A 106,788-nucleotide genomic window follows, 5' to 3' on the forward strand; every position below is an offset into this window, starting at 1 on the left:
TATCTATCACTAACCAACCACCTGTAAAAAACGTCATCTTGACCGTTGTTTTGTGTGTTGCCTATTGGAATCACGGTAAGATTTTCAGGTAAATATAAACATTCGACATTGTGCACATGTGCAACGAGGTATTCTTAATTCGCACTATCACTTCATCGACATTATGTTCTATTTTGATCCATCTTAATCGTATTCTTCATGTCCCTTTTCGTTTCAAAGGCAACTTCATGGTACCATTTATACTTTCTTTCATCTCTCGCAGCATACTGTAATTTGAAAATCTATTCTATCGTGTATATGGTGCAAATTTGAATGATAAGTTCGTAGAATAATCTAATTACGTGTCTTTGAAGAAAAAAAATTACTGAAAACAAGAAAATATAAATTTTCTTTTAACATAGAAGAAAGCAATAGTCATAACCCATAACTCAAAAAAGGATGTTTATCGATTGCAAAGACCTTCAAATCAGATTGGAATACCGTCCACATTATAAACCATATCATCTGTTTTTACAAACTACAGCCACTCGGATTATTTAACTGCAACCGCCATAGAAGAAGAAAACAGCAACCCAAGGTATCAATGTTGGACCAAATCACTTCATCAATGCAATGCAAGCACAACACGAAGACATTTCCCTTCATGCATAAGATCAAAAGCCTTGTTGATCTCCGCTAAAGTCAAATTATGGGTAATGTACTCATCAACCTTGATTTCCTGCAAAAGCAGAAAGTATACTAATTATCCTTGTGTTACCATTTACCAACAATCTTATATTCATACATTGGATTGGACACGTGAAAAACCATTACCTTCTTCAAGTACTTTTCAACAAGCCAAGGCACTTGTGACCTGCTCTTAAAGCCACCAAAAGCTGTTCCTTTCCATACACGCCCAGTCACCAACTGGAAAGGGCGAGTTGATATTTCCTGCCCTGACGCAGCAACACCCACAACAACTGATGTCCCCCATCCCTGGAAATTTAAAACAAAGAATGTTTTAATAATGTACAGCCACCAGTCACCAGTGGAATATTTAAAAATTTGACTTAATAATGAAACAGCAATGGAAGCAGCATTAACCTTGTGGCAGCATTCCAAAGCAGATCTCATCACAGAGACATTTCCAATGCACTCAAAGCTATAATCGACTCCTCCATCAGTTAGATCAGCTATAACCTGCTGAATTGGTTTCTCATGGTCTTTTGGATTAATGAACTCAGTGACTCCAAAGTTTTTGGCTGCAATGTAAAATAGCAAAAGACAAGTGAGCAAGATCAGGTGAAGAAGAATCTTTTGTAGCACCCTGGCACCACAAGAACCAAGACTGAGAAAACAACAAACATAAAATAGCTCATAGTAAGACAGTTATGTATAACTATAGGTCTAGACTCTGTCACAGGTATGAGAAAAGAAAAACAATAAGGGAACAAATCAATTACTACAAATAAATATCAAGATCATGATAAAGCCATGTCATACTGCCGTCATCATCGTCTTCGTTTATATAGGACTGTCAGATGCCGAGTGATAGTCATGTTATTTGGAAAAGCATTATTAAACATAACTAAGAATCGAAAAGGGAGCCAACAAAACACTTCACAACATTATAAACACATTGTCCAGGTTATTAGATAAACAAGCTTGAGATGTACCTGTATCAAACTTGTTGCTATCAATATCTATGCCAATAATCCGTGATGCACCAGCAGATTTTGCACCCTCTGCTACCTGTCAAGTATAAATAATGAATCATACAGTAGCACACAAACAGGCAAAAACATGAACATCTGATATTGTAACTTTAAAAACTTACAGCAAGCCCAACAGTTCCAAGGCCGAAAATAGCAACAATGGACCCTGGCTCAACTTTTGCAGTGTTCCAGACAGCTCCGAGGCCTATAAAGTGAAAGGAAAAAAAAATAGTCATTATAAATTCACAAAAACAAGTGAATTGGGTCAACGAAAGATACAGATAATGACAACATGTTGAGGAAGAAATATAATAACTAATATGGAAATCAAAAGCAAACTGTTTATTTCAACATTAGCATTTTTTTTTTTTACAGAAGTCCAACATTAGTATTAAGTCCACACTTTGGGAAGACTTCAATAGCATTAAGAAAGGGAAGAAAACAAAAGGTCTACAAAGCAACATTTTTATGATGTACTATACGGATCAATAAACTATCACATTACAAAGTGCATGATCATGGTTAAGCAACAGGAACAAAATGTAACTCCAATCAGATAAGTGTATGACACAGCAGTAGTGATGATATACATCTCCATGGGTACATTTAAATCATTGCCCAACCAAACACACGTCGTGAATTCATTAGTGACAAATTATGCGCAGAGAGGATAAGGTACAATGCTACCTACACATATAACTCAAAAAACAATAACAGATATTTCTCCTATAAGACACTAACAGAAAATAGGATAATGTTCAAGAGTTTACCGGTTGGAACACCACATCCAAGAAGACAAACTTTGTCCAAAGCAGCATCTGGATGAATCTTAGCAACACTAACATCATGAACAACAGTGTACTGACTAAAAGTAGAAGTTCCCATAAAATGGTAAATGGGTTTTCCCTTGATAGAAAACCGAGGCTTACGATCATTCATCATAACCCCAACGCCAGTAGCAGCACGAACCTTGCCACAGAGATTTGTCTTGCCGGATTTGCAAAACTTACATTCTCCACATTCAGCTTGGTAACATGGAATCACATGATCCCCAGGCTTCACATCAGTCACACCTTCTCCAACACTTTCCACAATCCTAATAATAATTAAAAAAAAAAAAAAAATATCAACCATAATCAAGTTAAGTGAATGTGTAATTTTCAGAATGAATGTAATACTTTACTCCCTCGGATCCAACCCAAAATGACTGACCCATTTGCAAAAAGAAGTTCTAAAATAACAAACTTCTTTCAATTTTCAATACAATGTTAATTAATTTTTTCCAATTGTACCATCTAATTAATACTATATGCATCACTCCCGATTCAATATCTTCCATTTTGCATTTATAATGAATGTGAATACAACAATATATAACAAGGGTGCTTTAGTCAAAGTACTTGTTATAGAACAACAACCAAGTCTTGTCCCACTAAATGGGGTCGGCTACATGGATAAAATGTGGATTCAACCATATTTGTATCAACTCATTAATCTCTAAATCCTTGTTAATAGTTTCTCTTATAGTTATTTTAGATATTCGTGATTTGACTCCCCTTCCGGTCTTCTGTCTACATGCCCAAACCACCTGAGTCTAGTTTTCATCATCATATTTGAGACCATCCACAGTTCTAATGTTATCATGTTTACTCTTACCAAAATCCAACACAACTTGAGAAAATTTATACATTTTTTCTTAATTTGTGCAAACTTGTCAATAAATAAAAGTAACATCATCTCCAACAATTTCAACAATATCCCCTAATAAAGTAATAAAAATAAAATTTTGAATTGAATTGTAAAAGAAGTGAATTTGATTATTGCAGAATGTAAGCGTAGAATGAATAGCCACCCAGCAGCTTCGTGACCGAGAATGCAAGGGAAAAGGCCTTCAGGATCTTTGCCACTCCAAGTATAAGCATCGGTGTGACAGAGAGCGGTGAAGAGGATTTGAATTCGGACTTCGTTGGCTTGCGGAGGAGCGACCTCAACATCTTCAATTGTTAAGGGTTTGTTGGGTTCCCAGGCCACCGCAGCTTCATTCAAAACGACGTCGTTGTAGAGTTAGGGTTTGATTGTAATAATTGACAACAGAAGAAGAAGAAGAAGAAAGTACCTTTGCATGTAATGACTTGACCTTGAGTCGATGCCATTGAGATGAGATATGAGATTGAGAATTGAGAATTGAGAATTGAGAGTGAGGAGACCACAGACGGAAAATGCCAATCACACAACACAAGCTCAGGAATGAAATGATAAATAAATCTTATAATTTGTGGTGGTATTATAATAAACATTTATATGAGTTATATGAGTTTTTTATTCCTGTCTTAGGTGTAGTATTTTTTTATGCCGTTTTCAAAGGCTCGGTATTACTTTCAAACTTAAAATTCATAATAAAAGACTAAACACACTCCTTCAAAAAAAAAAATAAAAGACTATCACTAAAAGTATAAAAGACAACAATTTTTGACAAAAAAAAAAAAGACTGACGATTAAATATATGCTTATAAGAAATCAAAGGATATGTATTGTTAGTGTGAATAGTTTTACATTCACATTTAATAAAAAAATCAACTATTTTATCACACCATTCCATTTTTGTGTGGTTATTTTAAAATTGATTGTATGACATGAAAAATTGTTAACATTGACGAGTCTCACATCATGTAATATATGACACAAATTCATGTTTATCACTTTCTAACGAGGCTGTCAGCTTGCTGAGTTGGGTAACTCCAGCATGTAACCCAATCAGGGGCATCAAGGTGGTGGAACATGTTGTCTGGTTGCACTATGTTGGCCTGCCTACTCCAAGTTGAGATTTGGCCATGGGACTTTAGGCGAAGTCTTGAGTCTACCAAAACCTAGTCTAGAGGACACTGCTTGAGGCTAGTTTTGCAGAACAACGATCACCTCGGCTCTTGACAATGGAGGGATAACAAGGTGGTGGAACATGTTGTCGGGTTGGGCTACTGGTTGCACTATGTTGGCCTGCCTACTCCAAGTTGAGATTTAGCCATGGGACTTTAGGCGAAGTCTTGAGTCTACCAGAATCTAGTCTAGAGGACACTGCTTGAGGCTAGTTTTGCAGAACAACGATCACCTCGGCTCTTGACAATGGAGGGATAACAGACTGCCGCACTTCTAGCTCACAATTAATGATGCCTCGTGAGCCTAAGTGCTTGAACCACCACTTTTTTCATTCAACCGTGACTGTCTTATTGGCCTCCTATACTAAATGTTCCAATGAAATTTGTTACACACTAATAGTTATTGTGATGGAAATTGAGATTTTTTTTGTAGAAAAAGAAATTGATAATATGTGAGAAATCTATATAGTAGTGAATCCTTGAATTTGTTACAAACATTTTAGCCCTTATATCTTTCTCTTCGCATCATTCCCTGTCTTAGCTGAACTAGTTTTTGATAATATTTGAGATGGTGGAATACAGGTTTCTTGGTTAGCATCTCCATGATGTACAATTTATAATGATCCCTCCCTCATGTTGCATCAACATGGATGTTCCATTATTAAATCATCTTTGGCAAATGCATGGACTTATGTGATATATGTCTCAAAGATATATTATATCATTGATAAACTTAGACATGCTTAATATTGAATTTTAAATTAATGTTCAAACCACTTCTGTTTTCTGCATTCATATGCTAATTCATTTATCCAGCATATGTTCTCACTTCCACCACAAATACATTAAGTTTTGGCATTTTTGGTACTTCATCCAGCATAGGCCTAAAGAGCTTTTTTTTATGGCTCGTGGTCCGACGTTTTAAACTAAACAACCTTTTAAAAAAGTCTTAGCATACTTATAAAAAAGGCTTAGCCTTCTCTATTTTGAAAAAAAAATAAAAATTGGATCTAACTTGAGCCTAACATAACTAGGTCGTAGATTCCTGTATATGACATGTTTATACCCCTATTTGAGACCCTCAAAACAAACACATAAGAGAGAATGGAACCAAATTTGTTTAACCCAAGTGCAATCTTTGATAAGATGGTCAATATTTTCCTTAGTTGAACTACGTCCAAGACAAACAGGAAGTGAACATGCTTTGGAATAGTGTGAAGATTCCAAAGCTTTAGCCAAACCACACATTGAGTTTGCTAGTTTAGAACCTTGAGGCATTTCAGACTATTCCTAGTATCTTATAGCATGCTAAGCACTTTTAACATAAATTCACCTTTTGTATAGGCCCCATATCATAGTGTCCGTTTGATTTGAATTTTTGAGGAGCATGGTTGAGGAGCAAGGGCAACTGTAGAATTTAAAAGGCTTCAAAAGGTAGAAAAACTGCATTTATCAACTGAATATTCCAAGTTTCCACTTTCATGCAGAATGAGGCGGGACACCTGAAAGAGGTCAGAGTTATGAGGTTTTGAGGATCAAACGTTGTAACCATGTTGAAGAGGTAGTCAATTATCCTTCTACATATTTATTATTAAACGACATGCTCTAACTCTGCATAAACTGCCTCTATTCAGAATCCAGCAAGCCTCGTGAATACTTCGGGTGTAGTTAGGTAGGGCCTTTACAAGTAAACACAACTAGGAAAATAGCGAGATTTCAGACATCTAAGCTTTGTTTGCGAGTTTAGAGGGAAATGAGAGGGGTGTTTTGGAAGAATAGAAGGAGCAAGTAGAAGAGATAGATAACATTGAGAGGAGAAGACTTTACGGGTTCATTTTTCTTCATAATACAAAATAATCCTTATTTGAGAAACTAAAAAATAGTAACGGATTAGGGTTTATGGGGTTTCGAAGGGTTTACATGAATTTTTAAAATGTAATCTAAATAGTTATAATATTCTTAAAATAAAATATATTTTAATCATAAGTATTAAAAAACTATAATTATTGCGCCAACGTGTGTCCGTCTGTTCACTCTTTTTTATTGCGTCAATGCGTGTAAGTAATAAACAATTTTTTTATAAATTTTTTATTTAAATTGTTTTAAATTTTGATTAAAATTATAGATATAGATAATAGATATTTTGCGCTTTCATATTTTAACAAACTACAATTATCTTTTTCAATAATACCAACGCTATAACAAATATAATAATATCTTTTAAGAAAAATATAACAAATTCTTATCTTTTTGAATGAGACCAACAAAATAGCATTCCTATAATCAAATTTGCTTAAGAGTATAATTGTAATGAGAAAAAAGCCAGCTTAAAATGACATATTTTCTTTATTATAGATAGTGTAAATATAAATATAAATGTTAGTGAAAAAACTATTTTAATTTTTTTAGGGAATGTTAGTGAAAAAACTATTTTAATTGTTTATTAAATTATTACAATTAAATAATTGAACTTAAATGATTAATGAAATTTATCAATGACAAAAAAAAATTGAAAGGGACAAATCATTTTCCTTTCAAAAAAAATCAATGACAAATTATTTATAAAAAAAAAACAATTATTGATCAAGCTAAATTTATCGAATATTACTCTTCTCTTAGGAAAGTTAACTAAAAAAATATCACTTAGTCCCGTAAGCTTACTCAATTGGTATAAACAATGTATAATATATTCAGATGTCGGGGTTCAAATCGCGGGCACATCATCAACATTTAAAATATTGAGCTACGACCATTAGGCTATTTGACAAATATATATATATATATATATATATATATATATATATATATATCACTTAAAAAAGTCTCTTATTAAACTAAAAAAACAAATAATCGAAACGACGCGTTTAGACGTTCTTTGAAAGAACAAAATATGCGCGACAACGTTGGTTTGGTTTCATTCGTGTGTTAATCAAACGAAAAGGGTTTTGCGTTGCGTTAGGGTTTTGTTCTCTCAATCTTCCATTGTGATACCAACAAGCTGCTAAGTTTCGTGTTTTCATCGAAATACACGGTAATGTTCTCCACATTCTTCTCTCTATTCAATTCCTACTTTCGAAACTATTATTATACTATCACTTTAGTATCGAAATCACACCCTTTTGTTTATTGCTTCGTTGTGTTCACTGTTTTGTTGTTTTAACTTTCAATATTGAGTTTATTGATTGATTGATTGATTATATACATTGTGTTATGCATGCAGACAAATTATGGCTGATTTAGAAAATGACCTTTTGGAGGCTGCTGGTATAAACAAACATGCTCTCCCACCTTCATCAAAAAATCAATTTTGTCTGATAGGGCTGCTAAGAAGGATGATAAGGATATTTTGTCGAAGATAGCATCGAAGCGTGAGAAGGGAAATATGTATCAAGAAGAGAGACTCCGCCTCTTCCGTCTTCTCGTGTGATGTCATCTACTAGATCTTCTGACAGGTATGCTGCTAAGGATGGTGCATTGAATGAACTGCGTGCTAAGAGGCTGAAACAGCGAGAGCCGGAATCCAAGCACGAGCTGAAAGTGGGGTCTAAAAGTGCAGGATCGGAGGTTTTGTCGCAAATAGGGAAACCTAATTTCAGCAGCTCAAGTCATAGTGAAAGTGAAAGTAGGTCCCGTAGTGATGAGGATGTTGAAGGTTTGTCTGAAAATGAAGGGATTATTGACAGCGATGATGACAAGATAATGCCTGGATTTGAAAAGCCTTCGTTTGAGGACATAAAAGAAATCACCATTCCAAGGTCAAAACTTACGAAATGGTTTATGGAGCCTTCGTTTGAGGACATAAAAGAAATCACCATTCCAAGGTCAAAACTTACGAAATGGTTTATGGAGCCTTTTTTTGAGGAGTTAATTGTTGGTTGTTTTATAAGGGTTGATATTGGCAGGTCAAAGACTGGACCTATCTACAGGTTGTGTATGGTGAAAAATGTTGATGCCTCAGATCCTGATCGGCTGTATAAATTAGATAATGGAACCACATACAAGTACTTGAATGTTATCTGGGGAAATGAGACCTCTGCTGCGAGGTGGCAAATGGCTATGGTTAGCGATTCTCCCCCGCTTGAGGAGGAGTTTAAACAGTGGGTTAAGGAAGTAGAGCGAAGTGGTGGCCGAATGCTGAAGAGGCTAGATGTGGTGGAAAAAAAAGCAAGCCATGCAGAAGATTAATAATTTTGTTTACTCAGCAGCTACTGTGAAGTAGATGTTAGAAGAGAAAAAATCTATCTCACGGAGGCCACTAAATGTTGCAGCTGAGAAGGACCGGTTGAAAAGGGAATTGGAAATCGCAGAAAGCAAGAACGATGCAGCCGGAGTAGAGAAGATCCAGACAAAACTGCAAGAATTGAAGGAATCCCGGAAATCTCGGGAGAAGGACGCCAAGGCTCTGAGGCTTTCTGAGATGAACAGAAAGAACAGGTTTGAGAACTTCAAAAATGCTTCTGATTTAAAGCCAGTTAATAAAGTATTGAAAGCAGGGGAGGCAGGTTATGATCCTTTTTCAAGGAGATGGACTAGATCAAGGAACTACTATAATTCAAAACCGGCTGAAGAGGCTGCAGCTGGAAATAATACTTCTGGTGGTGCAGTGGGTGATGGAGGCACCCATGGGATTAGAGCTGGTATGACGGCCACTGCCGAGGCTTTGGAAGCTGCTGCTGGTGCTGGAAAGTTGGTAGACACAAGAGCTCCAGTGGATGAAGGAACAGAGTCAAATGTACTGCATGATTTTGAGTTGCCAATATCGCTAGCAATGTGGCAAAAGTTTGGTGGAGCGCAGGGAGTTCAGGCAGGGTTTATGGCAAAAAAACAGAGAATTGAAGAAGTTGTTGGATTTCGAGTCCCAGAAAACGATGGAAGGAGTCATCAGCTGACATTAACAGTTAGTGATTACAAGAGAAGAAGAGGGCTTCTTTGAAATTTGTTGAAGTGACAATTTTCCTTTTGGTCAACTCTATTACAAGGCAAAAGTTGGTTTCTATTTTCTGCAGAAATGTTTTGCAATAGATCATAGAGTTTTCAGTCTGAGACAAACCCCTTAGCATTAAAGTTTAGATTTGTGGTTTGCTACAAGATTATGACTAGACAAATATATTATCGTGGACAACTTAGTTTTTGCCACAAAATTCCTTTTATATTCCAAGATATTCCGGGATTTATTTATTTTTGTTTAAAATTTTAGTTGCATGAAATTTCAATTCACTGCGAAAGTTAGATTGAGGCTTTTAAGTTTTAAAGGCTCATCCTGGTAATTTTCAGATCCAGGTTTATGGAAATTAGACGTAGTGTCTTTGTAATGTTTGCTGGGTACGTGGTACACAATATTTTAGGCAAAACACACTCATTTAAGTTTATGTGAGTTGGTCCTAGGGGTTCATCAAGGTCAGGGCATATCTCAAGAAGACACGAATAGATTTGCCATAAGTGCTAATAAATTATCCACTAACAAGGTCCTTAAACCGGAAGCGAAAGTTGAACTCACGCCTATGCAAGGTTACAAATTGGACCAACCAATTTATCTTTTTCTTTCTTTCTTTCTTTCTTTTCTTCCTTTAAGTCTTTTATCGTTTAAAATATTTACAACCTTTTCCTTTCCTTTTTTTTTTCTTTTTGAAAAACATTGACTTTTATTGTTTAAAATATTTACAACCTTTTACTTTTTTTTTTCGTTTTGATAAACACTCATTCATCCTAAAAAACATGAGGTGACAAGTTTTTTTTTTTTGTGGTGACCGGGGTTTGATCCCCGGACCTTGCATATTTTATGCACTGTCCATACCAACTGAGTTAAACTCACTAGGACATGAGGTGACAAGTTTAATACTACTAAGATATTATTTTTATTTATTTTTTTTATAAAAAATGCAACCCTATATTGGATTGGACTAAAAGTTGTGAAGCTTTCAAATCCAATGTGTATTACGATTGAAAATTGTTGTTTACACTACAAACAAAGCTAAAAAACATCATAAAATGACAAATTTAACCCCAATTTCCATCGGCGGTTAACTACCGCTGGTTAAAATCCATCAATAGTTAATTGTCGATGAAGTTATTTTGGTATTTTCGTGGTGTTTTCTAGAATCCTTTGACGTGGGAACAATATTTTTCAACAAGTTCGATCTTATGATGCCCAAAAGTTTCCTCCGGAGTGTCCTTGTTATTATTGCCCGGAAGAATTGGCCCTATTCGTATGAAGTTTGGAGCTAGTGAATATGCAGCATGGTCAAGCTCTTAATATGAATTGCAAAGAAGCCCATAGACTTCATGTTTTTCATCATGAGTTGAAAGATGTCCCTCTGAATTGTTTGGCTCTCCACAACAAGCCATACAAGATTTTTTGTACTTACTCTTTACTTGATGTAAGGAAAAAGTTGTGCTTTTGTACTAAAAAAAAGTTGATTAGTTGTCTATAGTGCTAACTGCTAAAGAAGTTTACGAGGACAATAAGCTAAGGCTTGTTGCAATAACAGACAAATTAAATGAAGCGTTGAACTTAAAAATGTACTAATGTGTCTAGAAATTAGGACATATGGTGAATATTTTTGGACTTAATAGTGTTTTAACTTCAGGTACTTGCTTGTGACTTGCTGATAATTTACTTGGCTGATACTATTAAGAAATGTTGAAATGAGACTTGTAGATAGTTTATCATTTACTCCTTCCGTTTCAAAATATATGTCGCATTTTATGCAATATGCACTATTTACATGACTTACTTTGACTATATTTTTCAACTAACATATAAATACAAATGTTAGCATGTAAGATATTGTTCGATTTATTTCGATAAATATTTTCAAAATATTAAATTTTTATAATTTTTTACTTTAGATAATTAAAGATATCAACAGTCAAAGTTGTACATTGACATGTATGAAATGATTGATTACGAAATGCATTTTGAACCGATGGAGTAATTGTTAAGCATCTTGTTTTCATTCAGGAAAAAAAAAGTGTCAATTTAGTTGGTTTACATGTTTATTGATTTTTTTCATGTGTGTCTAAATATTTATAGTTGGGTTTGTGTCCAACGAAACGTCCTACTGCAGGTGCAAATTAACCGGTTACATTTCAAAACAAAACGACGTCGTTTGTTATTAAAAATTAAAAAATAGGATAGAAAACTGAAAATCAGTTAAAAAATAGAACGTGCTTAACGGAAAGACCTTAGCCAGGTCTCTCACCTTCCAGTGCCGCCCAGCCATCAGTCTTGTCTTACACACTCAGCCTCAGGTAACAAGTTCAATTTTTATTAAAAAAATTGTATAAAAAAGAAAATCTATTTATCTATAAAAGTTAACCCGAAAGCTTATTTTAGCCCTAATTTTAACCTAAACCCTAATGCTTAAATTTACTGTTTTAACCCTAATGCTTAATTCCAATTTGTTTAACCCTATTAACCCTAATTTTTCCAAAACCCTAATGGGTACAATTACTGTTTTACCCTAACTAAATCGTTAATCTATTTATCTATAAAAGTTAACCCGAAAGCTTATCTATCTATATATAAAAGTTGTCCCAAGCCAATTTTGAAGCCCTAATTTTTCCAAAACCCTAATGGCTACAATTCCTGTTTTACCCTAACTAAATCGTTAATCTATTTATCTATAAAAGTTAACCCGAAAGCTTATCTATCTATATATAAAAGTTGTCCCAAGCCAATTTTGAAGCCCTAATTTTTCCAAAACCCTAATGGCTACAATTACTGTTTTACCCTAACTAAATCGTTAATCTATTTATCTGCCCTAATTTTTCCAAAACCCTAATGGCTACAATTACTGTTTTACCCTAACTAAATCGTTAATCTATTTATCTATAAAAGTTAACCCGAAAGCTTATTTTAGCCCTAATTTTAACCTAAACCCTAATGCTTAAATTTACTGTTTTAACCCTAATGCTTAATTCCAATTTGTTTAACCCTATTAACCCTAATTTTTCCAAAACCCTAATGGGTACAATTACTGTTTTACCCTAACTAAATCGTTAATCTATTTATCTATAAAAGTTAACCCGAAAGCTTATCTATCTATATATAAAAGTTGTCCCAAGCCAATTTTGAAGCCCTAATTTTTCCAAAACCCTAATGGCTACAATTCCTGTTTTACCCTAACTAAATCGTTAATCTATTTATCTATAAAAGTTAACCCGAAAGCTTATCTATCTATATATAAAAGTTGTCCCAAGCCAATTTTGAAGCCCTAATTTTTCCAAAACCCTAATGGCTACAATTACTGTTTTACCCTAACTAAATCGTTAATCTATTTATCTATAAAAGTTAACCCGAAAGCTTATTTTAGCCCTAATTTTAACCTAAACCCTAATGCTTAAATTTACTGTTTTAACCCTAATGCTTAATTCCAATTTGTTTAACCCTATTAACCCTAATTTTTCCAAAACCCTAATGGGTACAATTACTGTTTTACCCTAACTAAATCGTTAATCTATTTATCTATAAAAGTTAACCCGAAAGCTTATCTATCTATATATAAAAGTTGTCCCAAGCCAATTTTGAAGCCCTAATTTTTCCAAAACCCTAATGGCTACAATTACTGTTTTACGTACCCTAACTATGAGAATGATGCTTGATTATATTTTGCTTTCTTTAGTCTTTAGATATACATTGATGAATAATTTGGAGGCTTATTACTTATCATGTTTTTTGGTTCCTGTAGGAATTTTTAACCCTAATGCTTAATTCCAATTTGTTTAATCTATCTATATATAAAAGTTGTCCCAAGCCAATTTTGAAAAGTTGTCCCAAGCCAATTTTGAAAAGTTGTCCCAAGCCAATTTTGAAGCCCTAATTTTTCCAAAACCCTAATGGCTACAATTACTGTTTTACCCTAACTAAATCGTTAATCTATTTATCTATAAAAGTTAACCTGAAAGCTTATTTTAGCCCTAATTTTAACCTAAACCCTAATGCTTAAATTTACTGTTTTAACCCTAATGCTTAATTCCAATTTGTTTAACCCTATTAACCCTAATTTTTCCAAAACCCTAATGGGTACAATTACTGTTTTACCCTAACTAAATCGTTAATCTATTTATCTATAAAAGTTAACCCGAAAGCTTATCTATCTATATATAAAAGTTGTCCCAAGCCAATTTTGAAGCCCTAATTTTTCCAAAACCCTAATGGCTACAATTCCTGTTTTACCCTAACTAAATCGTTAATCTATTTATCTATAAAAGTTAACCCGAAAGCTTATCTATCTATATATAAAAGTTGTCCCAAGCCAATTTTGAAGCCCTAATTTTTCCAAAACCCTAATGGCTACAATTACTGTTTTACCCTAACTAAATCGTTAATCTATTTATCTATAAAAGTTAACCCGAAAGCTTATTTTAGCCCTAATTTTAACCTAAACCCTAATGCTTAAATTTACTGTTTTAACCCTAATGCTTAATTCCAATTTGTTTAACCCTATTAACCCTAATTTTTCCAAAACCCTAATGGGTACAATTACTGTTTTACCCTAACTAAATCGTTAATCTATTTATCTATAAAAGTTAACCCGAAAGCTTATCTATCTATATATAAAAGTTGTCCCAAGCCAATTTTGAAGCCCTAATTTTTCCAAAACCCTAATGGCTACAATTCCTGTTTTACCCTAACTAAATCGTTAATCTATTTATCTATAAAAGTTAACCCGAAAGCTTATCTATCTATATATAAAAGTTGTCCCAAGCCAATTTTGAAGCCCTAATTTTTCCAAAACCCTAATGGCTACAATTACTGTTTTACGTACCCTAACTATGAGAATGATGCTTGATTATATTTTGCTTTCTTTAGTCTTTAGATATACATTGATGAATAATTTGGAGGCTTATTACTTATCATGTTTTTTGGTTCCTGTAGGAATTTTGGAAGTTGTTTTGATGTATTTTACTTTTTCACATGCCCTGAGTTTTTCATGTCTCGATAGAGAAAAGATATATGCTAATAGAGTATGTTGTTTTTACCCTGACATATCACAACCAAAACCTGGCATAATGTGGTCAACTAAAGCTATATTTGATGAGATGCTCTACATGTTTTCTTTAATCTTATTGTTTTTGACATGTTTTCTTATCCAAAAAAGGGCTCGATAGAGAAAAGATATATGCTAATAGAGTATGTTGTTTTTACCCTGACATATCACAACCAAAACCTGGCATAATGTGGTCAACTAAAGCTATATTTGATGAGATGCTCTACATGTTTTCTTTAATCTTATTGTTTTTGACATGTTTTCTTATCCAAAAAAGGGGAAGTCAAGTCATGATAGTTTGGTCATTTTGCCTTTGATTTAGCCTGTCTTCGAGTTGGAGTTGTTCTGTCTGAGTAGTGTGTTGTAGTTTTTGCAGTGTTGATATATGCATACTGTTTCAGGATTTTGGTTGCTGTATTGTATCTTCAGTGGGGAGTTGATGTATCAATCAAGAGAGACGTAGCTAGCAGACTATCCATATCACTGTTTTTCAGCTTGCCGAATTCATTTAGACTGTTGTATTTTGTGAGAGGTGCCTTATAACTGTGCAACTCATGCTTCTCTGTGGCAGAAGTTGCCTCTGTATAGTTTGCTGAGTATAAGTGATCAAGTTTCTTTCAATTGAGGCAAATAATGTGTAAGTCCGTGACCAACTTATTGGTGTTGAATACTTATGTAAACTATAGTTATAGTTATGCTGAAATATTCTAATACATTAATTTTACTAACTATATAAAGAACAACCATCAATTCTCCTAAAAAAGTCATATTGTTTTAAGCCAAGAGCACTCCCACGTGATTTTTTATAGTGAAGTGATGTCATCTTGGATCAGTGGCTTTCACACTCTTATAAGGGTTCTATTGTTGTCTGATGTATCAAATTATTTATTTTTTAACAGCAAGTGAAGTATCAATTTATTTCCAAGTTTTCAAAAACTACAGGTTTTGCATATTAGGTATGTTCCTAATCAATTGGCACACTTTTAGTAAAATTGAAAGAGAATAAAGAGTAAAATACAATTGTATTCCACTGAAGTGTGTTTATGTCACATTACTAATTCAATCTTAAAAATCATAAATCACTGATATTGAACAATGCATTAATAAGCTTCCTTGACACACTTTTGCGACAAGCTATTGGTTTTTTTTTTTTTGAAACAACAAAATAAGCTATTGGATGTATAGAGAGTGAACTGAATTGGATCACAGAGGAAACAATCAAACATGTGGAGGACATTAATATGATTAAGTTGTGATCAAGTTGTCTAAAAAATATCAAGTAGTGATCACGTTCCTATTACCCCATCCAGCAAAAACTTATAACTTAGACTACTTTTGTAAGATAAAATCTTATATTAGTGTAAAGTTGTGATAAATTTATTTTGTTTCATGTCATTATATTCGATTGTCTTATTGCGAATATAATATAAATGTCATACATGTTAGTCGCAACTAGCAATTTAAAAATCATTTGTTCAAAAATAATCTTCATCTATATCAGACCCGTGCGATAGCACGGGTGAAAAGTCTAGTTTTATTATAACTAAACGACGTCGTAATAGCAGACCCTAAATAACGAAGTCCAAAGCCCTAGTTAAACCCTAAAACTCCATTTCGCAGAAGTAGCAAAAGAAGAAGAAGAAGAAGACAATGATGAACGAAGATAATGGCGAAAGTAGTACTCGAAGAATCCAAGTCCGTTTCGTAACAAGCTTACCCGAACCATTCAAAGTTCCAAGCTCTGCCATCGCTATCCCTGTCGATCTCACTAGATTCGGCCTCTCCTCTCTCATCAACGCCCTTCTCCAATCCAAAGGTATCACAATTCTTAATTCCACATCGATTTCATCATCAATTAAACAATTTATGATATTAGATTCATTCATTTTGTTTTGTAGATGAGGATCATAAATCGGAACCCTTTGATTTTTTGATTGATGGCGAGTTTGTTCGTATGTCCCTTGAGGATTTTCTTCTTGCTAAGGGAATCTCTGCGGTATTATACTCTCATTATATCATTTTTACTTCATTTTTTTTTTGCTGTGATATCGTTTGTTTCTGGAAAATTGATAAAAATAGGGGATAAAATTGAATAAATTTATGTGCGGACTAAACTTTAAAAAGTTGTAACCTTATATTTTAAGAACAGATTTTATTGAGCTATAGAAACAGTCTTGAACTGGCTTAAGTTGAATACTTGTTTCAAACTGGTTCAGATCTAAACTCAACCTGTTATATCTCATGTTGATTGTTTAACAACAATCAGCATGATTCATCATTGATTAAGGTAGTAAAAAAAAATAATCTATTGTTTTATATTTCATAAATTTGAGTATATCATAGGGAATCATGTAATCATCATCATTATTAATATGCTATAGGGTTTGATTCTGGTTGTATACTTTGTAAGTTGTCACTTGCAAATACAAGAACCAGAAGTTGTTTAATCATGTACGAAATTAGCTACCAATAACTGTATTATAGTATTTTGAAGTAAAAATACAAAGTTAAGGAATTGTTTATGCCTTATGGTTGTGACCATGGATATCAAATGTCGAGGTAACTTGTAAAATCCTACAAGTTGACAACCTTAGCTGTCAAAATTTAGTCAAGTCAATTATAAAATTGTTTCTTGTAAACCTTGGCAGAGTCGCATCTTATAAACTTAGGTTGACTTGCATTATCGCATAGAATTGTAGATTGAATTTGAATCATGAGTTTGATGACAGTTGAATAGGTCTGTCCTGGTTTGGTTTAGTTTTTCAATCCGGGAATCTGAATATTGTGGGAGAAATTGTTGAAATTCCAGAGACTGAAATAGGATATTGAAACAATAACACACCCATTCTTTTAATCTTCACACAAGCCATCATTATGTTTGTCTCTGATGTCGTAAGCTCATAGCTAACTACTGTGAATGATTAATTATAGGAAAGGATATTGGAAATTGAGTACATAAGGTCTGTAGCCCCACGAAAGGAAGAGGACCCTTCATTACATGATGACTGGGTCAGTGCTGTTGATGGTTCTTCTTCTCGGTAAGTTTGTAATTGTGTACATCTTTAATGATAATTTCTCAAAGACTTGACAGTTGACACTAATGATTTAGCCTATCCATAACGGTCCATGTTTGAGTTTCTTATTTATTAACTCTTACCTTTATTACTGCTGGCAATCGGAAATATTTATATGAGAAACTTTAATACATAACCATTTTTCTGTTAATGATTTTACTGAGCTATAAAAGTTAATTTAAGCAAGTGCGGTTAGTTTTCGTTTGTTCCCGTTAACTTTTTACATATTTGCCGACAATGACCGGAGTGATTGGAGATTTTGTTTGATAACATAGGGTTTGAGTATATCATCATGATTAGTTTTTCACCTTATGGAGTTTATTTTTAATGTGGTGGAGGACTGTGGTTAGACTAAATGCCTAACCTTGCCCGTAATAAGTGTAGTATCTAAATTTACTAATGCATTGAATGCCACACTTCTCTATCAAACTTTCTATTTCTTGTTTCATTAACCAATGTCTATGGGCCCACTGTTAACGTTTTTATCATTGGGTTATGAAGTATTTTGTAGTCTTGTTGGTCCAACCCTTGACACTGTAATTTTAACTGTCTAAAATATAAGAATAATAGTTCTAGTTTAGTTTGTTAATTAACTTCATTTTTGTCCTGAATGTCCCCTTCACTATGAATTTTAAGCTGACTAGTAACTATTCATTATTTTTTGCAGGTTTATTTTGACAGGCTGTTATGATGGTTTTGGAAGGTAATGGTTTTTTTACACTGTTTGATTCTTCTAAAAGTTGTTAGTATGTTTTGCGATTGCTTGATACTGTAAATTTGATTATTTTCTGTTCATTGAACTTTTACCATGATATGGATTTTTTACATTTTAGGGTATGGGAAGGTGCCGGATTATGTACACATATATTGGAGGGACATAGCGACGGTGTCACTTCTGTAAGTGTCATTAACCCAGAAGGTATGAAGACAAAATTTCCCCCTCCTGCTGCAAAATTGCAAAATTTGTTTAGTTTTCTGATTGCCAGTTGTCATATTTTATTAGATGCATAATCTGTTTCTGTTAAAAATATCTTAAGGTAGATTTGTATCTAACTGTATAAGTTACGATACGGCTGGTTTGTATTCGACATCAAATTCAATACCATTTCATGAAATTAGCTATGCAGTTAATCACATATTGTGTTTGCCCCCCAAATGATGTGAACATTTTCATAACTAATAATCAAAGTTCATTTTACTAATATACAAAACCAGTATAAAGAAAATAAGTTTTAGAGGAGTGTTGGATGCTGCATTACTTTGAGGAGTTATTGCTAGGGGTTGGAACTTGGTTGATGTGTTATAGAGTGCAGCTAGAGAACCGAGAGGATTGCACAAAGAGAAGAGGCGACTGCATAGACAGGGCCACTTGAAAGTTGCACGAAGAGAAGACATACCATTTAGGGTTTTTAGGGGAAGAACAAAGGGTTTTGGTTGAGAAGAAAACAGAATTTTAGGGCAATATGATAAATTCCCATAAAAAACAGAAGCATTGGCTATAATTTGAGGGTATTCTCATGCTTTCTCAAAAGCATCACCGACGTGGCTGGTACTTGCGGCGCGATGGCCACTACTCCAAACCACAATGCAATAACATTTCATGTGGCACCTAGGGGCCACTACGCCGAAATATCAGTCACTATTGACTGGAGATGCTTTGATTTCCTTGAAAAAAATTTTGGTCAATAGCACAAGATAAATATGTGCTGTGAAGAATTCAATTCAATGACTATGCTTTTATGTACAACCAAGATCAATGATAAATACTTTATGATTTTAGCTGGAAATGCTTGTTGCAAAATGAAAACATCTGCGCATATTTCTGTCATTCATGTATCATGTGGCAAAATATAGTTACTCAATATTTTACTTGAATTGTTCCAAGTTATCAAAATTTGTTCTGTAATCAGGCATGGAAACTGTAACTTTAGCTACTGCTTCTAAAGACCGGACACTAAGGCTATGGAAGGTAAATAAAAGAAGCTTTTTGATCTGAATTTCTTATCTTGAGCTTATGCTTACTATGTTATATTTTCTTTCTTTTTTTTTTTTCTTTTTCTTTTTATATAAAAGATCAATACCGAGGAGGCTACCAACCATCCTGCGAGGGTTAGAGCTTACAAAATCTTGCGTGGTCACAAGTCTTCTGTACAGAGCGTTGCAGCACAGACTAATGGAGAAATGGTATATATTTGCTTTTCTATTTTGAGTTTCTACACACTTGGTTTATGAAGTGTAATCTGTAACATCATTCTTCCTCTGCTGTCTCACATGATCAGGTTTGTTCTGGTTCTTGGGATTGCACCATCAACCTATGGCAAATCAATGACACTAATGCAGAAAATGATCTAGTGTCTAAGAAGAGAAAAGTTGAAGGTCGAATTGAGGACTCTCAATTAGAGGTTCGTACAGGTTCCTTGCACCTTATTGTTCTTCTTATATTGTTGAAATTTGAATTTGTGTATAGTCACATACTCACATATTCTCCCAAATATTTTGTATTACGATATCTATTCTAGCTCCTAAGGGGTCGTTGATAGTAGCATTTGATTTGACTCTACTTTTGTTTTAATTGATGCGTGGAATAGTAAAATCTAAGGATGTCTCCCACTTGTTGAGTTTGCTGTGCTCTAGTCCCCTTGTTTTTTCATGCAGCACCATTATGTATAAGAAGAAAAAGATTTGAGATAATTATAAAATTTTAAAACTCCCTTTGTTAATATGTTTGTACTGCTGGAAGTCTGGAAAAAGACTGAATCTATTTGAAAAGGAGTATAATGATCTATTTCGAGACATTTTAAAAAAATTCTTAATATTATTGTTACTATTATATATTTCGTAACTACTATTCTCTTAATTTGTAGTATTTTTTTTGCTCTTTCCCTTTTTGGATAGATCATTCTTTTCTTTTTGTTGACAATCAAATTTTCATTAATAATACACTGTTTTATTATAGGGAGAAGCTTTTACAACCCTCGTAGGCCATACACAGTGCGTGTCTTCTGTGATTTGGCCACAAAGAGAGTCAATCTATTCTGCATCTTGGGATCATTCTATTAGAAAATGGGATGTTGAGAAAGGCAAAAACGTGACAGATATAGTAAGTTAACAAATCACTTTAGCTCTTCTCTCCGTTGTCGAAATTGTACACTATTGAAGTATAAATTTTGTCTTCAAATTAAGCTGTAACACCTTGCTCGTCCGTGCTTTGTCATTTAATTATTTGCGTGCAAATAGGCTGGTAATTTAGAACTGGATTAGGGCATGCTGATAGTTTTCTTGTTCTTTTGATGAAGATCTGAGATATGTCTATTTTCTTGTAATATTTCTGTATTTTTGAAATTATTGTCTCTGAATAATATTCTCTAATCTTTACATGTTGTGTATGCTTGTTCGTCAACTATTTTCCTTATTCTTGCTATGATTATGAAGATTATGAGTTATTCCTAGTTGGTCCTGTTATGAACCTATCATTTTTATATTAAATTAGTATAACTTGTCCCCGTGAGCTTAGCTCAGTTGTTAAGGACAATGCATAATATATGCAAGGTCCGGGTTCAAACCCCGGCCACCACCAAAAAATCAGTATAACTTGTTGAATTCACTTTAATGTTCTTTTCATCTTTTGTCTAAATATGTTTCACTCACACTTGATCGAGGCACTATTTTCTGCTCATTTGTTTGTGTTTTCCTTCACTTCTTTGTTGGTATTATTTGTCATATAAAAATTGTTGTTGAAAACAATTCTATATGTCAGTTCTATATGTCAAATATTAAAAACTAAAAGTTCTCAAATTTTAAGACGACTTTGTCCTCTGTGTATAGTTTTGTGGGAAGGCTCTTAACTGCCTCGACATTGGAGGGGAAAGTTCTGCTCTGATAGCTGCCGGTGGTTCTGACCCCGTCGTTAGGATTTGGGATCCTCGTAAGCCAGGTCAGTAAAATGAAGCAAATAATTGTCCCTCTAACCTCCGTAGACAATCATGTATGCCGGTATCGGTATCTTATTAAGCAGTTTAAATTTTCTGCAGGCACATCTGCTCCTGTTTTTCAGTTTGCTTCTCATACTTCTTGGGTTACAACTGTCAAATGGCATGATAAGTCTTCGTTTCATTTACTTTCTGCATCTTATGATGGGAAAGTTATGTTATGGGATCTGAGAACTGCGGTAATATATCCTTATTTTAACCAAGTATTTTTTTACTTTTGGTGTAATTATTTCGTTGGGTTTTTAACCAATAACTTATGTTCCTTGCAGTGGCCTCTTTCAACCATTGAATCTCACAGTGACAAGGTATAGAACTTTCTTTCTATGTTTTAGAAGGGGAAGTAAACAAAGTTGATAAATAGAGACTATAGCAGCGCTGTTGTAGCATAGCGAAATTTGAACAAACTTATATTACTCTGCGATACGCTATTTAGAACAGAACATTGTCAAATAGCAGTTAGTGGCACGCTAGCATTGTTGCGTGGTGTAATTTGAATTCACCGTTATTTTCTGCGATTAGCGATTGACAATTGACAATATTTGAAATAAATCAAACTCGTACATCTTTGATTTACCCAAGAGGAGGACTAAAATGGCCTCTGATAGAATTTTATTTTTGTTCAACTCAGGTACTGTGTGCTGACTGGTGGAAAAGTGACAGTGTTATCAGTGGTGGTGCAGATTCAAAACTCTGCATTTCTTCACAGATTCCTGTACAGTGATGTACACGTCGATGATATCTCAGATACGAGTTTGAAGCCAATTTTGTCCGAGGCACCCAATATTAGTGTTTTATCCTATGTAACACCGACACTTCAGATTGAAGTCCTGGTGTCAGAATGTGATCAATTGTAAACTACAATCTGTGTTTCTACAACAACAACAACAACAACAACAACGCCTTATCCCACTAAGTGGGGTCGGCTACATGGATCAAATGCCGCCATAATGTTCTATCAAAGACCATATTTGGATCCAACTCATTGACCTCTAAATCTTTTCTAATGGTTTCTCTAATAGTTTTCTTAGGTCTTCCTCTACCTCTTTTAACCTGACTCTCCTCCATTTGATCTACTCTTCTTACCACGGCGTCTACGGGTCTTCTCTCTACATGTCCAAACCATCTAAGCCTATTTTCTACCAACTTTTCTACTATAGGTGCTACCCCCACTCTCTCTCTAATGATGTCATTCCTAATCCTATCATGTCTAGTCTTACCAATTATGTAAACACTTAAAATTATGCATATCTTGAACTCATTTTACTTATGTGTAGTACAATTAGTACCGCATTTGAATTATTTATGGTAGCATGCTCTCCAATTTTAAAGCATAATAAAAGTGAAAATTCAGAAGAGGAAATATCTTAGTTACTATTCAAACTACACCTTAATCCACCTTCACAATTTTATATTTCCAAAATACTCACGACTTCCAAACTACACCTTAAGAGGAATACTTGCATCTTACAAATTCATTTCATGATTTGTGAAAGAAAAAAATATCCACTCATCATTTCAACTATTTGAAAAGTATTATCTTTTGGTGAATTGTTCATGACCATTTCAACCATTTGAAAAGTAATATCACTGTAGCAAATAAAAGGACAATTCTTATTCTTTCAGCAACTCAATAAACTTTCTGAAATTCTTTGAAGATACACCTCTTTTTGCCTTGTTCCTTATTACCTTGCCCTTCAGCTACATACATCTTAGCTTTATGTTCTCACCACTAAGCAGTTAATCAACCTTATTTTTTTAACTCCTCAGTTAACACTAATCCATTTTCACCTTTGTCGAATCCCAACCCCACTTTCAATTCACCACAAGTACATGTCGTGTCAAAAAGTTTGTCAGCAAAATATGGCCAACACAAAAGGGTACCCCTTTTGGCCAAACCTTTCAAAGTAGAATTCCAACCACAATGCGATTAAAACAAGAGTAATGATATTTTGACATCTATTTAATGACAACTTTGTTGACAACCTTGGTTTTCTCACTTCTTATTGGTCAAAAACAATGGAGAGAGAAAAAGGAAGAGGGAGGATAACAACATCATGTGAGTATGAGAGAGAAAGTTGTCAAAAAGTGGTTGTCAAAATATCATTTCTCTTAAAACAAGCTACAGAATGGTGTCTTAGCACCTTTTTGTTTAGGTGCCCATTTAACAATTTTCAATTTATACCCTTTGAATTCATTGGGAAATGTCATCATTTCATTTGAATTTTGATCTCCCACGGTCCTTCAAAACCCAAAGGAAAGGTAAATTGGTTAAATCAAGTCCTAAGCCTAATCTTTGAATTGGTTTTGGTCAAAAAGAATGAAACTATCAAATACAACATAAACAATAGAATGATGTTGTCGTTGGTCAAGCCAACTCATGCAAGATATCTTTTTCCCAAAATTGACCAATTGATTTTTCACTTTTGTTTTCATAAAGATTCAATAAAAGGGCAATTGTTAGAAGTTTTGGAAGAAATGATAATGGTCTATAATCAAAAGTTCATTTATGGTGTTGCAGAGCCACCATTTTGACAAATTTGTAGTTTGTGAGTAATGCTTAATACGTCTAAATTTTTTCTTAGGTATATTGATTCTGCTGCTACATTTGACCAAAGTAAGGCTGCTTCTCTGTTCATAATTGGCATATTTGGTGATAGCCAAAATGTCTTCTTTTTTCCTATGATATTGGCATGAAGTTTTCACGGTTGTTTAACGGAAATAGTTGATAATCCCTACATTGACTGACTTTGAAAATGAAAATTAAATTGATATGATATACTCCCTCCGTTGCTAATTTTGCAAATTTTATTTTTTAGGTTTATTCAATTAATGGTGTATGTGGTTTATAATATGAACCACATACATGATTAATTAAATGAACTTAAAAAGTTAAATTTGTTTATAATTAATAACGGAAGGAGTATAGTGAAAGATAAGAGTTACAAAATGTGCAGTGTCAGCGAAAACAAATTAAAATTAATCGAGTAAAACATAAATGCATTATAAATATAAATTAATTTTATTTATACGTTAAGAGTTTGATTTTGTAACTTTAAAAAACATGATTCGAATTTTATCAGTTATAAAATGAATATCAGTGTCGTTAATACTATTTTTCTCTTAATATATATAGTATTTCTTTTTTCTTTCCCTTCTTGGATGTCTTATACTGCCCTTTTAGCAGACATTCAAGTTTTCAATGTGTGTCTTGTGTGGTCGTGGATATTACGTGCAGACCTTTCTCCTGCAATATATCTAGTGAAAATTATTTTTAACCACACGTCATACTTAGTTTTGATTTTTTTTAAGGGTCTTACTTAGTTTTAATTTTGATTTTTTTAAGGGTCTTATTAGTTTTAATCAATCTCATAGTTTTCTATTTTTATACTTTTTTTAATTAATTATACCATATTTTATTATAATTATAATATTTTTTACAAAATACGTTCTTTTAATACACAACATAACTTACTATTAGCTTCTTCAAGAAAAACATAACTTACAATTAGTAAAAAAACAGTTACATCATCTAAAAAATAACTATAATCGTCACATTAAAATCAAACTCTTTTTTTTAAGGGACATTCAAATCAAACTCTTGTTATTTTAATCTTATAGTCAATGGAAACTCATCCGGTTTTTTTTTTTTTTTTGGATAGTTAGATGAAATAACAAAGCCATAATAAACTCAGACACAATAATGAATGTGTCGGGATTCGAAACCTGATCATGATGTTCGACCTAACAATTTCAACATTTTTGTCGGTTAAACCAAAACTTGTAGATAAACTAATCACTTTTTTAACTCCCCGATAATGTAACATTAACAATTAATATGAGTGATATTTTTTTATCTATTTTTTCTTACGCATATTGATGTTGTTTTCCTACAATTTTTTAATCATGATATGTAAATGAGAGAAAATATTTCACAATGTTATTTTTTTTTGTTTTAATTATTTATAGTAATAAAATTATATTTATATTTTTTTAAAATAACAAAAATATTTGATTATTACTAAGTACATTTTTTATTTTTAATCTATTCTTTCTTATTACATCTAGTATATATTTATATTATTTTATAAATAAGCATATTTCTTTCTTATCTCGTTTTCTTTTTTGTATTCTCTTCATCAATCAAACAAAGTGTTCTTTTTTTTTTTTGGTGGCCGGGGTTTGAACCCCGGAAGTGTTCTTTTTTTTTTTTTGTGGTGGCCGGGGTTTAAACCCCGGACCTTGCATATTTTTATGCATTGTACATACCAACTGAGTTATGCTCACGACGACAAACAAAGTGTTCTGAATATATGAACTAAATTTAATATTTATTAGACTTAATTGCAGTTTTGGTCCCCTATTTTTACTACTCTATCCGGTCACATTTATAAGTAAAAAAATAACTTTTTAGATTCATTGAATATCTGATATATCTGGTCAATATATTGGTCGAATACATTAGTTAATCAATGAATCTAAACTTTTATTTTTTACTTATAAATGTGATTAGATAGAGTATTTTGCAAAATTGGTCTCCCCATTTTAAAATTCGACAATTTTAGTCCCTCCATCAAATATTTTGTCTAAAATATGGTGATACGACATATTTTAAATTAAGTTTTCAAAGGATTTTTCTTAGGATTTCATCGATGTTCATCTTTTCCCATCTTCAGATCATATACAACGACATTTAAAATATATCACATCCTTTTTTCTTTTTTGTTTAAATATATGATGAAGGAACTAAAATCATCGATGTTTAAAATGAGATGATCAATTTTGCAAATGATGAAAATAGAGGATCAAAGCTATAACTAAATCTTTTTTTTTAAGGAATTAAATCTGTTTATTATTCTCTAAAACTAAAAATTCTTTGTATTTTTCTCAACAAAAAAAAAAATAAAGATTAAAATAGATCTTCACTCTTTTTACAAAAATAAGAACATTTAAAAGTTTTGGTAAACAAAAAAACATTAAAGACAAAATTAAAGATCAAAATAGGTCTTCCCTCTGTATACAAAACTAAGAACATTTAAAAAATTTGGCCCGAAAGAACATTTTTAATTTTTTTTGAAAGGGTCCGAAAGAACATTTAAAAGTTAAAACAAAGACAAAGAGATGAGCATGATTTGTACTTGTGTCCAAACTACAAGACAAACATCTAGTGATTATGTTAAAAAAACAATACTTGTGTCAATTACGTGGCGCAACATGATAGGTGAACTCTAATTTAATGTCCAATATCAATGTCCTCATTAATTTTGTCAAAGGTCTTATAAAGTCTTGTCCTCTCTCTTAACACTACAAGTACTAGTACTGCATAAAAAGATTCCATTCCTTCTTTTTCTATCCACCAAAATCCCACATTGCATGTAACAAAAAAACTCAAAGTGCTTTGCTCTAGTCAACTTTCTTCACAACAGTTCTCTTCCCAAAACCTCATGGCTTCAGACCTTCGAATCACCATTGAAAGAAACCCTTCTCAGTCACGTTTAGCTGAATTGAACATCAAGTGCTGGCCCAAGTATGTATTCTTTCTTAATCACTCTTTTTATTTTATTTTTTATTTTTCATTTTTGCATTAATCTAACAAAGGTCCTTTTGTTTTGTAATGTGGCTGTGGGGGTGTAAAAATAAAAGATGGGGTTGTTCTCCAGGAAAGTACCAATTGAAATTTGATGCAGAAGAAACATGTTATTTATTGAAAGGGAAAGTGAAAGCATACACAAAAGGGTCATCAGATTTTGTAGAGTTTGGAGCTGGAGACCTTGTCACCATTCCAAAAGGACTCAGTTGTACTTGGGATGTTTCTGTAGCTGTTGACAAGTACTACAAATTTGAATCATCTTCTTCTTCATCATCATCATCTTCACCATCTTGTTAATTACTATTAATGTTGTATTGAAATTTAATTAAAATTATATATATAATTCATTGAAATTTTGTTCAAATTTTATTATTTTTTTGTTGTATTTTTGAGATATGCCTCTGACATGAAGAAGAGATAATTTATTATAGTCAAAGATAGAGAAAAGAAATCAGTCAAATGCATGTTATGTTCAAACCAACCAAACCCATACGTGTAAAATTTTAAAACGCCGCTTTTATTGTTCCTTTGACTGGTCAACGATATGGATATAATAGTACAAATATATTTATTGTTTTTATCATCATTTAATGATATTAATGATGGATTGGAGGGTCACCTCAATGGGAATTTATTCCATAGAGATAGAGGGAATGGAAATGATTTAGACACGTCTATTTTGTTTTTCATGTCTTCTAGTTGATTCATTTATCATATGAGGACCACGACCCATTCCTCTTCTATTCTCCCATTCTCATGCCCTTCATCCATTCCATGCTCTCACTTTCTTTCTTTCCTACTTTTTTTTATTAAGGGAATAACTAGATTTTAATACTCCCTCCGTCCCTATATCCAAACATTCATTTGATTTTGTTTTTGTCCTAAAATGGAAACTCCTTTTCAAATTATTAGATACATTTATTATTATTTTCCTAAACATACCTTTAATTAATACTACTATCTTGTCTTGAAATATGAAAAGTCAAATTTAATACACATACAAACAAAGGACAATTTCGTAATATTAACACATAAAACAGACACATTAATTACACTGACAGCTTTTTTTAAGAAATGTGAAAAAGACAATGTGTGTCTACATTAAAGGACGGAGGGAGTAATTGTTAATACTTCTTTCGTCCTAAAATGTAAATAAAAAATTAGCCAACATAAATTGATATATTTGATACAAATTTAAATCAAATTGACAAACTTTTACTTATATTTTAAGACAAAGGGAGTATTATTAAGTTTGAAGTGAGGTTGGAACTCTCGACGTTCTTATTACTTGCTACCTATAACACCTTCCATCCATCAAGCCATCCTTATATTTTTTGGGATAGAAATGAGCAATATCATGATTCGGATTAAGGATAAGAATATGCTAGGTCAAACAAAGCTATGTGAGGATCATGTTTGGTCTCATAAAAAACTTTACGGTCTGGTCTTCTAAGCATGTAGTTTATCATAAACTTACTTTTAGTCATGTATATCACATTTTTTAAAACATGATTGTTTTTTAGCATTCTTAAAGTGCACATAGTTCTTATTAACATATTTAAATAAGTAAATATGTTCAAATAAACTATCCAATTAGTAAACCAATGAGATTAAACTCAGTTTCGATATTTAACATGATATCATATTTTAATTCTAATTTATCTCTTATTAATAAAGTTTAACCTGTCTCGTTATACTTAACCTAATTTTAACCTAATTTTCCCCTCCATACTTTTGCATTTAATGTTTATCTAAAGTCAAATTATGTTTCTAATTTTATGCTATTTTTTTGGAAAGGAATTACCTCTTCCTTTCTCTTTATTAATAAAGCTTAACCTGTCTCGCTATATTTAACCTAATTTTAACCTAATTTTTCCATCCACACTTTTACTGTACCAATGTCTTTAATTAGAACAATTATGACATTCAACTAAACTATTTTGTTACATGTTATCGTCAAATATTACCTTCGCACGGGTCGCACGGGTCGATGGTCTAGTAATAATAATTTTCATGCTTAAATATCAATTTTGGTTACCCTGTTATATGTCTTAAATAATGTGATACGTGATCTAATGATGAGAAAGGGTCAAATTGAAGAAAATTTAAGAAAATTTAATCATTTAAAACATGTCATATTACCATATTTTCAAGCAAATATTGAAGGCTCCACGTGAGTTTAACTCAGTTGATATGAACAATGCATAATATATGCAAGGTCCGGGTTCGATAATAATAAAAGACCAATTTTACAAAATAATAAAAATAGAGCACCAAAACTACAAATAAGTCTAAATTATAATATGCAACAAATTCATGTCCGATAATAAACTTAAATTATTGAAAATATTACAAATTTATAACTTAATTTGAAGTAATAAAATATAATAACATCATTAATAAAAAAATATTATTCATGTTTAATTAAGTGGTTCAGGCTAGAAGGGTCTTAACGTTCTCCATTTAAAAAAAAATTAGTCTAACCGAGGCTAAACCGTTGTCCCATGCCGGTGGATCTAATCAATTCTCACTCGTGATTACCATACTATAGTATTCATTTTCATATAGTTTGGAAAAAGTACCGTATCCGCATGAATGACAACTTTTTAATATCCATACCCTCTACGCTCTAAAACAAAAACAAACTAATAAATCACAAATATCATATTAAAAGTATTCAAATTTCTTAACAAATTGAGCAGAAAAATTTGCAAATTATGATATCACTTCTCATGGATTGCATCCATTGCCATTGGTGAGATTATTTGCCACATTTCAGTAGGGAAGATTTTTTCATGAATATATTTTGTTTTCCCAATTATTGTTTCCGCTAACTCTTTGTATTTGAGGTTAAATTTATGTCAGCCATTTGTTAATCATACAAATGATTGTTAGTTATTCGGATGCAAACATAGTTTGAATTTCAATTTTATAATGATATTTTTGCATGTCATTAGTTTCTTTAATATTGAATTATAAAAATTATAAACTAAATCATTTAGCATATCCAAAAGTATAAACATCTAAAACATTTTAAATATGTGAATATTAATTATGACAAATATCCAAATAATAAATTCATAAACTTGTGCTTCGGTATGAACAAGTTGAGTTTATCTATGAGCGTCTTCATACCAATGAACGAATTCATGGTGTTGGTTGTATGCTCCTTCTCTGAGTACAGGGAGGCCTATAGTCGCCCCTAGAAAATCAGTTGTGGGAAAATAGCGAGCTTTGACCAAACGTGCAACAAGACTATCCTCATCAGTTTGGAGCTTCCAGGCTTGCTTACCCAACATCGCCGCATTAAAGGATTCGAGATCTTTAAACCATATTCCGCCAATCTATGTGAACAGATAATTTCTCACACGACATCCATGTCATACCCTTATTTGAGGCGCCACCATTACCCCACCAAAATCCATTCATCATTTTTAATTTTAAGAATATCATCACAATATAGATTGAATTTAAAAAATTCATATAAACCCTTAAAAACCTTCCAGCAATACAATTTTTTAGTTCCCTTGTATTATGAATAAAAATTTAATCTCTAAAACCCTCTCCTCCCAATTTATTTTGTTTCTTCCACTTGCTCGTTTATTTTTCCCAAAACCCTTCCTGAAACAAAGTCTTAGAAACACTTGGTGCAGTTTACAAACCAAAGATTTACCGCTGGATTTAAAATGGGGTGTACGAGCATTTCCACACCAATTCAAAGAAAATGCCCATACATAAGGCTGATAGGAACATAGTTTAATTTTACTATTAATATTTGCCAATTGCGATCGATGAAATATAAGTATTATAATGCTGTTTTGATAATGAAAAAGTTTTTATAATTTTAAGCAATTGCTATGGTAAGACTCCACCACTGTTGTAACAAAAATACAAAAAAGTAAACCATTATTCTAAAGTTTTGTATCTAAAGACTCGATGTTATATATGATGTTGTTCAGAGTAGTTCCCCCAGACATGAAAGAAGCTATAGCAATTTTATGCTTTGTTGGAACAAAGTATGGTGAACTTCCAAGTTTGGTGAAGTTTCGATCACAACTTTCTCGCATATATCAGCTCGTTGTGTTAAGGGTGGCGTTTAGGATGAACCCATATATGTATTGGTCCATACTGGACCAAAATTTCTAGCCATTAGATTAAACAGGCTTATAGATATTCACCACACTGTATCTTATTTCCACCCATCAGATTTTTATTTATTTTTTATATTCTTTCTCTTTCTTCTCTTCCTCTCTCCAACCGGGTGGTGCCTGAAACCCTTTCCCTCCTCCACGTTCTCTCACCTTAGCTGCATAAACACCAATGAGTTCACTTTTTTTTAACATCATTGAGTTCACAAAATGCCCACAGTTGGCTGGCAATTTCCTACGAATAGATTTGAGCTCAATTCATCAGCTTCCTTTTGGATGACCAAATCTTGGCAAACAAACCTATAAATTATTATTATTTGGACTCAAAGATTCAACCATTAGTGATTTCCTTTTATTAACTTTCGATTAGTTTCAACTTATTAATTTGTTTGTCAATTAAATCCTAAGCAAAAACAAGGAATTGGACAACTGAATCCATTGATTTGATGTGAGATTTTCTGCAGCCATGTTTATTATCGTCAAGTAGGAGATGAAAAGATGCGAAGAGAACAAAGGCTAACAAAAGAACGTAGGAGAAGTTGATGATTCTCGCCGGTGTAGCAGAAATGGATGTCGGAGGGGTAGGAAAAACGAACATAGGAGGAGGACGACGACAGAGGGAGACGGTGGACATGGCGATGATGCACTTCATTGATTTTCCGGTTTACCCGTTCTACTGATACGATGCAATTTTCTTTGTGTTTTCTTTTAAAAAAATAAAATAAAAGAGGCACAGCCCAGAGGATAAAGCAAATGGGGGGAACAGTGTGTAGATGGTATAGAATGTTATTGTGAGGGAGATCAATCCAAAGGTTAAAAAAAAATTGGTCCACCATGGACAAATTTTTTTAGTGGTTCATTTTATACGGAACCGTTGAAACTAATCGAAAGTTAATAAAAGGAAATCACTAATGGTTGAATCTTTGAGTCCAAATAATAATAATTTATAGGTTTGTTTGCCAAGATTTGGTCATCCAAAAGGAAGCTGTTGAATTGAGCTCAAATCTATTCGTAGGAAATTGCCAGCCAACTGTGGGCATTTTGTGAACTCAATGATGTTAAAAAAAAGTGAACTCATTGGTGTTTATGCAGCTAAGGTGAGAGAATGTGGAGGAGGGAAAGGGTTTCAGGCACCACCCGGTTGGAGAGAGGAAGAGAAGAAAGAGAAAGAATATAAAAAATAAATAAAAATCTGATGGGTGGAAATAAGATACAGTGTGGTGAATATCTATAAGCCTGTTTAATCTAATGGCTAGAAATTTTGGTCCAGTATGGACCAATACATATATGGGTTCATCCTAAATGCCACCTTGATTTAAATATAATTCAATTGGTTTGGATCATAAGCCAACTTGATAACAATAGAAATATTATTCTATTTTTTTCAAAGTTTTTTATTACTACTTTATTAACAATGGAAAATAAAACCGATCATTTGAGTAAAAATAATGGGAATGCTTACAACGATAATGTTAAACACACAACGGAAGTTTTGTGAAGGATAAAAAGTAAGTTACCTATAAAACGGGCGGTGTGCAATCATGTACAATGAGAATGGATTAATAGTGATATTTAAGTGTTTTTTACTTTTTAGACCAATTAATGTACAATGAGAATGGATTAATAGTGATATTTAAGTGGATTTTACTTTTTAGACCAATTAAGAGGTATATGATCTATGTTTGTGCTGGGTTAGAAATGAGTCGAGCAAAAACAGAAAGAAAAAAAAAAATCGTAACGAATTTAAAGTGAAGAGATTTTTATGGTAGTTTATTTTTTTTCAAAAGGTTTTGGCCCTAAACAGTCATAATTTCAAGATCAAAATTAATAATTTGCCAAAAAATTAACAATGTCATGTGTACATCAATTTCTTTCTTTTACGAAAATGCTAACAAGTGTAAATCAATGCATTTTGAAAAACCAAAACTCGCCAATTTTAATCCCACAATTAAGCATAAAATTCCCACTAATATTTCGTTAGACTGTTCTGTTCATATGGTAACTTCTGCTGAAGTTTAATATAGAAGGCTCGACTATAATGATATAATAGTGTATGGGTTTAAAGAATAATTGGAACAAAATGTTAAATCAAGGTACCCAAAAGAAAACACAAGATTTAGAGTGGTGGGTTCTTTTCCTTAAAAAAAATGCAAATACCAAATTTACGTTATAAGATCATGCAAAAATGTCACAGTAAATTCATGTTTCTAAATTATGAGATTTCTCTGATGAGGATAAATTTGTTTCCCCCTTGTAACTACTGAACATGTTACACGTGGAAAGGAAGTCGCCCACTAATGGGCATGAAGGAGGAAAGAGGAGGGGTGGGAGTAAAAGGGAACACAAACATTTTTACAACAGGAGAACATTAATACAACTAATAATACATACTCATACATTGATAATACAAAAATATACATTTGCTAATGCAGTGAGTGTGAAGTTCCAGTTCTTTGTTGCCTGTGCTCAGCCCTGGATATGATGATGATGTTAACTTTGTACAGATCATCAGCGGAAACAGCTGCATGGCGATAAGATCCATTTTAAAATCACTTGCAGTTGAAAAGAAGGATGATTTCATCAAACTGTACTCCTCAAGAAGTTGAGCTTTCATTGGTTTTTCGATTTACTTAATTGGTTGACTTGGTTAAAAAATCAAGGTGAGAGAATATCAATATAAACCTTATGGTGAGAAAGCTCAACAGCTTGAGAGATCCACCTCTTCATTTGATGCAAAAATATTTCTTATCCACTACTTGTGTAGAAAAAGCAAGACATAAAGGAGGCCAGGGTGCAAAAGGCTTACCACGTGAGTAGTAAAGATAATGTGAAGCAGATCACTGGATTCCATCTCTAATCATGTTTGAACCTACAATTAGATGAAAACTTTGTGAGGATAAAAATATTATATACCCGACATTTTGAACCAAATACATACTCGCATGAAGGACTGATAAAAACAAAAGCCAATGTGATCCTTAAATTCACTCATATATGATATTTTCATATAGAAAAAACACAAACAAGACAAAATATAGAGCGTGCTGACAGTAGGAATATCCAATTTCTTAAATTTATCTTGGTGCCCGAGTCTCAAACCGAGTACCTCGAGGTTGAAGAGAGAACTCTCAACCAAGTGACCTCTCGGGAGACAGACAAGCATAAAATACAACAAAACTATCAAAAGGATTCCCAAATCAATCACGGTAATATACTTTTTATCATTTGAATGCCGAGCATTAAAGAACTAATTGAAGATAAACCAAATATTACAGGGACTAAAACAAACAAAATAATTACAGTAGAGACAAAATAAAAAACAAAGACTATGGAAAAACAATTACAGGGACCAACAACAACAACAACAACCAAGCCTTATCCCACTAAGTGGGGTCGGCTACATGGATCAAATGACGCCATAGTGTTCTATCAAAAACCATATTTGGATCCAGCTCATTGACCTTTAAATCTTTTCTAATGGTTTCTCTAATGGTTTTCTTAGGTCTTCCTCTACCTCTTTTAACCTGGCTCTCCTCCATTTGATCAACTCTTCTTACAACGGCATCTACGGGTCTTCTCTCTACATGTCCAAACCATCTAAGCCTATTTTCTACCAACTTTTCTACTATAGGTGCTACCCCCACTCTCTCTCTAATGGTGTCATTCACAATTACAGGGACCATTTCAAAAAATAATAATACGAGGACTTAAGTATTTTTTTAGTTTCTAAAACCCATAGCAAAGAATGAAAACCAAACATCTTGTAATTGCAAATAAATGCTATGATATTCCTTTTTAAACTTCAAAGCTTCTAATTTATCCTCAACACGAGTTTTAATTGTTATGCTAATCAACACTCGAGTTTTAGCGAATGCACCACCACCATCATCATAGTCTAACATTAATCCCCATTTGAGATCAATTTTAGTACTCATCAAGCAATTTATCTCCCCAGACATCAAAACCAAACACCACTTTTATAGTTGTCTAATTAATGTAATCCCCAAAAGAATCAATATATAACCTTGCTCACTGACTGACTCCAACGATGGTCTCCTCAGGAAAGTAACTTGGTCCAGTCCCATTCACCGGGTGAGCACCATCATAGTGGAGGATCCTAAGCTTTCCTTCCTACAATTACAAGCAAAAAGTTAACAATTAAGCAATTCAAGGGAAAAACATACCACATTGATCTCCCCCCAGTAAAGTCATACCTTTGTTCCATAAACTAGCCCGCCCCCGGGAAAAGGATGAAAGCATGCCACATTGACCTCATCTTCAGCACTCGGAAGCACCCTAACAAGTTCCATATCTGAAACTCTATATACCTAAAACACAAAGCAAATTCCAAGACATGAAATTGAGATTAAAACAATTTTACCTAAAAAATATTAATTTCATGTCATAGAATATTAGTTTCATGTTTCAAAAATCATACAAAACTACAATAGGTAGGAAGAGTGTCTCACCTCTAATACTGTATATATAGGTAATGTTGTTTCTCCATCAATGACAATGCTTTTAAGAAGAGAACCATGACGTCGACCATAGGCAAGGAGTATGTGCTCAGATGTAGGTGAGAACTACACATAAAACAGCAGTTGTACAAATTCAATCCATGAACAAAATTGCTTTACAAATTATGTTTAAACTTAACAAAGGTGACAGAACTAGCTATTAATATTTAAAGAAAGTCATATGAATAAATTTAACAACCTACAATAACAAAGGGTTCACTGCATTTTTAATTCATTATGGTTTTGCGTGCAATGCACATAATAAATAAAAGGCACGTATTTGTATCTTTGACTTGGAGATAAAAAAGTCAATCATGAAATAAGGATATGAAGAAGAAAAAAAAGGTACGGACACAAGCAGAGAAGGGAAGATAGAATTATGATTGCAAGAAAGAAAGCATATGATGAAGTACTAAACAGACCTGAATTGAAGTCAGACAATGAGCTGCTCTAATTGCCCGAGACGCAAGCACCAACCCAAATCTGTTTAACAAGTATCGATAACAAAATTATTTTAAAAAGTAATGGACTTCCTTAAACCAGAAGAAATAGTAAATGCTTAGCAGCAGTAATTGAATTGTGCCTTACGTTGCCTCCTCAAGGGAATATATCCGCAGCTCATACATAACTTGGTGTGCTGATATTGGATGCCGAGTTGGTGATGTTGCAATACCAGACTCTTGATGTACTGGAGTTTGTAATCCAGGATCAGCTTCTATATGAGGAAGCATACATGCAACACAGGCAGCTAAAAATCTACCGCATGGTGAAAAGTGGGCACCCATTTCACTGCAAAGTGCAAACACGGTTGTGAAATAAAACATAAAGTGCATATAATTTCAATTACATAGCTGATGAAAAACGTAACTTCAGAAGGTACCTGCAGAGGACGGCATGAGGTATAATTAGACGACATCTGTCAGCATTTAGTGGGGAACAGGGATTTTTTATGTCATGAGACCACACCCTTAACTTCACGGTACAAGGCAGCTCGGTAGCTGCCGCTGCAGCCACAGACGTTGCGAGTTCTGACTGGATTCGACTCATGATGGTTTGGATGTCAGATCCATCATGTGGGGTATTAATAGAAGCAGCAAGATTTCCGGATTCAGATACAGGTGTCCGTGAGTGTGAAAAATGACTCCGTAAACCTGATCTTACAGAAGATCCGGGTATGTTAATGCTGCCAGACATTGCAGAAGATGGCATTGCTACATCAGCATTAGAAGTGGGAAGAGTATTAGCCATTACACTAGAACTAATCTGTGGAGCTAGAGTGTCACGACTAACACCCGTGTGAGGTAGCATTGAGGGGAGACCAGCTTGGCTTTGACCCATCATCCATCCTTGTAGAAAAGGTAATTCCCATCCACTTGGGTCTCTTGAAGAAACAAACGGATGAAATTGACCATCCTCTGGATGAACCCCATGATTTGCGGTTTGTCTAGATAATCCATGTAACATACCATTAAGAGAACTTGCATCGGTAGGGTTTCTGTGTTGACTTCCTTCAGCCGGTCTGGTTTCATCAGTCTCCATACCGTCCATTGTGAGGTTGCCGATGCCAATTCCCATTCCATTAGAGAAAGCAGTATGCACGGGATATTCTGTACCAGCTTGAGAGTTAGTCGGAATCTCCAAGACTGTATCCATGGGAGACACTATAGTATCATGTTGTTCTGTTGAATTTGTGTCCGCTTGAAACTGAGCCACGGCAGAAGACTCAATTTGTATTCTACCTGAACCAGCGTCATGACTAGCATGCTGTAACTCTGCTCTCGACTCATCAACAGAATACGGAGGCACGAGGAAGAAAGGCAATGACACATTAGGTGGTTCACTAGACAAAGTAACATGTTCTGTAGGATGAACATTTGTGACAAAAACAGCAGGTGGAGGATATTGTAAGTAACCAATGGACGTTGCCTCTGTCATTGAGGAATCTGAAGAGTCAAGATCGTTGACCTGCACATCAAAGCAAGCATGTTAACCAAAAAGAAAAATAAAATAAAAAATTAACATAGTGAATAGCATGGGTATATAGACAACCAAAAACACAAGTTCATTCACCTCGGCCGTTAAAAGATATGGCGCGGCATGAGGGTGAAAATGAACAGCCCGTAGAGATCGCCTTGTCTTTAACACAAAAATTGGGGAGTAGGATGCTTCGCCTTTCTTGTCGTAGTGCCATATGTACAGCTGCACGATATATTCCAGAACACAATATAAGAGGGTAAAAAAAATCTATCACAATGAAGAGTAATTCATTAAAGATGAAAAAACATGGGAGGTTCTCAGAAAAACTACTACCTTGTGGCCTGATGCAACGGCAATGATTTCCCCTTTGGCATGAAAAGCAATGGATGCAATTGGTCGATCTGTGATAACATATCCAATAAATTCATCAAACAGAAAACCCAATCAATACAAGAAAAACAACAAAAAAAAATTAGTAATAGTGGCAAAGGTGATTTAGAAAATACAACGAGATAGACAGAAAGTAAATATACAGAAGTGGTGAGATGTTATGCACTCCGATGTGTTAGCATCCCATAATCGAACTTCTTGATCCAAGCTCCCACTAGCAAGTATTTGTGGATGCAATGGATGGAACCTAACCTGTAGTCATTTAGCACATAAATTAAAATTGGATATAACGATGCACTCTTTTCCTTCTGTAAACAACAAAGGCAAGAAAGTACTAATAGATGCACAATAAATTGAAAATACTAATAGATGCATAATAAATTCAGGCAGACAGGCAGATTTCAAGCTTACCACCCAAGGCGTCCTCATATGGCCAATTAACACCTTTAAGCAACGTCCAGTTTCACAGTCGATTATCTTTACTGTGTGGTCACCACTACACATAACAAACAAAAAAAACTAATCACAAAGGGTCTTCAATTTAAACTAATAATGAGGTGATGAACTAATTGCAACTTACTGCGTGGATGCAAGAACTTTTCCATCTGGACTAAACGCCGCTGCAATAGTAGACCTTGGCGCAGGTACTAAAGAACAATACTTGGCTGACAAATGCCGCAGTGAATCAGCCTCAACCCTAAGGATCATTTTCAAAGATGTTAGTCAAGAGGCTCGCATTTTCTTAGATATCGTTTATAGACTGAGATTGTTTAAATACCATGACAATAGGCCACGCTTTGCATCTCTTGCTACATGTTTTGTTCTCGGTGAAATCTCTCTCCGTGCAAGCAAATTAAAGACATTGCTACGATTCAACAAATTCAACACAACGGATGAGAGAAATATTATGCAGAAAACTAATATACAATCCATATAAAAACTGAGGCAAACTTTTATTTCTGCTTCAATGATTTAAGTATTAAGAAACTAATCTTTGACTTAATGCTAATTTGAGCTGATCCTAATGGTCAATAAACGAGCACATAGATCATTATAATAAATCAAATTATGCAAATCTCGATCAGAATCACCATAATTCAATTATAAAAAAAAATACAAAAAATTCCAAATGATTCGATCTAAATGCAACTGAAACCGATGGAAACAGAGAAATGATTAATCAGAAACGGAGAATCGTTACCTGCCGTTATAATTACCGGTGCGATCACGATTCCGATGAATTCTCGTCATATGTGTGTGTAGAATACAAAAATAAACAACAAAAAAAGAGAGAGATTAACGAGAAGAAACAGAAGAGAGGATCGAATCAGAGAGAGTAATAGGAAGCAAAGATTAACGCTTCTTTTTCTCTCTCTGTCTCTGGTGGCTTTGTTTCAGAGAAGCTCCTCTCCGTGTTCGTGTTCGTGTTCGTGTTCAAGGTGCAGAGACCTAGCGAGACGACGGTGAAGGTATAATTAACACAAGTCGTAGGCCATATTAGAATATTCTTTAATTTCAGGGGCCAATCTGTGAACATTAATATTTATATTTATTATGATTATGATACTATCATCTTTATATAATACAAAAGCTTATATCTTTGAGCAAAAGTACATGTGGCATCTTCATACTCCCCATTTCATTTAATGTTTTTTCATCAACCAATCAAAATAGATCTTGACTCATTCATTTTCTATTAGCCAATCAAAATTGAATCATGACTCACTTATTTTTCACCAACCAATCAAAATTGATCATGATATGATTTTTTCCCTATATATAAATAATTTGATTTTTTATTATTTTCATCTACCGCTTCCTCCCATAAAAAATCACTGCTTTCAACCTCATTATCTTTTTGTTTTATTTTTTTATTTTTTATTGTTTTATTGTTTATTTAACATTTCTTATTGTTATGTTCCTTTTTATGTGATTTCTAAGGTTGATGTTTCTTATTCATATTCTCTTTTCAATTTTCTTTTGGTGTTTATATGTTCTTTGTTTTTGTTTGGATCTTTATTTTGGACATGGAAGCTAATCAACAGAAAAGAAGAAATGCATCACATATAAATTAGAATATATACGAAGGATTTCTATTACCACGTTCAAATATAATCACTTTCATCCCCCTTTTGTTTTATTTTAATCCCTCAATACTCACAACTTTTTCTATCTATCCATTCTTCTTTGTTTAATTTTTCTTACGTTTCTTATGTTGTTATTTTACTTTTAATATCTTGCTCTTTTATGTTATTTTGGTTTTAGTTTTTTTTTTTTTTGCTACTTTATGCTTGAGATGGAAACCAGTCAATAGACAAGAAGAAATGCATCCTATTTTCGAAAAATTGATTGAATCGATAACTTTGGAGTGAAAAAGATAAGAAATACATAATAGAAAATCGATTTTATGGCACCTTTGATTTTTGTTTTTTGAGTCAAAAAGTTCCTTTTTCTTTAACTACAAGGGAGCAAGGTGCTACCCTAAAATTTTAAGTGCATTTTCAAAAAAAATAGTAAACCATACAATCATTTATATTTTATTTCCTTCATCCTAATTAAATATTTAAATGAGTTTATACTATTTTTAAAATTATTATCCTAATTAACGATTATTAAATTATTATGTTTTTTAAGTGAAAAAAATATTATGTTTTATTCAACGTCATATTTTTGTATCCATCATTCATTCTATTATTAAAATTAATAATCACACATGCTTTAAAACTGCATAAATATTTTTATTAATTACCTTATTTATAAGTGGAAAGTGGTAAAAGTCTTATAATGACAAAACTAAATGAATTTTTGATTTCTTATTAATATCTTTCAATGGCACTTTGCCCCCTCAAAAAAAAACATGTTTCAATGACAACCATCAGATTATTATCATTGTTTGATTTCTCAACCAATCAAATGGATTCATCCACCCTTTGTCTTAATTTTTGACCAATTAGATTTAACAAAATCATGAAAGGTTTCAATAATACACGTATTTTTTAACAATAAGCTAAATATAATTTTTTTCCAACAAATATAATTCTTATAACAAGCAGATTGTATGTTTTTCCACTCAACTTTCAACCATAACATAGCATGTTGACATGACATTTTTTTTTTTATTTTTCTACAAAAGATGCAAAACCATGCAATAATATCAATTGTCTAATTCAATGTATTTATTGGTTTGGTTTGAATGTGTTTTTCCATGATGTTATAGGTTTTTGGTACAAAATTGGATGAAGAAGAAAACAATTAATTTTGTTTCGGGAAAGAAAAAAAATCTAACAACTAATTACTAACATTTGACATTAAAAAAAGCATTTGTTTTATAGGATATCTATTTTCTTAATTAAATATATAACTTTTAAACTATGATAATCAATAAAATCTTATGCTTTTCATTTTAAATAGTATTCAAGACATTTTGCTAATTCCCTAAAAAAAAGACATTTTTCAAATTAAAAATAAAAAATAATTGACATTTTAAGGATCTACACTAACAAGTTTTTTTAAGATAAAAATAAAATTTATGGAGAAAAAAAAAGTAGGGGACGTAAATCGAATCCAAAAAAAGAGCCAACACGGTCTTTTCTATTCATTTCAGTGATAGTCTTTGTCCCAATTGTTGTTTTTATCATCTTGAATTTCATTTGAAAATATTATGACATTTAATCAAATGAACTTTGTTCATTGATATGACCACATATGCTAAAATTAATTTGTGATAAAATATTTCTAAGTATACAACAATGCCTTAAACTTTTGTAAAAAAATGTCTTAATTTTTTTACTAGAGCCTTAAATATTATACTATATACATTAAATTTTTTCAGCTTATTATAGAAGTTTCTTATTCATAGCACCATCATCACTAATTATAATTTACAATTTTTTGTCTTGGACCATGAGAATTGCTACAAAAAAAAACAAATTTGTTGCTAATTTTTAAACAGTTACTTTGAAATTAAACCAAGATTGTATTCCCATTTTTTATTAATATGGAATTTATATTTATATTGTTAATATATTTCATGCAGTGACCTTAAACCACATAAATATGATTAATACCGGTATTCAATTGAAATTAAATTTAAATTATAAACATTTGTGAAGTAATTAATTTTTTACCTCTCAAAATAGGAATTTTTTTCTTTGTGAAAAAAAATATTTTTGTTGTAAAGGACTCTTTGTATACCGGAGTTTGATCTAAAGATTGTTCTACTGAAAAATCAAACTTGGGTTTTCTGATTAATTTGGAACTCACTAACCACTTGAGTTCAATCACATTACAATCAATGCTTTTTTAGTAAAAATATTTCAAATAATTCTAATTTCATAATTCATATTAATGCTCAAATAAATTTTACAGTCCTATAATTGCAACTCGGTTGGAAGCTCCATTCATATTGATATGCATGTGTCAATGCTTAAACTTATACCTCTCATTGTGTGAATTTAACCGCTGGAGTACTCGAGAGAAAAAATACAAAATATCTCGTGAGTATATTTTTCTAATTGCTCTAATTTATATAAATGGAAAGGATATTCTCTCCAAAAAAAAAAATGGAAACGATATATTATAAAAACCATTTTTAAATATGAATGTCATGAGTGTTGTATGTTTTAGGAGTTTATGAAAATAGAAAGAAAATGCTAATACCAATATTGAATAAATAAATGTTAATTTTTTTAGAGGATAAATAAATGTTGATTAGTAATTGTTGTAGATTCAAACAAAATCACCACGATATGTTAAATTAAAAAATTAAATAAATAAAACAAGAAGTTTTGTTCATGTGGTCAATTAGCTCCATCAACGACGAATTGTTATGGAGAACATGAGTTTGATTCTAGGTGGAACAGTTAATGGTCAAACTTTACTAACCTCCCAACTTAACTTAAGATTACTAGAACCCCTTTAGCTTTAAAGCCATAGGGCTAACACCATAATAAACAGTGGTGGGTCTAATAGAGAATAATGTTTATGAAACGACTCTCTTCCTTTTATACAGATCTAATTAAATAAATTATTTTAAAATAAATAAGTGTTGTTGGAATATAACAATATAGTTATTTGTGGAACTCATTTGTTGAAGAAATTACATTCTTATTAAGTATTATTATTAAAAGATGAATGAGCAATGTGTATAAGCGACTCATTCAAAATCTCAAATTGGCGAGAGCTTTTATTCATACAAATTTAATTCATGTTTCATTTAAAATTAATGTTTGAAAGAATGAATTAAGAATTATTTGAAAGAAATACATGACATCTAAAAACTTTATAAAAAAAAAAATAGTTCATAATTTTTTTACTACCGGGGATCATACATTTAGTTTAATCATCATTTTAGACTAAAAGAAACCACATAAGTGATATTGACACCACATCTTCACCCTAAATCTTAAGACATTAGATATATTATGGTGCTCAATATCTACTCTTGAATTCAATGTTGAACTTTTACTCACATTTGACACAATAACAACTCTCCCACTCGCGCTCCCGCTACAAAGTCGAACCGAGTTTTGTTACGACCGTTGGAATTTATGGAGGAACTCACGGTGTTGTGGATCGATCCATTGGAGCTAGAGCAATCATCCAAGCGAGAATGATATTACATTTTCACCGAATATTTAAGGTATTAAGTATATGAGTCTTCCAACTTATATGTTGTCCAACCTCCACTCTTTTATTCAATGTTGAAATGTAACTTACACTTGATACATACAACATTTTTTCACTTAAATATAGTTGAATTCTAGCCCGTGCTTGGCACGGGTATCCATACTAGTTATGATGGCATTTTCATTATTGAAAGGGATATATTTCAGCCTTATCTTTAAGGTCAAATTAAATATTGAGGTTTGTGAAATCCACTTTCATTATTTAAGCTAGCGTCAAGACGAATATTAATGTGCTCGTCTATTTTCGTTTTTATTGCTGAAGAATGATGATTTATTTTTAAAAGAAAATATATTTATATTATTTCATTAATAATAATTTCAGCATTACAATGCGGGATATGAAAATAAATATTGGAACTAGCTGATAACACAGCTTATTCCACTAAAGCATGAGCTGCCGTATTTGTTTGTAGTCTTTTAAACTCAATTTGAGAGTTTATGAACTCTGAATGAAAGAATCTCTGACACCATGATATGATGTAACCAAATAATGAAAGATCAAGTTTGTTAGAGTGGAAAGTGTCACTGGTTGTTTTAGAATCCACCACAAAGTCGACATTGTTTATCTACGTGTTACTTACAATTAACATTAAACAAACCTAAAGTTTCACCAACCTGAACATAACATAAAGGAGAGAAACTCATGGTTTTGGCTAGAACAAAAGCGTCATCATCATCGCGCACACATATGATATACCAATGCCTACATTATTCATAGACTGCAAAAAAAAAAAAACATCTTATTGCGCTTGAGACGAACAAACGCCGACCTTTGCTTACGAACGTCACCACATGCAGTTGACGAGAAGCTCGACGACATAGGAGGCCTTGTGTGTGAAGCTGAAGTCATTTGTTGATCGTCACTCGCACTATGAATGATATTAGCATCGTGTCAGTCTTCAAAGGTGACACGCTCTATCAACTATGTTGACACAAAGTTCATGCTCATTCTTCCAAAGTTTAAGGTTACGGTGATTCCATAAACTCCAGCAAATGGCTGTCAAACGCTAACATGTTATTGAGATGGATTTTGTAACAGAAAAAATAGTTTCTATGGCCGAGTTAGTGACAAGAAAAGCATAGTTTACCTCACTCCAAATATCAGCCATTTGCCACACTTGCATCACACAAGAACTAAAATTACCATTAAAATTTTATAGGGCCAAATAAGAAAAACTTGTGATTTTAGCGGGACTAACAATATATTTAATCCAAAAATAATATAAATGAAGGGTGAACAACAGCACACAACGCCTCCTGCCAACCAGAAACGCAAATGTCACTAATCCGAGACTGAACTGGGCGGTGGGCACAAATGGGTCACATTTAACTATTTTCATTAGATTGAATATTTTAGATCGAGAATTGATCGAACTCACTCAATTATCTGCCCTAAAAGGGAGCAGATTGCAATGAATGGAGGCATTCCCCTTGATGATACATCAATATGTAGGAGGTTGATGTGCAGATTTTACGTAAACATTATCAGGACTAATATTATCTATTGTACATACATAGACATGGACATTTACATCCTTCATCGTGAAACAACACTTCATGATTTTAAATATAATAATACTTCCCTTATGTAGTTTTTTTTTTCCCGCACACAAAAAAAAAAAAAGCTGATTTTAACATTTGATGGGTAGTTTGATGGGTAAATTGTACTATATATCGAATTCTCCAAATAAACTATAACCAAAAGCATGGAAAGAAAAAAAAAAGCACAATAAAATTAGTTCGCACATAAATGAATGCACTTTATATCTTAAATCTAAATAAAATTTTGTTATTTGAATTTCAAAGTTAAAACATAAGTTTAAAGACATCTTTGATCCCTTAATTGAAAAATTCAGTTTGGTCCCTTAACTTTAAAATCAGTCAATTTGCTTCTTTTAAAAGTCCAGTTATATAACAAGGAAAGACAGTCTAGTATTTCAACATACGTTGCGGTTTCAACTCTTGATTATCCTTGTTGAATAAGAGAGAAAAGAGAGACATATGATGGAATACCGTGTGTCTGAATGGCACAACGGAAGATTTATTATATAGAAGTAAGTAGCTTAGGGCCTAAGCTATGATATATTTACAGAATGAATATTCATCATAATATTATATTCTAAGTAACTTAGAGAGTAAGCTAAAATATGTTTAGAACATAAATATAATTATTTACTATATATTTATATATCAACAATCCTAATCAACGTCAGGAGCACATGATAATGACCGAACAAACCACAAACCAATGCAACCTGAATACAATTTAGCCAATACAGACACCAATCTTCCGACAACAAAAAGATATCAAGACGACTCAGAGAATACTCATCACCTCAAAACCAAGTAAACCTTTTCCCACAAAGAGCAAAATCAACTAACAAATTATCATCAATAAACGTGTTGAACGGGATAAAATCATTATGGGAAGTTCCTTTCCTTTTTTGAACAAATAGCATTGAAGACACTACACAAACACCATTTTGCACTTCGATGATTGTCCATCAACCCACTTAATCCGGCCCACAAAACATATTTACCTCCTGAATCACACAGTGAATACACATTGACAATGTACCTCTTTGTCACTCTTAATAAAACAGTCATGCACAATGAAAGCATGATGAAGACTCAAAGTCGACACCACCTCCATCTTGTAACAGTCTCACACGATCAAAGTTCCACCTGAGGCTCCAACTGATAGACGATAAGAATATCGAAATGAATTGGAACCCCAAATAGAAACACACAAAAACTCGTCAATTATCTCTACCTTGTTGAAAGTTGTCTGTTGGATTCATCACATAGGAGTCTAAAACGTTACCTCCCTAAACGATTCACAAATTCTTATCAATGTTATGAAGGCGAGAATGCCTTGACCTTGATTACGAGGCCACTATGACATATAGTGCTTTTAAATTTAATCTTCACTTGACACTATGATTACAACGTTAAAGAAAAATAATCCCCACTCCCACTCCCGCAAATAAACCGGGATTAATAACATGTTATGCTAAAAATACACCTTTTTGTTCCTTATTATAATATCTCTCATACAAATATCAGTTTTAAAAAAAAATAGTTGTAGCAAACTACCAACACATTTATAAAACATGTATTATTTTTATATAAGAGATAAAACATCAATACAAACTTGTGCTTTTTAAATATAAATTTCGTAGGAGTATTTTGATAAAAAAATCACTAATGTATGCAAAAGTTTCAACATATTTTATATCAAGAGTACTTTATTTCTGAAAAATTCTTATCACAAGAGATTGCAAATATAGAAAGTGAGTGTTGTACTAATTAAGAATTGCAATATTTATCTTTCTTTTTTTTTTTTTTTTTTACAAAAAAGAGATGATTTTTTTTAAAAGAAAAAGATGAAGTTTTTATTTGGTAAGATTTGCAATATATTTATTTATTTACGCGACAGGTTACGTCGGCCCCACCACGAAGGCGCGTTTTAAGTTTTAAAGTAACGAAACGGCATTGATAGACAGTCGTTTTGAAAAGCCGTTTACTTCACGCTCTTACACTAGAGTGTGAGTGGCTGCATAGCATGATGATTCAACCAAAAAAAAAAAAAAAAACAGAAGTAGAATGCGTTGTGATTCATCATCACTTTCAACAACACTCTCTCCACCAACATTAAATTCTCTCAACTAAACTTCCTCTCTTCCTCACACTCACTCTTCCCCCCTTCTCTTCTCAACAACAACAACAACATCTCTCTCCCACTTTCTCTCTCATCAACACTACTTTCTCTCTCTAACTTTCTACATATCTATATAGATTTGTTTTCATAGATCTTCTACCGCATTTCATGGATCCACTAACCGACACTCCTCCATTTCCGTTTCCACTTTCTCTTTCCTAGGGTTTACATTCTTCAGCTATGAATTTCAATTGCTGCGGTCACGTCCCTGAGCTCCAAGCTGCTTTTGTCTGATCATGCTTTTCGCCGGAATTTGTGTCGGCGACAGAGAATGCCGCCGTCGGTCCTCTTCCTCTTTGCTCTTCTTAACTTCCTTTTCTTCTCTTCCCAAGGTACGTACGGATATTATTCAACTAAATGTAGTAGAATTGTTTATTTATTTTTCAAAATATCGTTTAAGTGTTGAATTTATGTAGATTCTGTTTCCTAATCTAATTAATTATTCCATTAAACTCGGCATTCACTAATTTAGAAACATAGTTTACTTACCTAATCAAGATTAATAATAATAATAATTCACTCTACTACTACTACATTATTGGATTTCACTCGTGTGCTAGCTTGAGACTAAGTCCTTTTTCGATAAACAACTTAATTTGCAGCTTATACAGGTGCTTATTATGTAACAAAAGATAAAATTAAGTCAATAAGCTATAAGTTGTTTTCATAGGTTATCATAGAGTGCTAATGGAAATAAGTTGAAAACAGCTTATGGACATGTCATAAGTTGTTTATGTGAATTCTCCTAAATACTCTGTCAAGTGCTTATGTCAGTTGATAAGCTCAATTAACTCAATTTAAACGGGCCCTAAATCGGTTAGTATGAACTCAGTCTCTGTTGTAATTTTGTGAACTTCAACAAAAACGTTATTGTGGGAATAATTTCTTTAATTGTCCAATATATTTGGATATTGGTTGTGCTGGTTTAAGACGGTGGGCGGAAAACCATTCTACTCATTTATTGGCTTTGTTGAATCCAGTGTAATATTTATTTTATATTGGGCTCCTGATCATACAGTCTCTTTCATTTTGTTGTAATACAAATAATAAGAAAAGCAACAAGAACCAGCAAAATCCACATCAAAACACGGGCACATTCCTAAGCAAATAGTCTGCCAAATTGTTCACGATTTCACTATATTGAGCACCTCATTTGTATTTAGCCAGAAAATCCACTATCTGATTGCGTTCATCGAAGACCTGTTCCAAACTTAAGATCAGTCTTTTGCTATTAACGAAACAGATTTTGGTTTGATATTTTACTTTAAAAAGATTCCTTTGTGGTCTTCTATATAACGTTTAATGTACATATACTGTGCCATTCTGTATGACATTTAGGCTCTTTGTGTGCAGTGGAGCCATTTTCTCTGAGTATGTCATTTGCTTCATTGGAACAGACTAAATCATGGTTTGTTAAGCCTTCTTCTGCACCTACTTCTGCACCTGTGCTATCTCCATCCTATCAAGGTATTGTTTATACATTTCAATAGCTCATTGTTAAATTAATATATTAGTTTTGACTCTAATGACTAATCTTCTCTTATAGGTCCTAGTGTGACTCCAAGACACAAACATCATCATCGTCATCGACGCCATCATAGCACGAGACCTCCTTATGCAGGGGCTCCACCCCCTTCCACAGACCCAGGTAATTTCTGGAATTTAGACACCCATCATTCCATTGTACTCTTTCTAGAGGTAGGAGTAGTAGATATAATATCTCAACAGTTTTTGGTCTTTTCATTTTCTAGTTTCATTCTTATTAAAAATTATGTTTCTCTAAATCACTATTTGGCTAATAAGTAAGATTGTCAATGGAGTCATAATTGTGGCTGCTTTGTAACCTAGTATTCTGAATTTGACAATTCTGCTTCTTTCTTAGTCTTTTAGTGTGTACTGACTACTGATGTTAACCATGGTAAGATGATATAAATAGAAATAATGTCAAAAACATAATTATTTGGAAGATAAATCTTAATGTAATCAGTTTTCTTCCTTAGACCACCAAGCTTTCTGAGGCGTCTAATAATGGTTTTTTTGCTTCTAATTCATGGTATGAATTATTTTAAACTATATCTGTATGTTATGATTCAAAATGACATATCAGGAATTACACATGGCATAACATAATTGGTTGAGAAAAATGGACATGTGGCTAGTGATCCTAACATTAAGGAAGCTTGAATTGTGTATAAATAGTGAAATGACTTTCATTGATGGGTATGAATGATATTGAAGAAAAGTCTCTTTCTCCCTTTGGTACTCTCCTTGAGAGTAATGGCTTAGGTCTTTAGACTAAGTCTTCTTCTATCTTTCTACTAGTTCATTAAATTGTCAATTTACATTCTATTCAATCAATTTCTCTTGTATTGTATTTTTTAGTGAATTCAATACAAAGTTATTTCATCCAATTGTTTTATATTGCACTACATTCATCAATTACAAAGGGCCAAACCCTTACACTGTATGTTGCACAGCCCATGCTATCTGAAAATTATTTCATGCTTTTCAAAGTTACGAGTTAGTTGGTTTAACCGATACAATAGAGCTAAAATTTGCTTACATGCACAAATCAAATTAATGATTTCTTTGAATGAAACCTTTTAACTGATTGATTGAATTTGTGAACCCAACGTTTGTTTTTTGGCCCTGCTTGTCAATATCTCATACCATGTACTCAATTATAATGAAATCCATGCAGCTTGCGATCAAATATGTACGGATCCTCTCACATCAACTCCCTTTGGTTCACCCTGTGGTTGTGTATTTCCTATGAAAGTCAGACTTACACTGGATGTAGCTCCTTTTGCTGTTTTTCCAGTATTGAACGAGTTAGAGTATGAAGTTGCGCTAGGCACATATTTAGAACAGAGTCAGGTGAAGATAATGGGTGCAACTGCTGACAGTCAAAATCAGGGAAGAACTAGTGTCGATATTAATTTGGTTCCATTAGGAGAGAAGTTTGACAACACAACTGCAGCCCTGACATATGAGAGGTTTTGGCACAAAAAAGTTCCTCTAAATAGGAGCCTTTTTGGCGATTATGCTGTCATGTACATTACATATCCAGGTAGTTGTTTTTCTCCTAATAACATCTTACTTTACCAATGCCATGTTTACTGCTTGAGACTGAAGCCATTATTATCAGGACTTCCATCGTCACTGCCATTTGGAACACCAATTGGGAGCGGTCCCAGTCAAAATGATGATGGTATACTGCCATTTAGCGCCAATTTTGATAGCAAGAGCCAGAAAACGAATCTTAGAACCATAATCATTATTGCTTTGTCTTCTTTTGTGCTCTTGCTGGTTTTGATTGGAGCATTTTCTGTTACTTTGAAATGGAGGAAGACTAGGAGACCATCAAGTGCTGTTGGTCCAGCATTTACATCTTCTCTGAACAAGAGATCTGGTATAATTTTGAACTTCTTTTTGACAATTTTAAAATAAATATTTTTAATGTTTAAATTTTAAAATAAGCATTTATGATGTTTAAATTGGCCTTAATTTTTGTCAGTGATAAATTGGCCTTAATTTTGGACTTCTTTTTGAAAACCATTCATGTAAAGTGTATCTTCATCTGCTCAAGCTTTTGGGATAGTTTGTTCATAACATGGCATTAGAGCCTCTATGGCCAAGTGGTCTATTACTCTATTCGATCTTTGTTGTCCCCATTCTTCTTTTCTTCTGCGTAAAATTTAAATCTCAGCACAAGGTTGGGCTAACATGTCACTGCCCATGCTTCATGCCCAAAGAGAGATTCTGCATGAGGGTGTCTGTTAGATGTAAAAACCATTCACAATTTTTTCACCTAACAACTTAAGCTTTCCGGATAATTGGTTTATGACAGTCTGATTGTTAATTATTATTGTCCATTAACCCTGGCTAATTGCTCAACATTATTCCTCAGTTTGATTGTGTCTCTGAGTGTGGTTTCTTTCTTTTAGTTTACTATATGCTGTCCTTGTAATCTGCAGACAATCATATTGGTCTAATTAAGCTCTGTTTTGTGGGAAAATGGTATTTGTATGAATTTTGCAGTTTTACATACTGTTACTACTTGTTGAAGTTGCTTTCGCGCCACACTTCTATTAGTTCAGTTATTTTCATGTGTGTGACCTTTGTGATTTTTTTTTTTTTTTTTATCATTGTTTAACAAATTGACCACTGTAAATCAGAATTTTTCTGTCAAATACATGCTAGTATTGTCACGTGTAGGACCAATATTACTGAGATGTCCTCCACATGTGGTGGTTATTGATTTATACCTGCAGCCAAAATAAATATGACGGCAATGTTTAAATTTACAATTTTTTTTACTATCCCTCTTTCTTTAGTATGTAAACTTGTATTTCTGAGGTGAAAATACAGCAGTAATTTATCTTCTTGACTTTTATTAGTGATTTTCATGTTTCTTGGTTATTATCTATTATATATTATAAACTCAATTATATAATAGTTGGAAGTAAATCTAAATGGATCGATGCTTGTAATGCAGGTTTGGGGTCTATGCTGTCAAGCAGTATTACAAGCTCAACATCAATGTCCCTCATGTCCACAATGCCCACTTCCATTTTATCTGTTAAAACATTTTCACTTTCTGAGATTGAGAAAGCAACAGATAAGTTTAATACAAAGAGAGTATTAGGGGAAGGAGGATTTGGACGTGTTTATAGTGGGACATTGGAAGATGGAGCTGTAGTTGCGGTGAAGCTCCTTACAAGGGATAATAATCAGAATGGAGACCGTGAATTTATTGCAGAAGTTGAGATGTTAAGTCGTTTGCATCATCGCAATCTAGTGAAACTTATCGGTATATGCATTGAAGGGCGCAGGCGTTGTCTGGTATACGAGCTTGTTCCTAATGGCAGTGTTGAGTCCCATCTGCATGGTAATATATACCAGCTTGGAAGCCGACGTCACTTTATATCTCTTTGCTATCTGCAAAATTAAATTATTTAAATTACTTAATATCTCTTTGCTATCTGCAAAATTAAATTATTTAAATTCTCATTAATGATCCTACAGGTGATGACAAGAATAGGGGACCTCTAGATTGGGAAGCACGCATGAAAATTGCCCTTGGAGCTGCGAGAGGATTGGCGTATCTTCACGAGGATTCCAATCCCCGTGTAATTCATCGAGACTTCAAAGCTAGCAATGTGTTATTAGAAGACGACTTTACCCCTAAAGTTTCTGATTTCGGTTTAGCAAGAGAAGCAACTGAAGGGAGTAATCATATTTCTACACGGGTGATGGGGACTTTTGGGTAAGTGTGAAATAGAATTTGTCTGCAGCATTTTCTTTTGGTGTGTGTCTGTGTCTATATATATATATATATATATATATATATATATATATATATATATATATATATATATAGGGCAATGCTACAACACACCTACCCTCTTTTATGAAGGTGTGTTTTAGCATTAAACACCTTGTATGTTTGGACAAAAAACCCCAACATTTCCTTTTTGAAAACAAGTAAGATGAAGGGCAATTATGTAATTCAAATTTTGAATGTCAATTTTCATTTATTTATTTTTGATTTCACCTCTTCTCCTCCGATCTATTTCTGCCATTATCATGTATGCCCAACAATCTTCTATTTTTTTTTTGTAACTTATTTCTTTCAATTTTCATTTGAATGAAGATTAAAAACAGTTTGTTTTTTATTTATTAATTCCAAAAACACAGTTTTGATTTTGAACCATCTCATGGTTCGTTGACGTAAATTGAATCCGATAAGAAATTGCCTTTTCACGGAGGAAGCAGATGGAAGTGGAGGATGAGATTGTGAAATAGAAATTAGTTGCAGGAACAATTTTTTTTGGAGTGTTGTTGCAAGAACAAATTTGGTTGTGAAGAAAATGAACCTGTAATGCTGTAACGTCAATTGGGTGGAGTAAAATAATTAACATTAAAATGTTGAATTACATAATTGCACTTGGGCTTCCTTGTTTTCAAAAAAGAAAAGCTTGGTTTTTAAGTCAAAACATAAAAGGTGTTCAATGCTAACACACACCTTCATAAAAATGGGTGGGTGTGTTATAGCATTTCCCATATATATATATATATATATATATATTGACGCCAAATTATAAAGTTGTTCAATAATTTCCAATATATATACTATTTTAAAGTTTTGGACTATATTTTATTCAGATTGTCAATTATCTCATGTGAACAATTTAGCTTTAAGAATGTATTCTGCTCCATGATTGCAAGGTGTAATTTGTGTCTGCAATGAATTGACGGTGGTTAAATTCTACTTTTAATGCAATGCAAATTCCTGGCCTTAACTTGATGTTGTTCTATCTATTCATTTTTGCAGGTACGTTGCCCCAGAATATGCAATGACGGGCCATTTACTGGTTAAAAGTGATGTTTATAGTTACGGTGTTGTGCTTCTTGAACTTCTCACAGGCAGAAAACCAGTGGATATGTCTCAACCTCAGGGACAGGAGAATCTTGTAACCTGGGCACGGCCACTGTTGACTAGTAGAGAAGGTTTAGAGCAGCTTGTGGATCCATCTTTGGCTGGAGGTTACAACTTTGACGACATGGCAAAGGTAGCAGCTATTGCGTCAATGTGTGTTCACTCCGAGGTCACACAGAGACCTTTTATGGGAGAAGTTGTGCAGGCTCTTAAATTGATATACAATGACACAGATGAGACTGGTGGAGATTATTGTAGTCAGAAGGACTCCTCTGCTCAGGAGTCTGATTTCAGAGGTGAGCTTGCCCCTTCTGATAGCAGTTGGTGGAATGGTGGAGGGTTAACTCCTCGGTTAACTTATGGACAAGCATCTTCCTTCATCACAATGGAGTACAGTTCTGGTCCACTTGAAGATATGGAAAACAGACCGTTTTCAACTTCAAGCTTTAATGGAGATGAGCTATCTTTACCAATTAGGCATGGGAATAGGTCAGGTCCCTTAAGAACGACCCGAAGCAAGTTATCCTTATATAGATTTTCAGGAAGTCGGAGTGAGCACGGGGAAATTTCTTCTAAGCGAAATTGGATTTGATGTTACTGGGTGGTTTGGTGTATTTTTAGTGTTTTTTAAATGTACAGTTCCTAAAGGGATCCGAACAATTGATTTGAGTGACTGGTTTAGCTTAGGCGTCTGAAATTTCTGCAGTTTTCATGTTAAAAGGTTGGAGAGATACAAAACATTGACTAATTTTGAAATATTGATTCATTATTATACAAGGAGGAAATGTAACTCGAACAATGTTGTAAATGCCTTGAATTGTATCTCGTGGCTCCATTCGATTTCAGTCTATTAAAGAGGACTTCCACAACCAAAACTCCTCCACTTTCTTTCTTTGACGAGACTAGACGCAGTCTTTGATCACTTAATTTGTTATGCCTTTTTTTAAAAATGATTTTGTGTTTCATATTGTTGTTATAACTATTTTAACAAAGAATTGTTATAATCAAACTAATATTTACTCTGTATTTTTATACGGCTGTCCTAAAATTTGTCACATTTTAGTTTTTTTAGGGGTTGTCACATTTTAGTTGTTTAAATACAACTCCTATATTCTCAACAAAAAGAAACTAATACAAGTTTTCTCAAATAAAATTGAATGATTATCTTATAGTCGGAAAAAATTCAAGTTACAGATGAAAACAATTTATTTCTAAAAGTGACATTTTTCATTTACAAGTTGATTTTATATGAATATTTGTTTACGACACAATTTATAAGAATGAGTTAGGCATGATAGTATAATTTAAGATGGTAAGGGGAGGAGTTTATATATGAAAATACAATTTATAAAGCTTAAGATGGGTAGGATCGCATCTGACAGAGCAGAGGCTAATGAGTCATGATTGATCCGCCAAAATATATACTCTAATGGGTATTGCTTTCTACAATAACTAACTCCTTTTCCCTCTAGAAAAATAACTACTCATTTTATTCAATTGCAAACAAAACACAAGTTAGTTAGTTAGTTTGATAATAATAATCCAAACTCAGTTTCTACCTAACTAACTTTTCCCTCCAATTCTTAGAGTACCTTACCTGCCATATATATTTGCATATTCATTCAACACATAATTGCTTTCTTTCTTCACTCCCACAGAAACAATATTTCGTTCTCAACAAGGCAAGTGCAACTGCATCATCACCTTGTAATCTTCTAATTATACATATTTTTATCGTCATATTTTTATTTACATTATTCTCCTTTGTGTTACAGTACAACTAGCAATATTTCCCTCTTTTACTCTGAGAATTCTTTGGAGAAGAAGAAGGAAAACAAAAACGAAATTCCCACTCTCATTATTGATCAAGGTATGATCTTGAGTTGAAAAGTGCATACTTGTTTGTTATATGTATAGTATCTTTCTTGTCCAGAGTATGAAATAAAGTGTTACCATTTTCTTTTTCAGTCTTGATTTTGTGTAATACAGAAAAGTGGTAATCAAGGAGATAATGAAAGGTCAATCTTGATTTTATAGAGTAACTATAACTATTCTTCTCACCAATGTTTTCTCTATAAAATCTGCAGTCTTTTGCTCAATTAATCAATCAAGCATGGACATCTTAAGTGCTATTTGCAAATCATGGAGATGTATACTTTCACTCGTACTGCCATACCAACAGCCGGAAACACCACCACCGGTACTTGAAGAATCTTCGTGGCAGAGTAGTCTTCGTAAGCATCTTTCTATGCCTAAGAAACAGAATTGGACAGAGACAATAAACCCACCATTCCCATGGGCCACTTCCAAACGTGCCAAAGTTTATACCATTCACCAATTGCTATATGAGGGCTTCAACACAATCGGTGGAATGGTTCAATGCAAAAAATGTGGTTTCCAACGTGTTCTCCAATTTGATTTGAAGGATAAGTTTAATGAAGTTGTTGAGTTCATTGAAAAGAACAAGTATAAAATGCATGATCGTGCACCTAAGGCTTGGATGAATCCTGTGCTTCCCAAATGCGAAAAGTGTGGACAAGAAAATGCTATGAATCCAATAATCACAAAGAAGAGAACCATCAATTGGTTGTTCTTGTTGCTGGGTCAGATGATTGGGTGTTGCAAGCTTCAACATTTGAAGTATTTCTGCAAGCATACCGGTAATCTTAGGACCGGTGCCAAAGATCGTTTAATTTATCTGACTTATGTCGACTTGTGCAAGCAACTCCAACCAGATTTGGTCGTCTGATTCTTTCTACTTATAAGATCAGTTACATCTAGCTGTTGTTACATTTTGAATTTTATAGATTTGATTTGCAGAACAAGCGTTTCAGTGTGATCAATATTTGGCTAGCTTAGGCATATATTTTGTACTTGAGATTTTGGTTTCTTTATTCAATAAATAAGTTTATTTCTTCTGATAAATTAAGGGTAACAAACAGTATTTCAATTTTGGTTTTTTAGAATATAGTTTATTTCCAATTTTATCTGTGTGCATGATCAGCATGGCCCTGTCCCTGATATGAGGTTAATAAATTATAGATACACCATCCATACTGAAATATCTCAGGTATTTGAGTTAATTATGACCGAAACAAAATAAGTACTAACATTGTTATTTTTGCAAAGGATATTAATCATGTTCATAGGGTGGTTTAGTATTACAACAAAATAGTAGAGGAAAATTTATTATGTATCAGGTTAGTTCTTCTATTTTACTAATTTTTTTTTTTTTTTCAAATACAAAGTCACCAACGACAATAACTAACCCACTTTAATCAGTTACAAACAAAACATAAGTTAGTTAATTAGTTTGAAAATAATCCAAAGTCAGTTTCCACCTAACTAACCTTCTTTTTTCTTTTCCTTCTTAGAGTACCTGACACATATATAAACCTGTACACGTGTGCTAGAATGCATACCAAAAGCCAAGACATAGTTATTAGGACTATTTGTTTAGATCTTTAAGTCCTTAATGCATATATTCACTTCTATTTTTTAGTTTATGTCTTGAAGGTTTTGTGGTAATAAACTATAGTACTCCTCTAATTTGCCTTGTTGATCAATAATTGTAATAATTAGAGGAGTGACTAAAGTTTAAAGTTTAAGCACATAATATGTGTTCGGTTATCATTACTTTCTAGTTTCTAGTAAGTTACTAGTATTATTTTTAGCAAACTTCATAATATTGTCTGATTAATATTATCTTTCTATTTGTTGAATATATATCATTTATGTGACTTTCTCTAACAGTTTGTGGCATTTTCAAATTGAAATCCAAATTGAAGCACCAACTAATAAGTAATGAAGCTAATGAAAATCCTATAATTTTGAAATTATTCTCCAGTATTAAAGTAACGAATTTTAAACTAACCTTGGCTAGATTTAACTGGAGTACTCACATGGAAGCCTATAACATTCTACGATATGTGTATCTGGTTTGGGATTCTTTTTTCATCCGTACATATACTCCTAAGTCCCCAAAGATTGTCATGTGAATTGGTCATAGTTCAACGGTGCTTGATACAATGATTAAGTGCATCTTTAGAATTATGATAGGTTTATCTTACCGTAATTTTACAAAAGCTAATAAGTGTAGCTTTTGCTAAAATGGAAAATTTAAGACATAAATCAATGAGTGGATCAGTTTGATTGAATGAATCAGAAATCAACTAGTTTATCACTTAATTTGATCCGATTGTACCGCATTCTAGTTGAAGTATTGATACTCGGTGAAATGTCAAAAAATGAGAACAAACGATATGCAATAATTATATCAACTTTGTGTTTGAAAGAAAATTATTGAAACATAATCAGTTAGTTTACTTTAAACTAATTGAAAATCACTTATAAGTTATAACCAACTTTTGGAGGGACCAAACATGAACATGAAATGTTAATTCAATTCAAAATAAATCATAACCAATTTTTAGTGGGATCATTCAAGGGCGGATACAAACATTCGATATTGGCGTGGCTAACATGTCAAAGAAACTATAATGTAAATTATACTAAAAATCAGAAATAACATTGTTTGATGAAATACAAGTACAATAAAAATCATCTACTATCCATTTGTTAAAAATGAGTTAAAATAACATAATTGCTAATTGTTAAAAGAACATCCCTTTCTAAGTTACAAGACAGTCATTTAAACATCAATCACTAGTTTTGTTACATAGTTGACTCTTCAAATCCTTCATAGCTGAAAAAACACGTTCAACACTTGCAGTTGCTACCGACAAGAGAAAAGACAACTTCAAAGGCTTATAAACCATAGCAAATACGTTGCACTTATTTGACATTCATTTGCTTAGTTTGATTAACAAATGCAGCCTTAATACTTTGATTTGGGTTCATGAGAGCATAACCCATATGCACACAATCAACATGAGAATTATTGGAAGAAGTAGCATGATTAGTCAATCTTTGGGCATTCTTCCAATCACCAAAACCATCTCCCACAAAGTGATCGCCACCAGATTTAGACACATTTTTAAACAAAAAACATGGCAAACAGAATGCTAGGTCCTTAGATTCACTATAATCAATCCAATCATACAAATTAAACCAATTCTTGTTAAATCGACGTCTTTGTCCACCATGATCAGACCAAGGGTAAACGAAATTGCTAGGAGGTTGATGACGACCAATTTTTAGGTATGCTTTACGTACCTCATCTTGAATGTTAGGATGATAGCTTGAAATTGGAGGCCTAATTCCTGGATCCGTTTCCAACCCTTCATAATCAACAACTTTAATTCTCTCATTGGTCAAGCTGGGTAGAACTTTAGGTCGTGGATCCTTGTTCAATGCTTCTTGATTAGTCGAAGAACTAGCTTTGTCTCTAGAAAGCACAGGAAAAAACTTCTTCATCCTATAAAATAGAAAACACAATAAGCAATTCTACATAACACAAATAGTCGTCAGCCAATAAGCAATTTTCTACAAGCAATTATGAAGAATAAGCAATTATCATAAACAAGAAATTTTCCAAACTCTAAACAAGTTAACTGTACAACTAACAACAACAACCAATTGAAATAAGAGAAAACAAAACCAGAAACAGACACAAGCTTCTTCTCTCCTCTTCTCACAAAGCCCCCAATAACCAAAACAAACCCGTACAGAGACAAAACAAAGAAGCCTCACAATTCTACATAACTCAAGTTAAGCTTTTCATGATGTTTTGTTCCCATAATTTACTTACACCTCCAATTTTCCAATTCTAAAACCCTAAAACAAGCAACTGGAGAATGAATGAGAAATTAGAGAATCAATGAACAACTTTTGTCTCCGTCAGAAAGATTCTTATAAAAGAACTTGTCTTTGTTGCTGCTTTGGGTGACAGAACCGCTCGTGTGAGAAGAGGATGGAAAAGCTTGCGACAGAGAGAATAGAGTATGTCCTGTATGTCCATTTGAGTTGCAAATGAGAAAAAAATATTTAAACGACAATTTTATTAACAACTTTTTTTTTTTTCATACTCACATCATTTTACTTTTTCTTTATTGTTTTGATTTTTGTGCTAATATCTATATTTTTTTTTTTATATATTTTAGTTTTTCTTTGTGTAAATTTTTATTTTTTTTTATGAGAAGTGATATTTATACAACCATGTTTTGATAACTTTTGTGACAATTTTCTCTATCATATCCATATTATATTTATATTTTCTCTTTTTACTGTTTTGGTTTTTGTGTCAATGCATACATTTCTATGTAAATTTATGGTTATCCAATAAGTTGTTTGTTGCACAAATTGTTGTTTAAATAACACAACTCTTTTTATGTATTTTGGGTGCATAAAATCTGTTTTAATATATTTCCAACTGCTAATATCATAATAATAGAAATATGAAAATAAAATAAAATAGGATAATCAATAGTTATCTTTGGGATCAAACTTGCATCGTGAACTATATAACTCTACAACACTCTATTTTACTACCATCTGAGTTAGGTCAAAAAATGTTTCAAGAATTAGAGTTCTAAAATATAGTTAAAGCGAGAAAGGTTCAAACTTTACTACCTTGCTTTAATGTCAGAGCCAAACCCCTTAGACCGGCCCTTTTACCATGTAGTAGTAGTTAGTTTTGATTGACCATTCTTACGACCCTTTTAGTTAGCCTAAACTTCAACATCATGTTTTTTTTTTTTTTTTGAGATTCAACATCATGTTACTCCTTTCGCTAAAATGTGAATGGATCCCCTCCTGCCTTTTAGTGCCCTACGGTCTCTCCTGTGCAATTATGATAAGATGAAGAAATCCCACAGCAATGACAACAACACGAGGATGAAGAAACCAGCGCTATATTTTCCCCACAAAGTTGTATAACATAAAAAACCACGATGTCGCAATTGAAAGGAAGTGATCCATCTTCAGTTTCTCCCTTGACACATGCTTTCTTTTTTCGGTTCAACTAAAAAAAGTGTTCTCAATAAGGCAAGTGCAACTACATCACTATCTTTTTGTAATGACAAATGTTATTCAACTTAAACTTGTTAGATCAATTTCTTTTCTTTAGTTCTTTGTTTTCATTTTCCCATATTCAAAGATAACATTCATTATGAATCTTGGTGATTGTATTCGTTGTGTATCACCTTTAGCACTCATGATTGTCCCTTTTCTTAATATGGTAGTATGCAGATAATAATTTTTTAAAATAAGCCTCAAACCTTTTTTTTTCCGAAATATTTACCAATCTTTTACACATTCAGCAATGGTTTATTAGTGAGGCAGGGGCGGACATGATATGTATTTTCGATGCCTTGAAATACCATAATCAATGTTTTCTTTGAAAGAATATAATCAATGTTCTTTGCTTATAAAAAAAAGGTTCTTTATAAAAATTATTTTCCTATAAATCAAAACAAGACCATTTTATCCATCTTGTTACATACAATAGATTACAAATAAGATTTTAAAAATTTAAATTTAAAAAAATGTCTCTCACTAGACCCAATTGTAACATGATTATTTAATATTGTCCCACGAATATACCTCAGTTGATAGAGACATTGCACTATATATGTAGATATTGGAGTTCGAACTCCGGACTACCCACCAAAAAATTAAATTACATACTATAAAAATTTAAAATAATTATCTATGCATTTCGAGTGACTTGAAAGTGTGATAGTAAGTAACGCATATTGAGAAGGGTAGGAGGGTGGACCACGATGTAATTTTGTTTAAAAGTCAAAGATATTTTAGTAATTTTCTCGATAACAAAATTTATTTATTTTTGGTAAGGTTGACGGTAGCCCACCCGAGCCCTAGAGGGATTCCCACGGCTTATTCACCTTAAATGTGAAATTCTAACCACTAAAGTACTTGAAAAAAAAACATGATTAATTAATATTAATCTATAAATCATGCATGCATTAGGAAAATAATTAAATGACATCAAACATGAATACTTTTACTTTCAATTATTTCATATGATTGATATTAATATTTGTTTTTTACGTTTGAAAACTTTTAATTTTTTGTTATTAAATATTCTTCCTAAACAACGTTTATATATTTTTTTTTTTTTAACTTTTTTGCTTATTATGCTCCTTATGTTTTAAAAATTGAAAGGAGATCCTGGTAATATGAAATTCAATAAGAGGTAAGTAAAACATAATATCAAATATTATTTTAATTAGAGATCAATCTTCGATGTGCTTATTAAAAATTTAATTTTAAACTTTGATTATTAGGTAAATCTTACACAATTGATTTTATCTCATTCTGATGTATTAAATGAGTATTAGGGTCATGCCTATCAATCACTAAGAAACACCAACAACCAAGTACATTCATATCAATCACCTAGAATACCACCTATCAACTACATGCACGGCTCTTGAGTCCATTATCCGTAATTTCTCATGTATTAAATATGACTCTTGGATTCATACATGTCATGTGATAATGAATATTATGTAGTATGTTTTTTTTAAGGAGAATATTATATATGTTAGAAATATAAAATAATGGTAAATTCTAACCACCATTACACTTATGTATCAACTAAATTATTTTTTAAAATAATGGAATAAAATTTTGTAACATTCCATTTTCAGATAAATTATTCTTGTAGTTGCAACTTTAAACATAGACATAAATTATCTATTTGATATTAAGTGCATTTTTTTTTCTTTATTTCTTTAATCTTTTTTTCACATTTGCATAAAATTAAAAGACAATTATGCAAACTCATGGCTCGAGCTTTAATTGCAAATCATGCTTAGGCCTTACAAAGCCTAACTCGGCCCATCATCTTAAAGCTCGAGCCCGGACTATATCATGTCATAGACTTATTTTTTAACCATGAAACTGAACATTTGAAAGTCTGATATGACATATTAGCTTTTTTTTTGTTTTGTTTTTGAATAAGACATATTAACACGTTTAAAAACATATTTCATATGAACATATTTAAATAAGTAATAATCTTAACTATGTTTGAATAAACTAGTGAATTGATAGACCGATGAGATTAAGCTTCCTCTTGATATTTAACATGGCATTTTAGAGAATTTATACTATATATAAAGAAAATAGCATGTTTTGGCTCTTTTGGGCTGACTTTTTCTCTTTCCAAAACTACTCTCAACTTTCAATACAAATAAAACATATAACAAATAGATAAACGTAAATTCAAATATTAAAATAAGGGTCTTGCAAATCAATGCCCTCAGGACAATGGTTAAGGAATCTATAAATAGAAAACTTGTCTTGAAAATATAAGTTTTGACTTTTGATTAAGTAAATAATTACACTACTTTTAATAAAAAGTTATTTGTTTTGGTTGCTTAACCAATGCCTTGAGGGCACATGTATCAAACACGATACGAGTATATACATATGTCCAATTTTTTTCCTTTATCCTTTCAAAAATGTAACAATGTAACAAACTAGATGAGTATATCTATACTTACTTTTTCATTATCTCAATTAAACCCTTAAACAACATTTTCTATAATAAAGTGTCATTAAAAAAAAATAAGAATTTAGATTATATTTTTTTGTTATAGCTCACTTCTTAACTGCTAAAAGAATCCCGAGGTATATAAATGGCACACTGCATTATGATATCATATTCCCTATTGACCGAACAAATGAGCAACTCAATATGATAGGTTACTCAGATGATGATTGGTGTAGAGATAAAATTTACAGAAGGAGCACTGCAGGGTTTGTGTTTAAGTTACAAGGAGCCCCTATTTAATCCATTGTTGCAATTTCAAGTTGTGAAGCTGAGTATGTAGCAGGATGATGGAAGACATCATAGTTAAGATAAAGCAACTTGTCAAACTGATAAACATGCAACTAACCTTGCTAAGAATCCCAAGAGCAAGCACATTGAAACAAAGTTCCATTACCTAAGGATCAGATGAATAATAGCAAGATAGCCGTTGAACACTGCTTAACAAATGATTAGATAGCTGATGTTGAAATATAATTGGAAACAGTTTGTAACTATTTCTCCTATTGTTGCAAGTAGCCGAATACTGGTTGTATATATACATATATACACATATGAATAAATTAATGTGTTCTCACATTTCCTTAAAAAAAAAGTCTCTTTTCACATATTATGTCTTTCTCTCTCATATTCCTTTGGCTTAAATATGTAGAAGGTCCATGTAAGTTCGCGTGTTTTTACTTTTCGTCCCTGTATCTTTTTGCTTTTCGTCTATGTAAGAAATTGGCAGAGAGATAAAGAAGAAATTGGGAGAGAGATGAAGAAGAAAAAACAGAGGGATGAAGAAGATGAATCTCTTGTCTTTAAATTTCAAATTTTCATGTTTACGTTTTTTTTAATTTCATCCCTATGTACATTTATGTTTTTGGTTTTGGTCCCTCCATTCTAACCACTAGTCATCTCTCAGTACACATAAGCTTGTTTTTGCCAACTCACACTTCGCCATGTGTGACTCCGTTTACCATCAAATCGTTTTTGTAACGGAAGTTAACGAGAAGGACTAAAAGCAAAAGGTTAACAAGTTACAAGGATGGTTTTGAAAGAAAAAAAAAAGATACGCAAATTTACAAGGACCTTTTACATATTAACCTTATTCCTTTTGTTACAATTCTTCTCTGATTTTATAATCTAAACCAATAAATTATACTCCCTCCATTTCAAAATGAGTGTCGCTTTAGTCAATTGCACACAGATTAAGGAATGAAATAAAGTAGTTAAATGTCATAGCAATTTTACCAAATTATCCTAATCAACTATTGATTTGTTTTTCATTAAAGAAAAAATAATACTTTGGAAGTAGTGTAACATAATATTAATTGAAGGGTACAATTGAAAAGTAAAAGTTATTATTGCATTGGAAACTGAAAGTGACATTCATTTTGAAACAATTTTTTTTGCTAAAACGACACTCATTTTGAAACGGAGGGAGTATATTTTAGAGGTGTGCGAGAGGTGAGTAGTTTGGGAAAAGAATTTCACTAAATCAAACTAGTTACAAACCCGTGCTTCGCACGGGGGTTCAGTAACGTATTTGACAAAATATTATATTGGAAGGATAGATTGTGAAATGACAAATAATTATAAACCATAATACAATATTTAGAGTACTTTTGCATTACGGATTACAAAATTAAATCTTTAAAATGGTTTGATCACAAGTAACAAATGAAAACGTATTTTGTCAGCGGTAGAAACACTTTTTCAGTAATAATTGATATCTATTTATAAACCAATGAAAACTCTATTACCAAAGCTGCCTGATTTATATCATTTTGACTTTCAGCTTCAACATATATAAATCATTTCACATGATCTACAGCAAAGACAAATATTAACTGCAATTTAGTATCCAGTTCTTTCAGGCGAACAAACTTCTGCATCAGATAGATAGCTGAAAGTCTCTCTACCTAATTTATATCATTTTGTGTTTTAGATTCAACGTATATAAATCTTTTAACATTATCTACAGCAAAGGCTAGGGATGTCAATGGATACCCATGGGTACGGATAATATGATACCCGTCCCCGCCCCGTTGGATAAGTATGATACCCGTGCCCGCCCCGTATCCTCGTGGGTACTCACTATACGGGTATCCGTGGGTATTGAGGTATCCATGGGTACCCATGGAGTTTTGAATTTATTTATTTTTTGGTACAAATAATAACTTTTTTTAATTACCAAAAAACTTCAACTTTTAAACATCCATACATAATCCACTCAAAATTTCATAAATCATACATAATTCATAGAAAATTCATGATTCTTATATAATCTATATGTTTTATGATGTGAATGAAGTGGAAACGGTGAACTTAATAAGATGAATTAAAAAAATTTAAAATAAAAATAGGTTATTATTGAGGATTTTTAGGTGGGGGGTAAAATTTTCTTCAATAAGGTACCAACTTTAAGTAATAAGATATGATATATAAAGATATATTAGTAATTTACTTAATTTATTATCGGGTATGGGTACCCGTAGGTATGGATACAATCCAATCCGTGTCTGTGTCCATATAATAATGGGTAGTCAAATACCCGTTTATTATACCCGTGGATACCAGTTTAGCTACCCGCTCCATACCCGTGACGGATTTTACCCACGGGTACCCGTGGACATGGGTATTTTTGCCACCCCTAGCAAAGGCAGATATTAACTGCAATTTAGTACCACGTATATAAATCCTTTCACATGATCTACAACAAAGGTAGATAGTAACTGCAATTTAGTATCCATTCCTTTCAGGTGAACAAACTTCTGAATCAGACAGATAGTTGAATGCCTCTCTACTTGATTTATATCATTTTGCCTTTCAGTTTCAACGTATATAAATCATTTCACATGATCTACAGCAAAGGCAGATATTAACTGCAATTTAGTATCGAGTCCTTTCATGTGAATTATACGCACTTTTAAAAACTTATTTTAAAGGAGAGATGTTCAAATTACGGAATATTACCATTCTTCGTAAATTTGAGAATGAAGTTCGCATAATCCAAATATTTGTGATGCATGGTTTAAGGCATGGGGTTCAGTAACATATTTTGTAAAAAAATTGTTCCGAAGGAAAAATGAACAAATTAATGAATATTGCACAAAAATTAAAAAACTTTATCAAAATATTTATGAAAGCTTTATCAAGAGCAGGAAAACATCATAAATTACATAATAGTTAAAATTATAAAAGTGAGCGCTACTGTCATAGAGTTACCAAAAAGGGATTAACACCAATATTTACATGACACAAAATGAACGAAAGAAACACAATAAACTCTTTAGCGTCTTGTGTAGGAACTTGGTTATTAATATTTTGACCGTTAAAAAATAAAAAATCTCTTCGACGTCAAAAAAGTAATATCAACTGAGCAATATTCAGTCTCTTCACATATGCTTAGTAATATTCAGTCTGGAAGATTACATTGAAAGGATAGATGGTAAAATGACGGATAATTGTGAATCATTGTAATATGTCAAAATATAAACCTTAAAAACCATGAACCATCAACTTAGTTTTAAATAGTTAAAAATAAAAAATTGTAAAATAGTTAAAAGTTTTTAAAAATATAAAAATTGGAAAATAGTTAAAAAAATTGGTGAGGTAGCACTCAACCAAGCAACACTAAAAAAATTATATGCATTAGCGTAACAAAAAAAACAGACAGACGGACATAAAATATTACTCTAAACGTTAATGTGTGTATATATTCGCGAGGTTGAAGAAAGGAGATAAAAATATTTGGGATCATTAAATGACAGCGTGAATAAAAATATTTGTGAGATTGTGATGATTAAACGATATTGAAATTAAATATATAAGTGATAAAAAGATAATAAAATTCCTTTGAAAAAAAGGTAATAAAATTAAATGGAATCTCCTTAAAAAATTAATGGAACGGTTAAAAAAAATAAAGTTAAATGGAAGAAAAAAACATATTGAAATATAATATTAAAAAATAAAGAAAAAGTTCTCGGCGTGAGTTGAAAAGAGGTAGTTTTTTAAAGTAACATTCAACAGCTTCTGATCAAAGCTCATTCCATTCAATTTTATGCGTTCAAAAAAAGTACTTTTTTTAGTAAGTACTTAATTGATATTGTATTCGGCCTAACTTCTCCTTAAAAATGTAGAGAAGTTTGAAAAAAGTCGGGTCAAACGATACCTTAATCTCCCACAACGGCAATGTAGAAGCAATTGAATTTGGGAGGAAAAATTGAAAAATAGTTAAAAATATAAAAATTGGAAAATAATTAAATGTTATTAAAAATATAAAAATAAGAAAATAATTAAAAAAATTGGATAGGGGCAAAAATGGAAATTCATAGGCCAAACCTTAAAAAAAAAAAAAAAAAAAAACCACTTCCAATAATTGAATTACCAAAATGCCCCTCATAGGGGCAAATTGGTAATTTCAACGGACATTTCCTTTCTTATATATATAAGTAGAAGTATATTTCATTTTTCTTACGTTAAATAAATTTCGTCAAGGATTTTTTATTTTATATTTTACAATAATTTCGTTAGGAATTTGATAACTCAATTTCCTCGTGCAGAAAATCTGGAAGATTAATAGGTGTGAGCAATTCAATTTTGGTCACAAGAGAATAGTCCACGAAACATTAGCAGAGGCACGTGTAAGGTACGAGAAGAAGATATAATTTTTTGTGTGGGTTAAAACATGTAGTATATCAGTTTCACGAACATTTTTCTTTGTTTGTTTTTGGTAATAATGCATCAACATTTTTCTTTGATACCTTGTGGAGGATATGCTCCTCATGTAATGGTTGGTGCAGTATTACTTGGCCTCATGTTATAATTTTATCATGTTTTATATTATGTGAAAAAAGGTAATGACAATGATTTTTCCAAGTACTTTTCATTTGGACCGCCAACTCTTAACCAAGCAAAACAGCTCACTAAGTATTTGATGTTTTGCTTTAACAAATTGAGCCATACAAACTCATCCAAACACCTTGTCCACCACTCAATTGAAGATACCCAAAAATAAACCTTTTACTTCGTTTTAGAATGAAGATTCATTTTAGTCCTTTACAATTTGCATTCGGGGCAATTTAGTCCTTGGCAAAATTTAAACTCCGAGTAGTAATCTCTGACATTTTTATACTAGGGATATATTAATCTTCATGTTATACTGAGTTAGAAACTATTCTATTCCCAGTATAAAAATTTGGAGGCTACTTTGAGAGTTTGAGTTTTATTTTTGACAACGACTAAATTGACTCTCGTGAAAATTGTGAAGGACCAAAATAAGTCTTTGCTCTTTATTTTATCTTTATTTAAAAAAATAAAAATAAATATTTTTTTTTCTTCCAGAATAGTCCAATAAGAATATTAGTGGTCATCTACAGTTTCCCCCTATATATATATAATAAGAGATCACCCTAGTTTTATTTATAAAAACCAAATAGTTCTGAGTTGTTCTCTACTGCTACAAAATTCTTTTCTGTCATCTGATAACTCTCCAACATCTAAAAAGGTATTGCCTTTTTCTTTTTTAATTAAATGGTATTGCTTCTTTCTTCTCCTTTGTGTTGTAGTTATGCCAAATTCCAATTACTCTTTTCTTTCAAAAAGCAATATGTTTTTTTAAGTTCTAGTTTTTCATTGAAAAAATTATTTCTAACTTTCTTTTTTCCATTTTTCTTCAGTGTTTTATACTTGTATTCCAAAAGCAAAGAATCAAGGGACAACCTTATAAAAGTTATTCTCAAACTTAATCATCATTAACCAATCAGAAAACATGTTGCTAAGAAGCTCTTCAACACCAGTTCTTGGTTCTCTCATATCTTCCTTCACAGATAATACTCCTACTCATATTCAAAGTCTTCACCTTGAAACTTGTCATGCACTCAAGCATCTACCACCACCAACCACTTCAATCCAACATCATCATCATAACAATCACAGACTCTCATGCAGTTCTTCTCCAATTTCACCCTCCATTGCTGACCTTGAAAGACAAAACAAAGGGTTTAGAAGAGTTCAATCTGAAGGAAACTTGGAAGACTTAGCCTATGCTACTACTTTCAACAACAATGAAGAGAGATTCAACTATATGGACTCTTCTTCTAAGAGGTATTCAGCTAGACAACAAAGAGGTTTGGCCCTTGAGACCATTCCATCTTTCTCTCTTTCTAAGCGAACTGGCTTGCGTGAAGAAGAGGAAGATGTGGAAGAAAGTGATATTGAAGATGAAGAAGGCTATGATGAGTTCAGTGTGATGAATAGAATGATGCAGAGTGAAGAAGTGGATAGAGTTTGCAGGGTGAGTTTTGACGAGGAGGGAGAGTTTTGTGATAATGAGATGTATCTTGCAAAGGGACTTGGTGTTGATTTCTGTGGTGGTGATGGCATAGGTGGTGGCTGCAGAGGAGGAGGCAATGGACGTGGTGATTATAATTCCATGGATCCTGAAAGGAATGATGGAGATGACAATAATAATCATGGGGTGGAACAATATTACAAGAAAATGGTTCAGCAAAATCCAGGAAATCCATTGTTTCTGAGGAATTATGCTCAATTTTTATATCAGGTAACTTATATTTCCTTCTTTTACAATAAACAACTTAATTAAGTACTTATAACACAAACACTTATAAGTAAGTGTTTATACATGTTATTTTTATATATACAAAAATAAAATCAAACTGTTTTGATAAAAGTTATCCTAGAGAGCTAACATAAATAAGCTGAAAACAACTTATAGACCGTATTTTTTTCAACACACAAACTTGATTTGTTAGGGGATATACTATAGTACTATTGGTGATGAATACAAAATTGATGTTGTTTTGATTTGACAGAGCAAACAAGACCTTGAAGGAGCAGAGGAGTATTATTCCAGAGCCATACTAGCAGACCCAAATGACGGCGAAGTTCTATCACAGTATGGGAAACTAGTTTGGGAGCTACATCACGACGAAGAAAGAGCCTCTAGTTATTTTGAACGAGCAGTACAGGCCTCTCCTGAAGACAGGTACAATATCATCTGCTTCATTCATAACATTCAATTCAGATCATTGTTGTACTTTTTAGATCATGTTTTGACCTTACATGTTGGGAAATGCATTCTAACAATAGCTTATGTATTTGATATCAGTCATGTACAAGCAGCATATGCAAGTTTCCTTTGGGACACAGAGGAAGAAAATGATGCAGGTTGCAATGACTCACAATGTCTACCTCAACATTTTCATTTGGGAGCTATGGCTACTACAGGTGCTTAGAAGAGAGATATATTGTTGAGAGAAACAAGCACATTCCAGTCTAATAATTGAAATAACAAACTGATGTATGGCTTTGAGTTTCTTCTGCACAGTATGTAAATAATATAGAAATGCTACAAGTTTGTAAGCAAACCGTTCGGTTTAATCAATTAAATGTCATGTTTGCATCAAGTCTGCTCGAACTTCAGAAAGAAAAACTGAGATTAGAAAGAAGAAATGACATTGTTTTTTGTCTTGACCTCTAGTTTTAAAGGGAAATAAATCCTGTAGTCTAGAATTGAGTCGAGCAAAAAGTAAAATCTGTCCAATAACTAACCTGAAAACAAACTCGGGAACAAAGAGGAAATAGCACAAGGACATATATTTCATTTAATATTGTCAAATATCGGCTATGGCGGAGTGTGGCAGGAGATATTTTGACAACTGTCATGACCAATCTTTGGGCGATGGTGGCCCCTGGCATCTTTCCGCCATCGAGGACACTGATCTCATCATCATCATTCATCACTACAAAGATAAAATGCAGAGGAAACAAGTGAGGATGTCTTGCTTACAACAATTATGTCCAGAGATGTGTGAGAGGGAAAGTAATCCAATAATGCCTCAATCCAGTAACCTTTGCTGCAAAATTGGCATCAATCAAGAAAAAGCTTCATAAGACCTCAAATTATAAAATAGTCTCAATGTAAGTAACCACAATAGTCTTTCAATGTATTGAAATTCCAAAATAGTCTCGTGAGTAAGTATATCAAAGAACTAATATGACAATATTAACAGAGCATTTCAACGTTATTGACTATTTTGCTAACGTAGTGCACAATCAGAAACTATTTTAGAATTTTGATACATGCACAATTGTGACTATTCGTTACACATTCAAGCATGAAAATGACTATTTATCCTTTGATTTTTAAATAAATTATTATAGTTTTGCACTTTGTCCTCAAAAATGCATTTCTTAAATCCATCAATATGGTCTTGATTGGAGAGGTAAAAATGGAATTTTTTTTAACTTCAAACCAGTTTTGAAGTTTTCAGCATGTTTATACAATAACACAGGAGAATAAAAGATCACAGAAAAACTAGATTATTAATCTGCAATAAAAGACAAACAGTTTGCACTATAATAAGACAAACAACATTTCTAATTGCCTGCATAATGTGTGATAAGCATAAATAATTCAATAAAAATGGTGCTTATGTACAATACAACAGGGTATATCTGTAATTTAAAAATAATTTTAAGCTACTAATAATTTTCTTGAAATAATCATAATCTTAGCCTGCAATTACACCTTTGGTTTTGACTGAGTTTGAGTGAGCACTATGTCTGGTGAATTCCTTCAAGAAAATTCCATTGTGGTAAGTTCTCTCTTTGATTCAATCACTCCCTTTTCATCTTTGAAACTTAAAAAAGTAACCTTTATTGTGTTTGTGCAGGTGGGGTGTGGAGCAGTGGGCTTGGATTTATTGGCCACTGTTGCTTCTTTTCCCAAGCCAGATCAAAAAATCAGAAGCACTTCCTTCAAGGTGCTTCTTCTTCTTTTCAACTATATTCATCATTATTTCTTTTTCCATCAGAAGCACTAACAACAAATAGTATTTTTTAGGACCTGAAGTAAAAATAGTTATAATTGGATTATAAAGTTGTAAATCATCTGTAATTAAGTACTTATGTCTCTAATCCTTAAAAAAAAAAGTAATTATGTCTCTAAATTTAGCTATTCAAACTTTTAAATAATTTGTTATTATGTCTCTGAATTTAGCTATTCAAATACAAATTATTTAAAAGTTTAAAATAGAATTATAAAGTAGATTAAATTTCACCTGGACTAAATTCAAAATTATTTATTAGTTTTAGATTCAATTAATTTACTTTTAAAATTTAGGGACTTAATTATAAATTATTAACAAGTTTAGGGACTAAATTACAAATATTCTTTTACTGCATAAAACTATTTAAAAATATCCAAACAGTTTAGGGAACTTGTGAGCAATTAAACTTTTGTTACTGTGTGTTTCCTCTTTTAAATATAATCAGAATACGAAACAAAATCTGAAATCTAATTCTATTGGACAGTTGTTTTAGTAGCTTCTGGAAAAATAGTTTGATTTTAATAAGTTTGGCTGGGCGAGATTTTTTTAAAAAATTTTATGAATGTAAACAAATAAAACTTAGTTTAAATTATGTAGTCTTGAAATCATATTTTATTAGAGATTGTTGTGAGTTGAATCTGCGTTGTTTTCTTTAGACTCAAGGAGGAGGCAACACAGGCAACGCCTTAACATGCGCAGCTCGCTTAGGGCTCAAGCCAAGGATCATCTCCAAGGTTTTTAACTAGCACACACACACACACACACACACTCTAGGCATCTCTATTCATTTGTGTTTGTGGTATGACTTAAAAATAAACCTGTTTGATTCTCCTAATAGGTTGCAGACGACACTCAGGGAAGGAGCATATTAGATGAATTTCAAGCTGATGGTGTAGATACCTCCTTTATAGTGGTATTTTTTAGCATGCTGTCATTGGATTTAAGTTTGTTTGCAGTTGAAACTTTTTACTATATGGAAATATATAACCCATGATCAAAGTTTACTCTTTGGCTATTTATTTATATTTGTTTCTTTTAAATATTGGTAATGCATATGCTGCTTGAGGTTGTTAATTATTGAGCTTTTTATTTGCAGGTATCTAAGGAAGGAACTTCACCATTTACATATATCATTGTTGACAACCAAACGTAATGTTCATTGGCTTAGTCTTCCATTTATTTGTTGGTAGCATCCTTAGCAGAAATAAATGATAATACAAAGCAATAAGCATGATGTCCCTTATTTTCATTTGTAATATGAAAATCACTTCACATGAAGTTTCTGCTCTAGTTTGTTTAGATACTTGACAATACCTGAAACCGTTGTTTTAAGTAGCAGAAAGTGCACGTGTGAGAGAGAATAAATGTGTATTCTTAGTAGGAATAAAAACTATGTTCTATCATGATTTGTTTTATAATTAGATTTTCAAGGATGTCATGTTAATGCAGCTATTGAAAATTTGATTTATAACTTGACTAATTTTTAGTGTAATGTTTCAGCAAGTCACGTACTTGTATACATACCCCAGGATTTCCTCCGATGAAACCAGACGATCTTCCTGAATCAAGTTTATTATCTGCATTGAATGGAGCGAGAATTGCTTATCTTGATGGGAGATTGCATGAAACTGCTCTAGTTGTTGCACACGAGGTTATTGTTTACATGATTTCTGAAGCTTCCTGATATTCATGTTTTTGTCTTTTAGTTGTAAAATATGCTAAAGTTATCCAATTAGTGTCTTTTAATTTATAATCTTCTGGTAAAGGAGGTTGAGCATGAGAAAAAGAGCTTGACCAGATTAGAATTTAAACAAATCTTGTATTTTTCAGTACAGGCAGTTAAGAAGAATATACCTATCTTAATGGATGCAGAAAGGCTAAGAGAAGGGTTGGATGATCTCCTGAAAGTAGTTGATTATGTCGTATGTGCTGCACAGTTTCCGCAGGCAAGTTCACCGTTTTCATTAGAAAGTGATATATAGTAACAAAAAAATAATTGTAAAGTTCTTGTATAAGCTTTGTTTTCAACAATTACATTATGTTTTTTCTATAAATCTTATAGTTTCGCATAATACTTGTCCTTGTCGTTTACTAGAACCTTGTTTTTAAGTCTGAGGTGGGATTGAATATTTTCCTCTACCGCACCTATTTTGGTGATAGGCATGGACAGAGGCAGCAACTATTCCAAAAGCACTTGTTTCTATGCTTCTAAGCTTGCCCGAAATCAAATTTGTGATTGTAACTTTTGGAAAAGATGGTTGCATAATGCTTGAGAGAAGTGCTAATGGTCAGTACATACAACCTTTTTTATGATTGCGTCGATTATCAATTGTATGCTGTATCTTCTCTTAATGTATACACTAAAAATGTTCTTTTCAATTACTTTGCTTTTCTGGCAGAGGTTCCATCCACTGAAGAAATAGATGTTGACGAATTGCTCGAATCTCTGGAAACAAAAAAGAATAGGAGCATATGCATCCCAACGTGCATATCATCGGTAATCTTAATGAAACTAGAATATTTTGTCTGCTGTAATGTTACAGAAGTGAAGTCTTTTTCTTGTATCTTTGAACTTATAAAGCGGATTGTACCTGATTTGCAATTTTGGTACACTTATTATATTATCATTTCTTCACTTACAGTCGGTCACTAAATTGCGAGCAGAAGGTATAGGAACAATTTGTGGTAGGCTATACATTGGAACAGCTGAAAACATACAACCATCAGAACTTATTGATACCACAGGTGCCGGTGATGCATTCGCCGGAGCTGTTCTCTATGGTAATGTGTCACCTTTATTTCATATCATGTCCTTGTGACTCTCAAATCACCACTGCTTTATTGTTTATACAAGTTGTCCTTGACTGCTTTCAGCTATCTGTGCCAACTTTGCACCAGAGAAAATGCTATGCTTTGCTGCTAATGTGGTAATAGTCTAGCACTCAAGTGATAATTATTTTTAAAATCAAATTTGCATGCGTTTTTTGTTGGAAATTGGATGAATTTCTTTGCTATAAGAAGTTTATGCATTATTATACCAATTGCAGGCAGCTGCCAAGTGCAGAGCACTAGGGGCACGGAGTGGTCTTCCTCTTCGCAATGATCAGCGCCTCGCGTCTTTCATGCAGTAGATTTATCAAGCTAGATGGATGAGTTTTTTTTTAAAGGAAATGATATTGGTCAATTGTTCTTGATCTTTTGTTTCACGAAATCTGTAGTGACATCTAGTATTCCTTGTTTTACTCTTAATGATTAAGTTGATGCAGTTAATCTAAGCTAACGACACAATTGGAAAAGGACCTAATTACATGCACTTTCAATTGGTCATGAATTCATCTGAAATTGTTACAAAAAAGTGTGGCTCCTACACTTGTTTAAAACATGCTCGTGTAGTTATTAGTTTATGTAAAATTACTTCCGTGGAGCTATAAAGTAATTTGGTAGTTTGGATATACTGATTAAAGAGAGCTCACATTCACACATCAGAGACATTGGATAGGATGGTTTAAAAAAAAAATACATGTCTTCGTTTTATAATTCAAAACACCGAGTTTGGATCTAAACCATCCAATTTTGATCGATAACCACCAATGTATCAAATGTGTGAAATCCGGACTAGAGGAGCAGGTTCTATAGAATAGCCAAACAGCGTTATTTGTGTTTTTTTTTTCTTTTTTTCTAGCAAGTTTCATGAACCAGTCAATAGTTTCCTTCTGATTCATTGTGTGAGTAAGAGAATGTGAGACCAAAGAAACAAAATAAAGATTACCAATAAATATGAAAACTGTGCAACTAAGGCTGGGAAAAAAATTGTGGTAAAAAAGTTTAAAATTTTGTAACAAGTTATTGATGTTAAATTTCTAGGAGGAAGGAAACAAAGTCGAGAAATACTTTGAAGATAAGATTTTCTCTGTTTTGTTTTTGTGAAAGAAAAAATAGCTGCAGAAAAAGAAAAAAAAGTGTGGCTGCGTTTTTGTGAAAGAAAAAATAGCTGCAGAAAAAGAAAAAAAAGTGTGGCTGCTGGGATTCGAGCCCAGGTCTCCACGGCCACAACGTGGAATTCTAACCACTAAACTACAGCCACTTTTGGTGATAGAAAGATAAGAAGTAACTATGATATATAATAACTATGATATATAATTAAGTAGATAATAATTAAGAAAAAATATACGCCGTTGCCGGGGATCGAACCCGGGTCACCCGCGTGACAGGCGGGAATACTTACCACTATACTACAACGACTTTTGTGTTAAAATTTAAATCCAGATCCAATTTATCAATTAATTTATTAATGTTTTTGAAAACTTCGGATTTGGTCACCGTCTTCTTCAACGAGTTTCAGTATCAATCACATTCCACCGAAGCTTGATCAGAACCACCGTTGATTCTCCGATGACATCCATTTCAAAACCATCCAATGGCACAATCTTCCACACACATCATTCATCCTCTTTTCCTCATCAATTTCCACGACACCTCCATTCTCACGTAGTAGTACTACTCTCTTTTCTTCAATCATATTCCACTGTATTTTTCTTCAATTCTCATTTCTTCTTATTTTTCACCTTTCAGTCAATCACATTCCGTCGCAAAAGTATCAAAATCTCAGCTCACGCCGTTCCTCCTCTTCCTCAAAATCACATCGTCGTTCGTCTCTCTCTCTCTCTCTGTGAATGTGCATATATAGATGAATAGATAGATAGATAGATATATAGAATTTTGTGTGTGCAGGTTGGATTCGGAATGACGACGGTGGATTTCTTAGCTACTGTAGACGGATATCCAAAACCAGACGATAAGGTGCGAACAACTTCCTCCAAGGTTCAAGGAGGTGGAAATGCTGGTAATGCTTTAACTTGTGCTGCGCGACTCGGCTTGAAACCTAAACTCATTTCCAAGGTTGCTGATGATGCACAAGGAAGAAGTATATTGGAGGAACTAGAAGCTGATGGTGTTGATACTTCCTTTATTGTTGTAAGATAAGATTCACCTTGTTCATTTTATTGATTTCTATTAGAAATTGGAATGGATGATTCATTGCTTTTTTTCTCGAACTTGTTGCATTAAGCATGTATATCGTTCGAAATTTGAATGATTATTATGATTAACTGTTGGTTCTATTTATTTTTACAAGGTCCAAATATGTTCATTTCATTACTTTTGTCTGGATGCAATAATGTTTTAAAGAATTGTTCTGCTTCACTGTTTTCACTTCTATCCTGATTAGTTATCACTTTCTGAGTTGAAAGGTTATTGGTTTCATTTTTTCAGGTAGCCAAGGGTGGTAGTTCAACATTTTCATATGTACTAGTAGACACCCAAACGTAAGCCAGTTGCTTTGTATGTTTTACCCTTTACTTTACACAGATTAATATTGTCATGGCTTTTTCTTTAATTTTAATTAGAGAAAATTAAAATAGAAATATATGATTAAATGGAAATGAGGCAAACTACCTAGGCTTTCTATAGTTTAATTAAGTCAACTAATTATAAGTAATACTCTCAGAAAAACTCGCACAAGTATTTACACCCCTGGAGATCCTCCCTTGGTGCCAGATGATTTGTCCCAGACAATGTTAAAGTCTGCATTTGATGGAGCAGGATTAGTATATTTTGACGGAATGTCTACCGAAACTGCTCTATTTGTGGCACGAGAGGTAATCATCATCGCACTTGTTCTTGCATCTCTTCCACGATTGCTGGATGACTTTTTAAGACATTCATACTGGTAAACTATACATTACCTTTAGTTGTCGGTTGTCACTTCAAAGTTATTCAAGAAGACGATAAAATCAGACATAATGCTTACTTGTTGGGGCTTTGATATGTCTTGCTGGAGAGGTTTCTTTTTGGTTCCCGCATGGTGTATGGGAGCTATAATGTTATGATAGATATAATACTTGATACACTTAGTCTGCATGAACTTGTTTCTCAAACTCCCAAGTTAACTCATACAATCTTATGATTCTAGGTATCAAAACTGAGTTAACTTGCTTACAGTATCGTTTCTGTGTAAACCCATGAAGACTAAGAAAAACTCGTATAGAATTGGATAGAATTGTGATTTTGAGGACGATTGAACGAGTCTACAATATAATAGCTATTTTCTCTTAGACGTAAACAAATTTACAAAGGAGGTGAATGACGCTTCACTGAGTCTCAACCCCACCATAGTTCCTAGAGTAAATAAAGTCATAAACCAGGAAACATGAACAAACCCATCGTTGTGAGTTTGCAATGAACCCAAAAGGCCAATGAGGTGAATGAACCTAACTCTGATGTGCTGATACCTAGGTCTACCGAGTTGAATCCAGCTCCAATGGGGGGAGCCCAGTCCCCCTATCTTTCACTCTTTAGTCTTTAGTAATTTTGAACTTTGTGATTTTTTAATTTGTCCATTGATTTTGAATTTGTAATGCTCTTTTTTCTGTATTGGGTTGTGAACCTAATTCCTGTTTTGTGAGTCTGTCCATCAATACTTGTCTGTTCTGGTCTGTTCTTTTGAATTTGACAACCTTGGTTAATCGTTGAATTTTCATGTACAGGCAGCTCGCAATAATATTCCTATTTTAGTTGAGGCAGAATCACCAAGGGAAGGGTTGGATGAGCTATTGACGCTTGCTGATTTTGTTGTATGTTCAGCAAGGTTTCCACAGGTAATATGAGGGGCTTACATGCATTTTTACATTATTTGGACTATATAAATTTGGATTCATTAGTATGTTGATAGTAAGGCTTGTTAGAAAATGTTTATCTTCTGAACTCCCAGTAAAAGGGAGACGTTTAGTCAACTTTCAACACTTCATGTTGTTTTCAGCCCCCCCCACCTTCAAACAACAAGCAGTTTCCTCAGTTTTGGAAATTCATTATACATTTACTTTTTAACTCTTGTATTATGTCATGATTAGCTTGAATTGCTGTTTAGGTAGGGTGCACTCTAATTGCATATATGATGTGTCCATATGCTTCTGTCTATGATTCATCTTTCTTGATGTTCATATGGGATTTGGTTTGTATTCTGTTAGGCTTGGACACAGTCACCATCGATCCCGAGTGCATTGGTTTCAATGCTTTTAAGATTGCCAAATATCAAGTTTGTGATTGTGACTCTGGGTGAAGATGGTTGTCTAATGTTGGAAAGAAGTACAAATGGTGAACACACGAATGGCTTTTTCAAATCACTTATTTAATTTACTTCTCAAAGGGGCATAATGTTCTAAATTATTATTGCTTTGAGTCACGATCTTTTCTTTGAGCAAATGTAACTTACAAGTTTAATGCTCTTTTTGGCAGAGGATGTCAGCGTAGAAGAAAGGAATGTAGAGAGCTTCTTAGAACTCCTGTACAAAGAGAAAGATGAAAGCTTGGCCATTCCAACCTGTATATCATCGGTAAAACATTGTTGAACCTATAACTTGTACAAATTTTATTTTAATGTGGAGATATATTCTAAAATTCCAGTTGGTGTTTAAAAATATATTTTTTTGTTTGAACATAAGAAGAAAAAAAATTAAGAAGGTAATAATATGGCTAATTCAAAAGAATCTTGTCACATTTCATAACTGTAGCTAGGTTCCTATTTAGCGTGGAATTACATGCCATGCAAAAGCAAGCATGGAGGTACAGCCACACGCTTAAAATTAGCGTGTGTCTTACCAATTACATCTTTCGGTTCATAAGCATTAGATAAATTGGAAGGAATATCACTGCATGATGTGTGAAAAATATTTTTTTTCCAGTTTTGCTATATAATGACATTTTCAATATAACATCAACTGGTCAACGGCACCCAAGTTTATATTGGAGTCAGATCTATGTGTCACTGTCAATCAACACCAAGAAGCATATCAATGTATAAGTTAAAGCAATTGAATGATACATCTTCTATTTATAATCTTAATATCAAGATCTAAGTCTATACAACATTTCTTAGGATTCAATTTTGTATTTACCTTCATATAAATCAAATAAGTTATATGTGTATTGATTAAGAAATGTGAAATTCATATAAATTTTGGATTTGTATGCTACTCGAATTTGACATTAAAATTGCTACAGCAACGTCAGTTTCAGTACTTGATTTTATTTGTATACATCATAAATAGACTTAGGTTGGTTCAATTCTATGTTAAATAGATAATAGTGATAACTGCTTAGAAAAAATATATTTTTCTCTTACCTTCACCCATTTATTTTCTCAGGTGGTGACAAAATTCAGAGTAAATGGATTAGGGACAGTCTGTGGGAGATTCTTTATTGGAACAGCAGAGAAGATACCAGATTCTGAGCTTATTGATACCACTGGTGCTGGGGATGCATTTATTGGAGCCATTATGTATGGTAAGTGTAGTCACTGACCCAACTTCTTTTTTCCTAAGCTTGTTACTTGAGACTTGAACTGGGTATTTCTTTTTGGTTTGTTTACTTGTGTCACCGTTTACAATAGAGTCACAAAAAGAACAAAAACATCTCTATGATGAGGCCCATATACTAACCCCTTTCACCTCTATGGATGGGGTCCTCCTAGGGTCATCCTAGTGATGCGCCCCTTGCCTGAACCCTAAAAAGAAATGTAGATTTAAACTCATTAAAAAACTTGTTATGGGGTTCCATTCCTGATTATTTGTCTAGGTCTAAGCCTGCTTAGTTTCCATGTATCTGCTAGGTTGATTATTTGTCTCGGTCTAAGCTTGCTTTGTTTCCATGTATCTGCTAGGTTTTTGATGTTTTAAACTGACCCCCCTTCCAATATTTTCCTCCTTGAAATCTTAATCAGTAGACATGCAATCTGATTTGTTCTAGAACCTTCACTGTAGTATCTACAGTTAACTTTATTAGAAAATACTTTCCTAATAATATCTAGTCAAAAATCTTGGGATAGTGGTATGCAGAACCGAGCTTAAATTTAGTCGTAGTTGTGAAGTTACATAAATGACGACACACTTGCCATCGCTTCATGTTTACATTTGTTGGACGTTTTCTTTTGTTGGTTACAATGGACGTTTATAGTTTCAGCATAATTGATTTTGCTCTAACTTATTTTGTTTATAGCCATCTGCTCAAACATGGCACCAGAGATAATGTTACCATTTGCTGCTCAAGTGGTAAGTTGCTAAGACAATTCTGTTCGTACTACAGAATGATATTTCAAATTTAAAGGAACAAAATAGAATGTTGAAGGTTTTTTTTTACTAATTTCAATGTGATGACTGCAGGCAGCTGCCAAGTGTAGAGCTTTGGGAGCTCGAACTGGTCTTCCGCATCGAACAGATCCACGCCTGGCATCCTTTTTAAGCTAAGCAGGGACACTGCTATCCCATCCATGAATTTTTTTGTATGCAGTGGTCAAGTTGTTTACTTTGTGGTTCTTTATTCATGTATTCTAAAACGTCCTACTCCTATGGTTTGTACAGAATTGTGACTTTATGAGTACAATATATATTTTTTAACAGGTAATAAATACTTCTTTAAATGTGATTACTTTTTCATTTATTAGACAAAAAATACACTAGTATTTTCTTATGGACAAAAAATACATATTCAACTTCATTTTATCATTAGAGTTTGATGGAGATGGATTGAGGTTGTAAAATAGTTTTACAACAAGAACCCATAATATTGCCATGTAATTTTATATTGTAACCCTATTTTAAAATAACTACTAAATACTCATTCATATTCGACGTCAATGTAAAACTAATTTACACTTGCAATGCATATAATTTTTTTCTCTTATATTTGAATTTGAATAAAATATACACCAACGAATCACGTTAAAAATTCATATATGATTAACTTTAATTTATTGAATATTAGATAAATCACATACAATGAATTTTCTCTTATGCTCATGAACTAAACACGATTTTGAAATAATGTATTTCAGTCACTAATAACATGCACGAACCACCAATTTCTCTTGCAAAGAATACATATCTGTCACATTTTTCATGTATTAAATATGACTTTTGAAATCATGTATTTCAATCATAAACAATAACACATGAACTATCAATATATCATTCAAAGAATGCATATTTTCATCATTCTTTGTGTATTAATATCATGTGAGAGAATAAATATTATATATATATATATGTTATATATGTTAGAAATACAAAGAGATTATCAATTTTAACTTTTATTACATCTTATGTATTATGTTGTTATTTTCTATTAAATAACTGAATTATTATTAGAGATATAGAAGTGTTAGCTTAGAGATTAGCTTAGCATTACTTAAAGCATTACTTAAACTGTGTTAGCAATCTTAGTTTAAGCTTTGAGCCAAGTATGTACAGCTGGCATATCATTGTAAGCCACTATATATACTTTACTCTTCAGTGTAATCAATTTACAATTGTGATAATACAAATTCAGTTACAAAACCCTTTCTCTCTCTTCTCTCTTTTCTCTCTCCTCTAACGGACTCAAGCTCCATCAATGGAGTCTCTGAACTTCTAACATGGTATCAGAGCTCTTTTTCGATCCTGAAGGGCATTGGAAAGCTGTCAAACGTATCCTAAGGTACCTACAAGGCATAATTCATCATGGCCTGCTGATCAAACCTGCCTCTACTACTGTACCTCTCTCTCTCACAGGATTTTGTGATGCTGACTGGGCTTCAGATCCTGATGACAGGAGAAGCACTTCAGGAGCATGTATTTACTTAGGCCCTAACCTTGTTAACTGGTGGGCTAAGAAGCAAACTCTTGTTGCTAGATCCAGTGCTGAAGCTGAGTACAGAAGCTTAGCTCAGGCATCAGCAGAGATCCTCTGGATGCAGTCACTTTTGAAAGAGCTTAGAGCGCCTTTCTCTGTCCCTCAAATTTATTGTGACAATCTCTGTGTTGTGTCACTTGCTCACAATCCAGTTTTGCATTCCAGAACAAAGCATATGGAGCTGGATATATTCTTTGTAAGGGAAAAGGTTCTCAACAAAAGCCTAGTGGTTTCTCATATCCCTGCTCAATATCAGTGGGCTGACATGCTCACCAAACCCCTTTCCACTGCCAGATTTCTTGAACTCAGAGACAAACTGGGAGTATCTGATCCACCCTCAGTTTGAAGGGGGAGTATTAGAGATATATAAGTGTTAGCTTAGAGATTAGCTTAGCATTACTTAAAGCATTACTTAATCTGTGTTAGCAATCTTAGTTTAAGCTTTGAGCTAAGTATGTACAGCTGACATATCATTGTAAGCCACTATATATACTTTACTCTTCAGTGTAATCAATTTACAATTGAGATAATACAAATTCAGTTACAAAACCCTTTCTCTCTCTTCTCTCTTTTATCTCTCCTCTAACTGACTCAAGCTCCATCAATGGAGTCTCTGAACTTCTAACAATTATTATTTTTATTTTTTTATAAATAATTGCATAAGATTTAGGGTCCGTCTGGATAAGGCTTATTTTGAGCTTATGCAAAACAAATTATGAAAATAAATGAGTTTCTTTTCTCTATTATTTATAAGTTTGTCAACGTGGTTTATGTAAAAACAAGTTATGAAGATACAATTTTCGTGACTACCATTCATGGTGGACTAATCCTTTAAATTTCTTGTAATGGTTCCTTTTACTTTCATTCAGGTGTTCCTTACCTATTTATGATGTAACTTGATGTTTCTCTTTGCTTCTCTCTAGCACATCTTGTGTGGGGCAAGTAAAGAGGTTTGGTTATTGAAATTCAATTTTAGCTTATTAAAAAAAAAAATTTCGTTAGTGACAACTTATAAATTAACATGAAATCTTATTATTTGTATAAATTATTTTTCGTAAGATAAAAAATAAGCCAACCCAAACAAACCCTTAGTAACGTTCTATTATTTTATGGAAAAAATTATATAATCAATATAGATATTTGATGGTTGACAATTATGACTTTCATTATTGGCCTTGCCATTAAACATGAAATGTTAAGGGATTAGTTAGCTCCTTACTGGCATTAACAATGTCTCCATGGAGCTCCATATTAACAATGTCTCTCACTTTATGTGGGACTCTCCTTTTAGTTGGGCTCTCCCTTTAGGCTTCTAATAGCAGTGTTTTTACGAGAGGACTGATTTCTGGTAAAGGGTTATCGATGAAAGATTTTGACTGGAAGAGGATTCTGACCAAAGATAAAGTTGAGTGAAGTGTCACAGAGGGAATTGTCGTGGCCAAGGATGTCGGCTCTAGAATGGAGGTGCATTGTCAGGAGTCTCACCTAAAAACTACCTTCATGACAAACAAGATTTGAACTGACAAAAAACCAAAATTCAATTTTTATTTAGACAAGCTCACGGACTAGTATTGTTTAGGGAACATTTTGCAAAGGCTAAATTTTTTGTGAATATCAATGCTAAACAGGTTATTTATAATCCTATATATGATGGCTTTTCACATAGTTAATTGATATTACAACGATTGATATGCTTCGAATACTGTAAATTAATATAATTTACATTCAAGTATAAGTTCAATAGAATATTATACTTTTTCTACACTACTTAATCTCAAAAAATTCATCTATTCCCTTTAATAATTTAGAGATTATGATACAACAGTTGGAAGCCCTCAAACTAAACTTCAACAATTTGATTAGGTCGGTACGCATAGTTCAATGGTTAATAATAAAGTTATGATATCCTAATTTGGGAACATAGAATACAATAGCATGTATACAAAAAGTAGCCTTTTTATATAATCTATTACAACCTTGTTATAAAGACAACTATTGTGCCTTAGAAGTTATTTCAGATTCTTAACACATAATCAAACTGTTGTACTCTCTGATTAGAGCAGTAGTCTAGCATACAAATCTCAAACTATTAGCTCAAATGAATCGGTTCTCTTCAATTTGCAATCTATATAATAGTAATGAAACGGGATGTTAGAATGGGAGAATATTTATGTTATGGAAATCATAGTATAAGGACATTCCAATGCAACACAAAAAAAAGTATTCTTACCATTATCAAATTTAAGCAGAAGAGATAGTTGATTGAGTTAAGCTAATTTGAATCAGTAGCTTCTTGATGAGTTCTGTAGCAAGTCTTTATAACCATGAGCTACAACAGAAAATAACAGGTGGAATAAAGGTCTAAAAGCTCTTCATAGTAAAATTAAAGTAGATACAAAAAGAAATAAAGAGAGAATAAATATTACTTGATCTGCATTTTAACCCAAATTAAAGCAAACTAGGAGGAGAATTAATATTACATATTTGATCATTCTAGCCTTTTGCTAGATTCAGGATGAAAGGTTGTTATAGAAACTACACATAATGATAGCATCAAATTTATCACAACATGTTCAGGTTCCAAATGCAACAGAAAAGACTTACTTCAAGATTCCAGATGTTCAGGGCAATAATAAAGTATTTTTAACAATGTAATTTATGCAGAAGAGATATCGTTCATTTCAGCTAAAATGTATTGAAAAGCATTCTGTAAAGGACTAGTATTAATACACACCCGTAAAAAAGGAAAAGATTGAGACTTGATAGGATTTCCAAGCAAATGAGGAAGGAGAAAAGATGGAAGATAGAGCAAATGAGTTCATCAAAACAACCTAAAGAAAAAACAAACAAACAAACAAAAAGCCGGACTTCCAGATGTTAAAGGCTGATATATGAACTATTGTTGTCAAATAGTTAGCACAAGATCAGAAAATGAACAGACTGTTGGGGCCAAATAGTTACCATATTACCGATAAAAAAAAAGGATAAAAGTTTATGTCACAAATGATACACAGGGAGGAGTATCATAATAAGCAAAAATAAACTTTAGGAAATTCATGCATTATTTATGACTTCATAATTAACAAAGATGAGCTCATTCTATTGATGGGTTCTTCTCAAAAGCAAAGATAGTAGAATAAATAATTAGACATATGTAGAACAAAGGAGAAAGCAATAGAGACTGTTGTAATAACTAATACCTCATTCACTTGACGATTTACAATGTCGTAGTATCACCTCATTCACATCATCTTCTCTGTTAGGTAAATAAGTATTTTACCAAATAAATCCCCAAGACTTGGTGTGTATAAGATTCCATCATACCAAAAGAAAAGACCTTCATCTCTGGCCAGTCTTTAATTCTTATCCAACAACATTCTGGCATCTCAACATATCAAGGAAAAGAGCTTTGACCCAAACATTTGAGGCTCGGAAGCTTCTCTAGTTTAATTTGCCACAATTTTGGGAATTTAATCTTAGTATTCTGTTGTGCACTGTAACACCCCGTTTTTCGCTAGTTTCTGTTGTACAATGGACATATCTAAACGTCCATATAATGTTTGAGTTGGGAGGTGTAACACCCCGTTTTCCCAACGTAAAAATTTCTTAAATAAAATCAGAGTTTTTCATCATAAAACGGAATGTCACATTTCTTAAAAAAACGTAAATGGAATAATAATTTATCCTTCAAAAATATAAGAACATAATCTTTAAAACTTCGCAGCGGAATAGTTTGACAACTTAAATAATCTTTGGCACAAGGGCCTCAATATAAAGTTTCATAAAACTTAGTTCAACATCAATTCTTGAAAGATTCATAAAGTAATACGTAAGGAACAGAAAGTAAAGACATAATCCCATCCCGTTACGTATCAGAGCACCTAAGACACACTTGTGAGGAGTCCACTCACGACCGCAACTAATCCTGGTTACCTGCAAGTTACCCATACGAAGAGCAACATTTCCAAGCAGAGGGGTGAGATTTCTCAAACAATAATATAAAGCATATAAATCATATAAAGTACATTCAACAACTTAAACATCTTATAATTCATTAATCATATCTAACAACTTAAACTTTCTTAACGAGTGTCACTATTCTTCCTATATTAGTCATATACTTCATCTTATATTGTCAATAATATCACATACATCATCACATATCATCATTAGTAAACATGTAGCATCATATCATAAATCACATAGCATCATACCATAAATCACATAGCATCTTACCATAAATCACATAGCATCTTATCATAAACAACTTCATAATCAATCATCATAAGCAACTTCGTAATCAATCATCATACACATCATAATCATTCAGCATCTTAAGCATCATAATCATTCATAAATCACTTCATTAATAGCTCATCAACTTGACATCTTAACATCTTAACATCTCGACAACTTGACATCGTAACAACTTGACCTGACAATGCATCTAGACTCAACTATGCAACTCTTAACGTCTTAAACCATCTTTGATCATCATGAAAATGCAAATGCATGTGGTACCATTTTAGGGCATAAGCCCTCATCATCGTGGTTGAGCATAAATTATACTCCTAGGGCATAAGCCCTCATCGTCGTGGTTGAGCAAAAGCTCCATCGTCGTGGTTGAGCAAAAAGCTCCATCGTCGTGGTTGAGCAAAAGCTCCATCGTCGTGGTTGAGCAAAAGCTCCAGGGCATGAGCCCTCATCTTTAAATGAGTATGCATGGACTCAACATCTTACGTCTTAGAAACTTTATGAACATCTATGACATCCTAACATCTTGATATCTTGACAACATAACATCTTAACAACTTGATGACTTCATAACGACTCGACGACTTAACAACTCTTATCATCTTAACGTCTTAACATCTTAACATCTTGACAACATATGGATCACATAAATAATTCATGTCATATCATAATATAACAATATCAAATGATAATAAACAACATCTTAAAACATCATATTCATCAATCATAAACAACTTCATATAACATCGTATTTAAACATCGACAATAATTCACTATGTATCTTTGTAAAAACATAATAAATTATCCACAACATATTTTCATGTCAAACCAAAGCTACTGGAAAGATATCACAAATATCAACAACTTTCATGTTTAGAATAAAGATCAATTAGAATAAAGATCAATTCAAAACAGAAACATATGAACAAAACGCAAAAAACATGAAACAGAGAATGTTGTCACCGTACAATTTCGCTAAGACCTCCCTGTAGTATTTTAATCATAACTCAAAGACCAAACATTATTTTCACGTCAAACCAAAGCCACTAGAAAGCTAACAAAATTATCTAAAACTTTCATGTTTACGCCTAAGACCAATTCTGTACCGATCAATACCAGTTTTTATTTTAAATTCGGAAAAGTTGTGCTGAAAGTCCATAAAAATTCACTGTGACCTACGTGCAGTAATTTGACCATAACTCAAGCTCTATAAATCCTATTGACGTGAGACCAACGGCATTAGAAAGCTAACATCCATACCTACAACTTTCGTGTTTACACCTAAACCCAGTTCGGAACTTAAACTTGTCAAACTGAGACAATAAAAACGCGTTTTGCACATTGACAGCAAAATCGCAGTTCAGCTGCGATTTCGCTTTGGGGAAATCTTTTCCACTTCTTATTCGATCCAATACTCTCCAAACTTGATCCTAATCATTACTCTATGATTGCCCTATCATTAGAACACTAATTATTCATCAACTTACTGTATGCAAATTCAAAGGGTTCTCAAATCTATTAACAACCTATTACAATTATTAAACCCTAATTCTTAAACTCACCAACATCTCATCCAATTTCATGGTTTTAACCTCAAAACTACATCCAATAATCATCCTATGGGTTATCTAAGGACTGTATACAATTTCTACATCAATTCAACAAGTTTTCATCATCTAATCATCAAATCTCTCTCAAAATCCTAATTCTCAAATTCTCACAAACTTTCCCCAACTTGTTAGATGCAATCTAATGATTTAACAACTTAATATTAATGCAAGATAGTCTCACCCTCACCTTAGATTAATTCCTGAATCAGCGGCAGCGTTCTTCTTTCCTAAGGTCTTCTCATCTTCTCTTGACTTTTCTCTCCTCTTCTCTTCTTTCTTGTTCTCCTCTTTTCCAAAAAGCGGTTTCCGGTAAACTTTTTCTAACCTAAGCTTCTCTATTTATAATACTAAACGCTCTTCCTAAATCTATTTTGGCCCAACAACTTATTCTTCTTTCTATTCTAACCCCCTTCTTATTTCTCTTACACCTCAAAACTACTCTATTCCTCATAATCTTATTTATTTCTAAATTAAATATATCTCTCCCCCACTTAATAATAATAATACACCAATAACAAATATATCTCTAACAAATAACAAATATATTTCTACACCAAATAACAATTATATTATGCTAGTAAATACCAACATATAACATAAGAAAATATCACATAAATCATGTAAATCATACCAATCATATAAATATATTCTAAAACTAATTAAAATAATTAAATAAAAAGGAGGGCGTTACAGGAGGTCTCATGTATGTTTGTACCTTGTATTTCCCTGAATTTTGAACATAATATATTGTCAAATTAAGATCCCTAATTGTGTGTGTATTAATCAAATGCTGGGATGTGTTTACAACAACATTTCCATATGGAAAGGTTCTCATATTTGGAAACTTTTCAATTGCCAAGAGCATGCTATCAAAATTGTACGTTCCTGAACAAAAACACTCGAGTTTTGGTATCTTATTTTTTTCTCTATCTCTCTCTTCTTAGGTACTCAATTCCAATACCGAATGTTAAAGATGCTCGGTTATACAAGGCAACCTAGACAAACTATAGGATTGGTAAACCAATCTGTGAAGCTGTAATTCAGCCTTCCTGCAATATGGGCTGCCATCCAGCTCCCTACTGGCAGAACAAATATGAGCAACTCAACATGATAGGTTACTTAGATGATGATTGGTGTAGAGATAAAATTTACAGAAGGAGCACGACAGGGTTTGTGTTTAAGTTACAGGGTGCCCCTATTTCATGGTCATCTAAGAAACAAATCCATTGTTGCACTTTCAAGTTGTGAAGATGAGTATGTAGTAGGATCTTTAACAACATGTCAAGCTAATTGGCTGCAAAATGTGATGGAAGACCTCATAGTTAAGATAAAGCAACCTGTCAAACTGATATGCCTGCAACTAACCTTGTTAAGAATCCCATAGCTTATGGAAGAGCAAGCACATTGAAACAAGATTTCATTACCTAAGGCTTTGTTTGCGAGTTTTGAGGGGAAGGAAAGGAAAGACTAAGGAGGGGAAGGGAAGGGAAGGGAGGGAAGGGAGAAAGGAAGGAAAGCCTTCCCCTTGTTTGGGAGTTAAAGAAACCAACTGTAACACCCCGTTTTCCCAACATAAAAATTTCATTTAAAATCAGAGTATTTTGATCACAACGGAATGTCACATACTTCGTTTAAATCATAAAATGGATAATAATGATTATCTTTCAAATTCAACATCATGAAATATCTTAAACTATTGCAGCGGAAAATAGTTCAACATTTTAAAGTCTTGGCACGCAGGCCTTATTGGAAAATCTCATAAATTAGTTCATAAAAGAGACACGTAAGGAATAGAAGTAAAAGCAAGCCCCCATCCCGTTACGTATCAGAGCACCTAGACACCGACTGAGGAGTCCACTCACGAACGCCTCTAATCTTTATTACCTGCACATTACCCACGGTCGAGGCAACATATACGCAGAAGGGGTGAGATTTCATAATCAATACATTAAGCATATAATCCAATAAAATGCATTTAACAACTTAAGCATTAATAACATATCAACAATTAACAATCAGTATATTTTTCATTTCATAACAATACGATCATCAAATATCATTACTAATTTTCATCACAATCATAATCAACTTAACACTCAGCATGACGACACAACTCATCTTTGACCATGCAACTCTATCAACTCAACATCAACTCGACAACACAACTCATCTTAGACCATGCAACTCTATCAACTCAACAACGACTTGACAACTTAACATCATGAACTTCTTGATATGCAAATGCATGTGGTACCAATCAACAACAAATGAGCATAATAGGCTCTTCAACGTGTGAGCACAAAGGCTGCCGGGCCTAAAGCCCCCAACTTTAATGAGCACAAAGGCTGCCGGGCCTAAAGCCCCCAACTTTAATGAGCACAAAGGCTGCCGGGCCTAAAGCCCCCAACTTTAATGAGCACAAAGGCTGCCGGGCCTAAAGCCCCCAACTTTAATGAGCACAAAGGCTGCCGGGCCTAAAGCCCCCAACTTTAATGAGTATGCAATGGACTCAAACTTCCAGCAACTTAGACGACACCATGAACGACTCATACGACTCATAATCATGGACAACTTCTTAATTTCTTGCAACATAGACCGACTCATGCAATCTCAAGACATTAAAGGTCAGCAGCAATGAACAGCAACAGATTTACAACATATAACAGTGTTGGAATATCTCAACATCATTAAAGGAATGGATTACATCAACATAAATATCATAAAAACATCATAACATTATTCATGCAACATTACTAATCATTTCAGTCATATAAACAGACTTCTGTAACATCTAGAAACATTCTAAATCACCCTCATTCTTACTTCTAAGGTCAGCTCAAGACTATACGTGCGAAAGGATCGCATCGGGACAATTTTGGGCAACTAACAGCCTAACTCGCAGTTGCGAGTAACTTCACTCGCAATGGCGAGCAAAGTGTGCATTCTGGGTTCCTACGTATTTACTCGCAGTGGCGAGTTATTCTGCTCGCAGTTGCGAGCTTACAGGTCACTCGCAGTTGCGAGTTGCATTGCTCGCAGTTGCGAGTTCTGGGTTCTAGCTCGCAGATGCGAGTGTTCTTGCTCGCAGGTGCGAGCGATGAATGTCAGTACGGCCAGAAACCTAAAAATTCCAACTTTTCACTTAATCTCCTAATTCTAACCTCAATTCAACATCTAATTATCATCTTATGGTATAACTAAGTTCTGTACACTAATTTAGCATCAACCTAACATCTTTTCATGATTCGATCATCAAATTTGGTCTTAAACCTAATTCCCAATTCTCACCAAAACTTAACCTAATCATGCCAAATTCATCCTATAGAATCATATCCTTAATAGTAATGAAAATTAGTCTCACCCTTACCTGATAATAGCAGAATCGCAGCTCTCCCTCTAGTTCTCCTCTTTTCTGACTTTTCTCCCTTTTTCTCCAAAAACGTACGTATTCTGTTTTCTAACTTTTGTTGTCTATTTATCTCTTCTAATTACTCTTATCACTACTAATTGCTCATCTCACATCACAGCCCAATTTTTCATATTTTTATTTTATTTATCAAATCTTATTTTATTTAATAATAAAATAAGTCATAACAACATAGCAACTTCACCACAACAAAATACTCCACATTATGCAGTTATAAATCATATAACCCACTCAACTTCATGAATCATAAAATTCACACATATCAATCATGAAAATCACGTAAATCATATATATAAATATATTTTTAAATAATCGAATAATTAAGACGGGCGTTACAACTCTCCCCAACTTATAGAATTTTCGTCCTCGAAAATTTACCTCAAGCAAACAACTCTGGATAAGACTCCATCATCTTACTCTCTAGCTCCCATGTCAGGCTTTCACCAGTCGTTCCACTCCAAACAACTCTCACTAGAGGTATCTCCTTGCCTCTCAACGTCTTCATCTTGCGATCATCAATCCTCAAGGGTAAGGTCTCCACCGTAAGGTTGTCTCTAACTTGCACATCATCACTCTGAATCACATGGGATGGGTCTGGAACATATTTCCTCAGCTGCGACACATGAAACACATCGTGCAAATTCGATAAATGCGGTGGTAAGCCAACTCTATAAGCCACCGTGCCAATTCTCTCGGATATCTGATAAGGACCAATAAACTTTGGAGTCAATTTCTTTGACTTCAATGCACGACCGACACCGGTCGTTGGAGTAACTCTCAAGAACACATGGTCTCCCTCTTGAAACTCAAGGTCTTTCTTACGCTTATCATGGTAGCTCTTCTGTCGACTCTGCGACGCTTTCATCTTCTCTTGAATCATCTTCACCTTCTCAGTAGTCTGTTGAACAATTTCTGGTCCTAGAACCACACTTTCACCGGTCTCAAACCAACACAACGGAGTCCTACACCTCCGACCATACAAAGCCTCGAAAGGTGCCATCCCAATACTTGAATGATAGCTGTTATTATAAGTGAACTCTATCAACGGAAGATGACTATCCCAAGTTCCACCTTGCTCAAGTACACAAACTCTCAACAAGTCTTCGAGTGACTGAATCGTTCTTTCCGACTGACCATCTGTTTGAGGATGATAAGCCGAACTCAATCTCAACTTAGAGCCTAAAGCCTCTTGCAAACTCTTCCAAAATCTAGAAGTAAATCTTGGATCTCTATCTGACACGATGCTTGAAGGAACACCATGCAATTTCACTATGTCTCGAATATAAATCTCTGCCAACTGAGCCACAGGAAAACTAATATTAATCGGAAGGAAATGTGCCGACTTCGTCAATCTGTCAACAATCACCCAAATAGCGTCATTTCCCTTAGGAGTATTCGGTAAACTTGTCACAAAATCCATGGATATACTATCCCATTTCCATTCTGGTACATCTAACGGTGTCATCAACCCAGCAGGTTTCTGATGCTCCACCTTCGACTTCTGACAAATCAAACAAGAGTACACAAATTGTGCCACATCACGTTTCAATCCTGACCACCAAAACAGCTTCTTTAAATCATGATACATCTTTGTAGCTCCCGGATGAATGCTCAAGCTACTCCTATGACTCTCTTCCAGAATCATCTTTTTTATCTCATCATTGTCTGGAATGCAAATCCTACCTCGGAACCTCAACACACCTTGATCATCGACTTTAAAGTCACCATCTTCAGTTTGATTACTAGCAACCAACAAGTCCACAAACTTAACATCAACCTTCTGTGCATCTCTAATACTTTTCAAGAAATCGTTATCAATTTTCAGCATTCCTAACTTAACGCTCCGAGACGACATTTCACAAACTAAGCTCATATCTCTAAATTGTTCAAGTAATTCAAATTCCTTCACCATCATAGCAGACATATGTAAACTCTTCCTACTTAAGGCATCCGCAACAACGTTAGCTTTACCCGGATGGTAATTCAAACTAAAGTCATAATCCTTCAACAATTCGAGCCACCGTCGCTGTCGCATATTCAATTCTTTCTGATCAAACAAATACTTCAAGCTCTTGTGATCACTAAACACCTCAAATCTCGAACCATACAAGTAATGTCTCCAAATCTTAAGGACAAATACGACTGCAGCTAACTCAAGGTCATGAGTAGGATAGTTTCGTTCATGAGTTCTCAACTGTCTTGATGCATAAGCAACAACTTTACCATCTTGCATAAGTACACCGCCTAAGCCCAATTTGGACGCATCACAATACACTGCAAAAGGTTCATCAGGTTTTGGCAAAATCAAAACTGGAGCCGTCGTCAAACGCTTCTTCAATTCATTAAAACTGTTCTCACAATGAACATCCCACACAAAGGTTTTACCTTTACACGTCAACTGTGTTAACGGAAGTGCCAACTTAGAAAATCCTTCTATAAATCTTCGATAGTATCCTGCCAAACCCAAAAAGCTTCTAATCTCTGTAACCGACTTAGGAGTCTCCCATTGTGATACTGCTTCAACTTTAGATGGATCAACTGCAATACCACTACTAGAAATAACATGGCCCAGAAAACTTACCTCGTCCAACCAGAATTCACACTTAGACAATTTAGCATACAACTTCTTCTCTTTCAGCACTTGCAAAACAATTTTCAAATGTTCCGCATGTTCTTCTTCTGTCTTAGAGTAAATCAAAATATCATCGATGAACACAACCACAAAGCGATCCAAAAATGCATGGAAAATGCGATTCATATACTCCATAAACACGCCAGGCGCGTTACTCACACCAAAAGGCATCACCTTATATTCATAATGACCATATCGCGTCCTAAAGGCCGTCTTCTGCATATCTTCATCTTTTACTTTAATCTGATGATAACCCGACCTTAAATCAATCTTGCTGAACACACGTGCACCCACTAACTGATCCATCAAATCATCAATTCTTGGAAGTGGATACCTATTCTTTATGATTACTTTATTTAGCTGTCGATAATCAATGCACAACCTCATACTACCATCTTTCTTCTTAACCAATAATACCGGCGCTCCCCAAGGTGAAACACTTGGTCGTATAAACTTCTTATCAAGCAAATCCTCCAACTGTTTCTTCAACTCAGCCAACTCAGAAGCTGACATACGGTAAGGTGTCATAGACACAGGCTTCGTTCCCGGAACAAGATCAATAGAAAATTCAACCTCTCTCTCCGACGGCAGACACTTCCAGATGTGCCGGTAAGATCAAACAACAATCTCTTCAGGAAAACTTCGGGAAATCCTCACACAATTTGCAACTTATCACTCACTGCATGATTCTCAATAGATAGTGACGCCATCAACGAAAACATCAAAATTCCATCTCGTGCTAACTGCTTCAGCTGCTTAGTAGACAAAACTCTGCTCCACTTTCTTCTTCGGCAGAAGAGAAATACACCGACTTACTAAAATAATTAATACGAACATGGTTGTACTCCAACCAGTTCATACCAGGTATTGGTTCTCTACATAACAATCAACAACAATTACAACTTAAATACAATAAAAAATTGTAATACGACACAACGCGACTCAACTACTTGGCCGGACGGACCGACCTGCTCTGATACCAATTGTAACACCCCGTTTTCCCAACATAAAAATTTCATTTAAAATCAGAGTATTTTGATCACAACGGAATGTCACATACTTCGTTTAAATCATAAAATGGATAATAATGATTATCTTTCAAATTCAACATCATGAAATATCTTAAACTATTGCAGCGGAAAATAGTTCAACATTTTAAAGTCTTGGCACGCAGGCCTTATTGGAAAATCTCATAAATTAGTTCATAAAAGAGACACGTAAGGAATAGAAGTAAAAGCAAGCCCCCATCCCGTTACGTATCAGAGCACCTAGACACCGACTGAGGAGTCCACTCACGAACGCCTCTAATCTTTATTACCTGCACATTACCCACGGTCGAGGCAACATATACGCAGAAGGGGTGAGATTTCATAATCAATACATTAAGCATATAATCCAATAAAATGCATTTAACAACTTAAGCATTAATAACATATCAACAATTAACAATCAGTATATTTTTCATTTCATAACAATACGATCATCAAATATCATTACTAATTTTCATCACAATCATAATCAACTTAACACTCAGCATGACGACACAACTCATCTTTGACCATGCAACTCTATCAACTCAACATCAACTCGACAACACAACTCATCTTAGACCATGCAACTCTATCAACTCAACAACAACTTGACAACTTAACATCATGAACTTCTTGATATGCAAATGCATGTGGTACCAATCAACAACAAATGAGCATAATAGGCTCTTCAACGTGTGAGCACAAAGGCTGCCGGGCCTAAAGCCCCCAACTTTAATGAGCACAAAGGCTGCCGGGCCTAAAGCCCCCAACTTTAATGAGCACAAAGGCTGCCGGGCCTAAAGCCCCCAACTTTAATGAGCACAAAGGCTGCCGGGCCTAAAGCCCCCAACTTTAATGAGTATGCAATGGACTCAAACTTCCAGCAACTTAGACGACACCATGAACGACTCATACGACTCATAATCATGGACAACTTCTTAATTTCTTGCAACATAGACCGACTCATGCAATCTCAAGACATTAAAGGTCAGCAGCAATGAACAGCAACAGATTTACAACATATAACAGTGTTGGAATATCTCAACATCATTAAAGGAATGGATTACATCAACATAAATATCATAAAAACATCATAACATTATTCATGCAACATTACTAATCATTTCAGTCATATAAACAGACTTCTGTAACATCTAGAAACATTCTAAATCACCCTCATTCTTACTTCTAAGGTCAGCTCAAGACTATACGTGCGAAAGGATCGCATCGGGACAATTTTGGGCAACTAACAGCCTAACTCGCAGTTGCGAGTAACTTCACTCGCAATGGCGAGCAAAGTGTGCATTCTGGGTTCCTACGTATTTACTCGCAGTGGCGAGTTATTCTGCTCGCAGTTGCGAGCTTACAGGTCACTCGCAGTTGCGAGTTGCATTGCTCGCAGTTGCGAGTTCTGGGTTCTAGCTCGCAGATGCGAGTGTTCTTGCTCGCAGGTGCGAGCGATGAATGTCAGTACGGCCAGAAACCTAAAAATTCCAACTTTTCACTTAATCTCCTAATTCTAACCTCAATTCAACATCTAATTATCATCTTATGGTATAACTAAGTTCTGTACACTAATTTAGCATCAACCTAACATCTTTTCATGATTCGATCATCCAATTCGGTCTTAAACCTAATTCCCAATTCTCACCAAAACTTAACCTAATCATGCCAAATTCATCCTATAGAATCATATCCTTAATAGTAATGAAAATTAGTCTCACCCTTACCTGATAATAGCAGAATCGCAGCTCTCCCTCTAGTTCTCCTCTTTTCTGACTTTTCTCCCTTTTTCTCCAAAAACGTACGTATTCTGTTTTCTAACTTTTGTTGTCTATTTATCTCTTCTAATTACTCTTATCACTACTAATTGCTCATCTCACATCACAGCCCAATTTTTCATATTTTTATTTTATTTATCAAATCTTATTTTATTTAATAATAAAATAAGTCATAACAACATAGCAACTTCACCACAACAAAATACTCCACATTATGCAGTTATAAATCATATAACCCACTCAACTTCATGAATCATAAAATTCACACATATCAATCATGAAAATCACGTAAATCATATATATAAATATATTTTTAAATAATCGAATAATTAAGACGGGCGTTACACCAACAAGGAAAGGAGATGGAGGGCTTATGTGATAATTTTACTATTTCACCATTTTTTCTCTTAAAATCAATACATTATGTTATACTTTGTAATTTATCTTGTAAATTGTAATTGGAATTTTGAATTATTATGAGGACAAAATTGTCAATTTGTATGTTTAACCTCCCAAAACCCCCCAATTTGAGGGAACTTTAAAATTGGACAAATTAAACCCTTCAAAACCCCCCAAAACCTTTCCTTGTTTTTTTAAAACTCCCAAACAAGGGTTAACCTCTCCATAATCCTTTCCTTCCCCTCCCCTCCCCTCCAAAACCCAACTCGCAAACAAAGCCTAAGGGATCAGGTGAATAAAAGCAAGATAACCGTTGAACACTGCTTACAAATGATCAAATAGCTTATGTCTTCACCGAACCAGTCAAAGGAGCTTAAATTTTGAAATCAAAAAGAACTAAAAGTTTATTGCCTTTGAGAGTTTGAATTAAGGAGGAATGTAGAAATATAATTGGAAATAGTTTGTAACTATAGCCGAATACTGGTTGTATATATACATATACACACATATGAATTGAAATCTTAAGTGTGTTTTCACATTTCCTTAAAAAAAAAAAGTCTTTTTCACATATTCTGTCTTTCTCTCTCATATTCCTTTGGCTTAAATATGTAAAAGGTTCATGTAAGTTCGCGTGTTTTTCCTTTTCGTCACTATATTTTTTTTTTCTTTCAAAACCATCCTTGTAACTTGTTAACCTTTTGCTTTTAGTCCCTCCCGTTAACTTCCGTTGCAAAAACGATTTGATGGCAAACAGAGTCACACGTGGCGAAGTGTGAGTTGGCAAAAACAAGCTTATGTGTAATGAGAGATGACAAGTGGCTAGAATGGAGGGACCAAGACCAAAAACAATAATAATGATGTTATTATGCTTAAATGATGTTATTTTCCTTAAAAAACAATAATAATGTTATTTATGAATAAGCCATGGGCAATCGCCTACCTCGACTGACCACTAACTACCTATATGGATATTTTACTTTAAAGAAACCCATTATAATTTAAAATAAAATAAGACATCAAATTATTCTTGTTTTAAAAAGAATTATAAAATTATAAGCAAATTGAAATTCATTGTAGAAAAAATATCATCGCGAATCGCGATGGGAACAAGAATAAGATATATTTTGAAGGGTTGAGATGGGGTCCCCCTGTTTTCAAACTATTTTGCATATAGTGTTTAAAACTAATAAAAAATACAAAAGTATAATAAAATGAGATATTTGGGTTTATTCTTACAAGAAAATACGACACGAGATTTGGTTTCGCAGATGGCGTAGAGCAACGATGACATGACAAGGGAGGGGTGGATTGAAAACGGGAGACTAAAGAGGTACGAGAACGAGACGTAGCTGAGGTCAAATGAGAGAATAAAGTTCTATTATCTTTTAAAGAAGGTTGACTTGTGGCTTAATCTAATAAAGATTATTTCGAACATAACCTACTTTTTCATGCCAAAGTGCCAAAGTTTTACTCGATATAACAACAACAAAAATAATGTTAATTTAGTTATTACGATGAGTCAAGGTTGCAAATAGTACCATGTTATGGAACAAAACTATTATCCGTCAACAAGCTTCATATCCAAGTTAAATTATTGTGTAGAAGACATGAAAGCATGGAGTAGCTCAAACCTCCAGCGTTTTCAAAAGAGCATATCTCAACTTCGAGCCCTTATAGAAGACGCTCGTACAACTTTGACTGGTCCGAGGATCCTCAAATTCTCAAGCTGCAAAACGAACTAGCTAACTTACTACTCCAAGAAGATAGCTATTGGAGACAACGCTCAAAAGTGGTATCATGTTAGCCTCTTAAGATTAGTAAGACTTTTAATAAGGCAATGTTATAAGTAGATTCATGTTAGTCATACTGTTGGTCATGTAAGATCAGTCGGACTTTTATAAATAACATAATCAAATTGCAATGTTCTAACTTTTCCAAACATATTCTTTATTACACTCTCCATGTTTTATACATATTAAGAAATGTGGTTAATTCTGTATTGTAAGTATCACTCATTAATGACATCAGAAAGATAGATTAAATCTAATATCATTAATATTGACAAATTCAATTGTGACATATAAGTCAGTTCTACTATTTTTTCTTCCTCTCTCTTTCATATATTTTTACTTTTTAAAAAAATTGTATTGCCATGTGTCACACTTGAATGGGTTAATGGAGGTTAATTTAATAATTTTAATTATAAAATATTTGTTAACTTGTACCAACTTACTAACTTAAACTCACTTTTGTTATGAACATTTTTATGTCGCAATTACAAGCATTAAACAACCAAAGAAAAAAATAATGTCAAAAAAAAAAAACAACCAAAGAAAAAAAGACAATGGTTTTGACAACCTTAAAAAAACAAAACAGTTTTGACAAAAAACAGTTACAATTTTTTTAAATTACATAATTGCCCTTCGTTTAATAATCGTTTAATATAAATTATTGTTACTTTCAAATTATAACAAACCAAACTAATGTTGTTTATCTATATCAATGACACCAACAATATAACAAAAAATATATAATCTAATTTCTTATCTTTTTAATGACACCAACAACAATCATCATAGAAAAAGTTGTTTTTTTTAAGGATAGAAAAAGTTGTTTTAAAGTATAATTGAGATAATGAAAAATTCAGTCCAAGTTCTTACGTATACTCAATCTACTTTGTTACATTTTTTAAATCATAGTAAATGAAAAAAAACATTGGGTATATATTCGTAATGTGTTTGTTACATTTTTTTTAATTTTGAATTCACTCCCATCAATTATCTTTTTTAAAGAATAAAGGATAAGGAAAAAATGATATATCGTGGACAATAAAGATTGAATTTGTTATACTTTTTTAATATTTGAATTTACTCCTATCTATTTAGCATATGTGCTATTTGTATTTAAAATTGAAGGTAAAGAACCAAAATGGGCTATTTTCTGTACATATAGTATATAGTATAGACATAGATTAATAATGAAATATATTGAATTTGTTTGAGTAAATAAAGGTACATGTCTTTACCATTTCCTTATCTTGTTAAAGTAGAATTACACACTTCGTTCTTTAACTTTATTTTGGGTAACATTTTTGTCATTTATTTTTTTTTTCGATTTAATCCTTTATGTTATATATCGTCAACATTATTATAATTTTTTTATAAAAAAAATCCATAAATTTCTTCAAAACTTCGGAAAAATCGTCACAAAACTTATAACTTCATAAAAAAATGCAGAATTTCATCAAAGCTTCGTATTCTTCACTTTCTCTTTCATTAATCAATCCAACACTTCAACAACATAAACGAATCTTAATCATTTTTCACCCTTCATTCTATGATTTTTCTTTTGTTTGGAATTTTGTCATGATTATTTTCTTATTTTGGTGATGGTTGAATAAAGGATTGAGGTTAGGTAAAAAAAAAATGGATTTATGGGTTTTTGGTTTTATAAGATTATTTCGGTGAAATCTAAATTTCTAGTTTTATTCGATGAAGATATGAGTTTGATGAGTTTTTATTTTTTTCGTAAAAAAAGGATTATAAGGTTACATTTTATAAATACAAATGATTAAATCTAAAAAATATACATGACAGAAGTGTAACCCAAAATTAAATTAAGGGATGAATTGTGTAATTTTGTATATCATAAAATTAGTAGAATGTGTTTTTGTTTTTACTCTTTTTTATTAATACTTTTTACAGTAATACACAATTTTTAAGTATTATTTTAACTTGGGTCAAAATATTCTGTGTTTAAGGATATTTTTGTCATCTTATAAATATATTTCTTTCTCTTCTATCCAGTCATTAATTTTCGTATGATTTTTTTCTTTCTGATTTTTCGATTTTTTGTTTTACAAAAACAAAAAGATAGTTATTCATTTAAATTAACAAAGTGCACCAAATAAAATCATATATTCAATGCTAAAAATATGAATGATGAATATGTGAATAAATTTAAAACACGCAAATTAATAGTTAAAATAAACTCAAAATGTTCATTCTCTTTAATGAAAAATTCATGCAAGTCTTACTAAACCAATCATTGGAGTCTCATATAAATTTAACAAAATTCACAATTTTTTTTATAGAGAAATGATATTTGTACAACAATTTTAAAATAATTTATGAAAATTTTTCTCTTTTATACTCACATTATATTGATCTACCAAAAAAGTATTCACATTGTATTCTTTATCATCTCTTTCCTTTTTCTCTTTCTATTGATTTTGATCAATAAAAAGAGAGGAAATTAAGGTTGTTCTTAAAGTTGTCACAAAATATTGGTAAAAATACCATCGCTCTAAATTTCAATCAATCAAAAAGTAAAAGTATTTGAAAAAATTGATCTTAAAGAATGTGTTGTGCAAGCATTAGTTTTATGTAACGTTAGATTTTGGACAAAAACAACATTGAGTCTGATTGTGACCTACCTAGTCATGAAAAGGCGCAATATAAATCAACACACCAATGGGCATTTATGGAAAAGCACCTGCATAACAAAGGAAACGTTTCATTCTTACCCTCAACAAAAACATCCAAATTTCAACAACATCGTTTCTCTTTTCAAACCAAATCAAAATAAACAGTTTCCAAAAATAAAAAGAAATAAATAAATTTGACTTTTTTTAGGCCAGAAGCCAAATTTGGTAAAAATATAAAATAAATAAATGAAAGAAAAAGAAAAAGAAAAGAAAATGTGTATATGATTCTACACCGCTCTAAACTCTGAAATCAAATAGCAGCAATAGCACTCAATCAATGCTTCTAAAGTTTTGAACTTTTTTTCATTTCAAGCTTCTCATTCATTATTGTCTTATTATTCACATTACCCTTTTGATTTCTTCTACATTTTGGAGATAAAGTTTGTATTTTTAAAACTTTTGCTGCAAAACTCGACGAGAAAGTGCAAAAATCTTTCATTTTTCAGTAGCCATTGGAGTTAGATCCAGTTACAAGCTCAGTGATGGTATTCTTCATTTCTCATTCATTTGGGTTTTATTCTTCTTCTCTTGCTTTAGTCAATTTCAAGTCTTCCATTATTCCCTTTTGTTCTAATTAATTATTGTTTTTTGGATAATGGGGTTGTTGTTTTCATTCTATTGATGCAAATGGAGTTGTTGCTGTTGTTGTTGACCTGTGTTTATCAACTAATCTGCTATAATAAAATATAAATTAGAAAACAGATTAGTGGTTATGTTTTTTATGAATGTGCCCCCTTTATTATTTTGAGCTGACAGTGTAGTAATCCAATTCTGTAGTAGTAGTGGTTTTAATCTTAATTAGGTTTTCGGAAGAAAAAGAAAGCCGATGTCTCGGAAGGTTTATAGTTTATGTATATTTTTTTGGTACATTTGTAGTTTATATTGATTTTTAGTTATTTTACCTGGAATGTTGTGAATTTTTTTAGTGCGAATGCTGTTTCTGGAAATCGGACCATGTTGGATTGGCATTGTTGGTTATAACTTTGTAAATTTGTCGCCATTATTTTATTGATTCAATTAAGTTATTTCGTTGACTTAAGGGTAAAAAGCAAATATGGCGCCATTACGTTGCTGATTCGTTTAAGTTTTTTCCGTCGACTTAACTGTTAAAAGCTGGGTTTTTTTTTATTTGTTTTTTAATTTGGTCTAAATTTGCAAATATAGAGAATTTGACCTTTCTGTTTACTTACGTGTTTTTGAGTTTCGCCCTAGTTGCGTGATTATGGATATGCTTTGTATTGTAGGCTGCTGCTGCCAATCCCATTGTTGGGACTCATGTTTGGATTGAGGATTCTGATGTAGCTTGGATAGATGGTGAGGTCGTGGGGGTCAATGGAGAGGAAATCAAAGTCCTTTGCACTTCAGGGAAGACGGTGAGTGTATTTTGCAATATTTGCTAAACGTTAATCTTGGCCTTCGACAATACATTTTTTTTTGTTCTTTGAATTAACAGTTTTACACGAGTGCTTTGATTTATTTGAATCTTTGAAGGATAGCATTGTGTAGATATTGCATTTTTTTTTTCAACTAAGAATTTGTAATTTCCGATGCTTTAAAATTTGTGAATTATGTTCCCTCCATATGTCTGATTTGCAATGTGCAGGTTGTTGTTAAAGCTTCCAAAATTTATCATAAAGATACTGAAGTTCCACCAAGTGGAGTGGATGATATGACAAAGCTCGCGTACCTGCACGAACCTGGAGTCCTAAATAATCTGAGATCGAGATATGATATCAACGAAATTTATGTACGCATTTGGATTCCTAACTCTCCTAAGATTGCATCTGTTGCGTATCTTTGTTTATTAGAAATCTTCATGTTTCCATGCTTTATTAATGTGTGCAATAATATCAACATTTTGCTTCCAGACTTACACTGGGAATATATTGATTGCTGTGAACCCTTTCATAAAGCTTCCTCATTTATATGATATTCATATGATGGCACAATACAAAGGAGTAGCTTTCGGTGAGTTAAGTCCACACCCCTTTGCTGTTGCAGATGCAGCGTATAGGTAACTTTCATATATGTCCTGTAAATTGAGCATGCTATTATGTTACAGAATCTAACTATATAAATTATTTCTGCATTTAGGCTCATGATAAACGAGGGAATCAGCCAGTCAATATTGGTTAGTGGTGAAAGTGGAGCAGGTAAAACAGAAACTACGAAGTTACTCATGCGATATCTTGCTTACATGGGTGGGAGAGCTGCAGTTGCTGAAGGTAGAACTGTTGAGCAAAAAGTCCTCGAGGTGCGAAAATTATATCCTTACGAATCTATTTTGGCAAGCTGGTTTGACTACCGTAGACTATTTATTTATTTTGTTAATCTTATTCAGCATCTAAGTTTCTTACAACCTTAACAAACTAAAGTATAACCTTTTCCCCCTCTTCCTTGTTTTGCAGTCAAATCCTGTCCTAGAAGCTTTTGGCAATGCAAAGACCGTCAGGAACAATAATTCAAGGTGGAAATTAACAAGTGTCTGCTTATAGCGCAATTTTTTATGGCATATCTTATTTGTTTTATTTTCTCACCTGCGACTTTTGCAGTCGTTTTGGTAAGTTTGTGGAGATTCAATTCGATCAAAAAGGAAGAATTTCGGGCGCTGCTATCAGAACTTATCTGCTGGAAAGATCACGTGTTTGCCAGCTGTCAGATCCTGAGAGGAATTATCATTGTTTCTACATGCTCTGTGCTGCACCTGCAGAGGTAACAAGATCCTTTTATATTAATTTGTTTCAGGCTTGGAATTTGGATCATAAAATTAAAATGGAGTTACTAACCATTAGAAAAAACTGTATGAAAATGGACTTGTAGAATGTTTGGAAGTTCTTTATAAATTCATGCTTGGCATTTTGAGGTTTGTGCTTTAATATTTCCTGTCCTTTGATTTATATATTTACAGGTTGTTAAGAAGTACAAATTAGGACATCCAAGAACATTTCATTATCTGAATCAATCAAATTGCTATGAGTTGGAAGGGCTTGACGAATCCAAAGAATATATTGCAATAAGGAGAGCAATGGATGTTGTTGGAATAAGTATTGAGGATCAGGTATTTTTATTGTGAGTTTCTTTAGTTTCACGATTAGTTTCTTCAACTATGATCTATGATTCAATGCTTTGTTTTTCCACTTCGCACACCTCTCTCCAGGATGCAATATTTCAAGTTGTGGCTGCTATTTTGCATCTCGGGAACATTGAATTTGTGAAAGGGGATGAGATAGATTCATCTATGCCCAAAGATGAAAAATCCCAATTCCACCTACAGACTGCAGCTGAGCTTTTCATGTGAGCAAACATTGAACATTTGCACTGTTTCAAGTTTTATCTTTCTTTCCTTTTCCACCTTGACTAAAAAAAATTATGCAGGTGTGATGCAAACGCACTTGAAGATTCTCTTTGCAAACGTGTAATTGTTACTCGCGATGAAACAATAACAAAATGGCTGGATCCAGAAGCTGCTGCACTCAGTCGAGATGCTTTGGCTAAGATTGTTTACACGAGATTGTTTGACTGGTAAGTCTGTGAGCAGATTGGTCAGATATGCTTTTACGAAACATGATTTGAGGTATTGGCAAATTTGGTCAATTCGCTCCAAGTATAAATCTTGTTTCAGTAACTATCTGTCATTCCTTTTCAGGTTGGTTGATACCATAAATAATTCCATTGGTCAAGATCCTGAGTCAAAATCCTTAATTGGTGTGCTGGATATTTACGGTTTTGAGAGTTTCAAGAATAACAGGTGTGTAACTAGTACAACTTTTGTTGTGTAATTAGCACGGATCAGTCTCTTCAAGTGAACAATTTTGTATATTTATATTGTCATGTGTACTTTGCAGTTTTGAGCAATTTTGTATTAATTTGACAAATGAAAAGCTTCAGCAACATTTTAATCAGGTAAATTTATGAAAGATAGATTTTTTTTTTCCCTTATAATTGCTTGTTTATTTGAAGCAGACAATAAATCTCCTTTTTGTTTATTCCACATGCTACTGTTGAGGTCAAATATTTTGTTTTACAGCATGTTTTCA

At 33.1% G+C, this 106,788-nt stretch overlaps 10 protein-coding genes, 2 long non-coding RNA genes, 2 other non-coding genes and 2 pseudogenes across 22 annotated transcripts in view; 9 read left to right on the forward strand and 7 right to left on the reverse strand.

The window, feature by feature from the left end:
* Positions 1–379: 379 nt before the first annotated feature.
* Positions 380–3,926, reverse strand: LOC146910334 (alcohol dehydrogenase class-3). Its single transcript, XM_085727717.1, has 8 exons — positions 3,811–3,926; positions 3,547–3,730; positions 2,465–2,790; positions 1,817–1,899; positions 1,656–1,731; positions 1,084–1,241; positions 814–975; positions 380–718 (listed from the first exon to the last, which is right to left on the reverse strand). Exons 1-8 carry the CDS (start codon positions 3,845–3,847, stop codon positions 605–607), a joined length of 1,140 nt encoding a protein of 379 aa, XP_085583843.1. The 5' UTR covers positions 3,848–3,926; the 3' UTR covers positions 380–604.
* Positions 3,927–6,618: 2,692 nt separating this feature from the next.
* On the forward strand, positions 6,619–9,745 carry LOC146910335 (protein RTF1 homolog pseudogene; annotated as a pseudogene). Its single transcript, XR_015020251.1, has 3 exons — positions 6,619–6,628; positions 7,825–8,322; positions 8,389–9,745. The product of XR_015020251.1 is annotated as a protein RTF1 homolog pseudogene (transcript).
* A 1,958-nt stretch (positions 9,746–11,703) lies between these two features.
* On the forward strand, positions 11,704–22,961 carry LOC146910336 (Transducin/WD40 repeat-like superfamily protein). Of its 2 annotated transcripts, none has more exons than XM_085727719.1 (14): positions 11,704–11,818; positions 16,180–16,375; positions 16,458–16,555; positions 17,491–17,597; positions 18,301–18,336; positions 18,467–18,552; positions 19,544–19,602; positions 19,707–19,817; positions 19,913–20,035; positions 20,590–20,733; positions 21,459–21,567; positions 21,665–21,801; positions 21,892–21,927; positions 22,251–22,961. In XM_085727719.1, exons 2-14 carry the CDS (start codon positions 16,210–16,212, stop codon positions 22,341–22,343), a joined length of 1,305 nt encoding a protein of 434 aa, XP_085583845.1. In that variant the 5' UTR covers positions 11,704–11,818; positions 16,180–16,209; the 3' UTR covers positions 22,344–22,961. The 2 variants fall into 2 exon arrangements, with proteins under 2 accessions (XP_085583845.1, XP_085583844.1); XM_085727718.1 differs by having other exon boundaries at positions 11,735–11,818; positions 16,125–16,375.
* A 272-nt stretch (positions 22,962–23,233) lies between these two features.
* LOC146910337 (UDP-glycosyltransferase 83A1-like) lies at positions 23,234–25,494 on the reverse strand (annotated as a pseudogene).
* Positions 25,495–26,923: 1,429 nt separating this feature from the next.
* On the forward strand, positions 26,924–27,573 carry LOC146910338 (uncharacterized). Its single transcript, XM_085727636.1, has 2 exons — positions 26,924–27,146; positions 27,263–27,573. The coding sequence occupies exons 1-2, from the start codon at positions 27,064–27,066 to the stop codon at positions 27,504–27,506; spliced, it is 327 nt and encodes a 108-aa protein (XP_085583762.1). The 5' UTR covers positions 26,924–27,063; the 3' UTR covers positions 27,507–27,573.
* A 5,972-nt stretch (positions 27,574–33,545) lies between these two features.
* Positions 33,546–39,684, reverse strand: LOC146910339 (uncharacterized). 3 transcript variants are annotated; one of them, XM_085725875.1, is made up of 15 exons: positions 39,443–39,684; positions 39,020–39,106; positions 38,822–38,938; positions 38,653–38,737; positions 38,385–38,493; positions 38,185–38,252; positions 37,945–38,073; positions 36,755–37,839; positions 36,463–36,663; positions 36,297–36,357; positions 35,827–35,940; positions 35,572–35,685; positions 35,382–35,488; positions 34,164–34,226; positions 33,546–33,878 (listed from the first exon to the last, which is right to left on the reverse strand). In XM_085725875.1, the coding sequence occupies exons 1-13, from the start codon at positions 39,490–39,492 to the stop codon at positions 35,387–35,389; spliced, it is 2,322 nt and encodes a 773-aa protein (XP_085582001.1). In that variant the 5' UTR covers positions 39,493–39,684; the 3' UTR covers positions 33,546–33,878; positions 34,164–34,226; positions 35,382–35,386. The 3 variants fall into 3 exon arrangements, with proteins under 3 accessions (XP_085582001.1, XP_085582002.1, XP_085582003.1); XM_085725876.1 differs by having other exon boundaries at positions 33,546–33,909; XM_085725877.1 differs by having other exon boundaries at positions 33,546–33,909; positions 34,040–34,226.
* Positions 39,685–47,554: 7,870 nt separating this feature from the next.
* Positions 47,555–54,966, forward strand: ALE2 (Protein kinase superfamily protein). Of its 2 annotated transcripts, XM_085731135.1 has the most exons (8): positions 47,555–47,981; positions 49,003–49,116; positions 49,196–49,297; positions 50,351–50,719; positions 50,798–51,061; positions 52,148–52,540; positions 52,678–52,918; positions 53,987–54,966. In XM_085731135.1, exons 1-8 carry the CDS (start codon positions 47,921–47,923, stop codon positions 54,681–54,683), a joined length of 2,241 nt encoding a protein of 746 aa, XP_085587261.1. In that variant the 5' UTR covers positions 47,555–47,920; the 3' UTR covers positions 54,684–54,966. The 2 variants fall into 2 exon arrangements, with proteins under 2 accessions (XP_085587261.1, XP_085587260.1); XM_085731134.1 differs by having other exon boundaries at positions 50,351–51,061.
* An 877-nt stretch (positions 54,967–55,843) lies between these two features.
* LOC146910341 (uncharacterized) lies at positions 55,844–57,010 on the forward strand. Its single transcript, XM_085731136.1, has 2 exons — positions 55,844–55,961; positions 56,179–57,010. Exon 2 carries the CDS (start codon positions 56,205–56,207, stop codon positions 56,838–56,840), a length of 636 nt encoding a protein of 211 aa, XP_085587262.1. The 5' UTR covers positions 55,844–55,961; positions 56,179–56,204; the 3' UTR covers positions 56,841–57,010.
* Positions 57,011–58,576: 1,566 nt separating this feature from the next.
* On the reverse strand, positions 58,577–60,009 carry LOC146910342 (uncharacterized). The gene is made up of 2 exons (XR_015019405.1): positions 59,802–60,009; positions 58,577–59,468 (listed from the first exon to the last, which is right to left on the reverse strand). It is a non-coding gene; the product is annotated as an uncharacterized LOC146910342 (long non-coding RNA).
* An 8,971-nt stretch (positions 60,010–68,980) lies between these two features.
* Positions 68,981–70,984, forward strand: LOC146910343 (uncharacterized). The gene is made up of 4 exons (XM_085722527.1): positions 68,981–69,063; positions 69,236–70,119; positions 70,391–70,563; positions 70,687–70,984. The coding sequence occupies exons 2-4, from the start codon at positions 69,328–69,330 to the stop codon at positions 70,811–70,813; spliced, it is 1,092 nt and encodes a 363-aa protein (XP_085578653.1). The 5' UTR covers positions 68,981–69,063; positions 69,236–69,327; the 3' UTR covers positions 70,814–70,984.
* On the reverse strand, positions 70,388–72,247 carry LOC146910344 (uncharacterized). The gene is made up of 2 exons (XR_015017480.1): positions 72,109–72,247; positions 70,388–71,434 (listed from the first exon to the last, which is right to left on the reverse strand). It is a non-coding gene; the product is annotated as an uncharacterized LOC146910344 (long non-coding RNA).
* On the forward strand, positions 72,096–75,861 carry LOC146910345 (uncharacterized). Its single transcript, XM_085722526.1, has 12 exons — positions 72,096–72,175; positions 72,254–72,343; positions 73,066–73,143; positions 73,248–73,322; positions 73,506–73,558; positions 73,910–74,060; positions 74,245–74,355; positions 74,570–74,696; positions 74,809–74,906; positions 75,052–75,190; positions 75,284–75,336; positions 75,457–75,861. The coding sequence occupies exons 1-12, from the start codon at positions 72,140–72,142 to the stop codon at positions 75,538–75,540; spliced, it is 1,095 nt and encodes a 364-aa protein (XP_085578652.1). The 5' UTR covers positions 72,096–72,139; the 3' UTR covers positions 75,541–75,861.
* A 560-nt stretch (positions 75,862–76,421) lies between these two features.
* On the reverse strand, positions 76,422–76,493 carry TRNAH-GUG (transfer RNA histidin (anticodon GUG)). Its single transcript has one exon. It is a non-coding gene; the product is annotated as a tRNA-His (tRNA).
* An 86-nt stretch (positions 76,494–76,579) lies between these two features.
* Positions 76,580–76,651, reverse strand: TRNAD-GUC (transfer RNA aspartic acid (anticodon GUC)). The gene has a single exon. It is a non-coding gene; the product is annotated as a tRNA-Asp (tRNA).
* A 45-nt stretch (positions 76,652–76,696) lies between these two features.
* On the forward strand, positions 76,697–81,886 carry LOC146910348 (uncharacterized). Of its 3 annotated transcripts, none has more exons than XM_085722525.1 (11): positions 76,697–76,897; positions 76,982–77,056; positions 77,141–77,383; positions 77,681–77,733; positions 77,916–78,066; positions 78,955–79,065; positions 79,435–79,561; positions 79,703–79,800; positions 80,611–80,749; positions 81,461–81,513; positions 81,625–81,886. In XM_085722525.1, the coding sequence occupies exons 1-11, from the start codon at positions 76,802–76,804 to the stop codon at positions 81,706–81,708; spliced, it is 1,230 nt and encodes a 409-aa protein (XP_085578651.1). In that variant the 5' UTR covers positions 76,697–76,801; the 3' UTR covers positions 81,709–81,886. The 3 variants fall into 3 exon arrangements, with proteins under 3 accessions (XP_085578651.1, XP_085578648.1, XP_085578650.1); XM_085722524.1 differs by having other exon boundaries at positions 76,726–76,900; XM_085722522.1 differs by having other exon boundaries at positions 76,724–77,056.
* Positions 81,887–103,003: 21,117 nt separating this feature from the next.
* LOC146910349 (myosin-6-like) overlaps positions 103,004–106,788 on the forward strand; it is a 13,025-nt gene continuing 9,240 nt past the window's right edge. The window contains exons 1-13 of one of the 2 annotated variants that reach the window (XM_085722382.1): positions 103,004–103,236; positions 103,996–104,124; positions 104,355–104,498; positions 104,620–104,765; positions 104,846–105,005; positions 105,160–105,218; positions 105,304–105,463; positions 105,660–105,809; positions 105,909–106,045; positions 106,127–106,273; positions 106,398–106,499; positions 106,597–106,654; positions 106,779–106,788. The exon at positions 106,779–106,788 is cut by the window's right edge and continues 92 nt beyond it. In XM_085722382.1, coding sequence (XP_085578508.1) covers positions 103,234–103,236; positions 103,996–104,124; positions 104,355–104,498; positions 104,620–104,765; positions 104,846–105,005; positions 105,160–105,218; positions 105,304–105,463; positions 105,660–105,809; positions 105,909–106,045; positions 106,127–106,273; positions 106,398–106,499; positions 106,597–106,654; positions 106,779–106,788 — 1,405 coding nt within the window. In that variant the 5' untranslated portion in view covers positions 103,004–103,233. Of the gene's footprint in view, positions 103,237–103,460; positions 103,590–103,995; positions 104,125–104,354; positions 104,499–104,619; positions 104,766–104,845; positions 105,006–105,159; positions 105,219–105,303; positions 105,464–105,659; positions 105,810–105,908; positions 106,046–106,126; positions 106,274–106,397; positions 106,500–106,596; positions 106,655–106,778 lie in introns of those variants that run through there. The other variant, XM_085722381.1, reaches the window with a different exon arrangement.

This window comes from Medicago sativa, chromosome 7 (assembly GCF_051527215.1).
Source record: "Medicago sativa cultivar Bolivia chromosome 7, Bolivia_mono, whole genome shotgun sequence".
Lineage (NCBI taxonomy): Eukaryota > Viridiplantae > Streptophyta > Magnoliopsida > Fabales > Fabaceae > Medicago > Medicago sativa.

Excerpts from the sequence above, each read along its gene's own strand:
- LOC146910338 (XM_085727636.1), top strand. The coding sequence starts at position 27,064 with ATGGCTTCAGACCTTCGAATCACCATTGAAAGAAACCCTTCTCAGTCA. Across the intron at positions 27,147-27,262 it reads AACATCAAGTGCTGGCCCAA|ATGGGGTTGTTCTCCAGGAA; the intron begins GTATGTATTCTT and ends TAAAAATAAAAG.
- LOC146910348 (XM_085722522.1), top strand. The coding sequence starts at position 76,802 with ATGACATCCATTTCAAAACCATCCAATGGCACAATCTTCCACACACAT. Across the intron at positions 80,750-81,460 it reads TATTGGAGCCATTATGTATG|CCATCTGCTCAAACATGGCA; the intron begins GTAAGTGTAGTC and ends TTTTGTTTATAG. Across the intron at positions 81,514-81,624 it reads TACCATTTGCTGCTCAAGTG|GCAGCTGCCAAGTGTAGAGC; the intron begins GTAAGTTGCTAA and ends TGATGACTGCAG.
- LOC146910345 (XM_085722526.1), top strand. The coding sequence starts at position 72,140 with ATGTCTGGTGAATTCCTTCAAGAAAATTCCATTGTG. Across the intron at positions 72,344-73,065 it reads TCAGAAGCACTTCCTTCAAG|ACTCAAGGAGGAGGCAACAC; the intron begins GTGCTTCTTCTT and ends TGTTTTCTTTAG. Across the intron at positions 74,356-74,569 it reads GTGCTGCACAGTTTCCGCAG|GCATGGACAGAGGCAGCAAC; the intron begins GCAAGTTCACCG and ends TTTTGGTGATAG.
- LOC146910339 (XM_085725875.1), bottom strand. The coding sequence starts at position 39,492 with ATGACGAGAATTCATCGGAATCGTGATCGCACCGGTAATTATAACGGC. Across the intron at positions 37,840-37,944 it reads CATATCTTTTAACGGCCGAG|GTCAACGATCTTGACTCTTC; the intron begins GTGAATGAACTT and ends TTTGATGTGCAG. Across the intron at positions 35,941-36,296 it reads ATTGTCTGACTTCAATTCAG|TTCTCACCTACATCTGAGCA; the intron begins GTCTGTTTAGTA and ends TTTTATGTGTAG.
- LOC146910334 (XM_085727717.1), bottom strand. The coding sequence starts at position 3,847 with ATGGCATCGACTCAAGGTCAAGTCATTACATGCAAAG. Across the intron at positions 1,900-2,464 it reads TGGATGTGGTGTTCCAACCG|GCCTCGGAGCTGTCTGGAAC; the intron begins GTAAACTCTTGA and ends TTCACTTTATAG. Across the intron at positions 719-813 it reads TTGAAAAGTACTTGAAGAAG|GAAATCAAGGTTGATGAGTA; the intron begins GTAATGGTTTTT and ends CTGCTTTTGCAG.
- ALE2 (XM_085731134.1), top strand. The coding sequence starts at position 47,921 with ATGCCGCCGTCGGTCCTCTTCCTCTTTGCTCTTCTTAACTTCCTTTTC. Across the intron at positions 49,117-49,195 it reads GCTATCTCCATCCTATCAAG|GTCCTAGTGTGACTCCAAGA; the intron begins GTATTGTTTATA and ends CTTCTCTTATAG. Across the intron at positions 49,298-50,350 it reads ACCCCCTTCCACAGACCCAG|CTTGCGATCAAATATGTACG; the intron begins GTAATTTCTGGA and ends AAATCCATGCAG.
- LOC146910343 (XM_085722527.1), top strand. The coding sequence starts at position 69,328 with ATGTTGCTAAGAAGCTCTTCAACACCAGTTCTTGGTTCTCTCATATCT. Across the intron at positions 70,120-70,390 it reads ATGCTCAATTTTTATATCAG|AGCAAACAAGACCTTGAAGG; the intron begins GTAACTTATATT and ends TTGATTTGACAG. Across the intron at positions 70,564-70,686 it reads CAGGCCTCTCCTGAAGACAG|TCATGTACAAGCAGCATATG; the intron begins GTACAATATCAT and ends ATTTGATATCAG.
- LOC146910336 (XM_085727719.1), top strand. The coding sequence starts at position 16,210 with ATGATGAACGAAGATAATGGCGAAAGTAGTACTCGAAGAATCCAAGTC. Across the intron at positions 17,598-18,300 it reads GTTGATGGTTCTTCTTCTCG|GTTTATTTTGACAGGCTGTT; the intron begins GTAAGTTTGTAA and ends TATTTTTTGCAG. Across the intron at positions 21,928-22,250 it reads TTGAATCTCACAGTGACAAG|GTACTGTGTGCTGACTGGTG; the intron begins GTATAGAACTTT and ends TGTTCAACTCAG.
- LOC146910341 (XM_085731136.1), top strand. The coding sequence starts at position 56,205 with ATGGACATCTTAAGTGCTATTTGCAAATCATGGAGATGTATACTTTCA.